At 40.3% G+C, this 144,179-nt stretch overlaps 4 protein-coding genes across 5 annotated transcripts in view; 2 read left to right on the top strand and 2 right to left on the bottom strand.

The window, feature by feature from the left end:
- jakmip2 (janus kinase and microtubule interacting protein 2) overlaps positions 1–9,607 on the bottom strand; it is a 12,593-nt gene extending 2,986 nt beyond the window's left edge. The window contains exons 1-13 of one of the 2 annotated variants that reach the window (XM_070916766.1): positions 9,479–9,607; positions 7,924–8,178; positions 7,489–7,731; positions 6,670–6,879; positions 5,344–5,442; positions 5,071–5,217; positions 4,785–4,925; positions 4,451–4,507; positions 3,951–4,073; positions 3,589–3,717; positions 2,599–2,682; positions 1,934–1,996; positions 1,476–1,574 (exon numbers count right to left, since the gene is read on the bottom strand). In XM_070916766.1, coding sequence (XP_070772867.1) covers positions 1,476–1,574; positions 1,934–1,996; positions 2,599–2,682; positions 3,589–3,717; positions 3,951–4,073; positions 4,451–4,507; positions 4,785–4,925; positions 5,071–5,217; positions 5,344–5,442; positions 6,670–6,879; positions 7,489–7,731; positions 7,924–8,178; positions 9,479–9,607 — 1,779 coding nt within the window. The remainder of the gene's footprint in view (positions 1–1,475; positions 1,575–1,933; positions 1,997–2,598; positions 2,683–3,588; positions 3,718–3,950; positions 4,074–4,450; positions 4,508–4,784; positions 4,926–5,070; positions 5,218–5,343; positions 5,443–6,669; positions 6,880–7,488; positions 7,732–7,923; positions 8,179–9,478) is intronic. The other variant, XM_070916767.1, reaches the window with a different exon arrangement.
- A 20,187-nt stretch (positions 9,608–29,794) lies between these two features.
- Positions 29,795–41,038, top strand: LOC139295430 (sodium- and chloride-dependent GABA transporter 2-like). Its single transcript, XM_070917622.1, has 14 exons — positions 29,795–29,984; positions 30,138–30,272; positions 30,632–30,772; positions 30,987–31,074; positions 31,330–31,462; positions 35,135–35,269; positions 35,367–35,470; positions 35,601–35,725; positions 37,104–37,216; positions 37,307–37,444; positions 38,871–38,973; positions 39,142–39,242; positions 39,696–39,866; positions 40,904–41,038. The coding sequence occupies exons 1-14, from the start codon at positions 29,795–29,797 to the stop codon at positions 41,036–41,038; spliced, it is 1,812 nt and encodes a 603-aa protein (XP_070773723.1).
- A 9,069-nt stretch (positions 41,039–50,107) lies between these two features.
- On the bottom strand, positions 50,108–76,333 carry LOC139295005 (prolyl 4-hydroxylase subunit alpha-2-like). Its single transcript, XM_070917050.1, has 15 exons — positions 76,301–76,333; positions 68,665–68,770; positions 67,544–67,640; positions 66,569–66,720; positions 64,439–64,576; positions 63,215–63,454; positions 61,313–61,509; positions 59,461–59,637; positions 58,165–58,235; positions 57,626–57,725; positions 57,252–57,305; positions 55,579–55,644; positions 54,180–54,248; positions 52,348–52,444; positions 50,108–51,460 (listed from the first exon to the last, which is right to left on the bottom strand). Exons 2-15 carry the CDS (start codon positions 68,750–68,752, stop codon positions 51,390–51,392), a joined length of 1,617 nt encoding a protein of 538 aa, XP_070773151.1. The 5' UTR covers positions 68,753–68,770; positions 76,301–76,333; the 3' UTR covers positions 50,108–51,389.
- A 21,059-nt stretch (positions 76,334–97,392) lies between these two features.
- pdlim4 (PDZ and LIM domain 4) lies at positions 97,393–140,317 on the top strand. The gene is made up of 7 exons (XM_070917447.1): positions 97,393–97,551; positions 107,056–107,207; positions 118,546–118,627; positions 129,726–130,027; positions 131,582–131,739; positions 138,245–138,383; positions 140,112–140,317. Exons 1-7 carry the CDS (start codon positions 97,450–97,452, stop codon positions 140,314–140,316), a joined length of 1,140 nt encoding a protein of 379 aa, XP_070773548.1. The 5' UTR covers positions 97,393–97,449; the 3' UTR covers position 140,317.
- Positions 140,318–144,179: the final 3,862 nt, after the last annotated feature.

Raw genomic sequence — 144,179 nt, 5'->3', positions numbered from 1 at the left:
TCGTATAGGTTACAATAATAATAATAAATAATTAATCTTTATCTTTTTTGCCCATTAGCTCCTGCTGTACTGCTGCTCTGTGTCAACAGCCGTTAGTGCTGCCATCAAACTAGAGGCGGTTCAAGCGGTAGGTAACCTTCAATATCAAGCATCAACTCTCTGTTGTGTTTCTGCTCTGGGTTTGCCAAACTTGCCAAACCCAAATCAATCCATGTTTCCACTTAGGTGACTTTTTATTTTTACAGTGATGATGTTGAAGTTTCAGTAGGTGGCGCTCTTTGCTTTGTTCAGCCATGAAAATGCTGACTACCCATATTTCAGACAAATTGCTACTGCCATCTGAAGACGCATCAGACAAACGCCTGATAGCAATGGTTAAAGCTTTTATTTATAATTAAGGTTAAATAACTTCATTTCAACACAGTATACTGAGCAAATCTAAGCGATCTGTTCTCCAGTCTGCTCACTAGGTGGCAACTTGGGCCCTCACAGGCTGCTGTGAGTATCTGCAGTGCAGCACAGCCAGACCACAAAGACCACTGTCAGCTAGTTATCAGCCTGGCAGACAGACTGGTGGGCTTCCAGTCCACATGACTGAATGGCTAACTTGAGAGGCAATTTCAACATCGGAGAAACCTGCATATAATTAGGGGTCTAGCATGTGAAGCACTGAAGTGTTTCACATGCCAAACAAGGCGTGTGCATGGGTCAGCACACTGTCATTCCACAACATGGTACATTTCCACACAGATTTTGCTCTTTAGCTTTTTAAAATATAATCATTCTGTCCTTCTTTTGAAGTAGGAGTTGGTTTGTAAGACTGTAAAATGAATCCTACAATATATCGTTTTTTAAACCTTGATGCATTTGACTTCTTCCAACTTTATAACACGGCTCAGTGTTTGTACCTTTACAAAAACACATAATCAGGATATGAGATCACTGAAGCTGGAAAACAGTTCCTGACAAACTCACACTACTATAGAGTGATTTGAGATTTGATTTGTGATGAAATATCCATTTTGGTTTTATTCATTTTAGATAAGATCTTGTTTTTACTTAATAGACAAAAACAATACCCTGAAAAAACATTTTGACCGCATATTAAACAGCGTTAAAATATGAATATATTTAATGTTATTTCTGGGATGAATATGTTGGCAAGATGTTTGGAAAGTGTAAAAAGGGTTTGGAACTAGATAGGGTCCCAATACACTGATCTCAGGATGTGTTCTCAGAATAGTAAAATGCTTTTTGGAACAGCTCTAACAAAATGATTTAGGCTCACAAAGCTGGATCTGTAATCTGGCTAGTATAACGTCTTTTTGGATCTGGCTTTGAGAATGCTGGGTTTGCCTCACGGGACACATTCATGAGGTCACAAAAAAGACATTTGGCCTCATCTTTAGGATCTGACAGGAAATGTTATCATGCTAATTTGATAGAGGCTAGATAGGAAACTGGGTGTGACCCACCTCTAACTCCAATATCCTAAACTCTAACAGTTCATTCTGGTCTTTGGAGTCTTGCAGCTCCTGCTGCAGCCGGCTGGAGTCTGACTCCACCTTTTCCACCTGGACACAATAGAGAATCAGAATTAACAAGGAGACAGGAAGAGGTGGTTGTGCTCAAATTTAGATTGTAGCTACAATATGTGCTATAATATGTCAATATTATGGAAATAGTAGTGGCAGTTAGGAAAGTCATAACTGTAGGAAAGTATCTCAAGGCTGTAAGGCTTTAAACAATTACCACATGTACCATCTGTAACCGTTTTTCAGGCAGTTATTTGTAAATTTAAAAAAATGTTGTACATAGAAGAAAGGAAGGAAACAATGACTATCAGCACATCAAGACATCAACAAAATCACAAACATCTTACATCTCTGTGGCAGTTTGAATATTGCAAAACAAACAAAACATTGAGTCCAACCTTATCCAATAGCTCCTGATTCCTTCGTAAGAAGAGCTGCTTCTCCTCCACCCATTTGGAGTCCTGATAGAGAACAGAGACAGTTGTTGCATCATATCAAAGCTATCTACTATACTCAAAACTGAAGAATCTCGACTGGCTTGACTTGAATTTGGCTTTGCACATGTTCTTTTCCTGTACAGGTGGAGTCCCAAATGTCAGCGCATCACAAGGGGTTCAGTACTCTGAAAGCTTGAGAACCACTGCACTAGAGGACAACCTAATGTACTGACCCATGGGAGGGTTTTTTTATATAAATATCCACTGTGACGTCCTCGATGTTATACTGAGCAGTAAAGGTGAAATATCACTGTATTAAAACAAAACAAACTACATGATTAGAACCAACACGGTCCTGAAATGACTGGTCTTATATAACAGAATAAATGACGAACCATGTGCTATGTGTCATTTCAATAAATTACTTGATGATTACTTTACTGGTCACATCAGGGCAAATTTGACATTGTTATTAAATCCTTCATTTTTTTGAGGGTTGTGCTGCTAATCACGGTATGATGAATACATTGCATTGCATTATTTCGTCAGGTGTTCCTGATATTTTGTCCACCACCCAATGCATACATTTATCTGTCTTCATTCATGCTTGTGCTTGTGTGTCCTACCTGTCCCTTCAGGGTCAGTTCCCTCTCCAAGTCCTCTATTTTGGCTTTATACCTGAGAACATCTGATTGGAGCTGCTCCTGAGCCTGAAACATGAGCGACACAGACATTCATTAGCCACTAGACACACTGGATCTGTTCAGTACAATACTCCGGTGCACTCAAAAGTGTTTTGACAGCACTCACAGCCCAGTACACAATGTGCTTATGTGCAGATGTTGGAAGAAAATACACTTGAAACCTAAAAGGATGCTTTGTAGACAGATTTATTGATTTAAGTTCCAGCACGTCTGATGCGCTTGAGACAGGCGGTTGAAATGTGTTCTGCGATGTCCGCTGGATGCGGCTGCATTGTGTTCGGGCCGTGCCGTGGCTCTTTCATGTCTCCTCCTCACTCCCAAAGTGCACTGGCAGCTCTTTTCTCAACTATTTTGTTAATTTTAGTTTGGGCTGCAAATATCCCTAGTACTGAATTGAATCTCCCGTTCCTATCAGTCGTAGTAGATTGTCAGTGACGGGCACTTTCATTTTCTTACAGGAAAACTGAAGAACCTCAACTTGCTTGACATGAATGTGGCTTTGCACATGTTCTTTTCCTGTACAGGTGGAGTCCCAAATGTCAGATCATCACAAGGGGGTACTGACCCATGGGAGGGTTTTTTATATAAAAATCCACTGTAAACTACATGGTTAGAACCAACACGGTCCTGAAATGACTGGTCTTATATAACAGAATAAATGACGAAGCTGTTATCAAAAACATGTGTTAGGATAGATGTCCAGAAATAATCAGCTCTGTGTAATTCAATCACCACAGCCTCATGACACATAACTATACAGTTTGAAAGCCTTTAGCAACTTCATTAAATACAAGTAGTGGTTACATATGTTACTTTTATTATTGGATTTAATTCAAATCCATTTCACAATTGTGTGTTTATTAGGACAAAACACAAGATTGGATAGAAGTCATTTTCTCCATGTGTTTGTACCTTTGCTTCCATCTCAGCGTCCAGAATGCCCCCTTTCTGTTCCTGCAGCAGGGCATAGGCTCGCTGTAAGGCCTGATACTCCCTGGTCAGCTGACGGAAGCGCAGCTCTGACTCCTCGTTGGATATACCCTTGTTTGACACACACAGGTCAGAGGTCAAAGTCTGTGGTTGAATTGGGCTTACAGTATATCCCTATTCAGTTGAACTGAATGGATTCTACAGAGACGCTGGAAGTCAAGGACTTAAAACAGAAATGGTCTAAAACAGAATCAACTCAGGATATTGACATAATTGTAAATGTAGTCAATGAGATACTCCTAAACTTTCTCAGTGACCTCGACGAATATGAGCCAAGTTCTCACCTCATCCAGGTCTTCATCAGGAGTAGCAGGAGTTCTGTCCATCCGGAACGAAGCCACCGAGGACGTCTCCGAGTCCATAGACTCTTCATCGTACCCAAAGAAGGTGTCCACTACGATGTGCCTCTGCAGAGAAGAAAACAATATGCCTCATTAACATGTTAAGTGACAACTTCCTGTCCTCACACTTGGGTGTCCCCAAAGGCTTTTTCCTTTTGTTTTACATCGTTGTATTCAGCCTCTGTCAGTGTCATTTACTCCAACTCTCTACAGGTTCCGCTTCTACAAGACTCACTGGCTCGTTTTACTACAATCAAAGCCTTGAAATTAAGAATAATTAATTAATAATTAAGAATACAAATGGTCTAGATTTTGAGATTTCATTCTGTGTGTTCAAAGAGTAAACTTTTACAAAATGTGTTTACAGTTTTTACAGTAAAAACAGTAACCAAACTAGGTACACTTACAGATAAATAACTAGAATAACATTCAATAATTTCTACCTTTATTGGCCTTGAACTTCTTTTATGCCTTTTCTTTCTTAGTAGTTTTTCTCGGTCCTGAAAAGGCAGACAAGTGGAGAGAAAAAAAGATAACACAACACTGTAAGATAAACATATCCTTTTTTCTTTCTTCTATTTTCAAAAAAGACAAAATCATCATCAGCAGTCAATCTGATATTATAATATCCTAATATCCAACAACAGTGGTGGTGATTTATACTCAAAAGAGGTGACATTTGTGTCTCACACCATGACCTTACTCTGCAAATTATTGACAAAAATAAAAGATACCTCAAAGAAAAACATGCTCAGTAAGTAGACAAAATAAACATACTCTTGTCAGTTCGTCAATCATGCTTTGTTGTTCCAGGACTTGAAGCTTGAGAAAGGCTATTTCCTGGTCGTCATGGGCTTGGTCAAGGTCATTCAGAGACTTCAGCTTCTTCAGTGGAGGATGGGAGCCGATCTTCTCCTTCTGCAGACAGACAACACACACACACACACACACACACACACACACACACACAGACACACACACACACAAAAGTCGTTTAAGATCAGCCACATGTCCCTTTTGCCAAAAAAGTACAAAATGTATGCAAATGAGATTTTGCGCTGACCATCTCAAGGTTCTCCTTGACCAGGCTCTTGAGTTTATCCTCCAGTTTCTGGATAGTCAGAGTCAAATCGTCATTCCTCTTACTCAGCAGCTTGTTCCTGTCCAGCAGGGGCTTACACTGCTTCTCCGACTCTCGAACTCGCTTCAGCTGGTGCAGAGAAAGGGACACAAGGGTTTATTTAATTGTGACTGACATGAGGAAGGTCGACAGCGAGAGACAAAAAGCTGAGAGAGTGGGAGATCCATCATTTCTAACTAAATCATTTGGTCGTACCAGTTCATTCCTCTCATCGACCAGCAGTGAGTTGCGGTCCTCTAATTTGCGTATAGTTGAGTTGAGTTCAGCAATGCGCCTCTGATTTCTCCTCAGGTCCTGAAACAAACAAACAAAAAAAAAAAACTCATGAATTGACACACTTAAACCATGACAATTGATATGTTTCGTTACTTTGAGCTGATCATGGGACTTCAAATCATGACTAAACTCTGCCTCACGTCTCTCATGCTCCTGGAAGTATGTTGACGACAAAAGGTTTGAGAGAGCACGAAACAAATTCTGAGCGCTACAGCCCATAATAATTGTATTATTATTATTATAATTATCATTATTATTATTTTGTTTGAACTATTAGCTCTTTGAATCCTACATGGAGTCGGATCAGGACCGTAACCCCCCCCCCCCAGGCTCATTTGATCTGTGAGGGTAGCAGTCCACTCAGAAGTGACAATGAGCCTCATTCATATGAGTGTTTTCCTTATAATGTTCTAATCATATTCTCTTTTAAAAGTATTCATAAAAACAGGAAAAAGAAGAAATAAGAAAACTGATTTACAGTACAGTAGAAATAGAAGTCTAACACGGCCATGATACATAGCTAATAACTACTTTTAAATTAATTGAAATAATGGCTTAAAAACAAGATCATTTGCAGACAAATTGAATGTGATTTTCGTCATTTTAGTGTCAACACATATTGATTTTTAAGATAATGCAGACACCAAATACTGCTCTTTGTTTCCACATGGCGGTTTAAAATGCCACTGTCCTAGCTTTTATTTTGAAAGAAGAAGGATGTCCCTTCCCTTCTTGGTGAACCGGTGACACTCTGCTCTCAGTTTGAGTTTGCACTAAAGCACAAGCGGCTTTGGTCTATATGAGCGCAAGAATCCCCAATGCTGGCTCAAGTGTAGTTACACAATACCTCTTGTAGGCTCAAATCATCTGTTATGGACACGTTTCTGTCGTCCCTCTTACAAATCCATGCTTGTGCACTCTCAAATGTTGACTAGCAGACAAGTAGAGTAGTGTTTGCATTTATTTTGTGCTCTCCCAAATCTTTTGTTGTCAATATACTTTCATAAGTTTGGAGCTGGCTGAGTGTTGTGGGACCCTTGTCTATAAAAAGAAACCTCTTGAAACCAGACCTGGCACATAGGACCTTTAGCTACAAAGTGCTATTCAAGGGCTAAAGCAAAGAGGAAAACATGGGGTTCAAGAGGAAGGAAGGCTCCCAGATTCTCTCAAATGAATGAGGTTGATTAATGTTTGATATGAATGAGGGGAGCATGAAACTTCTCCTTGCTATTCCTCTCTACTTACTGGGCTACCGCAGTGCTCAGCTCCATCTCCAGCTCTGCCTGGAATCTCTCTCTTCGGGCTTCCCAGGCCGCACTCAGCCTCCTTGACAAGGAACAGCTGTTCATCCAGAGCGTCCTTCTGAAGCTGCAGCTTCTGTAAGAAACCTGCCGTTGACTCCAGTTCCTTCTCCAGAGCAAATATGGTGCGATCTTTAGATTTGATTTCATCCACCTACAGTGAAGGAGAAGGAAATAATAGTGCATTTAAGAAAATGCTGAAAGGACATTACTTGCTTTTTTTCCACTCTGCTGTAGCTAACTTTTATCATTCAAACTGTTAAAAAAGACAAGGACAGTTATTATGTTTAAAATCAAGCGACTCTTTAGGTAATTTATGAGGGACTAAAAGATTAAAAATATTTGCTAGACTAATTCACGACCAAAATGTACTAGTTGTAGCTCTCATTTCCACACATGTAGCTGCACCCACCTGGTTAGGCTCTCTGCAGCAGATCTCTACTTTTGCACAAATATTTGCTGTCATGTTTACTTTTACTGAAACCTGTTACAGCCTTGTAAACCAAGCTTTAAAATGATACCTCAAAAGCCAAAAAAAGTCACCATTGCCATTCAGTGTGTTGAAACTGAAAAGGTCTCCCTGTAGCTCTACAAAAACTCTTTCACACTGTTCACATGCAACAGAGACGGAGCTGCATAGACATCCAGTGTAACATTAGCAGTGGGCCTTACTAATATTTTGGAACACCATATGTCATATTAAATCATCACCATATCACCACAAATCATATTCATATCTGTTAGCAGCAGTGACTGTGCGTACCAGTCTGCGGATGTCCTTCTCACAGTCCCACTTGATCTTGGAGATCTGCTCCTGGTGGTGCTGGTGCTCCACCCGCAGGTCGCCAGCCTTCATCTTGTCGGCCTGGATCATGTTGCTGAGAGCCTCGTCGGTCTGCTTCTTACAAGATTTCAGCTCCGCTATCTCCTGCAGGAGCTTCACTCTCTCCTGGTCAAAGAAGCGACGTGCGTCCTCCTTGGCTTCCATGGTCAGTGCCGTGCGCACCTGAAGAGGAGGGAGGAGGGGGAAAGAGGTAGGGTGTTAGCTTGGCAGAATTTCCACAGAACATTTATCTGGAGTTTTGGAGAGAGGTGAGTAATGAGTATTTATTTCTAGTGCCGCCCCCTAATCAAGAGCTTTCCCTCAGAAGTGAAGGTAACATGAAATACTGGCTTCACTCCCCTATCTTAACCTCACCTTCTCTCCGCTGCCATCGCGCATAGCGCTCAGTGCGGCTTTGAGCCTCTGGTTCTCCTGGTCTTTGATTTTGGCATGGCGGGCCAGCTCCTGCTCATGCTGCCGAGTCAGGTTTTCCCTGAGAGCCTGGAGCTCCTTTTGCTTTTCCTCGTGCCACTTGGCCCGCTGCTCTGTTAACATGGCAGTGTGACGGTGCTGCTCCTGCTCTCGCACCCGCTTCACCTCCTGCTGCTTGTCGCGCTCCAGTTTGCTCACCTTTGAGGGGAACAACAGAGGAAGAGGAGAGAGGAATTTGGTTAATTTACACCATTGGCATACCTACTACTGTACTCCAAAGTAGGAGTCAGTCTTTGTTTTTGAACATTTGACTCTCTGGTTTAGGTTCTTAATGATCTTGTGTTTTTGCTAACCAATTTTCACACAAATTCAAGGGTGTAGCAATGGTTTAAGATATGGTGGGGACAAAATCCTGCAATTATATGAATCTAGCAAACATCTAATTACCGGTATATTAAATTGGTTATCGTCTATTCCATAAAAATGGTGGTATAGCAAAAACACCTTAGATAGGCTGTGTTAATTGCTCCATTACTAATGCATAAACCCTATAATCATGCTTTGCTTTCTTGACAGAGATCTGATACTTCAAGATAAATAATGCTGTATCTTTACTACAAAGAGCACTGCCCTTTACTGCCCTATTTTTGATTGATTTCAAATTGTAATGCCTTTTTATGACATTAACTGCAAATACAACACAGATTAAATGATTCTTTTAACACAAAAAACAGGATTTATCCCAGCAGCCTATATCTGGTGAGTCAGACTATATCTACGGTAATATGTTCACCTATCATCACGTCAAGCCTGCGAGGGCATTGGGCCACAAGGGGATGAAATGCTGGACAGGAAAGACAGGACTTCAGAGCTCAGTTGTTTCCATTTATATGAATTGAAATTCCTGACCCTGTAATTCATTTCAAATTATTTCCCCTGGGGAAGGAAGGTATGCTCTCGTCTTATAAATCAAATCACAAAATCATGATGATCTCAAATATAAATGTAAAGGTCTTGTTGTGAGCTCACTGACATGTTACCTGTTTTGTACATGTGACACACAGTAACGGGTAGTAAAGTAACACATGCTGTTATGTAGGAGCCATACATCAATATTTAACCTTATGGGCTTAGTGTAAACGGCATAAAGATGAATATTAACAAGTACATTGCAAAAGCAAAGGCAAATAATTTACTGTGAATATGCTGTAGCACATGCAGTTCTTTACCATTAACTGAACATATGCCATACATGCATGATACGGTATACGGTATTATGTCATAACATGAACTTCCACCTCTACGACTCTGGTTAGATCTGTGCAACTTATAGTGTCTCAAGGTTGCTGTAAAGATTCCATTTTAAATGTCGTACACTGACTTTAAAAAATAAATACGCAACTGTGACTTAAGACCATATACTAAGTTTACATTGAAAGTGGCCTACAATATTTGAAATATTCAGGTAAAAGTTATGCATTTTGATGTTGAACAGTACCTTGCATTTTTCTTGGTGTAGCTCTATCTGAATGTCAGTCAGCTTGGACCTGAGATCTTCATTGGCTGCCTGTAGGGCAGAGATGAGTGCTTCGGGCTTCTCGCCCTTCGTACGCCCTTTCTTGGCCATTGAGTCAAATACTAGAGAGGCTCTTCTAATGCTTTCATTGAGACTTCACAGAAACGTTCCAAGGCGCTCCCAAAGGTTTCCAGTTCCTCCTCTTCCTCATTCTCCTATCAGACAAAAGGGCTTGGGGGTGGAGGGGAGACAAAGAGAGACAGACTGAGACATAGGACAGACGGCAGAGGTGGCACAATTAATAATTTGTATATGTGCGGATAAAAAACGCAGGTGGATGAGGAGAGGATTGTTGGTTCTAATTCCCAGGTTATATGTGAACAAGACAAAGGTCTGCAGTCCACATGTGGCTGCATCATCATGAAACAAAAGTGAAATCCATGGACTGCTCGGGACAATGAGCTTGAAGCCACAGCTAAATTAGCTTTTTTTGCTCCCTTTACTTGCCAACACGCTGCAGTTTCACAGAAAAGAAAACAAACAGAACGGACTTCAGCACCCAACGTCTCATATTCGTATCATCATCATAATATATGAAATGTTAATTAAATATATCTGACACATTCAACTAACAGCTGTAGTTGACCAAACTAAAATGTTGATATGATATGAATCCAAATCTAACAGGGAGATCCTTAAATTGACGTGAGGTGATTAGCTAGATCAAGTCTTTAGAAGGGATTCACCACTCTGTTGGTTCCTGTTGAACTACATAAACACACAGTTCCCTCGCAGTCGTACAATGGCATAACAGTGTGATGTGTCATTTCACTCACAGACAATCTTTGGCTGAATACAAGCACCAGCAGCAGAGAGCACATTAACCAGAGAGCTGCCAAACCTTTTATTTTACTTCATAGCCATTGTGGAATAAATTAGCAACAGCTGATTTGGTCTACAGCCAGCGATGTTTGTCATGTTAACCAGCTGCAGTCGGATAAAAATGAGAAGCCTGCTGCCTTTGTTTTCCATCGCTTTTTGCTAATAAAAAAGTGAGAGGAGATAAAAGGTTTGATAAGAGATCCGTTCCAAGCTTCCAAGAGTCCAAGCTTAACAAATACGAGATTTTTGCCAATTGAGAACCGAATCCAAAATTTAATTGGCTATCGGAACCCAAGTCAACTGAACTTTCAACAACTGTTTTGTAGTGTATTCTAGTTAGTAACGTTCTTGTATGGATGTTATTGGTACACAATAGGTTTGGTGGTTGTCGTGGGAATTTCAAGAAAACAGAAGACTGGCAACAAGGGAGTAGTTCTTGTGGTTTTATTCACACCTGCAGACGGGCGGCCCCGACAGCAACTCAGTTGCTCCTGCCCGGCTGACCGTACTGCATCTCAGAGTGGTCTGCTTTTATACAGCACGCACAGCAAGGAATGTGAACACTCATAAGACATATATCACTCTCTTTCACAATTACTCCCTTGTAGGAAACGAAGCCACAATAAAAGGTAATTCCAGATAGCTGATAACACACAGCTAAGAAAATGTAAAGAAAGCTATAGTCCTTTTACTAGGGTCAAAGGGTACTACAGCAAATGCCTGTAACCATAAATGAACTCTTCAGGCTAGAAAAGGAATGTGTTGTATTTTCCCACTACAGTGGTCCCCTGCCCTAAAAAAGTATGTGATATAACATAAATATACAAAAAGGACAAGCCCAACAGGACCTCGTGTATATATGTGCAAAGCATGCAAATAAGGCCAGAATGAAAATAGATGCTATGGTAATGGTTGAGCATCATCTTGATCATAATGGATGCCTAACATACCAGAAGGGTGTTTTTTTTTGGAACAGACTGCCCTACTATTTGTCTTTTCTTCATTCACTGTTTGAGGTCAGGTGAAAGCCAATGACCTGCTGAGCGCCGCAGACAGACATGCTAAGAGCTTTTACTCAAGCAGGAGGGTTCAGACTGTGAGACAGACTGAACGCGTTTGATGGATTATCAGTAAACCAGCCCAAATCACCTTGTGAGACCCACAAACATTTCAGTTGTCATGGGAAGAACACTTTTATTTTAGGGAATTTTTAATTAAGCGGACATATTCTTCTGCATCTCCACAGTCTGTGTTAAACTGTAACTTACAGTGGACACATCATGATATGAAGTTGTGTGCATCTCTAAATGTCTATTGCAACCATTATTGCGCCATTATCACATACCCACCACCCACTAGGGCAATGTCGTTAATATACTTCAAAGGTGACTTCAAACTGTGCAATATAGGAAAGAAAGGTTCATGTCGTACAGAATGCATGTACCCATTTTGTTAGACCCATTAGCCTGGTTAGAAGAGGAGGCGAGACCTTTATTATCTGTGTGCACAGGCAACTGAACTGAGTCGGTTTTCGCATAGCCCTCCATACCTATACATACAGCCGTCCCTACATGCAGTACTAGCAGTTCTTTGGCGAGGGTTCAGACTCAAGGCCAGTCAAAGTGCCATGAGTAGGCTCCAGTGCCTTGCTCAAGGGCACTTTGCATGGATCGAACCAGAAATCAGGTGGTTACTGGTCGCCTAAACTAATGTGGTTAGACACAGTGTAACTGTACTATTGATTAATTACACAATGACAAACGAATCATCTCTGAATTACATATTGTGGCTGCTTTTGTGATCAGATTTACAGAACAAACACAGCTCACAATTTGTTACATTAAATGTGCGGTTACAGTAAAGCTTTACTTCATTTATTTCATTTTACATGCCCCATAGTTTCCTAATTAATTTCCAAGACAGGAGCTGATATGTAACTGTAATTTCTCAGAAGGATTCCTGGAAAAGACTGTGTCATTTGATACCAATTATGGGGAAAATGTGTTCAGTTGGTACCGCGTCAACTAACTCCTCAGTATGCACTCAGTATACAATGGATCTCTGTCAGTTTCTCTTGTCATGTAGATGTATTTCAAAGAAATTCCTCTGGGGATCAACATCTGCTTATAAACTCAACCCAGCTACGGAACTACTGCATAAAGTACGAAGAAATGATGGAACCCATAAAAGCAGTATCATGGTTGCACATCATATTACATATTGCACATGACACATACACACTATGAAATGCTTTACATGTAAACTGTGATTAGGGTCAGTCAATTGATTAGTTCACATTATGACTGTTACGCTGTGAGTGCTGCTGACAGACAAATGTCCTGAGGCCCTAACACTGTGAAAAGGTCATTGGTTCATCACATTTGTTGTGCTCATTGATTTCAGATGCTTATTTGATCGTCTATATAATTTGTACTGTCCAAATTTCAATTTGAAACTGCTGTGCGATTTAAAATCAGGTGTTATTAAAGGTTGGTTCTTTAATCAGTGTCCCATGTATGTTGATGGGTTTCCATACTGCACACTTCTGATTAACTACCCACAAAGGGCGTACACGTGCATATGAACGTGAACACCATCGTGCCCAGCCGGATGACTCATGGGGGAGTTGGACAGTGTCAGTCATAATCTGAGGAGGGATGACATAACATCGCTTAAAAGATTTTGAGATGCAGATTAGAGATGAAGCAGTCATCATCATCATCTCATTTAGTCTACATGGGCTCGTCACTGCAGTGTTATGGGGCCTTTTAAAAGTGCTGCTGCTCTTTTTAAGTATCACTTATGGAAGTTATCCAAGGAAACATTGATGAAAACCACTGGATCAGTAACTGTTCACAAAGTACTGTCAGCACATCATGAGGGAAAAAAAGGGCAAAGTTACAAATTTCAAACATGATTACAATGTGAAAGAGTTCTAACCGGTTAACACCAATGCCTGTAATCGTTAACTATTTGATGAATATATGTTTTGCAGAGGGTACTTAAATTTACTTGACGTAGTATCTCGACTTATTTTCACACAAAAACATAAAAAGGAATGATATACTTTGAGTATTTTCTTAAATTTAACATTGTGGCACAGTATAGTTGTATTTACATCCTGAAATATACACATATATTAATATAATTAATATAATTTTGGCAGCAACTAATATTTTTCCTGGCAATTAATTCATAGTCTTTTGAATTACTTAATTAATCATTTAGTCTACTGTGTGAAATGTCACTATGAGTTTCCAGAGCCCAAAATGATGTGTTGAAATGTCTAATCTGACAGTCAAAAAAACTGAAATGATATTAAAGACAGAAAAGCAAGCAAATCTTTGAGTTTGATCAAATGTGTCTATTTGTCCTCAATAAAAAACAATTATCCAAATTGTCATCAATTTACTATTGACCAAATGATTTATTGACAAACTATTGTTCATGTTATTATTAACACCAGTGCTTTTCCTAATATGACACAATAGACCCTTTTCACAGTAGACATTTAAAGGGATAAAGGACGCTTTCCCTGTCCACCTCAACTTATCTCATCCTTGCCTGGTCTCTTGGCCTGTATTTTATGTCCTGTTTACATCATTGTATCTATCTATGTAGGCCTATCTGCTCTAGTGTATGCTGTTTGAAGGAAGAGTAGATAAAGGGGCAGTTGCATAATGCATATTTACACAATGTATGTAAGCATAGAAAGTGTAAACAAATCTTGACCTCACACAAAATGTTTTTGTCACTTTAACATCATAGTCTATTCGGTTTGAACTTTTAGGGGTTTAGAATAAGTTGAACTAAGTTATATTTGCTTTTATCATGTGGAATTCATGCTCTGATATAAGATGTACCATGTTGGTATGCTGTTTATAGGGCCTGTCTTTTCTCTGAAGTCACAGCGACCCTTAATCTAAACTCAATCAGTCTTTCAATAAAAGGATTAAATATTTGGATTATACAGTTAGGCCCAGAAATATTTGGACAGTGACACAAGTTTTGTTATTTTAGCTGTTTGCGAAAACATATTCAGGATACAGTTATATAATCAATATGGGCTTAAAGTGCAGACTCTCAGCTGTAATTTGAGAGTATTCACATCCAAATTGGAGGAAGGGTTTGGGAATTACAGCTCTTTAATATGTAGCTGCCTCTTTTTCAAGGGACCAAAAGTAATTGGACAATTGACTCAGAAGGCTGCATGGGCTCGTCCCTCGTTAACCTGTCATCAATTAAGCAGTTAAAAGGTCTGGAGTTGATTCCAAGAGTGGCATTTGCATTTGGAAGCTGTTGCTGTAAACCCACGACAAGGTAAGTCCACCATAAAGAGAAGACTTAATGAGAGTAAATACAGAGGGATCACCACAAGGTGCAAACCATTAATCAGCCTCAAAAATAGAAAGACCAGATTAGACTTTGCCAAAAAATATCTGAAGAAGCCAGCCCAGTTCTGGAACAGCATTCTTTGGACAGATGAGACTAAGATCAACCTGTACCAGAATGATGGGAAGAAGAAAGTATGGAGAAGAATTGGAACAGCTCATGATCCAAAGCACACCACATCTTCTGTAAAACATGGTGGAGGCAGTGTGATGGCATGGGCATGCATGGCTTCCAATGGCACTGGGTCACTAGTGTTTATTGATGATGTGACAGAAGACAGAAGCAGCCGGATGAATTCTGAAGTGTATAGGGGTATACTTTCTGCTCAGATTCAGCCAAATGCAGCAAAGTTGATTGGACGGTGCTTCACAGTACAGATGGACAATGACCCAAAACATACTGCGAAAGCAACCCAGGAGTTTTTTAAGGCAAAGAAGTGGAATATTCTGCAATGGCCGAGTCAATCACCAGATCTCAACCCAATCGAGCATGCATTTCACTTGCTCAAGACAAAACTTAAGGCAGAAAGACCCACAAACAAGCAACGACTGAAGACAGCTGCAGTAAAGGCCTGGCAAAGTATCACAAAGGAGGAAACCCAGCGTTTGGTGATGTCCATGGGTTCCAGACTTCAGGCAGTCATTGCCTACAAAGGATTCTCAACAAAGTATTAAAAATGGACATTTTACTTATGGTAATGTTAATTTGTCCAATTACTTTTGAGCCCCTGAAATGAGGAGACTTTGTATAAAAATGGTTACAATTCCTAAATGTTTCATAGGATATTTTTGTTCAACCCCTTGAATTAAACCTGAAAGTCTGCACTTCAATTGCATCTTAGTTGTTTCATTTCAAATCCAATGTGGTGGCTTGCAGAGCCCAAATCATGAAGATTGTGTCACTGTCCAAATATTTCTGGGCCTAACTGTATATTGTAGACTTATACATTTGTTTGACTCACTCTGAAAATCATCAGTGACACAGTTTAAGCTTAATTCTCCTCCCAATGCTGCCATAAATGTGCATTGCACAAGAACTACTGACATAGTAATGCATTCTCTATGGAACAAATCTGTTTTTCATTGTCTGTTTTTCATGGTTGCTTCCATGGTTCAACACAATACTGGCTCATCATTTTATTACCAGCCTGTAATGTATGGCGCAAAATCACAGCTGCATGAATGTGTGAACATAAAGTTATTATGAAGACATGTCACATGAATACCCTTTGGCCTTATGCAATTTATTTGTACATTCAGATATGTACTTTGTTTGCATTTCACAACTCACTATAATATTGTGACAGTTTTGGCAGTAATTACAGTAATTACAGTAATTGTCAAAGTAATTTAGTGTTGTGACTTGTTACTATTGAAGTTTTTTTTATATAGTCCTTATGGTATTTTTCATGATAATTTGATTTAATCGGTGCCGCAAGCACTTTAGTTTTCCTGCTGTCGTGTTCACACCATTCCTATTAGCAGGCTAGCAGAGCTGAAACAAACAGAAAATCGTTGATGTTTTATTTGATTCATCATTTTAAAAGTCATTTTTCTTTAGGGTGGCCAGTCTGTTATACTTTGAGTAGAGCCCGTTCCTTCCTTTGCTTTGCTTCTGTTACATCCTTACTCAGCACTCCCTTCTCCACCAGACAGCACGTACAGACTTGATTTAATATTTTAACACACACAGCTACAGTAGCACATTCCTCTTGCAAAAAGAGGAGGTTTACCCAATAACTGCCTCTTTAGTTAGCTATTCTTAACAGATGATGGACTTGTAATGGGGCCAGAACTGAGCTTTTTCAACCTATCCTATACATTGCATAACACTGCTTCCCAACTGCGGGCTGGAATCAGCTCATTGGTGCTGATGTAGTACCAAACTTCAGTTTTAGACTTTTTTTACATACAAATATTTAATTATAAAAATACACATGATTATTCTTTAAAAAATATTATATTTTTACCTCTTTCTAATGTAAGGCACCTTTTATAAAGGGTATAAACTAATGGCTTTTTGATGGTTAATAATTAAATTAGTGGTGCTTTGTAGATCAGTTATATTACATTAATAACAACAACTTTTAGGTCACCAGGTTGTGAAAAATCCCTTTAGTTGGTGTTTATAATTTCTATTTAGTAGTAATGCTGATAAATGTTTCTGTCCAGATTCTGTGCAATACAATCAGTCAAAGGGACCTGGCAACCCAAAAATTGATCTTATTAATGGCTTATAACTGGTCTATAAAGCTTTAATAAATGACTTATTAACCATTAATAAAGCCAATACTTATATCATCAATTAACCATCATTCTCAGGTTCTAGCTTCTCCAGTAGGATTTTCTGCCTTTCTCCGTTTTGTTTTATTAAATTCTATACGATAAATCAAAATAATCTGCAAATAACTCGAAAATGAAAATAATGGTTAATTGCATTGTTGTTCTTTGGCTGGTCAAGCTAAGCAGCAACATGTACAAACCTAATTCTAATAGAGGAAAAAAAAAACATTACACTGATGATGATTCACTGATGATTCGTCTATTCATCTCGGTCCAGCTGAATACACCACCATCACGCAAAGCCAACCACAACTCACCATGACTACTAATACTGTATTAACCTATAAACCGTCCACAGCAGCCAGATACTGCTCTGAAGGGCTACACTAGATATGAATTTGCTGTGAGCCCAAGTCAATCTGATTACTGTCATATTCCATTTTCAGACTGCTGGGAAATAATCCGCTGGCTAGTCAAATTAACACTTACAGAGATGCATCATGGGCAACACTGGGCCACGCACCGGATGTTGCCTCCACTGTCTATCCTATTTTGGCTTCCTTTTCTATTTTTAAATGTATTACTTTCACTGTTTATCACTCTGCTCCGCGGATACTTAACTGATCTTAGGGTTAGGAGAAAGGTTAGTTTAACCGTGATGTCCCTTTGTTGTTGAGTTTAAAACAAAAGCGGGAATCCTTCTTGATTTCTATTTCTCCCAGGAATATCCCAAGGAATATACTTACTCAGCACTCCCCTCTTTTCACATGACAGGTTGTGTGAATAGCTTTAATATTTAAACACAGGAAGTTACAGCAGGAGATATCTCTTGTTTAAAGAAAGGATTTCAAGCAACTGGTTTGTTACATTGCAAGTAAATTCAACAGGCTTCACACTGAGCTTGATCAACTTCAGAGGCATCCTAGTCACACTGCAATACTGTACTTTGCAATCTTTATCTCACAGACACCATGGTTCTTGTAAGAAATACAAATTGACAGCAATATACAGTATTTTAATAGACCTTGTCTTCCTCCAAAGTTTAGAAATAGCCTAGTGGTTGCAAACCATTTAGCAACTAAATGCATATTGCTTTTGCAGCAGAGGCTGTACTGCTATGGGTAAAAGTGAGGAAACCCTCATACAATAATTAAAAAAAAACAACAATGAGGCATTCAATGCTTACAGAAGACAAGAAGATGAGCTAAGAACTCATCAACTCATTGATTTCAAATCCCTTTACAGCAAGCATAACAACGTTAAAGTCAATGAACAAACAACAACGAAAGACAATGACTGTGGGAATTACTGATTGCCCTGATTCAGAAATAATGCCATATTCCTAACTTACTATGGAATAGTACAATTACAGTACTCAACATAGTTAACACAACACCAATCACCATAGACAGCCTCCCTCCAAAAGCAACATAATGAGTCAACGTCAATAGAAAATAAGAAACTATATCAAAAAGGAGAAACAAGGAGTAATAGTACCTTACACAACACTCCTGGTAGCTGTCAAAACAGACGAGGACACCCAATAGCTAGTGTGGAGTTCTAGCTTCTCCGACAAGAAATGGCACCATCTGACAAAACTGAGGTCCAATTTATATGGACTGACACTTGCTACTGTCATGCCAGAAAGGGTTTAAAGAACTGGATCTTGCAAAAGCCGTTTTCCTCTAAGAAGTAACAATCAGATCAAGCAGATAACACATACATCACACTGTCATCCCTTGAGGTATCCCTTACCCTAAAATGTAAAGTTGTGCCAAACAACGCATTCATTGATCATAGGTAGGGCTCATCACCCCTACATTGTGTGAGCAACGCAGGATGCTTATACTACAGTGGCAAACAACGTACAAGTGGTATAGCCTTCTTGTGTACACCGTATGAATTAACACTTATTTTCCTCTTTCCCAGACTGTTGTCTATGCAACAGTGTCTTTAGTACTTGGTATTACTTAGCTTATTAAGTAAGCAGTTTGGAATAGCTGGAGATGTCTGCCATATAGATGCCTGTTATTATCTGGCATCTATATCTGCCAGAGCTACATGGTTACATTTTTGTGGCACACGAATGACCAAAAAAATGTAGCAACAGCAATGTGTCTTTCCAGTTATGCTGAAACAGGCAGTCCAACAACAAGGATTTACTGGTCCAAGAAAATGCTGCTAAGAAGTGGAATTGTGGGTGAGGTGATTATCTAAAGCAGCATTCATTGTTTTGTTTTTTCCTTTGGTTAGTGGGAACAAGCTCTTAACACAGCGTGTTTGCAGCCACCTGAAAAACGCAAGTCCAATATTCACTCTCCCTTTTGCTCTGTTGTAGTAGTTGTTGAAGTAATATTTGGGTCTTCAGATGCTAGACTTTCCTCAGCAGCTAGGCGCTAACTCTGTCTTTCTGCCATTTGGTGCTGAGCAGGTAGGATACAGTGGGAGAGTTTTCACTGAAAACAGCTGCCTACTGCTGCTGGAAAAGAGGTTGATTCAAGCAGTGAGACTGAACCATATAGTGAACTTAGAGTCTGTAAAACCAAAACAATGAGCTTGAAGGTGCTAAAAAGCACAATGGAGCTGCAAAGCTGGGTGATTATTCTCTGGGACTGCAGCAAAACCTAACCACTGGCACCATGACCCACTTTTGACTCGTCAGACATCAGTTTTGGGTGGATTTTCCAGACAGAGTCTACCAGGATACTAACAGAAATGCAAGCCTAATTGCTGCCTGCCATCTGTAGTCTGATAGTGCTCGGGTCTTATGGTAAAAGCCATGTAGAAATGTTTGATGGTTGATGGGTTTTAAGGACACACTTTTGCTCTGTTGGAAATACTTCCAATCTTTTTCATGATAATTTGAACTGCATGCCAATGCTGCATTTAGCAATATCTTACATCAATTTTTGCCAATTCTAGCTCATTCAGCTGCCTAGTATTAATGCAAAATTGCAGTTTGCATTAATACTAGGCTACTGAGATTAGACATAAATGAGCATCTTCCTTTCTGCTCAAAAACTATTGAGGCTATTGGGTACTGTAGTTTTTCATTTCCAAAATAAATCTTTTAACCTAGAGCCAACATTTTCTATATCAGGACCAACCATCTGTCATCCACTACCCACTCAAAATACTATACAAGCCATAGCCATAGCCTTGGGTTAGGGCTTGGATTAAATAATAAAATCAGCTTTGGTTGCTTTTGGGGAGCATATTTGGAGTTTCTACAAGCCCTCTAGAACTGTGTTGAGGATACCAGCCATCTGTCTTTATTTTAACGTCATTTTGACACCAACAAATATGGCTGCAGGACATTTCTAGGAAAGTGAGGGTTGGGTTCTACCTGGTGAAATGCCAAATGTTGAGAGAAAAGCCCAAAGGCTACGCACCTCTCAATATGTAATCTGGTTATGATTGACGCATTTGATTTATTACATAAAAACTGAAAACTCTGGAAGATATTATGTAAAGATAATAAATCCTACTGTATTTGTGAAGGACTCTACACGATGAACACATCACATTTTTGATGCTGCATTATCACAGCGAAGTCAAATTGTGTCAATTTATCTGTTTAATGATTTACATAAAAATGGATTTTATTTACTTACTGCTGCAACAATTTACACCAAACTTTAACTGACGAGTGCTGTCTGCAATCGCCCATTCACATGTGGGGCAGGATTCCAAACTTTCCCTAATACCAGACCTAGACAGACAGATCTCTTTAGTGATTTCATGTTTGTAAATGCTAAACCAACAGGCCTTACGGGGCTTTTGTCTTAATCTATCTTTCTATTGTGGTCTTTTTTTCTTTTTTTCCCCAAACAAACAAAATCTTACATTTCTGAGCTATTTTATCTTTTTACTAATCCAGGTTATGTAATCGAGTCTGCAAAATTTAGTCCGACTGATGCCAGCACTGCCCCAATGTCAATGAGCGACTTAGGGGAGCAACTGGGGTCTGCTTGTGTGGTATGTTGGCTTAAAGTGTCCTCAGTTTGACTGGAGTCAAGCAGCACTCTCCTGCTCGTTTGTGGGTTACGATTGTCTGCTTCTTAGTTGAGACCAAGAATGACTTCTAATCCATCTGCCTGATGTCAAAATACCCATCAATTTACATAGTATTTTTAAAGTACAATATAGTTCTCAAACAACTAATACAATGACAATTCACTGCATTAGTTGCCATAACCAAACAGGGTTTATCAGTGTGATCCAACAAACCTACAGGGATTTTCTGGTTGAGGCTGTTTGTGTTTATGCAATCGCATCAGAAAGAGTTAGTGAGGCTGATGCCAGCACTGCCCCAATGTCAATGAGCAACTTAGGTTTAATCAGTCTGGGGTTTGCTTGTGACGTAAGTTGGTTCAAAGTGTCATCACTTCGGCTGGAGTCAAGCAGCACTCTCCTGCTTGTTTGTGGATTATGTTTGTTCACTTCTTAGTTCAGGCCAAAAATGACTTCTAATCCATCTGCCTGAGGTCAAAACACCAACCCAGTATGTGAACAGAGCTCCACAAATGCTGGAAATAGTGCAACAAAATGGTCTGTGTTCACATCTGCTCCATAGTTGACTTGAATTATTAATTTACAAAGTACTTGTTAAGCAAAGTGCATTATAGTTCTCAAACAATGAATATAATGAAAATCCACCGTATTAGTTGTCATAACCAAACCCTCGTTATCAGTGTGATCTTACAGACCTACTGGTTGAGAACATGGAGGGATTGTGAGACAATGGGCCCCTGGGTACAGACATGTAAAAGGCCCCTCACCCCTCTCTTTGTGGTCGATCAGGACAGACCTACTTTTAACTGAGCTTTGTGACTTTCCAACAAGAAATGTTAACAGTCATTTCAAACAGAGACTCTGGCCCAGGGACCCAACGGGTAAATGGGCCCGGTGGGCCCGTTCAATAATCCATCCATGGTCCATGGCTGTTTTTCTACAATTATAAAGTGTCCAATCTCAATTTCATGTTATTCTTTACACTAAGTTTAACCATGTTGACTTTCATTAGAAGTCATTTTTAAAGCAATAACTTGTTGTGCAGTACAGCTAAAATCCAACTTAATGCTTCATGTAACAACCAATTACATGAATGAGATTGTCCACTAATGGTAGATGAGCAGCAACACGTGGAGGGGAATATATCTATGGAATTATATGACAATGTACAGTAATGCAGAAAGACTTTATGGCAGGTAGATATGGTCATGAAAATAACACCGTCCCCTCTGCTCAAATATCTCTGAGCATCACAGAGCATCACATCCAAAATCTAATCAAATAATGACAAACTGGTTGAGCAATATTAATATGACAGCTCCAACCAAATGGTAGAGAAACATCAATGCCATATATAACTCATAGGCTATGACCTGACTATATCGGGTTCATTATTGTGACAATTCAACTCACATTCCGATCTCTTTTAAAATGATTTAACTTTATTCTAGTTATTTTTATTTCATTCTCTTGTTTCCTTTTGCTCTATCAATATGTGCTATTGAGCAGCTCTGCTTTTGCAATGCAATCCATAAACTATTAACTTGTGGGCAGTCACTAGCCTACATCTGTGCTGACCCTAAAACAACAGTGTGACAAATGCCTTCCCAGCAGGGGCGATGTGTATTAAGTCAGTGTAACACCCTGAGGCAGTTGCAGGCTACAGACCTGGTGCCTCAGTCTGGAGGCCCTGTCTGCCCACTGTGGACTAGCATCCTCTTGCCACATCACTGCAGCATCCTTTCAAAACATGGCCAGTAGCGTGTGGTGACCTGTCAAGCAGAAAAATGCACATACTGCAAACCACATGCGTAATTATACACAGAAGCCAATGCGCATCTGGCTTTACCTGAGGCACAAGCATCAACAGCTGGAAGCCTCACTGCACAACAAATACGGCTACCAAACGCCTACCAGCCGCACAAATGCACTCACAGATGATGCTCGGAGCAGCGTGAGCACTCGCCGTGTGTAAGATGGCTCTGCATGGCGATGAAAATCCGCAAAGCGGACACGAGCTCCATCCTCGTCGTCTTTGAAGGGCTTGCTAGTGTAGGCCAAGCTCTGCCACTTCCGACATGCAGGCTAAGCCAAAGCTACCCGCTCAAATAAAACAAGTTGTCCGTTTTTATGTGATCGGACACGACGATGGAATTTATTGCTGCAATGTTACCTTTTGGTTCAAAGCGGCAGTGAAATAAAAGCGAGTCCAGTATCCATCTCGCACCGCCGCTGAGATGATCAACCTGACTCAAACCAGCAGGCCCGCTAGTCCCAGTAACTCCCAGTTCAGACGATGTTAAACCTAACAACAGCAATATTTACAAGCAGCCTCTCTTGCCTTACCTCGGAATCGCTTCTCATCGTGTGTGGAGTTCTAATCTGTGTGAAACCGTGTCCATGACATGCTCCTTTTTTGGAAAAATGTCACCCCCTCCGCTACGATCTCAGCATCAGCAGCAGCCCGTACAATGAAGCAGTGATGGCCGGTGGTGATGATGTTGGGAGCCCCGCCCTCCTCTCCATGCAGCCAGAATGAGCTCACTGGTTTCCATCCCAGCCGGCTCCAGTGCCGCCGCAGTCCGCCGGCACACAGCACAGAGCCACTCACACCCAGGTCACAGTAAACGTTCATTTAAACCTCCATCATGCTCCTGGAACAACGTGTCTTAGAACTTCTGAAAATGCTGAGGCCAAAACGTTTTTACAACTCTATGTGAGCACTGTAGTCTTTTTCAAATTACAACAATTTGTTATATTTGTTATATTAATACAATACATTATGTGTTGAATGTGGGGATCCTTACACAATATGACATGAATTATATATATATATATATATATATATATATATATTGATATTTATACACACACACACATATACATACATACATACATACATACACTATACTACTATATATACTAGGGTAAAAAGGCAAACCTTTTGGTAAATATAGAACAACATTTAAGTGATGCAATTTTGCCTTGTACTTTTTAGGAAAGTCAGACTTTCATAGCCTACAGGTGTAATACAGGTGAATAACTTCCAGAATCAACCTCAAATCATCTCAAACACTTCTGTGCGGTTGTAATCTTTTTCTTTTTCTCTTTGCTCATTGCAACATGATGTGCAACATAATCACTTAATTAAAGTTTATTTGAATTGGAATGAACACATGTCCTTGATTCAAAAAGGTCATCTGGGAAAAATCACTTTAATTGTTAATATGTACTTCATATACTGAACAATTTCGTTACAATTAACTTTTTGGATGTTGCAGTACAGAGTGAGTGAGAGGTAGCGTCACCTACCGGTCGGTCCCAGGATTACGAGTGGTCTGTGCAGTGGCTGAACAAAAAGAACGAAAACAAAAAAAGGAAAATACATTTATAAACACCATACAGTAATATAAGTATATATAATATTCATATTAATACATACTTCCTGGTGCAGGAGGCATTAAAGTTTGTTTGGCTGCATTCTGCAAGATGCTTGTCATCACAGTTACATGCGACTGAACTGAAACACTTCAGAAGTGTTTTCTGACTTAAAGGTCCAAGTAAGAAAGACAATACACTGATGATGTTTGAATAAAGTAGGTAGACTTCATAACTTTGTGACATACTGTAAATGTTTTGGGTTCAGTATTGGATGAGATGGCCTTCACTAAAATCTCATCTACCTGTTGCAGTTGAAACCGACGGGGCGAACAGGCGGTGAATCCTGGCAAAAACTCGGTAAATGCGGACGCTGGAAAGACTGGTTTGCTCTTCGCCTTGTTTACACATTAAAAGGTCGGGAAACAAGTCACGTGTTTCAGTTCACAGGGGACGGTGGACGTCCTTCTGTTGTCCTGTTACAGTTTCCTTTTCTCTTTTGGGCTGCAGGTCACTTTTTGTGTGGTTGACTGTTCTCCCGTGTGACGCAACTGTCTTGCAGCTGCCACTTGTGTTTAATATTAACCATATCACTCCCGATGTGTCATATGTGTACATACATGCAAGAACACAACAAAGCGATTATTTGTTTGATACAATGCCGTTTTAACTCCACCAGACTTAACTGTTTCTGTGGCGTCGGATGGATTAAGGCGTTGCAGTCGGTTTGTACCGCCCCTCGTGCACTGTGTCTTAGCTTTTTTAATTCAATTCAATTCAATTCAATTTTATTTATATAGCGCCAAATCACAACAAAGTCATCTCATGACACTTTACAAAATAGAGCAGGTCTAGACCGACTCTTTATAATGTTATTATAGAGACCCAACAGTTCCCACCATGAGCAAGCACTTTGGCGACAGTGGCAAGGAAAAACTTCCTTTTAAGAGGCAGAAACCTCGAGCAGAACCAGACTCTAGGTCTGCTTTGACCGGTTGGGTTTGAGAGAGAGAGAGAGAGAGAGAGAGAGAGAGAGCGAGAGAGACAGACAGACAGATAGACAGATAGGCAAAGATGTATGGCAGCACTAGCAGTAGAAATAGCTGTAATACTAGCTAAGATTAATAATAGCAGCTTTAATAGTAACAGAACTACGACTAAACATAATAACTGTAGTGATGAGAGTCAGGCAGGCCCATGGCGGCAGCAGCAGCCAGGCGTACCAGGACCACGATCCACAGGAACCTGCGAGACGAGAAAGCACAAAGAAACTCCGGGGAAGAAATAAAGTTAATAACATGCATTGGACTGTGATGAATGTGCAAAGATGAAGAGGGAGAGGAGGAAAGCTCAGTGCATCATGGGAAGTCCCCCAGCAGTGTAGGCCTATAGCAGCATAACTAGGGGGCTGGTCCAGGCAGGCCTGAGCCAGCCCTTAACTATAAGCGTTATCAAAAAGCAAAGTTTTAAGCCTACTCTTAAAAGTAGAGAGTGTGTCTGCCTCCCGGACCCAAACTGGGAGCCGATTCCACAGGAGAGGAGCTTGATAGCTGAAGGCTCTGGCTCCTGCTCTGTTTTTAGAGACTCTAGGAACCACAAGCAACCCTGCACTCTGGGAGCGGAGTGCTCTAGTGAGGTAATAGGGTACTATGAGCTCTTTAAGATATGATGGTGCCTGACCAGTAAGAGCTTTGTAGGTAAGGAGAAGTATTTTAAACTCTATTCTAGATTTTACAGGGAGCCAGTGCAGCGACGCTAATACAGGAAATATGATCTCTTTTCCTGGTTCCTGTCAGTACACGTGCCGCAGCATTCTGGATCAGCTGGAGAGTCCTCAGGGACTTATTGGGACAGCCTGATAATAAGGAATTGCAATAATCCAGCCTAGATGTGACAAATGCATGGACTAATTTTTCTGCATCTGTTTGAGACAGGATCTTCCTGATTTTTGCAATGTTACGGAGGTGAAAGAAGGCAGTCCTTGAAGTTTATTTTACGTGGGAGTTAAATGACATGTCCTGATCAAAGACAACTCTGAGATTCTTCACGGTGGCGCTGGAGGCCAGGGCAATGCCATCTAGGGTAACAATATCCTTAGATACTGTGTTTCTGAGGTGTTCAGGGCCAAGAACAATAACTTCTGTCTTGTCTGAGTTCAACATCAGATAATTACAGGTCATCCAGGTCTTTATGTCCTTAAGGCATGCTTGAAGCTTGGCTAACTGATAAGGTTCTTCTGGCTTGATCGATAAATATAGCTGGGTATCATCTGCATAGCAATGAAAATGTATGGAGTGTTTTCTAATAATATCCCCTAAAGGAAGCATATATAAGGTGAATAGTATTGGTCCAAGCACAGAACCTTGTGGAACTCCATGACTGACTTTGGCGTACATGGAGGATTCATCGTTAACATGTACAAACTGAGATCGATCTGATAAATACGACTTAAACCAGCTTAGTGCGGTTCCTTTGATGCCAATTAAATGTTCCAGTCTCTGTAATAGGATATGATGGTCAATGGTGTCAAATGCAGCACTAAGATCTAACAAAACAAGTAGAGAAGTCCCTTGTCTGATGCAGTTAGAAGGTCATTTGTAACTTTCACCAGTGCTGTCTCTGTGCTATGATGAGCTCTGAAACCTGACTGAAAGTCCTCAAGCAACCTATTGTCATGTAGAAAATCACACAGCTGGTTGGCGACTGCTTTCTCAAGAATCTTGGAGAGAAAGGGAAGGTTAGATATAGGTCTATAGTTGGCTAAAACCTCTGGATCAAGAGTGGTCTTTTTAAGAAGAGGTTTAATTACAGCTACTTTAAAGGACTGTGGTACGTAGCCTGTTAATAAAGACAGATTGATCATGTCTAGTAAAGAAGTGCTGACTAAAGGTAAAACCTCTTTGAGCAGCCAGGTTGGGATGGGGTCTAAGAGACAAGTTGATGGCTTAGATGAAGAGATAGTTTTAGTAATTTGGTGAAGGTCAATGGGAGAAAAGCAATCTAAATATACATCAGGTTTTACAGCTATTTCTGAGATTCCTGTGTTTGAAGGTAAGGTACTACCTGAAGACAGGAGGTGATCAATTCTGTCTCTAATAGTTAGAATTTTATCATTAAAGAAGCTCATGAAATCATTACTGCTGAGGGTTATAGGAAAACATGGCTCAATAGAGCTGTGACTCTCTGTCAGCCTGGCTACAGTGCTGAAGAGAAACCTGGGGTTGTTCTTGTTCTCTTCTATTAATGTTGAGTAATAGGCTGCTCTGGCTTTACAGAGGGCCTTCCTATAAGTTCTAAGACTATCTTGCCAAATTAAACGTGATTCCTCTAGTTTGGTGGAGCGCCATTTCCTTTCAAGTTTCTGCACTGTTTGCTTTAATTTGTGGGTTTGGGTGTTATACCATGGAGCCGACTTTCTTTGTTTTATTATCTTCTTTTTAAGAGGGGCAATAGAGTCAAGTGTCAATCGCATTGAGACTATAACGAATAAGACTGGCTTCAGTGTTTTCCAGGTTGGGAGTGAGAGACTCAGAACGAGGCTTTCAAATAAATTATAATCCAGTTTAGGTCTAGAGTTCATCAACAGGCTTGAGTCAAAAATGGCTGCAACTCCACCTCCTCGGCCGGTGCCTCGAGGGATGTGAGTGTTAGTATGACTGGGTGGAGTGGATTCATTCAGGCTGACATACTCCTCATGACACAGCCAGGTTTCTGTCAGACACAGTAGATCAATATGATTCTCTGATATTAGCTTGTTTACTAATACAGCTTTAGATGACAGAGATCTGATATTTAACAGTCCACACTTAATTTTCCTATTGTTTTGGCCTATAGCAGTAGTGGTCTTAATTTTTATTAAGTTTTTATTAATGACTCCTCTCCTGTTTAACTTTGATTGAATTAATGGTGGTGGTCGGGGGGCAGACACAGTCATTATGGGGTTTTGGGTGGGTAACTGCTCTAATGGAAGCGCAGAGAAGCGTGTAGGACTGCGACTCTGCCTCCTGGTCTGGACTCTGGGTTGTCACGGTTTTGGTTCACTAATAAAGTCGGTCAGATTTCTAGATATGAGAGCCGCTCCATCCAAAGTGGGATGAATGCCGTCTCTCCTCATCCGACCAGGTCTCCTCCAGAAAGTCCGCCAATTATCTACGAAGCCCACATCGTTTGCTGGACACCACCTCGACAGCCAGCGGTTGAATGATGACACGCGGCTAAACATATCATAACTGGTCAAACTGGGTAGGGGCCCAGAGAAAACTACGGAGTCCGACATAGTTTTTGCAAACGTACACACCGATTCCACGTTAATTTTAGTGACCTCCGATTGGCGTAACCGGGAGTCATTACCGCCGACGTGAATAACAATCTTACTGTATTTACGCTTATCCTTAGCCAGCAGCCCCAGGAATGCATCTCACTATGGTCGCTGGTGTCGCTAACCTCACGTTTCTGACTATGGAGCTGCCAATTACCAGAATCTCAGCGGGTGTCGCTGAGTGGGGAGAACCTGTTAGAAACATGAAGTGGTTGGTGGTGAACCGTGGGCTTCTGCCGAGGGCTATGCTTCCTTCGGGTAGTCACCCAGCCTCCCTGGCTTCCCGACTGCTCGGGAACTGCCTCCAACTCGCTGAGCCTCGCCTCCAGCACGCTAAATAAACTACATTTATTACATTTACCATTATCGCTAAAGGAGGCGGGGGAATAACTAAACATCTGACACACCGAGCAGGACAGAGCAGGAGAGCGAGAAGGAGAGAGAGAGAAGCCATCGCTAGCTGCTAAGCTAATGTAACAGACAGGATAGTGTGTAAACAACTGTGAGATTAGCGAAAAAGTCGCTAAAAGAAGGAGAGAACTATCAGTGTTAAGCAAAACTAATGTACGTTTAAGTGGTTAGCGGCTGGTTAGCCGCTGTAATGAAATATATACCAAACAAATATAACTTGTTTGAGCTTAGAGCGGCCAAACACACACGTTACCAATGACACAGAAGCCGGAAGTAAAGCAATACGCTTACGGCAGTACGTCAGTACGTCAAGTGTTCCCTCCCTTCACATGCATCTACAACCAAGATTACTCATTGGTACCCTCCCACAGACCACCCAATACACACATCTACGTATCTACAACTTAAATACTTAGCCTACAGTTTCAGCCAACACTGTTCTCAGCAACAGGACTGTCCGAGCTGCCACCACATCTACACTTTGCTCACTTCACATTCGCGTGCAGCTTGTGCCAACAGTGAGATTTTGGCCAGAGCGCACAAAATCGTATGTGGCTACGGAGGAAAGTTACCCTTACAGAGGTGTTTTAGGAAACTAAAGCTGATTTTAAAGGGAGAAAGATGGCCATGAACGGAAAGAATGGCCCCTACACAGTTTCTGTGCCAAAGGGATACCCACAGACGCCCAAAGAGTTGGAGGAACGGGGGTACTGGGGGACCAAAGCCGAGTTCATCCTGACTGTGATGGGAGCGATCATCGGACCTGGGAATATATGGAGGTTCCCCTACTTGTGCTACAGAAACGGCGGAGGTGAAGGATTTTACACAGCAAGTGTTGCAACCAGTTTGTCCAGAGCATGTTTCCGAAATTGGCAATCTGGGACGATTATTGGGGATTTTCTTTCCTAGTCTATTACATTTTCCTCCGTGTAGTAAGAAGTAAAGACCATCTCTTCTTTCGCAGGTGTGTTCTTCATCCCATACATCTTGTTCATGTTTACATGCGGAGTCCCGTTATTCTTCCTTGAGACTTCCTTGGGACAATACACCAGCCAGGGGGGAATCACGTGCTGGAGAAAGATTTGTCCGCTTTTCCAAGGTAAATAAAACGACTTATTTCCCCTATAACTCCTTTTATAATAGAACAACATATTACTGATAATATACATTATGCATTGTCATATTTGTCAACTGGATTTTCATACTGTTCACCAGACAGATGTAAACGGCGCGCGTATTTACGCACACAGTCTATCCTTTTGACCATATCACCGTTTATCACCCGATTGGTTTGGGGCAGATGATTCGTGCTCTGTTTTTAATCACAGCGAAATGTTTATGTTCTAAATAACGTTTTGTTTAGTTCTTTTGACACTACATGACACTGTTTACCCCACAGGCAGTGTGCAACTGCAGAATATTATGTGTTATTCCTTTTTTCTTTTTTCTTTTTTTCAGGCATGGGCTATGCCAGTCACTTAATCATCGCTTTCAGTGCCACCTCCTACATTGTCATCCTTGCATGGGCGTTCTTTTACCTGTTCTCATCCTTCAGTGTGGATTTGCCTTGGGCCACATGTGGAAACTACTGGAACACAGGTAGGCTGTCATGCAGCTTCTGCCGAGGGCTCCAGAAGCCTGTAAGTGTAAAGCATCGGCCATAAAATCACAGAGATTTTGCATGAAGAGTTTCTTTTTAGCTGAGATGTAGTAAGTAGTGATTTGACCATCACTGCAATATTGTTGAAAAATATTGTAAGTGTTATGTACAACGCAGGGGACCTTTCAATTTGATAGTTTTATTTTCTTATAGACTCATGCTTGGACTTCAGCCATTCAAATCTGAGCTTCAGCATGATATCCAGACTGAACACCACTCTACCTGTTGTGGAGTTTTGGCAGTAAGCACAACACAAGTTGAATTAAATGCTAATTTTTCTTTCAATCTCTGGCCTTTCCTTTTCTTTCTCCCTCTCCCTTCTCTTTTCTCTCTCTTTCTCAACCCGTCCTGTCACTTCAGGTCCTCTCTTCCTCCCCTCCACTCATCCTCACATTCAGTTTTCCTCTCTCCCTATGATTCTGTTCCCCTCCCTTTCACGTGTCATTCATTTTTGCTCTCCCTCTCACCCCCAACATTGCTCCCCTTCTCTGCCCAGGAATCGGGTTTTGAAAATCTCTGGTGGAATCGAGGAGGTGGGCAGCTTGAGGTGGGAACTGGTCTTGTGTCTCATCCTGACCTGGGTCATCTGCTACTTTTGTGTTTGGAAGGGCATCAAGTCAACAGGAAAGGTTAGCTGCTTAAACACTGAACAACATCCAGAAATCTTTCACACATTTTTGTAAAAAAAGAAAAAACTCCCCAAAATGCTGGTCCAAATGAAGAGTTTATCAGTCAGTTATGTTTTCAGCACTTAGGTTTATGAATTTCAAGTGATTTGTCTCTGACAAGTCTCCAACTGTCTCTTAATCTTGCCAGCTGTGTTAACTATTTTTATGAGCTTGCTTTTGCTCCTATCCCCTAAATTTCTGTAACAGAATGTGATGTCTTTAAATAAGACCTATTATGGTGTATCATTTGATGGTTCGGACTTCTGTTTGACAGGGATATATTTATCCATATAGTGTGTCAATCCAGATCTGAAGAAGTATCAATATCTCTCTTACAGAGTCTGTAAAGTAACGGTTTACATGAGGCCTCACTTGTGAACTTACAGAGGTTGGAGATAACGCCATGGTTTTTACAGCAGCAGGCAAAGGTGGGGACCTGGGCATGTTGACCCCTGGCATCGCAGACTGGTTCTAGGGACATGAACATCATCATCTCTCTGGTGAGGAAGGAACCAGGGCTAGTGCGCGAGGTGGCGCGGTACCAACTAGATATAGTCACCTCTATGCATAGTACTGGGTCTGGAACCAAACTCCTGGAGAGAGGCTGGATTCGCTCCTTTTCTGGAGTTGCTAGAGGGGTATTGTGGGAGTATGTGGTAACAGGGCCATTGAGACATAATTCAAGAAAAGCTTCTTGTACCAGAGGACTGGTGAAGCTAGATAAGTAGGCATGATGGCTAAGTTAGGTCAAGGCTGGAGACTGGTGTCGTCTGTCATGGGGGCCAGAAAATGTTTGGTGCAGTGCAGGGCCAAGGGATAAGTTAAAGCTTCATTTAACAAGACTGCTGGGCCTCCATTGGAATCCTCACCCAACTTTTGCCTTAAAAAAAGCCTTAAAATGCTTCAAAAAGTAATATTTACAACATAAAGTTTCAGCATTTGTAAAAAATTTACATGTAAAGGCAACATATCTGAATCAGAGGATCAAAATGTGCTCATAGTTAGCGTAGTTTTAAGACAAATACAGATGTAGGAGAGGGTTGCACAGGGTTTGTTTCTCCAGTGTAAATTTTTTACAGATCAGTCTGTAAAACTGTCTATAAACTATTGACGTTGTTTACATCCATGTTTTGTTGAATGTCCCTGTGAAGGATAAATGGATATTTGTGTTAGTTCAGGCACAAAATGGACACTGTGCTTGCATCAGCTGATAGTCTTTCAGCTGTTTTATTCATGCTTCATCATCTGTCTCATCGACACACAGTGCCTCTTGTAACCTGACATTTCTCACCACCACTACACAGATACCCACATGCCAATACCGCTTGTTGCTCCTACTTGTGTGTCGGAGTTTTTTTCCCCATTGTTGATATCTAATGTTCATGTGCATTTCCAGATGTCTGAAAACTGCGTAAGAATAGAGTTTGTTTTTTAAGAGCTCCCTAAAGAGCAGCGTCTTTGCTGCTAACTTCAAAACAATTTGCAATGAATGGCCAGTTCCTTGACGTAAGTGTCTCTGAATGAATGAATGAATTTTCCATCAATTTCAAATTTCATTGCTTCCTATATTGCCAAAATCTCCATAGCTCCAATGCTTTGGGAGGAACGCCCTTCCTTGCACACTCACACGCACACACACAGGGCCAACACCAGAAAGTGATTAAAACACTTCCTGCCTTTGAGCCTACGTCATCTGGGGCGCATTTAACTAGTTATAGGTCCATGAAAGAACTGTCCCTGCAGTATGAGTTGTCACAACAAATAAAACAAATTGTCAAATTGAATATTTTTAGACAAAACAACAATGCATTATAGGTAATTCTAATATAGTACGTGCCTTAGCAGACAGTTAATAAATTGATAGCATGGGATATGAGCATCAGAACTGATCAACACTGTGTTATAAATGGAACAGTATGAGCTAGGTTTTGGCCAGAGGCTCCAGGATCAGATTCAATGTTTGATTTGTAAAACAGCCACTTAAGGCGGCACCTGTCCAGAGTGCTGTGACTCTCAGCACGACAGGAACTGTCTGAGGAATGTATCATCATCCATGCTTGTGATGGCCAACAGAAAGGTTTTAACTTATTGCTACTGTTATCAGGTGGCCATTATGTTCAATTCAATTCAAGATTAAAAAAATTTAACAGTCTATCACATGATGATAGAAAATGGTCTTAGGTCAGGGGCTCACAAACAACATGCACCCAGGAAAGAGTTCTGTTTTGGCCAGAGGTGCTCTGAGGCGGCTGCCTGAAAGGAATGGTAATAAATATCCATTTATTTGCCAGACTGAGAGTAAGTCCAGCTTCTTGTTTGCGTTTTTCTTCACAGCTGATTGTTTTAAGTTTAGGCTGGGTTCACAGCGGTTGTTTTGGCAGTAGTCACTATTGTTGTGATTGATAGATGAATATAGTCTCCATATTGTTTCCAGGGGCTTGGATGTCTTCCTGAAACCTCTCTCATCTCTCAGCAGTCGAGTGTGTCGCAATTTGTGTCAGAAGTGGGTCCCCACAATGTGTCTGGGAGCCCACTTGTGTTTTGAGGACCCATCTCTGCTCTGGACATCAAAAAGCCCCCAAAGTTTATTTAAGGCTACAAGTTATTTGGTTTTGGGTTGTGGTCAGAGTAAAGGCTAAGGCTTTTGCAGTTTTGAGGGTGAGACTTTTGGAACATAGTCAACGCAGACTCCCTTCAAGGCTTGCATGACAAATCTGGTTATGGTTAGGATTAGGTTAGGCTTCCTCTGGCTCCCCCCATGTCGGTCAGGCATCCAGGATAATATGGTTGAGGTGAAGGTGAACTGCTAAATGAGGGGATAAGAGCCAGAGGTGCTCCAGGGACAAAGTGGTTGGGATTAGGTAATACAAATGGTAATGGTTAAAATCAGGGCAAACCACTGGTTGAGGGGATAAGATCATTGATTAGGGAATGGGAATCCATTATATCTTTGGGGGTTCTCACAAGTAAAAAGGTCATGTCTTCATGTAATAAGAGATAGCAGATGTTTGGTGTGTCTTTGAGGCCAGTTTTTTTATAAATAGAATAAATACACACATTAACACAAAATCCAATAAACATATGCCCCTCATTTAAATGTGTCCAGTGTTGTCTGAGGTATCATACAAGGACAAAAACTTAACTGAACTTGGCTGCAGCTAATATACAGTACAGTGAGCCAATTGGTGCAATTTTTATATTTTTATTAAATAACCATATACCATAAGATTTTGCAGCATTGAGTTCATGCTCATTTATACGTTGGGATCTGATTGTTTAAAGATCAATACACCCCAGTAATGCTGAAACAATTAGTCAATTAATGGATTAGTTGATCCATTGTTTAATCAGCAACTACTTCGATTAGTCATTGAAGTCATTTATTAAGCAAATATGCCTTTGCATTTGTTGCTTCCAGCCTCCCAAATGTGAGGATTTGCTGCTTTTCTCTGGTTTATGTCACAGTAAAGAGTTTGGGGGTTTTGGACTGTTGGTTTGAAGACGTCATGTTGGGTTCTAGGAAATTGAAATGGACATTTTTCACCATCACATTTTATAAACAAATCAATTATATAGAATACACAGAATGGTGCAAGCTGGCTCTTACTCACTTTGTTTCCTCTTTCCTTTCAGGCAGCCTTCTTCACAGCCACCTTCCCCTTCATTATGCTGTTGGTTTTGCTCATACGTGGCGTTACCCTACCGGGGGCAATAGATGGGATCATTTACTACCTCTACCCTGACATCTCTCGCCTTTCAGATCCCCAGGTAAGAACGCACATTCAATCTTTGGAGCAGATCGGCTACATTGTTTCCTCACCGAGACATGCACACACACACACAGGTTTTTTTTTTACCCTTTCAGGTGTGGATGGATGCTGGCACTCAGATCTTCTTCTCTTATGCTGTTGGCCTTGGGTTCCTAACCTCTCTTGGGAGTTACAACACTTACAACAACGACTGTTACAGGTGCTATACTGATCTGATACTGATTAACATTAGCTAGTAAAATGAGCATCCACTTCTGCAACACTTGTATCCATCCATCCACTCCTCAGCTACCTACACATTTGTAAAACTGTATTCATTTTTCTTTCAGGGACTGTTTCTACTTGTGTTTACTGAACAGTGCCACCAGCATTGTGGCAGGCTTCGCCATTTTCTCTGTTTTGGGTTTCATGACCTACGAACAAGGAGTAGATATTTCTGAAGTAGCCGAATCAGGCAAGTACTGACTCAGTTAAGTTCAACTTTATAGTGAGCATTAGAGTGACAAACTATATTCATACATTTCCTGTGAGGCTTTTTGGGGGAGCTTGTAGTATATATTGTCAGATACTGCACCCTGCACAGACACTACCGCCTCACCGCCTCAGTGGAAATTGTGCCAAATCATGTGATGTTTCTTTATCCTTATCCCCTCATCATTCCTACCTAAGGAGCTTTCTGGTAGACTTGATTCTTCTCTCTTTTTTTGGGAATGTAGAGCTGAAAGCAAAAAAGATTAATGAGTCAGTTTTGACATTAATTCATGACCTACATTTTGGCAATCATAAAGTAATTCGTGAGTTGTGGTGACTTTTTAGCCAACCATCTGGAACTATAACTGCATCCGCAGGTCTCAGATGCTGCTACTCACATTTCTCACCCAGACATTTGTACCTAAACTGCAGTGCAGGCCACAAGTCAAAGCGTCAACCGTCACTGATTCCTATTTGAAACAAACAAACACTCAACACAGTTTTGCTTTATGGGAGCTCTTTGACACTTTGACTGGCTTCGCTGCTTACAGCTGGAAAATAGAACATTGTCTTATTTTTAGCAATGTGGCTTTAGGGATGGCAACGTCAGTCTGTCAGTCAGTTCACCACATTGGTCCAGACTTATGCCACATTCAAGTCATTTGTTGTCAGTTGTTTAATCTGTTATTACAAGCTGATGTCATCTCGACTTGTGATTCCCAGTCGGAGATATTGGAAATTTGGACACTGCAATATCTCCCACTTGGTGAAAAGAGCTCTAGACACGTCAACAAACTGTCAGCAGACTGGCTGCAAATGCACCACCGCTGGCAGTTCATCGCTGGCATCAAAAGAAAACCCAATATTAACACTAATACAATCCATTCCGCTAATTTTATAGGAGCTATTCACTGCTTGTTTGTATTTGGTTACACACTAGCATGGCTGCAGACTCAAAGTCTTGTTTTCATCTGTGTTACACTGCAGTAATGCAGCTAGCCAGCACACTGTGATACAAAAGGGGGTGTTTTATTTTTTTTTCATTCGACTGAAATGCATTGATGGTTGAATGCTTTGACTGTAGTCAAACCCCTGCAGATACGGTACGTTATGGTGACTGTGTGAACTGTGTGTTTGAGATTTGAAAGTGGACAACATTATCAAGAGTCAAATGTACAGTGGTCAAAAACTAGTGGTGCTGCAGCTCTAGGCATTCCCAGGTCTGTTGTGTGCACATTGCAGCTTTTCTTTAGTTACCTTTCAGTGTTTGCATGTGTTTGTTTCTATTATCATTTTATATTTTCAAATGTGGCATTAAAATGACCAATTTACATCCTGTGTGTGTGTGTGTGTGTGTGTAGGTCCAGGGTTGGCATTCATTGTCTACCCACGTGCTGTAGCCATGATGCCCATGCCCCAGGTGTGGTCGGTGTGTTTCTTCATCATGATCATTCTGCTTGGATTGGACAGTCAGGTACCAGCCAAACCTCTCTGAATGAATGAATGATTGAATTAATGAATGAATGAAGCCCTGACTCTCTTTCCTATAACTGGTTCCTTCCAGTTTGTTGGCCTAGAGTGTCTGATGACATCACTGGTTGATCTGTTCCCGACTTACCTGCGACAAGGCTATAGACGTGAGCTGCTTCTGCTGGCTATTTGCTGTACCAGCTGTTTGCTGGGACTCTCCCTGGTCACTGAGGTTCGTGTACTACACTCGCTAGGCTGTCCTCAGTGTTTCCAACCATATTATTTATGTAGCACTTAATGTGCTTTAGAATCTGGTAAAATCTTTCAGAAAGGAAAGCAGCAGTGGCATAAAAGCAACTAAAAACTAACAAGTCAATCTGAACATCACTTAAGAATTCAGAAGGTGTTACATGATGTATGTGCTGGACTATTTCTTGTTTGGAGCAGTGGCTTCTTGGCTGCCAGACTAGTTCCTTTTCAGTCTTTATGCTAAGCTAAGCTAACTGGCAGGTGGTTCCAGCTTCATATTCAAGGGACACATATAAGAGGGGTATCAATCTTCTCATCTAACTCTTGTCAAGAAAGCAAATATTTGTATTTCTTATTTTGTATTTGTTGAACTATTCCTTTTAATCCTTTACATTTAAATAAGCACATAACACTTGGTTAGTGTGGATTGAAAATTACACCTGCAGAATTGCTACTATTTCTAAACAATATATTTCATATGTTTGGTCATAATGTTACATTGTTTTAGCAAGATTGAAATTAGTTTAAACTTGAGTTTAAACTCAAACAAGGCTAAACAAGTTTAACATCAGTTATAAGATTCTCAATTATTTCTAAGAGGGTTTATCGTGGATCTTTTGAATAAAACTAAAAAGACTCTAATTCACCTTTTCACCTATTCTGAACTTCCTTTTGAAGATGTTGGTTGCAGTTTAAATGCACAGTCTGCAAGACAACTGTGAAATTAAAGGCTTTGTTTAATTTGATTTGACTGGGATATTGACCAAAACAAATTGCTACTGCCTTATTAGCAAGCTCTTTGCCCCATGGAGGTCATTGGATCACATGAAGATGAGCACGTTTTGTATGTTAAACTCTCTAGACTCTCTGTTGCTCTGCTAGAGGGCTTGCAGGGAAGCCTGCCAAACCCTCCAACAGGTTCTTTCTTTCCAGTTTTCTGATGTTTCGCGTTACGCAAATTCATCTCTCTCACAAATAATACACACTTGCTACACTGCTAAATGCACCATTTTGAATAGAGGATTAATGCCCGTCTTTAAAGATGGAAGCTCAGAATATCTGTAAGAAAACCTTTTGTTGATAATGTGTTCGCTGACGTTGACGCTAATGTTGACTGTTAACTGGTGCTACATAATAATGATAATGCGATCATGGGTGTTTGTCATTGTTGTTAGGATTTGGGTAAGGTCATGGCCGGGCTTATTATTTTTGTTTTGTTAATTGTCTGATGTTAATTACATTTATTAAAAGACCGTTTGGGGCTTGTTCCCACATTTTTTACTTACTTAGCGGGACCCTGGCTGATATGCAGATGCTGACTATGCTGTAGGATCAGTTTTGGAAGAAAATCTTTATTTAAAAAAACAGTTACATTGATTGTAATTTTTACTTCTGCCCTTGCTTTTTAGGGAGGGATGTACCTGCTCCAGCTGTTGGACCATCATGTCTGCAGCGGCACCACCCTGCTCCTCCTCTCCCTCTGCCAGTCTGTCAGCATTGCCTGGGTGTACGGTACGTACGTGAAGACTATATCCTGTTGACAGAACAGACACAACTCCTCTTCAGATTGTGATAAACTGTTTTCTACGGGGCAAAAACCACAGGATGCACATTTGGTATGCTGATAAATTCATGTCAAAGACAAGTTTGACCTTTTTAATGTCTTTCCTTTCCCTAAAGGTGCTGACCGTTTCTATGACAACATCACAGACATGATTGGTTATCGTCCATACCCATTAATGAAGTACTGCTGGTGCTACATCACTCCCATCTTCTGTTTTGTAAGGATTCATGTGCGATGTTATGTGGAATGCGTACATTCGTGAGAGAAAAGGAGGTCCAACCCAGTGAGAATTATGCACAGATTAATCACAGGCACTGACACACACAGCTGTGAATACACACACAGAGATGGTGGATTTATTACATTGTGATATCCTTTTAGCATCTGTCTTACCTCTTCCCCTTTTAACTCTTGAAATGAACTTGCAATCCCTCCCAGCAGAAACTCACATCCCATATTCATGAAAGGATACATATTCATATTAACTCCCCGTAGTCCTACAGTAGATGTTTTTATTATAAGGTTTCCAGTATGTAATGACTTTATGGTGAAGAAGAAGTTGTGAGGTTAGGGTTAATTGAAGTAGGTGCCTTGTCTTTTGAGTTTCACAGTTATGTAATTACTGACTGTGACATTTAACATTAATCTACTTTGTCTCCTCTAATCACAGGGCACCTTCATCTTCTCTATTGTCAAATACTCCCCTCTGAAGTTCAGTAACACTTATGTTTATCCGCTCTGGGCCAACATCTTGGGCTGGTTCATTGCCACCATCTCCCTCTCCCTCATCCCACTCTTTGTGTTACATAAAATGAGGCAGGGAAAAGGCACTCTTCGACAGGTGAGCATGATCCTCTTGTTATTATAAATTATAAAAGGTATTGTTAGTGAATTTTGTTAAAAAAACAAAGTTACACTAGAAAGCTCAGCTTCTGGCAAAATGATCACTGACTCACTGATGTTGATCAGTAACTGTCAAATTCTGAAATAGATTATGGGCATTTTGTGCTGCTGTGAAGAATGTTCCACATTCATCAAGAGCTCTGTGGTATGGATCAGTGTTACAGCTGAGTGTATTTGTGTTGGCCTCACTTAAACCTTGGCTGTTGTAATGGGACCGGGGGTTGTCAGAAAGCACACGTGGGAATATGTTTCTTGGAAAACATTGGAACTTTTGAATGTAAGAAGTCATTCCCTGCATAAAAGTATAAGTCTGGTGATATTATACATTTTTCTTATTGTCAACTAATGCTATTAAAAAAGCAAAACCAACCATTAATTCATCCTACTAACAAGTATTGTTACCAAAGTTCATGTAGTTGATTCTGACTTTATCCCTCATACAGTATCCTGTATTAATCTGCAGCTGAAAATAGTCTGCTAAATTTTCCATATTTACTTTTAATCAAGTAACATTTTCCCAGCTGTTTCAGGAAATTAAGCTCTTTTAAAAACTGAAACTGTTCATTTGTGACCTTGTTTTTAAAGACGCTTTCAGGTGGAATGAATGGCCTTGGGGCTGAGAGCCATAGAGTGGGAAAGTATTGAGAAAGGGACCAACACATTGTTGGTTTTGGTCTTTTCATGGGATTTGTTGACATATAGAATATCATCCTTTAATCCACAGATGTATTGTATCAACTTTCTATTGTATTGTATTGGTTGGGTGTAAGAAAATAGTTGTTTTTCAAAGTTTCATATAATTCAATTCAGTTGAGCTTTATTGTCATTGTACTTGTACATTGTACAACAAATAGTCTTGTCATTCTAATAGTGCAAAGAATCACGCCTCGTGCACAAAGGAATGCAGAACGCAATATGTATGATTCTCAGCTACTCAGAAATTCACTTCATTCTTGTATCTCTTCTTTTTCTCAGCGATTCTTCTTGCTCTGCCAGCCTGTGGACGACCTCCCCATGAAACAAAAATGTCTTCCTACATTGGGAACCAATGGCACCACTTCCCACACAGAGCTCAAACCTTTATCCCACGCTGGGGAAATCATTCAGTGAAAACAAACAGTTTTTCAGCTGAGACGTGTAGAGTAAATTAGCGTGCGGTCTTCTAGACCAGTATGCATCAAACTTCTAAGAAGGATGCTCTAAAAAGAGGCAACTTAGGAGTAAAAGTAAAAGTTCTTTGCTAAAAGTGAAGTGATCTATTCCTGCTTACAGAGAAGAGAAGTAACCTTTAGAAACAGCTCTCAAAGTGATTAATCACATGTATGCTGTGCATAGCCAAACACATTTAACCTACAACTGATCCCTTGTTCATTCATTAGGAAAGAAAATTACATTTACACAATTATATTTTATTCTATAATTGCCTATGATGTATTTGTTTGAAATCTTCAACAACATATAGGGATGAAATAATAGGACATTGGAAACGAAATGAAAGTCACATTGAAGCAGGGAGTAAATTCAGCTGCTGGTGATGTTGCCCTGTGTAGTACTGCAGTATATTTGTATCTAAATATCATGTATGCACCCTTTAAGCGTTGTATGTAGTGTTATATACTGTACGACTTATATATAAAATACCTCTTAAAACTATGGTAAGTGCCTTACAACATATTTACACAGTACTGTCCTTACCTCACACACACACACAGCAGATTAAGTGGTGATTTTTAATTATTACTTTGTCAGTAGCCATTTTTGTTAGAGAGGTGTGTTTGTACACCTACAGCATATGATATTGATGAAATGGACTGCTGGTCAAGAATAAATATCACCATTTACACAAGAACCTGGTACTTTGTTGTGTCTTTTTGAAGGGTTATTGCTATAGTTTGTATTTTTGCCTACACCCTGTATGCAAACTAATAATCAGGGATGGCAGACGGTGAAAATTATTAGGTGTAAGTTAATGTGATCACTTTATTATGTCATTAAGCTTAATTTCTACAATGACGTCCAAATACAAGCATCTTGCTTTCAATAAGTATGCATTAACCCTTTTCACAGCAGATATTGTGACTTGTCATACCAGGAAAAGCACAAGTGTCACTGATCGCCTTAAAGATGGCTTTGTTGTATTCAAGTGAGCCAAAATGCACAATAACAAGATTAGCTGAAGCTGCTAAATGGAATTCAGCCATCATTCACTTTATTAGTTACACCTGTGCTCTCTGACCGTGACATGTTAAAATGTGGTCCGTGATAATCCAACATTACATGACTGACATTTATGGCAAAGCAGGTGTTTCAGATCAAAACTCCCAGGGAAATCGACTTGAAAGACATAGAAATAGAGTTGCAATAGAGAGGCCATTCATAACTTGAAGTAAATAACTGCATTCTTTGATTTTTGCCTCTGCATTTTATACTTTATGTAATGTACAGGCATGCAAGTCTTCATCTCCATCATCATGAATCAAATTTAAACTATATGCTGGAATTTCGGGCCTCTGGACAGCAAAGGACAACAACATCTACCTTGTCTTCAGTATAATGCCAGGCATGTTTCTCCGTTAAGTATAGGGCCCCTGAACCTTTCAGGTCAGACTCCCTCCAGTTTCCCTAAAATGAAAAATGTACCACCTCTGACATCTGTGTCGTAATAGTCTCGCATAGTCTACGACAACAGCCCAATGGGTGGTTGTACATTCAACTTGACAAGCATGGTAATAAATCAGAACTATGGAATTCTGTTCTTGAAGTCAGTTTTAATACATTTTGACCTGTTTGCCCAAAGTTAATGTGCTCCACAGCACATACACAGTTTGATCATTGAGCACATCTTAACCATGTTTGTCACCTTACTTCTTCTCTGCTTGTTTCCCAGAAATCGAAATGCTGAAAAACACAGGTCTTGGGTCTGCATTTCAAGCTATGATTGTTCACTTATTTTAATTTTTTTTTTTTAATCAGGCTTGAGCTAACCTGATTATTGGATCTGTGCTGGCTTTACAGATTATTTTATTGGGTTTATTCAAATCAGTTGTTTTCCACAATGGAAGCCACTTTTCTCAGACCTCTTCCTGGAGTATGCCGCTATTTCTTTGGCAGGGTTTTGTTTCTTGCTCTGTCTCTGTTTTATATTATCATCACTGTCTATTACTTGTAAAGCACTTGAAGTCCATGTTCTCCAAATGTATTTTCCAGATCAAAAAGGAACAATAATAGAGAGTAGAAATGTATGAAGTGAAACACATGCAGTACAGCCATTACATAACTCAAGAGACAAAATGTCAAGATACATTACCTACATTATAAATCATTACAACACACAGATGTTGAAGCAGCAGGACATGAGAGGATTTTTTCAGGAAGGTCAGAGAAAACAGAACCATTCTTGGGTTAACGTTTTCTCGATGTGGTGAGACTCATCTGACCGAAACACACTGAAAAAACATGCAGGCTAAAGCTTTGTTATTTCATTTGCTTCAATGCTGATTTACGGAGACTTATTTTTGAATAACAGATGCTACTAAATGAGAAAGTAGCAAATGGATAACATGACAGATAGTCCACCACAGAGGAAATCATGATTGTTTTTATTTTCACCAAAATGTACATTATCATTGTGTGGTAAGCAAGTTTTATGTACAGACTGATCATCTGAAAAGTATGCCTTATTAACACGGTAAACAGTAAAGTACAGTAAACACGAATTAACATTGTTGTAATTGGGCTCAAGTATCCAAAAATTACTGGTATGGACCGCTGAAGCGTGATTTCACTCTTGATTTCCAACCAGCGGTACCTGTACGCCGGGGTACTAATGCCACTCCAAGTGGTAAGTAATAGTACAAACTTGACCAAACTGACCTAAACATTTCAACAATAGCAGTGCATTTTCCTTCAGTTCGGTATTTGATATAATCACTACTAACCAGTGTTGTGCTAGCTACTGAAAAATAGTCTAGATTAGATAGAGTTAGTCTACTAGTTACCTCATTAAAAGGTAACAAAATTACTTAAAAGGGTAACTTCCACCAAAAGGAATGTGTTACTGTGATATATAACTTAATAAGTTAGTTAGTTTTTTATATAAAGACCAGTGGCGTGTGGTCCATTGAGGGCATTGGACGCCGCCCCTCCTGCAATTACAATTGTGAAATACATATTTTAATGAAAAAGAGTTATTGTTAATGTTATTGTTGTGTTTTGTGTGTGTGTGTGTATACATTTAAGTTGTTACTCTCACATAAATCATACATTATAACAGAAACGTGCGATGACTCATAAAAAAGCGTTACCTACAGTCTTTGTCTATGTGCGTAATATGTTTTGTTATGCTTTCCCTGGTGGCCCCTGATTGGTTGACACGGCACCAGAAAATAACTGGATCTTTTTTCCGCCCAAGAAATGTTGCCAAATTGGGCGATTTTCCGGCCATTTATGTGGCTGTAAAATGCTTTCATGTCGGTAAACATTAGCTTGGGTGGGTTGACAAAACTTTAGCCTGGTTTGTCATGGTGCAGATGTTTTTCTTATTTTTTCCAATACTGATATTATTTTCTGGCTAATAATTACGTTTTTGAACCAACCTGGCAACACAGCCCAAGTGGCAAGAAGAAGTACTGAAACGGAGCGGAGGAGAGAGACAGGCAGACAGACAGGCAGACAGACAGAACACGTCACGTAGTTTGGTTTCTCTACGGCGGCCTGCTCCGGCGAACATAAACAAAGCTTTATGTTTATGTTAGCCTGCTTGCTTTTCGTGGTTGTAAATTGTGTGTGTGTCAAACTCCTACATAGACAACAGAGGACAGAAGCAGCGCTTCCGTAAATGACACCAAAACGCGGTAGAGACTCTCAGCATATTTATTTTTTTACGTGACAGTTTGGCGGATAGCATGCTAAGATTTAGTAGTCCCACCTAGTGGAAAAGTTACGCCACGCCACTGATGAAGACTTTTGATCAACTTGATTGTGACAGATAGTTTTCACCTGGACGCCTGGACGGGGTATCTTGCTAACCAACTGCCTGAAAGCGGGTGACTTGACAGTAGAGAGAGGCTGCATATGTATAATAGACCAGGCTATTAGGTAAATTGTCCCCGGGTCGCAGAAGTCTGAGCCCAGCGATGAAAATCCAGCCTCGGTTGCTTGGGCGAAGTGGCATGAATGACTTGTGCCCGGGTCTGCGGCGGCGGAGCAGCTAGCTTGGTGCTGCCATGTCGCATAAACAGGAAGTGTAACGTTAGACTACGCATCACTGCAGCTGGCCAAAATTAGTTAGATTACCGAACTGTTAGCTACTTAAAAATAACGCAGTAACGAGCCTTTCAGCAATTAACTAATAGTTTAGTTATTTAATTTAAAAAATAATGCGTTAGTACCAGTTAATGTCAAAAGTAGGATACTTTCAAATGCGTTATTCCCAACACTTAAAAAATCAGAAAATCAGTCAAGTTGAAAAAATATTTTTCTAATGAGAAACACTGTTAGCAAACAATGTAAAAATGACGGAGGGACAGAGACAAGGGAATAAGTCCTTCAAAACTTGGACAAAAAGATGGTAAAGAGAAGCCATGTTGTATTTTGCAGTATTTTTAACTGTGTCACAGGTACAATGGTGGTCTTTACTGAGCCCAGTATTCCTCTTGTAGGAGTTATGTTTGACATTAATTTGCAAATATAGCAGACAAGACTCAAGTCATGAAATTCATTTCATATCGAACTTCTAAAATCAGTTTTTATTCAGTAGAGGGGTAATTGGAAGTACCAAGTCACTCTAATCTGCTTGTGTTATTTAAATCTAAACCACACAGTTAAGAAAACAAGTCAGACTGTACATGTAAAAGAAGGACTGTTCATCTTTAACGTAACTGACCCAGAATTGGCTTTTTTCATAAATGTGGCCTTTTTCTATGGCGACATCACAGACTTGGCTTGTTATCATCCATACCCAGTATTGAGGTGTTTCAGCACATCACTCCCAAAACATCTGCTTTGTAAGGGTTTAGTGATTTAATGTAGATTCAGAGAATATGTAGGTTCTGGAGAAGCGAGGTACACACTTGATCACTGCCACATGTACACAGCTGTGACTAAAGACTGATGTATGGCAGATTTCCAGTATTATGTTGACCTAAAGTTCATCTTTACCTCTGCAGCTTTGACGCTTGAATTTAGTTCCCCATGCCTCCCACATTAAACTACAAACTCACAGCCTCACAAATGTCCATCATCTGTTCATGTCAGGAGATGCAGAGGGAGGAAGTCTGTGGAGCTGAGCTCACTGATTCATTATCATTTTGTAGCCATAAAGCCACTCAGAAAATAAAAGATTTGTGAAACTTAAATTACAAGGGTAGAGACTTATACAGCTCATAAACAAGCACAAAGATTGTTATACATGTATTTTTTTTCAGATAGTTTACTCTTTTAAGAGGAGCTATATCTGAGAGCTGAGAACCTATGTATTAATTACTGATATAATAAAAAAGGAAGATTACCAGAGATTATAATATTTAACATCAAACACATTCAAGTCTTCATGTAGAACTTAAGCTGTGTCAAGAGACATAAAAATGTCATGATCAAAAATCATGTTGAAGCAGCAGGACATGACATTTCATTACATTTCTTTGGTGTATTTCCAGGAACAAACGTGGAGATCTGACAAAAAAAAGAACAATTTTTGGGTCCCTTGATGTGGCAAGACAACGCTGGTTACTACCTATTTACATGTCCGTTTATATATATTTATTACTACCATTTATACCTGCATACATAACAGTATTTGTATATATATATTTATTTATTTATTTACTTATGTGTACTACCTGTAACCTCTAACCATCACAGTATATATATTCATGAATGCATAAATATATGCACGGCCTGTCTAAAATACTACGTCAAACAAAAAAGGTTGGGGATCACTGATTTAACTGACTGAGACAAACCAGATTATGTTTAGTGACTTTAAAATAACTCTTTCCAATATCCAATAACAATATCCAAGCATGCCAACTAAAGTTAAGTTCAGGAAAAGGTGACGTATGGGTTAAAGTCTGGGGAACAAAGTGTTGGTCTGACATGGGACATGAACTGGCATCTCCTCATATCCACAGGCAGTGTTTTCTGAGAAATTTCAGAGACCTTCTCTCTTCTGTTAATACACTGGAGGGAGGTAGACGGGAAAATGTGACTCTTATTTGTTGTTATGGCTATTGCTGATTCTATAACTGCTGCTAGTTGTTGAAGTGCCAGAGCAAAATTTAATTTCTCAATTACTCCAAAAGCATCAACTCTATGTTTCAAGTAAATAAAAAGTCACCTGCTAATAATCATGTCAATCAGCACTAACCTTCAAGAAAATTAGAAGCAGCATATATTATTCAAAGTTCAAAAAAGGCATTTCTTCAATTAATTAAGTAAGGAAACGTGACGTGTTAAAAGCTTGTACTAAAGATGCACAAGATGTATACATACAGTGTATACATCTGAAAATTACTGTTCATGTACACTTAGATTTCCTGCATACACCACCTTTTGGTGTGAAATATAAGTTAAGTATGATGCTCCACGGCTAAAATCTTTGATCCTGACCTCTCTTTGGCAGCATTTGTCTTGCATTTGGGAATAAGTCTACTATTCAACATCTGTGTAACATTAAAGAATCAATATGAACTGTGATCGGCTTATAGCATGTCAACATTAAAAGCATTTTTCACAACATGCAACATAGGTTTATGCTGTGGTGTATGCTCAGTTTTAGGATACTTCTTCCAGAAAGGAGCACCTGAATGTTCATGATGAGATGCAAGAATAGTGAAATTAGATCAAGATTACTGTTCATTTTGATGCCATTTTCCTTTAGCCCATTGATACAGCCTGGGAGTGCCTTGCATCAGCAAGTTCCAGGACATTGAGTAAGCTACAGTGAACAGTCTGAAACAAAAGCGATAGGTCCGCATGAGATGACGTGTGTTTATGAGAAGACAACTGATAAAGACCTTGAGTATCATGCATCAGCTGCAAAAAAGCATACAAAGCCAGCTTTAGGCTGTGCAAAATTGATAAAAAAGTTCATATATTTTTCAGAAATTAACATAACCAGTGGTATTATCCAAGTCACCATGTGTAATCTGGTTGAGATTGATGAAAAATTAATTTACTGAGGGTCTTCATTGGTCAAACAGTCAGAATGTGTTTACAACCTGTAAAACTCCAATAGAGGCTTTCATTTGTTTTGTAATGATTTATGCTATTGCGCCTCTGAGCCAGATGTGCTAGCTGTCCATACAGCAGAGCAGCACTCTCTCCCTGGTTTGATATGTGATCACCCATATGAAATCATTATTGAATACATTGTCAGAAAAAACTAAAATATGAGGTTTATGACCATGAGAATCACCACACTCCCCTTGATCCATCTCAGTGGAGCAATGAGCCAAAATCCCCCTGCCATGCTCCTCCATTGCTGCAGGCACCCCACTCAGTTCATGAGTAGGTAAATATGTTCAATCATGTCCTTATGTCAGCCAGTGCACTTTTCAGCTCTGGCAATTCAATTAAGTTCCCCTGGGCCTGAGAAAAGCAGTCATGTAAAACACTCCAAGTTCGGACTGCCTTGCACAGCAGGCATGAATAAGATGTTTATATGAAAACTGACAAAGTGTGACGAAAAATGGGGGGGGGGGCATTTTTGATTATCATCGGCCATTGAGTCTCGATCCTACTAGTGCCCTGTCAAAATCAATTATAACTGGAGGAGAAGAGGGGCCGATCAGATAGAATATAGCCAAACTTATCATTGCCTGCCCAAATGGTACAGAAAGTAGTCCAAGTGATCACAAAGGCCAAAGTCAAACATCTTCACTCATAGATACATTTAGGATTAGAAGATTTTAGAAGCTTTTTCCTTTGGTGATCCCAGGTGCTTATTGCCATTTAGACAAACATTATTAATCTTAATTTTTGCTAGTTAATACATTCATCACTGCAGGACAGTGCTCTCCCCTGCTTCCCCTGTTGCATTTATCTAGAGGTCATGACAGCTGCTGAGTGAGGAAGTGGTTAAAGAAACCTGCTCGGAGGAAAAGCAGTGATAAATATTCCACCAGACTACATGGCTTATCAACACAATTTAGAGGCACAGGAATTTGCAACCAGAGCCCTCAGGCATCACATCAGAATCCAAAATCAAAGGGGCAGTTAGTTGTGTCAGACAACGTTTACTAGAACAGATCTGGATGGGTCAGTCCCTGGTGGTCTCCAGGTCCAATTCTGTTGCTGGTTCAGATGAGTTGTATTCACTGCGCTGTGGAGGGAGAGTTCACAGCAGTCATGAGATCTCGTCTGAAGACAGACATTCACAGCAAGGTTTTGTACCACCGTGGCAGACTAAAACAATAGGTTGTGGGCTGGGCTAATCAAGAGGTCTGAGTGACAACAAAAGAGTGAATAGAGCTCAGGAAATCCCAGACAGGCTATTAAACAATACAATCGCTTTCAATCTGTTGGAGGCCCATTTGACTAACCCCTTTAATTCCTATGACAATGTAATATCTCTGCCTGTGTTACGGGGTGTTTGGTAACTTTAATTCACATGTAAATTTGAGAAAGCTTCTCAAAGACTGTCTTCCTGGATGAGTAGCTCAACGGGTTTATGCACAGTGATCTGTATGGAAAGGGAAATAGCCATGTGTCTCAAGATCCGGATTATAAACAAGAGAATGAAAGATTACTTCCCCACTCCCCAACTGACACATTGTTAATGCTTAAAAGGAGTGTGTAGGGGCTTCCAGCAAATCCCACTGGAGATGCTATATGCCTACTTCACTCTATTTCCCCTGTTTACTGACTTACTGCTGTGTTTTCTCTCTGCTGTTTCAGGTATTCTCATCAGCACATTATCAGTGTGAGTTTAAGCTTTGCACACTTTTCAAATCACATATATCTCACACATATACAAACCTGTAAACTCACTGGTATGGTCCTTTAAAAACCAATACAACCATTAAGCTTCAGCAAAGGCTGTTGGACTCATAGGGAAATGCTGGAAGCAGAAAATGAATAGATCCAGTTGAGTCTCTGTCTGATAAATCATCCTGGGTAATAAGGAAATGTTGAGTGAGAGTGAGAATCCATGTGAAATAGTGAATGAAGACACAAACATTTTAATAAAGACACTGTTTATTGACTTGCTTGTTTGCCATCTTGTAGAAAGAGCACACAATGTAACAGCGTAATAATTTAAACACTATAAATAAAAACATCATGGACATGATTTGGAGGAAATGTATTTCTCTGTCAGGTTTGAAGAAGAATAAAACACTTTTGGTGCAAATGATAAAAGAATGGAGTGACAGGAGTATGACGCCATTTTAATTTGAACATGATAAAGCTGTTAGAAATGAAGATGCAGCAAAGCCAATTCTATTTTTATTGTCAATAACCAGCCGAGAGAAGTTGTTTTTCTTTGACTAGTTCCCAAATGAACCTCTAAATAGAGCCAATACCAGCCCACAGCTGTATTGTGCAGCCAATGAGGTTTTGCAACATGACATTTCTTATAGTTGGCAGTCAAATACTTATGAACTTGTTTTCAGTCCTTCATGTTGTAGCGTTACGTAGCAGAGGTAATAGACAACTCTGGTGAAGTTTGTGATGTCTGAATGTGGTGCAAAGTCTACAGTTGGATCCACAAGTCTGAGTCACCATAAACAGTTTTAAATTTTTCATTATTTATCAAAACATCAAACATTTTCTTCACTTGGTTGCTGCTTCTTATTCATAAATATGTTAAATGTATGGAAGTCAAACCTATTCTTTAAGAAATGTGCATATTACGTTGAAATAAATCTGAATAACCTGCTCTGGCGGCACTTGGAAAGGTTTTCATTTTGGTATTTTTAACTGAACTTCGCTTAAGTTTAAGGGAGCAGTGTGTGGTACAAACAGTTCATCTGACAGAAAAACAAGTAGTTTTCAGTATCAGTGGAAAAAAAAGAGATGGAGGGTTCACACATTTGGATCTACAAGTAACTGAATTTTGAATTGGATTCAAATGACTATTACATGGGTGTACACTGGCAAACCAAGATTGCACTGTTCCAGTTTTGAGTTCTTTTAAATGTCATTAGTTAAGTCTATTTACAGTACACGCTTTTATTAAATTCTTGAAGTCAGTTATTTAATTAAGTGGGGGTGGAGTGGGGATGCATGATGGAGAACTGAGTTCTGTATCTTCTGGTACAAAAAGAAAAGAGATTATGAAGCCAGATCCCACACACTAGTGCCATTATTTCCTCATAAGTCATGTAGCGATCATGTAGACAAGTTGAGGGAGAGAACGCTAAAGTGTTGGACATGTCTGTGAGTTGCATCATTGCCAGAATTAAGGCACTACTGAGTGTGTGTGAGTGTGTATGCATGTTCCATAGGTGTGGGTCAAACTTCAGTCCACTTCTGTCAGGCCACAGGGTCTCCTGAACTCTTGTCCTCGCTCGTGAATCCACTTGTTTGACACTGACAAAACAGGAAAAAAAACAGCTGAACCAGTTGAGTAACATCTGTGTAATAGAATAACAAACATTTACATGTGACCATATTCCTTTAATTTATGGTGAGGGTATCAATTGTTTGTAGAGGTTTTTATTGTGATTTGTTAAAAAACAATGTGGGTATTTCTCAGTGTTTATTTTAATACTAAAAACTATGTGAGAATTAAAAATCAGTTATTAAAATCTGTGTGAAAATCATTTTTAGGATTTTTGTGCTTTTAGGGAGTCAAGCATGATGCTCACATGTGATTTTTATTAGGAGAATATGAAATAAAAGACTTGAGAATATGGACTGAATATCAGAGAATGACACCAGCTGGCCTTCGAGGACCGAATACAATAATTTCAACATTTTACTATGCTAAAATCAGCTTGTGAGATCTGCTTATCTATTATGGTCATATGGCTTTTAAACAGAGATAAAGTTGGGTCTCACCACCGTCAACAGTGAAATTAGATTTTTTTTAAATATCAAGAGAACTGGACCTTAAATTATTGCAACAATGTCCAATACTACAGCACTGCTGCACAGTGCCACACTCAGTGCTGAGGCCACCATATAAATAGGAGAATATCATAAATAGAATTTATCATTGTTAATATGCAGCAAAAAGGGCTCATCTGAACCAGTATTTTGACTTTCTATAGAATCATATTGGGGTGATAAAATCATATCATTTTACAAAATGTTGTTATATAAATGAATGATTCAAAGCAAATTGTCTTTACAAAACGAACAAAATTTGTGGAACACATTATTATGACTTTGATTATTTATTTACCCAGTCAGGATGTAGCTGTTTTCTAATCCCAATCAATACTTAATTGTGATGAATCTGAATTTTAACTCACCCCATTTACTTCCTACTAAGACAGGACAGGCTGCATGCCTGGTCCTATAGTCTCCCTCCCCGCTCTTGAACAGGTTATACCAAAACACTGCCGTTCCCTGTGGAAAAATAACACAAATGCAAAATTTATGGTAACGTCAAATGTGCAAAAGAGAGAAGGAACATTAGGACCAAACAAGCAATGAAACAGATGTTGGAATAAAGACGACTCGGAGCAGCGTTGGCTTCAAGCTGAGAGCAGCTATATACAGATCCACATGTTCCTCAAGACTTATGGTTGCTTGCCAACTATGTTCTTGCTTGCCACACTGAAAAAAGAAAAACCATAACAAGACCGTACTGCAACAAAAGCAGTCAAGTCAAGTGGACGTAAAATGTGAAGATCTTCCCCAGGAGGAATCTGAGGATCTACTGAATATGAACATTATGAGGCAAATATGACTGACAAATGTGAGAAATTGGAAATAAGAGGGGAACTTAAAATTTAAGGACACATCTGGCATTTGGGCTGAGGATGGGACAGAACATCCTAGGTCAATTGTAGTACAAGCGTACACGTGCTATTCTATAAGAGCATGTATGATTTTGAACATGATGTCGATCCTGAAATGCCATGTATTGAACAGCATCAATAGCTGCTGCAATTATTACACCAATGATCATCATTACACCATCAATTTAGTGCATATGTAAAGCGGCCAGATAACTTTTTACTTATTTCAAATGTAGATGGCTTTATGCAAATGTTATTAACGTCAATGAATATTTAGATACATCTGAAAATAAGCTCACAATAAAAGAGAGTAGTATAATACTAGAGGTAATTATAGACCATACGCCTTCTTGGAAACATCACATAGCTTACATAAAGTCAAAATTGTCCAAAAGTATTGCAATTGTGAACAAAGCAAAGTATATGTTGGACTATAGGGCACTTCAGAGGTTGTACTTCTCACTTACTTTACCATACTTAAGTTACAGTGTAGAGGTGTGGCTTTAAAACTCAGTGTGCACATAATACATTAACGCAGATGTGTATTTCAGTGTGTGGAGTCAATCATCTTAAATGTTGTTCAACTATTATTCAATCAAAGAAAATATAGACCAACTAATTGAACGATATGAGCTCGACGAGTAATATTTGTGTTTAGTCTTTTGTCACTGCTTGTGTATGTGTGTCTTTTGAGGTGTGCATCAAGGGGCCCAAACACAAAGTTTGTTAAAAGCATTAGCATATGTGGTAGACCATTACTCAATTTGTTATTTCATTTTTATGTTATTTTCTTTCTCCCTGCTCCTTTTCCATCCTGGATGGTGTATGTAATTTCAGATGTAGCTTATATTTTGTGTCGAGGTTTGTGTTGGAAGTGTACACGAAATTGATAAAAAAGTTAAATAAATAGTGAAATGAAAAAACACATGTGAAAACGTGCAAATAAGCATTGTATTAAAAAAAAAGATGAAAAAAAACCAAAACATTAAAACACAACTGCATACATGTGAAAAAAGTCAGTTAACAGTAAACTACAATCTGTGAGCTTACATTGCCATGGCTTTGTTGATTAGCCAATAAAAAAAAAATATTCGTCTGATCAAAACAACTTGTAAAACTTCTATATATCTGAAAGTAAAAACAATTTCATCAATTAATTTACAACAGAATGCACAGTGAGATCTTCAGTCTGTCAGGTCTTAAATAAAATAAAACTTACTGAGTCGCTGCACATTAATCATTACACTGACACCAACACACACATCCACTCAAAAGTGCACACAGAAACACACACACACACACACACACACACACACACACACACACACTGCTGTTATTACCTTTCTCGGCCAGATTACTGCTCCAAAGTCAGGGAAGACCGTGGCACCTCCTGCCTCGACATCACTCATCTGAGAAAACATAACAAGCTGGGTGGAGACTTCCTCTGTATTTTCTTTATGGAATACACTCTGGTCTTCAACAATTCTCAAGAGTACATTAAAAAAATAATACAACTGCGTTTGTGGCTTCACAAAACATACTTGTTTTACTTGTCAAAGTAAAATATGAAATGTCAACATTCAAAGATTGTCCTTTTAAGTGAAACACATGTAATAATAATGAAAATAATATCCCTTGAGAATACGGGTATACACCCATAAATACCAGTGGATGCTACTTAACTGACAAATTAAATGTTTTTATGTTATGTCATGTTGCTCATTAGAATCCAAATCATTGCTTTGGAGTGTTATATGATAAAAAAACAAGGTTCTGTGAAGGTCCTGAAGGGCACTAAATGACACGTGACACATTTTTACACAACAGTGGAGTGTAAGAAAGTTGCTATGTGCACTACAGAGAGAGAAGACAAGACCGAAGAAAAGGAAATATGGTCGTCCATTAAAGTGACCCATCCCACACACAATCTCATCACACTGTTCGATAAAGAAATTCATCTGTATCATGTTACTTAGCTGTGATGATCAGTAGCGTCCCATAGTACGTTTCTCCATGAGTCAAACTTGATGTCTATTATCTAAAACTCCTTCTGTTTCCATGCATGAATTGAACTGTGTTATCTTATTTCTGTAGTATTTAGCTGCTGCCTGGCCATAATTTCCCTGCAGTAACCATGAGTTTCATTGCATTTTGTCCTGTTCCTACTGTTATCCTGTCCACATCCTATGTTCATGCACCAGGGTGGACAGTGAACTTCAATCAATCACTGCTTATCTGAGAAAGACAATTCAACGACATACCTCATTTTTTTTTTCTCTCTTTTTGAGTATAATATTATTTTGTGCAACCCAGTGTTAGCAAGGGTAAAATAAAGAGTGGCTTCTACATCAGCGTGTTAATGGGGGATAGCCAACCAAACTCTCCACAATATGTTCTGGAACTGATTGACAGAAAAACTTATTTTTTAGATGTTTGTCTACTTCAGCAAGTCATCCAGGTGATCGGATATTTACCCTGCACCATGTTAAGCACTATCTCCCAAAGATCGGTAGAAATATTACAGCCTCTTGCCCCGTTACATGAAGTAATTCTAGATTTTTAACTATATGACTGTAATGCCACACTTCAGGCCAATTAGTGAGCCTCTATGAAAGTCAATCAATCCAAGTCCAAGATTGAACCAGAGCTTATGCATATGCCCATGAAGCTAAAAATAGAAGAAGGCGTAGACTGCCACGACCGGCCTTCAACCAACGGCGACTGGATGCACGTACTTACGTAGTTCAAAAAAGTTGCCACGCGATTTCCAGTGCCTAATCTTTTGAAAGCATCAGGCTCATCTTTCTACAAAGATAAAATTCAAAATTGAAAATACATGATGAAAACACTGCCCGCTGGCACACACATGTACTTACGTAATTTAGGAAGGTAGCAAGTCTATTTCCATCGACCTTGAGGTTGCTGTCAAAAGGGCGCTGCAACAGATGTTTAGAACATTTAACCCATCACCAAAAAGACTCGCACTAGGAGCCCGCCGCAAAGGGCACTAACTACACTCACAGCAAATAAAATCTAATCTAAGCTAAAAAGCAATAGCTTTAAATTATATGCTTGAAGAAGATAACATGGAGCACTTTTACACAATTTGTACTGCAGAAGATGCATTAATCATAAAGTCAGTTTTTTCTTTAAAGGGCATCCACAGAAGATAAAGACCATGAATCATCTTCACCATTTTGTGCATTCTTAACCTCGGCTGAGTGATACAATAACAAACAAAGATTGTTGTTGCAATGATGAGATATATATATATATATATATATATATAATAAATCATTCAGTAACAAAACAAACATGAACATAGTTCATACAGCTATAGATCATATGAAATGCATACATGGTTGTCAGATGCAACACACAGAGGGAACATAGCTAACATCAAAGTGTACAAGTCAGGGACATTTGGGAATACTTTAGGAAGAGGAGCGTGCTTGATAAGTGGTGGATTTAACAAAGTTTAATATCACTTTCGTTTTTCATAGACTGAATCATGCTCTTATGAAAACGAGGAGGTCTTCACCAAGCAAAGACCAAATCTATGATAAATCCTCCTAGTGAGACATCTAAAGACATCTTACATGAACTGTATAATAAAATATGGGAGAAGGGAAAGTTGCCACAAAACTGAAAAGTTGCTGCAGTAGTAACAGTCTGCAAACCAGGAAAAGATTGCACTGTCCCTAGAACAAGTTGAAATGGGAGAAATGTCTCTAGAAATAAGAAGGATACAGCTTTCACTTAGTTACCTGGTTCATTTACACACAAGACAATTTAAAGCCTTGCTGGGGAAAAGGAGAGGAAGGAAACAGTTACACAGAAAGCAGCAGAACTAGAAATATCTCAAATAAACTTTAGTCCAACTGCACTGTTACCAGCAATACAACCATGGATACCTCCTGATCCTACCGTAGATTTTACACTAATTCTGTGTGGTTGTCTCTCTCTCCCTCAGTGTGTTTGTTTCTCCTACCTGTGTGAATGGTGTGCATGATGGGCCTCCATGGTGGGGAGGAGCTCGTGTGGGCTCAGGTCTGTTTGGCAGCACCTGGAAGTTGCTTGACGTGATCCCTGATCCATATTCTTCATATATGTTGACAATCTATCTATCTATAATTTTGTCGTCCTGATTTTCAATATTGTATTTTTACTATGTCAGTCTATTCTGTACACACAGCATCTACTGCATGTCTGTCTGTCCGTCCTGGAAGAGGGATCCCTCCTCTGTCTCTCTTCTTGAAGTTTAGTTTTTCGTTATCTGAATCGAGGGTCTAAAGATATAGGGTGTCGTAAAGATGTACAGATTGTAAAGCCCCTTAAGGCAAATTTGTCAAGTCATGTCACTTCAATTTTCACACCCACACTTACTCTCTCACACACTCACTTGAACTCACCCTCGAGAAGTCATAATGTGGCTCGTACTGTCCTCCAACTCCATAGTTAGCAACCTGGACAGAGGGGATATATATATATATATATATAGCCTATATATCACTTTAATCCCCTTCCTTCTGTGGGCAGGATATAATGTAATCCGTTGTCTTATTGTGTGATGTTTGTGGTGTCTTTTTGTCCACTTATTTTGCTCTATTTACATATTTTGTACTACTGTTGACACACTGCTCTCAGATAAATGCTGTGTATATCACTTATGAGTGTGAATATTATTATCCCTGATAAAATAAGAAGAGGGGATATCAGATTTCTGTACAATATGTGACATGATGATGTAGTAATTAATGTAATTCTGTAGTATGTATTATATTACCTGTAGTAACTCTGCAGTGTCTACTGTAAGGCCTGTGATGTCTTGTATTCTCTGATTGACTCTGTCAATGACGGGGTCATCCTCTCCTTCCAACCATGCACTGAAAAAACGAAAACATGTGCATGTATAAGCACATAGTACATTGCACACATGCATGCACACACATAAACACTGGATGGATATGTAACTTCTTTAGCTTATTTTTTGACTTCTTCTGCCGCAGGTAACATGATGCCTGCTCCTAATCAGCAATCAGTCCTTACCAGAAACCTGTTCACCTTTTGCCACCTGTAGCCAACAGTTATTTCTGTCTGATCCAACCTACTTGCATTTTGCTGACTACAGACTACAGTCCTGTATACAGTAATTTTATCAGAGGCCTATAAATTATATAAGGCTCATTATTTTCTCATGAGTTTGAGCACATCTGAAAACTGTCACATTTTCTGCTCCAGGCACTCAAAATAATTACAAAAACGCAATACAGTAAACGGTTAGCGTACCTTGTTTTACACTGCAAATGCAAATGAAAGAGTTACCTTTTTGATACTCTGTAGTTGGCTGTGGTCAGGACGCCTGTTTTGGGGTCACGGACAGTCGCTCTGGCAAGCTTAAAAAACAAAAAGAACACAGAGAAATAAACAAAACAAGTGTTTGTCATCAGAAACATTACCCATCAGTTTATTCACTCTTTCCATATTTCTTATGTATGGTATATCTATGTTGTGCCACAAAAGTCTTTTCATGTACGCTCACCCATTAATGTTATACTATAAATATCATATACTGAATATCTATTTCTTATTCTATTTGAGACTTTTAAGAATGCTTGGTCTGTACAGTTTATTTTGAATGTGTCTTTAATAAAAAGAAACTGCACTTTATCGGCATCTGATATGATAAGCTCATGGGCAATGGATTTTCTTCTTGGTATTTGTCTTATTTAGCTTTAGAATAACTAAATATGTTGTTGTTTGGGGTCGTGATGTTCAATGCTGTGATTACATCTATGTGTTAAACACAGTAGATATTCACATGTACATTTTCTTAGAGGAATGCACCAAAAACCATACATGTTGTATATTTTCAACGACTGACAAATCAAGTTGACCAGGCAAATTCACATTGTGAGCATTGTTTGAGAGTCCAGCCTACAACTACAGTAGAGCAGGCAGGATTTGAAGCAAGATGCAAGGTAAATAACTTTCTCTGGCCTATTTACAAGGTGAAGATACACTACTTTGTAACTGAACTGTCAAGTCCACTTGTTGTGGGTTGGCTGTGTTTGTCGCAATACAACGGATTATTAATGACCCTTTATCTGTCAGTTACACTGTAAAAACAATGAAATCCATAAGTAGTAAGTATAGTATCGGTATTGAAAAAAAAAGTAACTCTAAGTTACTCTCTCTCTAATTTTCTCTCCCTCTCTGTAATCTCTCATGTCTTGTGTTAAGTGCAGAATTTATATATTTATATCAGCACAAACATCAAGACTCTCTGCTCATTGTTCTTGGAGTTATGAGACCATCCCCCCACACAGTGGAGAGCCATCAACTGGCCGACAACTTCAGTGTGTTTTATTGCAGGTTTGATGACCCCACATTTCACACCCCTCACCCGCTCCGACATGAAACAACCAACTACATCCCCTGCCACGCCCTCGCCAGCTCTTTTAGAAACAGAAGATCAGGAAGGCACCAGGCCCAGACGGTGTGTCACCCTCCTGTCTGAAAGTCTGTGCTGACCAGCCCCCCCCCACCCCCGCTTCAAATGCTTCACAATCATTCTAGTCCCCAAGCTGATTCTGATTTATTTTTTGCTGCTCGTCTCACCCTGGGTTTAGCCAGCTCCTTAATCTTTGTAATCTCCTCATGTGACAGGACGTCCAGGTAGCGTACGATACAGGGGCTGTCCCACTCATCCTCCTCTTTCATGGGCTTCAGCAGAAGACGGGGGTTCCTCTTACCGTCTTGGTAGCGACAGAACAAACGGCTGCGCCTCACTTCGTTCTGGTGAAATATAAAGAATAATCAGAAAATAATAAACCTTTTGTCTCATTTGTGAATATATTTTCATGTGACTCTAACCACTATAAAGAGCAGGTAAGAAATGAAAGCGCTCATGTCCATCATTTTACAGTATTTTTTACAATTGCTAACAAGCATTCCTGGACTAGATATGTGGACATATCTGCAGAAGATTGGGATGGATCAGGCATGCAAAAAGATTATTTACCAGGTGTACTGCAGGAGAGGACATAAGGTGACAACTGGGCCAAATGCAGAAGACAGAGTTGACTAGCACTGTTGTATTTCTTTATCTGTAATTATCTTATACAAGTGTGTATTGTGAATATGTACAGTTTTGTTTTGAATTACTGAAAATACTTTTGTTTCATCTTGTGCACTTGGAACTATTCTATGCAAAAATGGCAACAACAAAAAAGCCTTTTGAAACATATTACAGCATTTTTGATTAATTTTTTGTTTCCATTGGACAAAGTTGTGGATGGCACCAATAGGACCACTCCATTGACCGAGCACACTGGCCCGGAACTGGAGCTAGAAACACTACTGTCGTCACTTCTTGCGTGACAAAGGACTCAATCCACAATCCAGCAATATTTTTTCTTGCTGCCTGCAGCCTCTTCTCAAACAAAGTTTGTCTCCATGTTGTAATTAACAGCCACATACTGAGAAGAAAGAACATGAATGATGTCCTTTATAATGTCCCTTTGTTTACTGTGTTGGGCTGGATATGATGTCAAGAAACTTACGCAGTTGACGTGGCTATTACCATCCGGTAACAACCCCCCCTACGAGTACTATCTGCGGTGGAAACACAAAACAGATCTAGGGTTTCGATACATGTAGTTACAGTTAGGTATGGGTTTCAAGGGTACTATACCGAAAGTGTTTGGTGGAATCTGATTTGTTTCGACTACCCCCTGCTGCTGAAATCTAATTTCACATGCATGTCTAGACTGACATTTTTCCTCCCCCTTTATAATTTTGTTTACAATTTACAACTATAGTTTATTACCACAGTTCACGTCACATAATACCCAGTATAACTCCTCCCAGCTTCAAAACTGAACAGAGCTCTTATCAGCTAACCCTCTGACGGTCTGCAGAGATTCAGTAAACAAGCCACAGATCTTTGAACATATGTGTTTACATGTGTTTTTATAAACATTTCCAGCCTGGTGAAGGTAGGCTTTGTGTCTGCAGTTATTGCAAGTTTGCTGTTTTATGTGTTGGGTGTCACTGTACTGCAGGTTCATGTATATTGCTCTTTAATATTAAATACATTTCTTGATTCATTGTTGCAGCTGTAACTGTGAAAATCCTTGGCTAATGACGGTTGTTTGTATTAATACAGCATAAGGAAAGCAGCCTAACGTGACACTTTTTGTTTGCAGGCAACTTTTCCTGTTTTTCAGCTCTGCTTTTTATCATATTAGATAGACAACTAATATCAAAATGATCTATCCGACTATTCTGAATTCATTTAGACCAAAAGTGTTGTTATGAAAATAAACCTTCACTTACAGCAGAAAATAAAACTATCAGGTACTTAGGTTTAATAAAACATTAACACTTCAGGTTTGTATGAAAAGATCCAGTATTTTGACTGCCTCTCTGCTGCAGGTCTTCACATTACATCCTGCCCTTCATGTCTCACCATTTGGAGCCCCTCTCCTCTGCAGAGGGCCTCATAGGCCTCTCTCTCTGGGAGGTGGTCTTTAGGTCTGCTGTACGTTCCCAGCTGGATGGGCTCCTCAGAGGCAGGCTGGTAGGCCTGGTTCAGCTCACTGAGCTGCTTGAACAGTAACCGCTCAAAATAGCGGAGGTTTCCTCCTGCCCTCTGGTGGCTGGAGTCTGTCAGTAGAAGACAAAAAGTGTTGTTGGTGACTCAAATCTCAACTGAGAAGTGTAATAACCTGTACAGCTGAGGAGACACGTATCAAACTGCCTCACTTTAAAAGGTTTTGTCTGTTGACAACATACGTGCAAATAGCATGTTATTACTCCTAGTCAACACAAATGAAAAAATAGAAAAAGAATTGCTTTGTGAATCTTGAATAGTATTTTCTAAGCGTTCATTTATTTACTGACCAAGTCCTGTCTGGTTTAATTCAAGACAAAACTATTAACTACAATGGAAGTTGCCATTTACAGTAAACAGTCATTGTGGACTTCACCTTTTAACTTCAATGAACTCAAGTCAATTACTTGAGGGAAATATTTTGCTTTTTACTCCACGACATTTAACAGCTATAGTTACTAGTTACTTCGTGGATTAATACAAAACATATGATCAGTTTATAATATATGATGCATTGACATAGATTAAACTACCCAACAGTATATGAAGCAGTTAAACTAGCACCACATAGACCAACGTTAATGCAGCAATAATAAAGATCCAATAGTATAATAATATCACGCTGACTGCTCCATTCTGCATAATGAGTACTTTAACTTTTGATACTTATACTTACTTGCAGGCTTGTATTGGAGTATTTTATGGTGTGGTATTTCAACTTTTTCTTAAGTAAATGATCTGAATACTTCCTCCCGCAAAGTAAATCTTCAGTGTCTAGTGTTTGAGGTCCTGAAGCAATTACATAGTGGATAGTAGGAAGAGCACACCCCCCTGTGGAGTTTTGAGGAAATACACTGAATCCTCAGTGAGCAGAGCTATTAGCCAAATACTGCGCCTCCTGGTTAAACAAAGTCAGACCGCTGAGATGGAGACACAATAAACAACACAAATGAGTATGTGTGCCCTTTTCCAACAGTGTTGCAGTATACTGATTTAGTTACACAATTTCAGTCCTGGCAGTTGCCCAGTGTGACGACAGTTTCCAACTTTTTCCTGCACTTCCACTTCCAATTTGAACTATACCTTGCCTCTTTTCTTTATCCTTTACTCTTTCTGTTTTCTTTTTTTTATGTGTGCATGAGCTGTTATATGTGAATTTTCAGTGTTAATCATATTACTTTTGGAGCACTTGATGGCACAGAGTAGGTCTATGTCTGCTACATCTGCTCTACCTCAATTCATTTCACTTGACTTGTAAACAAGCACACCACAGCTCTAAAAAGATGGCCTGCAGCTGTCAACACAGCCCTTGATGCAGAGACTAAAATAACAGTTGCAAACTATGGGCCCCTACTTTGGAAGGACTACACCCTGCTAGCCTGGCAAGCACAGAGCACCACTGCACAGCGAGAGAGGAGGGGACGCTGCAGTGATAAGTGAGACAGCAGGAAGACAACCCATCAATTACCCCACAGTGGAGGACTGCGGTTGTATTGGTCAGCTAACTGGTGTCTGTACGTGCTATGGGAGGCAACTGAAAACTTCAACAGTGCTCTTTAAAAACATGTCAAAAGTGCTATTTTAGATTTCTAAAATTGAGACCATGAACCCATTCACCCATTATTTATGGTAGCAAGAAAGACAAATAATGAGGCTGACTCAGAGAAATGAATGAGACAGTATGTGTAATGTGTATTAGTGTCCAGTGTTGAGCTTATTATATATTTCGTCTGTACACTTGTGTATGTTGCATCTTACCAATAGCCACCAGCCGCCGTGTCAGCTCAATGGCTCGAGGTAGGTCTCCCATTTGGTAAACAGAGTAGCTGAGGTAGTCCAAAATGTCCGCCTTGGAAACCACAGCTTCATCCCCGCCATCCAGCTGCTTCAAGGACTGCTGCATCCACAGCACAGAATGGTAATAGTCCGCATCATTATAAGCCGTCTTTCCCATGTCGAAGCAGTCATCCACTGTCAGGAGAGCGCTGGAGTGCATACCTAGGGCATTAAATTTAAATACTGACCAAATTGTACTGTGATTATTCATGTTTGTTTCAGTTTACCACGTTTTATTCATCATTGATGGATCATGTTTGAAGGTTTTTTTCTTAATTGTAGTGAAACCTACCAGGGTTTGGAAGTAGGGGTTAGGGTGAAATTTGCAAACACAGCTCATCCATTTTCCTTACAACTCCTAAGAATTTTTAACCTAATAAAAAATTTTGATCGGACTCCCTTTAATTAACTTATCAATGTATTTATTAAATAACTGTGTACAAGATATGTACTGAGCAGAACATTTTACAGTTGAAAAATAATTCAGTACTACAATTTCTTGTCCCTTAATAGGCAACATACAGTATAGGCCAAAACCAACATATCTATAATAAGATAATATTATAATAGTTTACTTCCTCTTGTTTTCTTTATGATAAACTTGGGATTTATGATTACTTAGGATTTTAAAGTCAATATGTGTACAATTTGAGAATGTCTGACTTTGGCAACTCTTAGCAGCATTATAACACAAGACCATGGTGAAGGTTAGATATGTGAAGCCTATTGAAACCTTACTGTGATGAAGGGTTGTATTGACAAATAAAGCTGAACTTGAGGTTGAGGAATTCAACATGTGTCTGTGTATGAGACAACTATAATTAAGCAGCGTAGGTTTATCCTAAATCTAATCAAGGCCCATAAAACAACCTTACACTTAACTCACCTTAAACTAACAGACACTTTAACTTTAAACTCAATCCCTAACTATTCAAGAAGTGAGGATGACCTAAATGTGCAAAAATGTACTCGGTCATGAGGTCCAAAACTCAAATAGCTTATCACAAAGAGAGTCGTTTAAACACAAACAAACACACCATTTATTTTATTATGGGTGGGTCCAGTTTGACTTCCTCTCTTTCTTTTATACTTGTACACATTACTCTGCCCATCTTAATACATTCATTTTCTCTAAACCTCAGTTACCTGGCAGCTTTCCTCTGGAGAAGGCCTCAGAATCCAGTTGGTACGTGTCCTGAAGACGCATCAGCGCCTTTGCTGCACCCGTCTGATCCTCCTCATCTGGGAAGTACTGTCTGTGTGCGGACATGTTGGAAATGAACCCTGGAGAGAAATAAGTTAGGTTGGAAATGTCAGGATGTTGATGAGAATGAAAAAAACTAATTCTAAGTCAATCAATGATTCACCAAATTAATCCAAAGATGACAGCCAGCATGTTAATGTTCAACTTTGCAATAACTTAGCAACACAAAGCTAAATCAATTCACAGTAACAATATAGTAGATTCAAATCACATTTTTATAATCTTTAAAAAAAATCGAAAGTCAACAATAACAACAGTTATTCAATGGACAGCTACATTGAGGCCATGTTTAAATATACTGCATGTTTATATAGTAACAAACGTGATGAGAGAACATACACACCAACATTAAACTCCTTTGATTGACTTTGATTATTCTCTTTACTTTGAACAATACATTTAACGATTTTCCTAAGATTGAGCCAATGTTCCTCTGGCACTGATTTTAATTAATCAATTCAATAAAACTGCAAATCATCCCCTTGCTTCTAGTGATTGCTTGTCTCTGTTGTTGCTGCCTCTTTCTTTTTCCTCCCCTCTCTCGATATGCGTTTTCAGCAAAAATGAGTCACGAAAACAACGGTACCACAGCTTTTGCCAATATCTTTGATGTATTCAGGATAATAACCCTCGGTCAGTACAAACCTTCCTGCCACAGCAGCTCTGGACTTTCTGTAAATAATTAAAGCCTCTGAATGACCAACATGATCCTTCTCATGCTGCATATACCAATCAATGACATTTTGGGGGGAAATGCTATCATGTGTGGTCCTCCGTATTTCATCACTACACATCATATATCACCATCTGCTGCTCAGTAAAGTCTGAGAAATTATAAAAGAAACTCCAAAGGGCAGATGTGACATTATTACATGATTACATATTTTGTATGATTTGTATGTGCTCTGTGGTATTCAGCGGAGGCACCTATAATCTAGATGAATGAGCCTATATTGTGTGTCATGTAAGAGTGTCAATTTTTCTTTTAACTTTCTTTACTGACATGACATGTGAATACATCAGTGTTGCAAAAGCATAAAAAGGAAAATTAGTATGGATAAAGGAAAACAAAATCAATGCTCTTTACAACACTAACTTTTATGTAAAGAAAAGTACAAACATTCAACTAAATTAAAATACTGTATGTTTTCTATCTACTTATGTTTATATGGTTTACATCCAGCCTCTCTCTGACTCATTGCTCCATGTACAACACAAGTCATGCTGATTCTATCTGCCTCACACAGATATGGACTAAAGCCTAGACACGTACACACATTCAGGTCCAAACACACACACACACACACACACACACACACAAAAGGAGAACATAGCCAAAATATGCAGAGATGAGGAACAGCTGTAGTGAAAACATGACAGACTCTGTATTTGAGCGGAGCAGCTCGGCAGAAATTTCCACTCTGCAGTCAAAGCTGTAATCACTCTGCTCACATCCGCACTGGTTTTATATTTGACGCTCGCCACTTGCTCTCTGCTCATGCTGAAAGAAGCCCCATAGAAAAAGAGGTGAATGCTTCCCTTCAGATGCATTATACACTGGAAAATATGTAAAATGGAAAGGCAAGGATTAACATACTAACAGATGCAAATTTGGGCTAAGGCAGCGTGAACTGATGCGAAGACGTGTCTGATCTGGTTGAAATTTACAGTTATTTCCAAATGTATCACTAATTAATGCAGAGAGAAAAGAGAAAAAGAGTCTGGATGAAAATAATCCAAGTTTCTTGGTACGCTTTGGTCTGAGCTGTCACACACAGGTTAAAACACATAATCTGTGCTTGTTATTGCAGCAAATGTGTGTACACTCTCAGTCAGGCAACAGACCCATGTGGCCAAAAAAATCAGAATCATTAGATACTCCAGGAATCAGTTTTAATAAAGCACATGTATTATAACTAATCACACAGAGAACATCAGTGCTCCAAGCAAAGCAAAATCTTGTCAAGCTCCACTCCTCCTTCCTTCCTTCCTTCCTTCCTTCCTTTCCTTACCATCAGAGGGGTTCTGGAGCACCAGGCTCTCCAGTTCAGACCACTCTGTGTTGAGCCTCTTCATCAGTTTGTAGGCGTTTACTGGGTGGGCCAGGTAGTCCTCTGGGTCAGAGGTGGACACTCTGGTCAGATCATCAAGTTTGTTGGCCCAGCTAAGAGACAGACAGACCAAGTGTTGTACAGATAATCATTAATCATTCCTTAATCATACAATATACTTCCGGGTCTATTCTGGTATAGCTGATGGCATCATATTACTCTTACATATACTAAATTTTGCTTACTTTGCTGCTACGAAACACACCACTTTGGTTGAGATGTGTACTGCTTTTGAGTTTGATTGCTCTTGTATAGTTTCTATTTCTATCTCTATTCTAACTTTTATCTTATAGTTATATTTTCTTGAACGTTTCTCTATTATCCGTATTCATATTTGTCCTTGTGATGCTGCTTCACCTGAATTTCCCCTCAATCATCAATAATGGCTTATCTTATCATATCTCATCTTATCTTATAAACATACAGTATAAAGGCATTGTACTCATTCTAACTAATACTTTACATTTACTTAATGTTCTGCTCTTTTTCATTCACATGAAAAAGCTGGTGAAAATGTGTTGACAAAAAAGAGACTAAAGTTGTGTTACACCATGTAAACTATTTACTGTACAAATTAAATGAAAACTTTATAGCTCTGGAACTGGCAGGGTAATGCAAGTTAGAAACACTGAGCAGCGCTTCCACAGTTCTGTTGACTGTTAATGAAACAGATCTTATTCATATTTATAATTTCATTCAGTGCTATTGAGATGATTTTGACAACTTAATCCACAAGGAGGGATATTCTTCAAGATTGTTACCATGGTATCTCTGTTTTACTACATAACACAAATGAAGCATAATGGGGATAGCGGCGAGGAACAGGTTTCAAAGTTCACAGTTGGGTTGTCATTAAGTCACAGGGTTTGAATGTACCTTTTGACAGCATCAAGCTTGGACTCCTCTGCTTTTATGTATTCCCGCAGAGACTGGACCAACTCCTTTTCTGTGTAAATCAGATCTGTCATTTGGCCTGCAGAGAGAGAGAGACAGACACACTTCAAAAAGTGTCAGAAAGCTACAGAATTATTCCTGCTAATTCAATGTTATATGCAGGTGAATTATTTCCTGGACAAATCTACCTGTTTCTAATTCAAGACTCCATCAAGCAACACTTCTACTGTAATGTGAAAAAGTACTGACAATCCCTCTGACAGCTTTTACCTCTGTTGTGCTTTGCTTTAAAGGCCTATAAAATGTAATTCTGGTGACGCTGTTTGCCTCACACTTACACTGAGATAAAAATAAATCCTCAGCCGCAAACAGTGGGGCTTTGATTATATAGAATTACTCAGCAAACATACAGCGGGGCGTTCATCCATGAGCCTTGGAAGGGACGATTGGGGTGTGGCATGCATCATGAACAATTCCATGGAAACGCTCAGCCATGATTAATTCACAGAGGTTGACAGGGAAGAGGAGTAATGAAACACTGTCATTGTTTTTGCACACAACGAGAATAACTGACCAGTTAAGTGGAGTAAATCAATGAGACTGAAGTGACTGTTCTCATGAGATGCTGCCGGCTGAGTGATTTTGCAGGGTACTTTTTGCTGTTTCTTTTGAAGTGGGGTCAAGAGATCTTCATTTAACCTGCTAACTGTGTTTCTGCACTGTGCACAAAACTAAACCATTTTTTGTTTTTTATAGATTTGATTCAAGGAATCAGTGGACCACAATTATTTCTCTTAAAAGTTATTCAGAGTGTCTCAAAATAAACTCTTTACTTTATGGGCCTCCTAGCCACTTCCTTCATCTATTCTAAAAGCTTTTTATACGGCAAAGCATGCATTCCTGAGCTCTAAACTCTCTTCTCTTCTACATGAGGCTCTTTGCTGATGCTCCTATTCAGGGCAATTTCCACAGTGTGAGTGTGACAGCAAAACAAGCTTCAGTTTCCCAATAACGAATATTAAATGGCCTAGTTAAAGGTACCCTGTGGAGTTGTAAATTTGACAAACACAAATAACACGGGAGGAAAAGCTCTTTAAACCTACTAATGGAGGTGAAGATCTCTGCCTGCGTTGTCCTGCAGCAGCACCAGCAGAGCAGAGCCCAGAGGATGTAAGACAGGAACTTCCTCATTCTGTCTCTTCCAATAACCTGCAAGGACAAACATAATCACATCATGCTACAATAGAGTTATACAATATAAGCTAATTTTCATGCTGCAAAATACTCATGTGTAGCTAAACAGTTGGTTATTCTTCATTCTGACTTGCTGTCTGTATAAATCTATGGATAAAGTTTTGCAAACAGTCCTATTTTTCTCTTAGCACCATTCCACAAAAGCTGTGGAAAAGTCCAGCTGTGCCTCTATTCAATAATCCATCCATCCACAATTGGCACTGTGCTTTTCTTTCATATTGGCAACTAAAAACTGACAAACAGTAATTCAATCTCAAATTGTCTTTCTTTCCCTTAAAACCACACATTAAATAAACTTGCAGTTTGCATTACCCCGAGTCAACAGTTTATGCAGTGATGCTGCGTTTCCACACTGAATTACATGATGGATTAACAATATTCAAAGTTTCCAGTAAGTTTCCTATAAATGAGTCACTAGTCCCTGCTGGGAGGCATGCTGTCATAATAGTGGCTATTAAATAGCCTCTATGCCCAGTTCTCAAGACAGAACAAGGAAGGACAACATGGAAAGAGAATAGTGTTTCTTTGTAATAAAACACTCTGTATCTACAAAACAAATGGACTGTATCTATAACTTTTACCTGGCAGACGCAGCCATAAGAACAAAATGTATATCATTAAAATCACAAAGCACAATGTCCAAACATCTGGTGCGTGTAAGGTCAGTAGAAGTTCATTTTCCTCTCTTTTTGTTCTACTCTGGAGTTCAACATGGCCACCAGATGCCTAATGAAAAATGTTAATGACTAATGCCATGACTAAATAAAGCTCACTGTCCCTTGTAATAGAACTATAAAGCAGAGTTTGCGCTGCAGAAACTAACTAACAAAATGGTAACCTCGAGTCAAGGATATGTTATATCCTTCACTTGCTGAACAGACATTTGAAGATCTATTTGGCTTGAACTGCAATGATTAGTCAATCGTCTGCCACTATTTTGATAAGTTGAAAAAATACCAATTGATTGTTGTTATTAATCAGTCAGTTTCAATTCAAACAGCTGTGTAAAGACTATTGTTTCTGAGTTTATTGGCAGACGTTGCCACATTTCCTTCACTAATATTTGTCCTATCAAATAGATTGTAGTGTTATCTAGGGAAAAGCAGCATGAGCTGTGTGGACTTTTAGCTACTGTAGAGTCAACAACAGAGCTGAAGCTGTAAAGCCAGGACAATGACCGAGACTCTGTTCTGAGCGGCACTGAGACGAGCTTTGTTTGTGCTTTTAGGTGAAAAGTGACACTACTCCACTTTCTCCTCTTGGATTTTGTCTAACTGTGCTTCAGCACATCACTTCTCAGCGATGACTGTTTACTGTTGCCTGTGTAAAACAAGCACATACATTCATACTTCCAAATGGACCACCATCTAATCAAAGGCTTAGAGAGACAGACGTTCTGAAGCAGAAAATTGGCAGCTTAAATTGTTAGTGTAGTAATAACTCAGTGAGGAATCTGCTCCAGGTGAAAAAGAAATAATTTCACTTTCAAGACACCTGCCGACAAAATACAAGTCGACTTTCTACTGTTGACAAAGTAATGACAAAGTAACTGAGCAGAAACAGAGTTTGAGCCTTAAGCCAAAGAGACACTAAGGCATCAACATCATCGTCCAAGAGCAAATGAACCATCAACACCTATAACATGTTTCCAAGACAAACTGTCAGGGAAAAACAGTTGAACAACAGTCATCTGGCAGTTCAGTGGATCCTTTATAAAGTAAAACATACATGGTGGAAGGTAAAATGTGGCTTACTTGTGACAAATGGATCCTTTTAACAAGGCAAACATTAAGACAACCACGCCATATGGTACTAACCAACATCAGGTGTTATTGGTGAAGGGCTGTGAAATAGCTTTAAAACACACAGCAAGTCACTGTGAATTCTAATTCTCGCTTTCCCGTGTGTTTCAGCCTTGCAAGAAAATCTGGGCAAACTCAAAATGACCTGATGGGAGAGTCCTGAGCTAAAATTGTGTTTTTTTTATATCACACATAAATCTTAAGAGGGGATAAAAAGAAAAAAGGCAGAGAACTTCACAAGCATTTTGATCAACAAACTTATATTTTGGTGTAAAGTCTTGCATTTTCTTTAACCCAGTTCAACATTTACAATTATAGTTATTTTGCTGGAATGTACCACATTGGGTGTAGGTATATTGGTCAGTGTCTGTGTTTATCAAACATTTCAAAATGGGACTGGACCAAAATCCACATATTTGGTGTTACTTTTTGGCTTAGGAGTAAAAGCAGTTCAGCAGCATCAGTTTTCTCACCATATAAAAGTCATTCTGTCTCCTCCACGACGTAGGAGAGCTGCAGAGCTGTCCTAACTTGTTTGGAGTTGCCAGCAGGTGGAGAATGACAGGAGAAACATGCTTACATACTCCACAGATGTAGAAAAAAGAATGCTACATTTTAAATGAAGCCTTCTCAAACATATTGAATGGGCTTAAGCTTCGTTTGACTGATTTTGTGATTGAATACTCCTTTTATATATAAAACTATGCATGCTTGTCAAAATCCCTGCAAATTACACTGAATTTAACACAAGAAAACACAGCTACAAAATGGAACAAGCTGCTATGCCGTGCACATTGAATAATCTTCCACTATTCAACATGATTATTTAAAAGACATTATTGGTTATGCATGCATGGTCCTTGTGAGTCTGTTGGCTTGGGTGCACAACGTCAGTGCCAAAGCATTGCCTAAATTATCTCTGCTGCAAAAACACTCTCTTAACATTCAACTAATAACATTTGCATCCGTTTAAATATCTTCAGCCTTCACCTGTGTTTAAGTGTTGCTTTTGACGGTACAGTCTGACAGTGACAGTAAAGCTTCATAAATAACTCTCAAGTCTCACAAAAACGTATTCTTGGTAGTGCTAACTTAGCTTTCAGCAGGTTACCTAGGAGGGCTGTTGGTTTACTTAATGAGTGCCAGCCCATTACTATTACCACAGTCCTAATGAAAAGACCAAATCCTTCTCCTTGTAATTTACAGCCTGTGCGATTACCCAGCCCAAACACAGTCTTGCCTGTTGTTGCAGGCTGTAACACCCATGTCACATTCCTGGAAAGAGGCCTGTTACATTTACTACCCTGCGTTCCCAAGTCCTGACCCTCACCTTGCATTTCTGGCAAATGTGGGGACAGGACAGGATATGACATGGCAAGGTCATGAGAGGACAGGACCAGACGGCTGTATTTTCAACATAGACCCATACAGTGCCACACTTCTTCCTGTGCTGCAGACCTGTGTTCTGTGTATTAAATAAAGCTGTTAGTGTATTAAATAAAGCTGTGGGTGTCAGCACAAATTTAAAATAAGACAGTATTGATTTAATTCTGTACTAGCAGAAATGTACACATTGCACCTGATCAAGTTGATGATGCTTTTAAAGCGTATCAGCTTGCAGGGTTTTTTTTATCTGCAGCAAACACTTTCTTCAACATCAATGTTGTGTCATTTGTTGTGTTGCCTATAAGTTCTTGCTATGAGATATTAGCCTGTAAAGAACTTTCTGAGCAGACATAAGCTGAATCAGTCAGCTAAACACAGGTCTCCTGGTCTGGTTTGCAAGGCTTCTTGTTTGTACCTTAAACAAGATTTTTAAGTGACTGTAACAACTTTTGTTGTTCCTTCATTGGTTTACAAGTGAGCGTCAGCGTTACGCTCTGCTGTAGCAAACTTTGCCTGGATTGAATGATGACAACAAACCACATGAGCTCATCTCCAGCCAACTATTGGGTTCAAGTTTCTCCAGACTTTTGCTGTTTTACATGGAGGTGTGGCTTAATGAGAGAGATAAGAAACCAAAGTATCACACTCTCTGGCAAAGCAGTTAGGATCCAAGGTCTGCAGTGGGGCAGGGGCTTCATAGGAGCAATCATTTACTCTGACAGTACAATTTTAAACATCTGTAGTTGTCCTGTTCTTCTTTTCTGCTCAACATCACTTCCACAGAGAAAAACTTGGCTGGTCCGAGCAACAGCTGTCTTGGGTCACACAAGTGCCAACTGAGGGAAGTTATTAAAACACCAAGTTATTACATCTCTTTTTCGCTTTTGAGGAAAAGCAGATAAAAACGTATGTCTTTCTCATTCATTTTTCCCAGACAGTTTGAAAAATATAATCTCATAAGAAATGCAAACAAGAGCAACACCAAAAAGCAAAAAGTACCAGGGCTGATGTGAGTAGGAGAGCGTTGTCAAGACAACTGGAGCAATAGTCCAATATTGTTGCAAAAGACCTATTCTAAACTTCTTCCAAAGCCAATATTTTTTCAATAATTTCAGGAAATGTTCTCCAAACTAAACTTGCCTTTCAGAATCATATCTACAGAATAACTTTAACGTGTAGAAAGTGGGACAGTTAAACGAAGAAGATTAAGATAAAGAAGACGAGGACAAAAAGGAAAAGAATGAGGGAAGACTGAACTGCAGCCTGGCTTTTGAGGGAGGCGAGGGAGGGATGTTGACAAAAATGAATGTCTCTGCGCACCTAAAAGTCGTTCCCAGAACAAAATATGGAACTATTTAACTCAACGAAGCCAGACTTTCTAACTGCACACCCTCCTCTGAGGCTCTTCTCTTGTTTGCCGAGGTGTCGTGACATTTTTTCTACGTTACATTTTGGCAGCGAACCCCAAATTCCAGTATTTTGATAAAACTAGTCGGGAGTAAGAAAGCAGCCAGCTATGTTAATGAAGAATGGGAGCTGCAGGCCAGAACACCAAAGTCCTCATAAGATAGACAAGGTGCTTGCCAACTGTTTTCCACACTGTGAACCTGTAAGCGGTGTACTGAGATAAACAACAAATGGTTGATGCTAAACAGGTATTTTTCCGACTGATGTTAATCAGTAAGCTGGACTGGCATGTACCCCCCCACACACACACAGGCATAGGCAAAATACAGAAAATCCTAACACACGTGTGCAGAGTGATACACGCATGTTACATAACACGCCACATACAGTATGTGCATGTAGACACTGTATCCACAGGCCGTGAACATGCTCAGACAGTCCCTGCCTGTCAGACTCAGGGAGATTCACCTCTTCACCAGCAAACAAAACAATTTCAGATTCAAACATGAAACTTGTCATTGCTGCAGCTGCTCTGTGCACTTCAACTTACACAGTGAGCAGAACAAGAATAGTTCCTCCTCAATTAGACTTCACTCAACCTAGATTAAAATAACGCTGTTACAGATGATGTGACATTCAGGATCTTTGGCCTTGCCGACGGGATAGTGACATCGTGTTTCATTATTTGATAAGACAACAGATGTCCTGAATGGTTGGTCCCTGCTTAGTATCAGTAGTGACCACCAGATTCACTCTAACCACAGTCCACTCACTGTTTAGGCAGAGTCAAACTAAGTGCACCAAAATTTGCTTTGAGTTTCACTTCCACTAAACATCACGAGGGGTGAATAACATCATTTCTAGTTTTCAAGCCATTTCACAACTTCATACAGCCAGCCAACCAATAGAAATACTACTTACATTGGCATTATTCTCTCCCTGCTCTGACTGAACGGAAGTGAGCATTTCCGATGCAGTTTAGATGACCCTGTAAACTATATAACACCCTGCCCTTGTTCCTTTTTTAGTTTGAATGCACTTACTGTAGTTCGCTTTAGACAAAAGCATCTGCCAAATGAATTTAATCTCATGTAATGTAGAGTGTATGCAGTGTATGGCAAAGGGTTAAAAACGTTTTTTCCAAGATCCAAGTCCAAGATTTCTGCTGACCATATGTGGTTGACATTAAGGCAAATTTGTTTCAGATGCAATGAGAACTGGAAAAAAAAAATCTGCAGCCATACTGCAACTAAAAATAGGCTAGACCTATTTTATCTTGAAGGACAGCCATTTCTAAATGTTCTCCCCTGCCCCCTGAATGTGACTAAAAATCCTGACGTGGCAGGTAGACTGTGGTTTACATAAGCAAGCATCCATATGGACATTAACGCAAACACACATGCAGTGCTTTTAAATGTGCAGGAGTAGGCAAACACACCATCCACTTCCAAAAGACTGCTGTGGTATGTAAACACTGCAGGCTCATAAACATAATGGTTAATAACAAAGACACATATGTTGTAATAAATATAAATCACCCAGGCATTTAGACAGACACTGCTTCAATATTTATGACAGACACAACCAGGCTTGGACACTGGCTGCAGCTTACATAAGGAAAAGAAGATAATATCATCAGTGCTTTCACATAACTTAATAAAGCAGTTCTGTTCCGGCTGTATCTTGCAAGACATCATCCGCTTGAGCGTGCATGTCACCTGCCTCACAGCCCAATTACTGCTGTCAGATTTATGGCATCCCCCCATTTGTTGCCTTTCATTTATACCCAATCCAATGGCTGCCACGTCCAATTATTGCAATTGTACTACACATAAATCACTGCAGGGCATCCCTCACCTGGCACGCATACAACCCTTTACCCCGGGACTGTGTGTACACTGACATCATGAGCTATTTGCAGAGGGTGAACAAAGCCAGTGTCTTTTCTTTTGGAACGTTTTATCTATGAAATAACCTTTTGAACACGATGAGCAGCTGGTTGTCGAGCTACTTTGAATTCGCTCAAATTAAAACGGTCAGTTCTAGAGTTGGTTGTTACTGGTTTCTGATGTGATTAATCATATAAAATCTGCGACATCTCTTTCCAAAGACAGTGTCCCCATAACTCTGGATAATCCACAGACCTCACTGTTGACACACTTTGTATTGGGACTATTTCTTTTGGTAGAAAGTAGAGCAAACAAAAACAGGTTTTCTTTCTGGCGTGATGACTACACCTGGCTTTTTCTGAACTACAGCTGGTTAAAACCGATTATGAGCAGCACCAAAACTTTGGAGAAACTCTTGCGCCTTGCCTTGCTGATCCCGGGTCTGCTCATCATCTCCAGCTGGACAGTCCCGGTGACGTCAGCACGAGACAGTTGTTTCTAGAAATTCCCAACACTTCACCTCTTAGGGTCCTGCAGCCTGTACTGAGGGCTGCATGTGCAAAGATTTCTATTTACTGAGCAACAATGCAAAAATCCGTGTCACAGTCCGCTTTAAAGAACGTAACCTACTTAAATAATGTCACCGTCTGAGATGCTCTTCCAGAAAGTTCGCGCAAAGTTTCAAAACTTTCTCCAGCTTTCCCCTGAGAAACATTGTAACCCGACTGCCTCGCGGGGTATTACATTACATGTACCCAACGTATCGCATACAAACACAGACCTCGCCAGACAACGCGCTGTTGTTGCTTTACCTCCTTGGTACCACAGGGTCGCGGGTGTCTGGTAACACGGTTCCCCTCTAAAATAACCTGTTGGAGCCAGTTACTGACAACCATCCCAGCATGTTCGGTAGGCACGCGAGCTCAACGATTCAGCCCCCTGACAGAGATGTGGAGAAGGGCTTTGCGGCTAATTAGACACGACATTTAACGTTATCTTACCTTTAATCTCTTGTTTTAGAGAGTCACGTCACTCCTTGGTATGGGGACGCTGTCTCACTTGGTACCTCGGGGTTATGAGTAGGACAGAGAGGGGTTTCAGTCGCTGCCACGTACAGAACCTCCTGGAGGGCTGACCTTAATACTGGGAGTAGATGCGCAGGGACATTCTTCGTTGAGATTTATTGTGTTGCCCTCAAGTGCGCCTCGTAAACCCCGACTTCTGAGCTTTAGGTTGGACCATCGACTTCTAGTACTAAAAACGGCGACGCTGTTTTTACAACAGGGATGTTGCAGTTCCATTAAGTTTCTATTTTATTTATGATTAAACAAAATCGACTTGTACTATGCTGTATTGTAAGAATTAAGAAAATCAGGATGCCACACCCATTATTAGGCTACTTTACCAGCCAGTGGTGGAAGAAGTACCACAGTGTAAAAATACTATGTCCTGCATTCAAAATGTTACTATTTTAAAAGTACAGCAGTATTCGCCTCAAAATGTACTGAACATATCAAATGTGAAAGTACTCATTATGCAGAACTGCCCCTTTCAGAGTGTTAGGTTGTGTTACATATGACATATTATTGGATTATTATTACTGATTCATGAACATGAGAAGTAAGAAGCATTTCAGTGTTTTACCTGGTTGAGGTGAGGTAGGTATGCTGCTACTAATCATACCACTATGTCACTCTTGCCTTGTAATTTGGAGTTTAATGGCTCTTGTATAGTTTGTGAGTAGTTGAGCCTGAAAGTGATGAGCTTACAAAAACCATAGCAACACAAGACTTTGCTGTAGACCTGCGTTTCATTCCCAGTGTTTGAATATCATCTGGTATTAATGGCAATGGATGGAGGACACTCAAAAGCATTTTTTTTAGAATACTTACGGTAATGTAATCCATGCAATCGGTCACGTTTACAGTTTGGATCTGGATTTCCAGGGCTTGTTCTCTGTATGGATGGATCACCAAGTGGGGGGAAAAAATGAATTCAGCTTTTCAATTATCTGCTCTTCTTGAAGTTTCTATGTTTCTGTTCCTGTCTCTGATGTGTCTGTATTATGTGCAAGTGGGAGCTTTGGGACTTTCTGAGGACCTATATTAAAACCATAAGATTTAAGACGCTGTAATTAAAGCTAGTAGGATTGCTCTGGTAGAGCAACATGCTGCTACACATGTGGCAGGCTGAGGCACATATGATGAAACACTCCTTGACATTGCTTCACACGTTTGCATAACCTCTACAATGGACAACAGTTTCTTTTCTCGCTGATAATGTGGGGAGAAAGAGAAACACTCGAGCTGATCTGTTTTTCATCTCTTTTTGGTCAGTGCGAGAATTGTATTATTAGATTGTTTTTGTTCAGCCTTGTAGAGGAGTTTGACCAGCCGGTGTTATTGTGGGTTAACACAAGAAAATAACCCCAAACACAACTGATAAATATCAGTTCAATCAGCATTTATACGGAGAAACATCACAGAATAGAAAAATATATGCTGTCACCTCTGCTATTATATAAATTAAACAGTTTGGTACTGCCATGCTAATCTGACAGATTCTGTGTATGCAGGCCACTTGCTTCACCTCTCTTTGATGTCCAGTCTTTATATTTGTGCACTGACCTTTAGAAAGTGTGAAGTTGCACTCCCACCACTTGCAATCCATGCCCCATTTTTCTAAGGACTTGAATGTTCTTGTGCCGTCTCTTCCACATCATGACTCATCATTACTCACGAGGAGAGAAGGCAAATTGTATTTAATGAAAAGAGCAGACGCTGCTAATATGTTGTACATGGGAAAATATGTCAGCCTTGCAGCATGTGTCAGTTTAGGCTTTATTTTGCCATACTTTATTTATACTGTACATCACACTGTATGTCTCTGTGACAGCAGATGGAGGTGAGGTGGACACACCAGCTACACATTTTAACCCTAATGTTCTGTTTAGGGTCCTTGAGACCCCGGACTTTCTTTGACAGCTCAAAAAACATGGTTAACATAGTTTTTGGCTAACGTGCTGTGTGTTTAATGCAAATAAGGAATATAAGTATGTAAAATAAAATCCAAAAGTATTCACATTCGTTGCTGCAACAATATGAAATCATATTTGTAGAGCCAGGGACAGAAGAGATATTTTTTTGTTTATGTCCATGATGTCTGACAAACAAAGAGTCCTTTTCCTTTTCCAGGATGACGTTATGATTTTTTTACCCTGTGATTTTAAACTGCTGATGAGGAACAACAGAGCTGCACTGTTCACTGATGTCCACTAAGTGTCAGCAGTATTCAGTGGATAAAAGACAATTCTCAAGCACCTTCACTGGGCATTACCTCTGCCATTAAGCAGTAATTTATGGCGAGATGCTCAATGACACCAAGAAATCCCTTGTTAACTAATTCTGTTGATAAATGTGAGACAGTTTTTAGTTCGATTCTTTATTAATGTGACAAACCACCCCTTACCACCATTACTCATGTTTTTTTTAACTTGCTTTTGGTTTTTCACAGTGGGTGACTACGTATTGTATGAAGAAGTTTTTTTTAACTGGACGTAGGTTGAGCAAGAGATCTGCACTATTTAACACACTACACAAATGCTTAACGGCTTACAATGGGGGGTCAGAAGCCCCTAAAGGGGTCGATCTGAGGGTCGCAAGATGATAAGCAGAATAGATGAGCGGAAAAAACATATTTCTGCAGCATTAACCTGTGTTTACTTCTTCACACTCTCTTTTTCTTGTGAATTACCAGATAATTTTACTTCTTTGGGCATCTAAAAATAATTAAAATCAAACAATCTGAGCAGGAAGAATCACTCATTAACTGTTTGAAACCAGTAGATAACATGTGCAACCTGTGACGAGGGGAGAGTCACAATCCAGAAAGTTTGGGACCCCCCCCCCCCCTGCTTACAAGATGTAATAGAGTGACACACAAACTGTTTTCATGCTGTTTATGCTTTGGTCAACAGGTGTCACTCTTTGCCCACTACTCATTTCACACTGTGACGATTTATAGTACGTTGAATGTTATCATGTTACATTTTATAATAAAATACAGATGAAACAACTAATCTGTTTGTTTGTAGCATTTATAGCAAGCCACCTTTCCCACAAGTACCACAACAATGCAGAATAAAGAATCCTATCATAAATCTGGCCTTGTTGACACAACAGGGCGTCTCTGTTCTTAGCTAAACACAAAGGTATTTTTGCTTGCCCTGCTGTCATGCTCGGGGAATAACACGCCAACCATCAGGTAATTTCCACACCTGAGCTGTGAAACAGTGATTTAGTAATTACACGTAGAGAACTGAATGTGTGGCATGTCACACATCCTGACACACAGAAACCAATCAGAGAGTAGAAAACAAATAGTAAAACAAGGTTGGCGAATGTGTCATCCATCTTTGTTGTATAGTGTCGGAGACATTGTTCTGTGAATGTGACGTCAGTGCACAAAGTATGTTTTCTGGCTCTGTTTGGAATCAACAGCATCACATTTTGTAAGTGTCACATAATGACAAAATGACTACTAGAAAACCAAACATCTGCATCCACCCATTCATTTAGTTGTGGTTAAGGTTTTCCAGATGTTTCTAGTGCTCCCCCATGTTAAGCCTCATCCTGTGCTTGGCTCGGGCTGGTAAGTCGTGCTTCGGAAAGGTCACGAGGTCAGAGATGCTCCCTTGTTTTGCAGAGATGATTTGGAGAGGACACACACACACGAGACAGTGTAGTACATGTGTATGTGTGTCTTCTCTCCGGCGTACTGTGTGTGTGTGTGTGTGTGTGTGTGTGTGTGTGTGTGTGTGTGTGTGTGTGTGTGTGTGTGTGTGTGAGTGAATGAAAGCGAACACACACGGAGCAGGTTTGGGGTTTCAGCCACTTTAATCAAACCTCATCAGCTGAACTCAGGGGCTTGACAGTGACTCCAGCCCGTGTGCCATTTATTCAACCCTGGTAGGAGTTTAAACAACACAGTAAGACACAGAGAAAACACTCCAGTGTGTGTGTCTGGTCCGGTGACTCCAACCAGGTAATGAGGCAGAAAAAAGACATTAAAAGCACAAAGGAGGGATCATGCAGTCTGCTGTGCTCTCATGAGTATTCCTCTTCTATCAGGTAAAGACACAGCTTTTTGTTCCAACATAAGATGGCCTTAAACTGTTAGTGGATTCAAATAACACATTAAGATTTTTGTGAAGCACACATGGCATGTTTTCTTGTGGTCTGTGTGTGTAACTCCAGAGTCGAGTAATGACTCAGGGCCGGCTGCAGTACCTGAGGATTGGGTTACATGAGCTGTCTGTCAGCACAGACAAAATGAGCCCCCTCGGGACAGAAAAGACAAAGTGTTGTTCACACCACGCTGATGTCAAATGCTATTTAGAAGTAATCCTTCACATTCGTTTTAGGGAGGTTGGGCCCCCAAATGGGTGGCATTTGACACCAGATACTTTTAGAAATCACAGGAATGTATTGTGCTAAGTTAGCTTGATTGGTGTGTTATTGACAACTTAACAGGCGGCATGTGAATCCATGCATATTCTATACCCACTTATCATGTTCAGGGTCGCAGGAGGCTCATCTGGGCGAGAGTTACACCCTGGACAGTCTATTACAGGGCTGACACATGCAGTCAGACAGCCATTCACTCTCACATTCGCAGCTACAGGCAATTTAGAGCCACAAACCTCCATCTTTCTGTGTGGAGGTTGCATGTCTATGGACTGTGCTAACCACCAGAGTGACACAAATCAAAACCACAAGCAGCTTCAAACCTCTGCTAATGATCAATTAAAGAATGATAATAATTGCTGAGAAAATGAAACCTCATGGATTAAGCCAGAAGAGTCTGGAGTAACACTGAAAGGTCTGAACACAGAAAATCTGGCAATAATCTGGCAAATATCCCTAAAGGTTTTGAATGACCATGAAAAACTGGCAATAAATCAGAAATAATACCCGAAATAAACTCTGGGAATTGCCTACAAAAGTTGGGAACCACCGTGAAAAGCCGGGAATGGCGTGGAAAAGTGTGTAATTAAATAATGAATAGTATAATGTCCTCCTTGTCTGTTTCTTTCCATTTCAGCCTTTCACCTTCTTTTATTGTGCGTAGGAGCATGTAAGTACACGTGTGTTTGTGAGTGATTGTGCGGAAGTGCATCTGTTTGCACACACCTCATCTGACTACAGGCTCCTGTCACTGAAGCATTATCTGAGCATTCATCGTATCAGTGAGTTACGGCTTCACCAATATTGACACAGCACTTTCTAGTGAAAGACCAGGCAGCTCGAGCAGATACACAAACAGGTCGCAGCCTATTGTGGTTGTGAAATACAGGAGGAAGGACACACCGGGTGAGGCTCGGCCCTGACCCGCCAGTTCAAGCTTTGTCTTAAAGAAACTCTTAAAACATGTCCTCCCTTGATGATGCACATGAAGACATTTAGTTTGTATACTACAACACATTTTAAAGGTTTAGAGATGCATAAAAGTAAAAATGAATATATCTTTGAACATCTTTAAAACTTAGAATTTGTTAACCTCATTTGTTTTTTTAAGCAGGTCACAATAGAAGCATATTTTTGATGTTTTTCACTATTTTTTTGACATGTTATAGGCCAAACAATGAATCAATGAATCACAAAATTCATCATTAGATTAAAAAGTAATGAAAAATAATTGTTTGTTGCTGCCTCAAAGTGTAGAATAGATGACATCAGCGACTTTAGCCTTGAGACTTCATTTTCACCTGAAGTACTTAAGTCAGAGGTTTCTGTCCAGGATCACTGACAAGGTCACCTCCACCTATACATCATGTATTATGATCTAAAAGAGCCTGAAACCAACACACCCTCTTCTCCGAGAACCGGCCCCAAGTTGGTTTATAACACAAACAAGGCAGTTGTCGCTCCGGGGGGAAGATCGAGCGAGCACGAGAACCTTTACAAACACGACCCTGGAGGTTGTGTCTCCAGAGAGAGCTACTCCTGGTCCAGAGAGGGCCGTGGTGGTTGTGGACCGCACAAGGACTGGAAACCTCCCTCCTGTCTGCTGTTTCGGTAGTTCCCACAGCAATAAAATATGCGAATGAGAAAGGCAGATTAGAAAAGCGCTGGCTGGCTGAGTCCTTTACTTTCCCTCTTCTCCTGGTAGCGAGGGATGGATGGTGCTCCATGGCCCAGTTGGCATTGCTGCCTGTTTGCCTGTTGCCTCATGCGATATTAATGTTCATGTTATTTTCTACATGTACTTTTTGTTTGCCATCTTTTCTTTAATAATGTGAAAACTATGACATCCTATGAGACCATCTCTGGGATTTCGAGCTACACAACTAAACCTGACTGACAGCTTGGCAATCAAAAGGTTCCCCAGTCAGGAAGGAGGTCAAATCCTCTTTGCTGTGTAAATTATGAGCCCACCAAATCCACAAAAAACACACTTTTTTCATGACCTTGGATTTGTAGTACTGCTGCTTGCTGTCAAATTACATTGACATCCAGAGCACTTTGTTCTCATTTGGAAAGGGTGGTTGACTGGTAACAGCACGGGGAGGCATAGAAAAATACACTCCCTCAGACATGTGCTGAAGCAATCAAGGAGCCGAGGGAGGATGGCAACCTTTCAAAGAGGAGCTTAGACTCACAGAGAGAGAGAGAGAGAGGGAGGGAGAGGGAGGGAGGGAGAGGGAGGGCAGGTCCCCAGGTCTTCCTTCCATTTCACACTGAATCACACTTGATCGCTTAAGGCCAAAAGCCGCATGCATCTCAAAACCACAGCCTGTTAAAGGAAGTGAGGCCGATTCCTGGGAGAAGGACATGGACGGAGGCAGAAAAAGAAAGAGAAATAAAACACATGGAAACGTGCCAATCAGATATGACAACGAATATTCAGTTTGTTATATTCTAGGTACTTTCCATCTACCTACTTCTGTAGATCTGAACCCTTTCAAAACAAAACTGAAAATATAATAATGTTTATCTGTGGAAGTTTTTTTTTTTTTTTTCAAGCAAAGATTTAAAACACATCCAGACCAGACATGATGTCACTGACATCAGCAGAAGCTAAATATGAAAAAATAACCCCCTGAATGGCAAACGTTAGTGCACCTGTAATCCAATTAGGTCTTCAAGGTGGAGGGAGTGGAGATTCAATTACATGATTACATCTCAGCAGCAGCCTGGTCAGGGACTGTAATGGGCCCACAGTGGCCCGATTGTTGAAGTTCAGCTACTGAGAGGTTTCCCTAAATATATTCAGTCTGTGTGGGCCTTTTGTTTTTTAGGGTTATTTCTGTCCCTTGCTGTTGTGAAGCACTTTTGCGATTAACCTATTTTGTAAAAAAAAAAAAGAAAGTCCTTTGGAAATAAATTTGACTTGACTGGAGTTGACCTAAATTTGAGAAGTTCGGTCTCTACTGGGAGCCGGTGTAATGAAAACATGTTGTTACTCTTGGCAGGTGGGGATCCACCACAAAACCCAAACTCAGCTGACCCATTTTAGCTCCTGACCATGACTGACAAAATGCTGACCTGTTCAGTTGAAAGGAAACAAATCCTGCACTCTCTTTATGGAAGGGAAAAAAGCCGTAATAATTAAGATTTTAAAAGCAACTGAAATACCTAATTGTGAAATTTAACCAGTGACTGAATTAACTTGATAGCACCGCGGTCTCATCTATTCCATTCACGCTGGGTTGCTTATCCTCAGACTCGACTTGAATTTTAGATCAGAAAACAACCAGCTGAAGTTGAGAAAGGTGAATGTTGTAGTTTTTTCTGACATTGGACACTCTTGATATTTATATCTGAATTTCTGCTGTCTTTCAGTTGCTCATAAAATTCAAATCCTTATTTCTTGTTTTGCCTCCTTAACTTTGAACTCCATCAAATTTCCATTGACTTCTCTTAAATCCAGCGTGGATGCTCTGTTTTCTTGATCCACCATGGAAGCAAATATCAATAAAATTGGTATGAACGCCTCAGTTCTCTGAGATATAAATCAGTCAAACCCCAAATCTGTGCCGTAAAAAGTTTGTTTCGCAGAGGGATAAACTCGATGATGGACCCTGACATGGGTATGAAGCATAAAAGAGAAGCAACACGCGATAGTCTGGAAGTCATCATGCAAAGAAGGTTAAACTATCCCTCTCTTAGTCCTCCTAAAGCCACTGAAGTCCCTGAAGCCCCCGAGAGGCTGTAAACAGGTTCTAAGAGCATTCTTCAGGGATGCCTCAGAAATGTTCAGCTGCCCTAATCCAAGCAATACACACACAAACACACATCCTGCAGACATGTAAACCACACACACACTCACTCTCTCCTTTACTCACAGCTGGCATTAGTGAAAAGATAAGGGGATGAAGCCAATCTGTTTTTCATTGTATTTGGATGGTTTTGTGTTAAAGACCTTGGTTGCTTTAATTGAATTCATCACACAATAATTGCAAATGTTTTCTGCATGATGAAAAGAAAGTTAGAGACAATTCATTTCCAAAACAGATTTATACCTAAACACATTTTGGAGCAGTTGAACAATAGTTGGAGTAGTGCTATTGAACAAAAGGATAAAAGTGGACAATTTAAGATGTTTGTATGTGTTTATGTTCTTGTAGTGATGACACGAGGACACCATGCTCCTCTGAAAACAGTAAATCACAAAAAGTGGTCTAATTTCTTCAAAACTAAGGAGTGGAAATAAGGAAGAGATGCCAAATGATGGCAGAAATAATTTGCCTTTCCTGCAAATGAACTAAACAGGGATTTTGTTTTTGAAGAAAAACAACCAATGAAACCAATGATTCCACTTCCCATTGTTGGTGAAGCCGCTGGAGGGGTTAATTGTGGCCTGGCTTAGTTCAGCTAATGCTTTTGGTGAAAAGAGGAGGAGGCAGGTAAACAAGCTCTCAAGAAATGAAATGAAACAAAAGCCAGACACCGGGTAATTTCCTGAGAGTGTGAGTGGGTGGCTGTAGAAGTTTGTGTGAGTAGGTGAGGGTGAACGTGTGTGTGTGTGTGTGTGTGTGTGTGTGTGTACTTTTTGTTAGTCCCTTTTATGTTTCTTTCTCACAAGTGCTGTTTGACATTCCTGTACAGGGCTGGACCAACGTATTTAGAAAGGATGAAGGGAGAAACAGAGGGTGGCAATAGGAAGGTTAGGGAATAGAAAAAGAAAAAAATAGAATTGTTTATGGAATCATGTTTATATAAACCTTTTTAGTTTCAACTTGCATCTTTGAAAACCTCACAAATGCTTTCTTGGGTTGTTTTTAACGGGAGGCCAAAACCTTTAAACTCTATCTAAACAAGGACTCCCAGAGTGTTTTAATTGGTCTGCTTGTCCGTGTGTGTTCTCTCCTTGTTAGTGTGTGTGTGTGCGTGTGTGTGTGTGTGAGTGTGGTGACGGTGGTGTTTAACAGCAGCTGCTGACCAGTAGCTGTAATTCATCCCACGTTCCAGTGCTCCTCATACAGGAACACTGTGATCTTACCAAGTGCACACTTCCCCTGCTAAATGTACTAGTGACTGCACGTATGTTAAAATCAGAATGATTTAGGAGTCTTGTGGGAAGCACTCGAACTTTAGTCTGGTTTCCACAACAGGCCCAAAAAAGGTTAAGCCAGAGTTCAGCTTCAGACTGCATAAAACACAGACGGAGACACACATAACTACCACCCACAACTACAAAAACAGAAATTTCTCAGGAATTTGTTGTATCCAAAAATAAATATACATTGCTTTAATATGAATGTGTTGTCAGGATGAAGTTGGTTGGTTTTCAGCCATGAAAATCACCCTGACACAACCAAAACCATTATGATGTTGTCTTGAAGGTGCATAGGAACTTTGTCATTGTGTGTGTGTGTGTGTGTGTGTGTGTGTGTGTGTGTGTGTGCATGTGTGTGTGCGTGTGCGCATGGACACTGGTCTTGCCCTCACATTGAGGCCGCAGCAGACCTGTCCCTGTGAAAGTCTTGCTCCTCCGTCCTGGTCTGGTTGGTCTGGCAGACCTGTCCAATAAAACCATTGATGCTGATGCATTGTATTAGGAGTGTATTTGAAGTGCAGGCGTGTGTATGTGTGTGCATTTGCCTGTGTGTTGTGGGCGGTCATGCGTCTACAGGTGGTTGAGCTGCACCAGCATCGTTTTGAAATCAGACTCTCCCGGCAGTTAAATTGAGAGAAAGCACTCAGTTTGCTGAGTGGGCCGCCAAACTATAAACATCAAAAACATCAAACTTGCTGGTCATGAAATGTGAATTAAAGAGGAAACTTGGCTCCAATTACTTTAAAAGATGCAGGATTTTTTGAAGTCTCAGGTAGCCGGACTCATGTCACACTCTAGATGAATGATATGCCAGAACACACTGGCTCAAAGCTAGCCCAAGTGCTAATCAGAACTACTAAAACAGCCTTAATATGAATTCCCATATCTTAAACAAATAAAGCACACATAGATACCACCAACAAGTCTCCAATGACAGAGATCGTGGCTTCAGGTGGCGCTACTCTGGGGTCTGCCTCATCAGTGCCTTTGAACATTGCATTATCCAAATGAATGAGGAAATACCAAGAAAAGAGGAAATGGGAAAAAAAGAATCCAACATAATCAAAGGGAATAAATAGTGTTAGGAAATAAGAAACAAATGGAGAAAATGGAAGGGGAAAAACAAAAGTAAATAAACAAACAAACCAAAAAAGAAAACATGATCCATGAATCATGATTGCTGCCTGACAGGAGACCAAGCTACAATTTAGTCCAGCTAAACATCACTTCACAATAGAGTTTGTATTTTCTAATTTGAGATTGAAGTTGTTCTCATCTATGTGTTTTCCTGTTTCTGTCAGACAACTGTTTGAAATAATTCGCGGCCCATAAACACTACACACGTTAACCAGCAATCAGGGCTGAAACGGAGAGAAAAAGATGCGATTACTAATTTAGCGTGGACATACTTTCAGCCTTAATTGGTCCAATTCAGCTGGCTTCAGCCGACTTCTGGCACAATCTTCCAATTTGAGGAGCTTATTATTGTAGTCAATGCAATTTCTCTGCAGCTGTCTGTCTAATATTCATTCTGCCCCTCTTTTGAGTCTGAACTAGGCTTACCTGGTAATACAACTGCTTTCACTTTATATTTTGATATGAATCCCTTTTTGTCTCAGCTCTCTGTTCAGCAGTGCATTCATGATTGCCTTGTATGGCTGAAATGAAGTCTGATGGACTCACCTATCAGGGACTTCCCCTTTTAGTGATGTTTGGTGGTTTGTGCTCATCCTTTGAAGCAAGGCAAAGTGAAACACTGACTTGAATTTGAGAAAATGTGCTGTACACAGTAGAAACAAACCCTACTCCTTTTGTTTATTGCCTTTATTTAGAGGTGAACACTGCACAACACTGTGTACTTATTTAGAATTCACTCTCCATGTTACAAGCCTAGCAGTTTTACAGGCAGTATAGCTACAGAGTGAGCTTTATAACATCCCCATAACCAACAAAGAAGTTTCCAATAAGTTACCACAATTAACTGACAGAGGGATCACAGAGCATTGGGCTTGTTAAATCCCTTAAGACCCATTTACTACCAAGGATTGCGAACACACAACTATTATAAAATACCTCACGCAATGACACCACTTCAGCATGCAGTGGTGGAAGAAGTGAAAGTAGCAAATACAAACGCAAGTAAGTATCTTGCATTCAATGCTTAAGCTCACCAAAAATAAACAAATAACATAGTTTTTTTTACTTACCCCTAGTGGTATCAAGCCATGTGGTTTGGTTTATTGGCCCAGGTTTTGAGATATGTCTAAGTGATGTCGGCTTCCACGGCTTTCACTGCATGTGAATGGAATTGCATTTGTGGTTCTCACAACATTTTAAAATGCTGTGGACACTTTTCATTGGAACTATTTTCTACCAAAGACGCAGTCCCAATGAAACCTGTGGATTATCAGTATTGTATTTGGGTGGAGGTGGAAATTTTAGAGACTTCTATCCTGAAAACTGGACAAATAAAACCTTAACTATGGTATCTGCATTGCTCGATACCACTAGGGGTAAGTGACAAAAGAACAAGTTAGCAGCACTGATTAATTCATAATGTTGTATTTGATTCAGGGGAGTAAAATTATAAAGCTGCACAAAATTTAAATATTCAAGTAAAGTACCACAGTGTAGAGTACTTGAGCAATTACACTTACACTAATACTTTCCACATCTGCTAGCATGTCTGCTACATCTGCATGATTTGTTTGATAAATATTGTATCAAAACAGCCCAGGATTTGCTTTCCTATAAGTTCCTCTTTGGTTTGGTTTAAACCTGTGGCTTGTGAATTAAAATGCATGAAACAAAACATACATTGTAATGTTGTGATGACACATGTTTGTTTATTACATAGTTGGGCCATTGATTAGAAGTAATTTATTCATGTTTTTGCTGTAGATTGTTTAATACATTTAAATCATGTTACATGTGAGTTATATTTACATTATATGTGTATGTATAGTATATGTATCAGCATTAGAAGGATTGCCAAATATGGATATCGACAGATGGGCAGCCACAGACGAAAGCCTGGTGGCTGGCATGAATAGTGATGGCCTTCAACTCGTACATCAACTGTAAACACAAACAAAGCAGTGAATGTGCTGAGCTCAGTTGTCGGCAGCAGGCATGTGTACACGTGGGAAACATTTGTGTGTCTTTCCCAGGTCAGAAACATCCAGCACATCAGGACAAAGAGTGCATTGTTACAGTGCTGATCTGGTGTAGGGCATCTAGTAATGATTCAATTAGATCTGAATCAAAATCAGATGAGTCCAGAGCCAAAACTCGAGGCCTGGAGCATGATTTCCCTTCACTTCAATTCTCTTTGTCTCCACCAGCAGGGGTTCAGTTCCTGGTATTCATTTATTGGTTTCTTATCTTAATCTGTAAAGCAAGACAAAGGCAGTTCTGTCACATCTTGAGCTCATGAGGCACAATTGTAATCAATTATTTGTCTGGGACATTAAATCTGAAAACAAGTTGTAAAATGTTATCATCAGTGTGGATACGTCTCGGGCCAACAAGTCCTCCAACTTAAACGTTAAAGTACGTTGTGTGTCCATGCCCTGTAGAATGACACGTAGAAGCATTTTCTCATCTGACGCCCGTATCGCCAGGACGACATCATTTATCACAAATCACAGTTGCAAAATAAATCAGTTTTATGATGTGACGATGCTATGGTTACGGTTTGGTTAGATTTAGGCATGAAAACATCCTGGTTAGGTTTGGGTTACAATGACATGAGGTTAGGGGAACTTCATCACCATGGTTACGGTAATACCCACATGGTTAAGGTTAGAGAACAAATATGGTCATGGTTAAAAGAAATCAACATTGACTGCCAGTAGGAAGCAGGAAACAAACAGCGGTTAAAGTCCAATGTTTTGTTGACAAACAATGAGGTAGTTGTGTCCACATCCGATCCTATATTTAGACCAGAGGCCTGTTCAACATACCCAGGGTATCTTTTCGTTATCTGGCTTCACTATCTAGCTTTTTCTCCATCTAGCCATGAGCGCATTCACATGAAAGGGGCGGTGTTGGCAGCATCTGACCAATCACAAACATGGACAAGTCTACTGGCATCAGAGCAGCATATTTTACAACCGCAAACCAGCAAACTATAGTATTAGACAAATACGAAGAAGTTAAACACATCATCCAGGCTAAAAACAACACAGCTGCAGCTGCCAAATGCAGGAACGACAGCTGGCAAAAAAAATCACCACTGTGTGAATGCATAAGGCTTCTAATATCACTGCCCCATCATTAGGGCATGAGGAGATCTGACTATAATTACTTTGAGTATTACATTAAATGAATGTGTTGCTGAGATGTATTATGGTGTGGATGACAATTTTAGTCTGTCAGCTGCAACCCCGGTGTTTCAAACGGACTTCAGAGCAAATAAAAACTGAATATAAAAACATAATTCAAAGAGGTGAGTAGACTTACTTTCATATCGTATGAGAACAACAAGGACAAGGCTGTAGTGCTTCAGTCAGTCTCTGCTGTAAGATGATATCGGTGTACAAAAGCACAATGAAATGCAGAGTTGATCTGATGACACAACTACCTGATTGTTTGTCAACAAAACCTTGGACTTTAACACAGGAGACTGCTGTTTGTTTCCGGCTTCATACTGGCAGTCAATGTTGATTTCTTTTAACCATGACCACATTTGTTTTTCCAATGTTTTTACCCATCTATCCACCGGACTGCCTCCTTTTTTGTTCCTCTACCAACGTCACACAAGACTCATAATCCTTACAGCAACTGGAGGGCTTTGTTACTTGAACTTAAACATCATTTTGGAGCATTTGCTGAAACGACTGATGCTGCATTTTTTCTCAGAAGGACAGTCGGTTGCACAGTGCTGCATATTTTTGACTATTTAAGGAGAATTGACTTGCTCTGTGTTCTGGTAAATTCAGACCGAAAACAATTCCTTTTAGCCAATCGAGTCAGATAACTCCACCACAAACTACACTGATTAACGTACCTAAAAATGGCAGCATGTAAACTAGAAAAAGAGAGGTTGTGTGTTACTATCCTTTCTGGATTTCTTTATAAAAAGACATTCTTGATATGTAGCCCAACCAATTGCTGTTGTTATATAGATTGTTTACAAGAGAGTACAGAGCTGTGCTGGTTGAAACCTTAGTAACAGCATCCGATTGGCTCACTTTGGTATAATGAAGGGGCTTGGTGTCAATTAGGGTTTTTGTGACACTGGAGGGAAGTTATCTATAGCTCGTTTAGGTTTCAGCAGATGGCTTGGTGGAAAAATGGTTTGATGATTCATCCTGGTGAGCTTGATTAGAAAGAGAGAGTGTGTGTGAGAAGGAGAGGAGGGAGGAAAAGCGTGAGAAAACAGGGAAGAAGTCAGTTTCCCTGCAGATAAAATCAAATCTGAGTAGCTCAAGCCGCAAGATGCATTTAAGGTACATTAAAATGCATAATGAGACCTGCAAACTGTCTCACTGCACAACTGTCAGTAAGTACTGGGGTAGGGTTAAAGACTATGTATGAAAAGCAACAAGTCCCCAAAATTAAAGTACAAAATACACTGTTTGTCCACGCCCTCTAGACCAACACAGAAGCGTTTTCTGATCTGACGCTCCTATCTGCAGGATGGCATCATTTGTCTGTGCTGTTACAAATCACTGTTCTGTTTTATGATCTGACAACACTATGGTTAAGGTCTGGTTATGTTCAGACACAAACATGACTTGATTTGGTTAAGTTTAAGATCATGGTTTGGGATAAAATTACTACTTTGTTACGGTTAGGGGAAGAGCATGGTTAGGAGAAACGAACAGCAGTCTCCGGCGTTTTGGTCTGACTTTTTGTTTGTGGCTCTTTAGCAACGCTGCACTACTTTCTCCTTTGCTACAGATGGAAAAGAGTCAAAATTGTGAACATATGTAGTTTCGGGGCATTAGCTTAATCGACTGATGCTGTCTTTCTTCTTGGGAGGACAGTCTCATACTGCTACGAGTCCAAAACAGTTCCCCCAATAAGGACGTAAAGACCCTCAAACACTCTTAAAGCTGAAAGTCAGCTCTTAAACCTCAGTCACTGTTTCAGTGTAAAAGCAATGTGGTGGAATACAGAGCCAACACAGTACCAAATGTCTAAGTGTCTATGGACTTATGGACTGAAGTGTATCTGGATACAATTCAGGATACAGATCAGATTGATTCAGGTCTGAATGCAAGACACTTTGTGTAAATAGGGCCTAATATTTAGGCTAATAAGAAGGGCTGATTACACACTATATGGTTATTAAATTAACACTGCCTTGTTCTTTTTTAGAGCAACTGTGGACAATCTAATCCCCTATTATATTCCTATATATAGGAGTTTAAGCGTGTTCTATAGTTGCACTGTGGCTCATTCTAAGTCACACTGGTGTGTCACCAACATGTCTTCAGTGTTAAATATATACATAACGTAAACAGGTCTGCCACATCTCCAAACAGGAATGCTGGGCCCCTGATGAGATGTGACACATAGCAAAAAAACAACATAATAGCATGTTTTAGACACATGCAAAGTCCTGAGAACACGTGTCCACATACCACCTACTGCACCTTATCCATGCTTCTTTATGACAAGCACGTGCCTGGAGAATCTGTTATCCAAACTTAATGTGCAGATCCAGTTCCTGTTCGTCCGTCCAAACACTGCGGAACATCAATTCATCCGTCTGTGATTGTTTTGCAGTTTCAGGTGACGTCCAACTTCATGTGTGAGTTAATACTATGGCTGCAGTTATGACAGTGTTTCAATTGTCACATGCTGAGTGAGAAAAACTTCTTACTGACAGTTAAACTACGGATACATGCATGTGCAAAAAGTCACTTTACATTCAGGCATCAAAGCATGTAGTAATAATATTTTCTAAAACACAATTAAATAAAAAATATTATCATTTAACTCAGTGGCACTTGGTCTCTCTTGGTTCATGTCAGCACACTGCCTCAACAGTGAGTGAATGTATTATTCCTGTCAGATTGTATCGCATATTAATGGACTGTACTTGAAGATCCATTCACATCTATTTGTTATTACAACTACGGTAACGCTGCAGCACGACATTAATTATTTGTTTGCTAGCATCTGGTCAGTGTGCATGTGTGTCTCTGTGTGTGGCCAGGAAATGTAGCCGTTCAATTACAAGACTGATGATGGATAACTGTGTAAAGGGTTATTTTCATGCTTTTAACAATTTTCTCACCAGGTTGGCAAACTTAAACTTATATTTAATATTATGACGCAACTACTTTGGTCTGAAAATGACTGATATGTGAAATGAATACATTTGTGTGTCTGACATTTCCTGAGTATACAACTTTTTAGTCACAGTGCTCAAGTATTAATGCACCAACTGGGGTTCATTTGTAGCAGCTGCTCAGTATAAACACATTAAACTGGTTGATATTTATTGGATTAAATAAATAGAGGAAGAGGTCATATACTCTTCAGATAAAGAGAAGTATTTCCTCAGGTATCAATTGTTCTTCTCTATCAATTATTTATAATCACATCAACTTGCTGATGGTAAGTATGTAAGCCTGCAGCATACTTATGGGATAGCTTTGGGTCTGTGGTGGTTTTATGCTATGAAATCATCTGTTTTTCATTTCTGACTCAGCAATATTGCTACCACATAAATTAAGCTTCATGATTTCCCTACAACTATTTGCTTCCCCACGGGGCGCTCCAGGCACAGCGGTGTGAGTGGCACCATTGTTTCCAGCCTGTGTCATTTCAACAAACTAACCGTTTTCAGTGCAGGGGACGGGAAGCTACCAAGTGTTGTGCGAGCAGGAAAACAGGGTAAAGAAGCTATGTTATTTTGTTAATGCAGCAAAGATGTTACCGATCGGGAGCTACATCTGCTGCTCGATTGGCCTGCAGCAAACTTCTGGACCTCGCTCAAAACTGTGGTAGTGATTCGAAACCCTGCAACTAATGGGAGTGTGGTATTTAAACGATAAATGTGGCTTTTTATTTAGAAACTTAACTTAAACCTGCATTTATTGTTTTTTTTGGCCTCTTGGGGGCAACACAACAAGTTGTACACAACACTAACTTATTGTTAGCTTGTTGAGCGTTATTTGTTTATTTAGTCAAATCTGTCAGACATGTAGAATTCATTTTGAGTTGTGCTTCTGGCCACCTGACAACTTGAAGTCCAATATTCGCTCTCATGTTAGCTCTGTTTTGGTCTCCACCAGTTCCTGAGGGACATATGCAGCTCATTAGCTGCTTGATGATCTCTAACTCTAAAACAGCTGCCTGTTGCTGCTGGAAACAGGGTTGATGAAAGCGGTGAAAGTGAGCCAAACAGTTTCTGGCCTTGAAACCATAACAATGACCTGACAGAGGCTAAAGCTGGCGGCGACGGCGGAGTTGGGGTAAAAATATTGAGTAGTGCAACTTAAATGTTTGTTAAAAACCTGATTCAGCTGAGTTGTGCTGCTATTCCATCTAACTGTTATTTCACACAAGTTCTTAGGCTTTTCTACTCTCATAAATACAACTAATATTGTCATTATTTTGTTTTACTGCCCCCCCCCCCCATATGCTAAGTATTAAATTTGGTAATGTGTTCACACTCGTTAGGAAAAACCTCTTGTGCAACATTGTCGATTTTAAAGGCCTTTGGGCCAATGAAAAATGTTAAAAACTCATCGTACTCCATTAAAAATACATTTCCTTAAATTCTTGCTCAATTCGTGATAATACATTTGTTGGAGATTACTCAGTATTGTCTGACGACATTAATAATTATTAGCCTTTATTTACCACCAGTGAAAGAACTGAGGAATCAGCGTTTGTGTGACAGTTTAGATGACATCATTCTCCCAGACGGCAGGGATAATCCAGACGGAGGCGGACAGCTCATGATTACAACACCGCTTGTCTTACCTGCTTCCCCTCAGGTTCTTCTAGGCCACATAACACAGACTCAAAATCAGAGAGTAGATAGATTTGTAGGGATTTAAAAGGCCTTCTCAGACGCTGCCGAGGGTACATCGAATGATGACCATCCGGGGAAAGAACAACAGAGAGATGGGAGCTCTCTGTAGTTTGACTGAGATTTATTGGGAACAGGCTTTGAAGAAGACGCATATCCGAAATGTCAGCCTGTTCATCTGCTCAATAAATCTCCAGTGCAGACTACAGCCCTCTCATCCTTTCTGGGCCTTTGGTTAGTCATCCTTTGATGTACCCTGGGTAACAAGTAAAGGTAGGCTGCAGTCTGTAAATACTGTGTTTGGCGACACCTTCTGAAACATGACTATTGGCTTTGTTCACACGCTGATACAAATTACTGTGTGGACATATTGTTTGTTTTTTAAACTCTGAAATGTTCTTTTGTTGTTCGAAACGTTTGTTGTTAAAATGAGACTGGGAAATAAATTGGATGCATGGAAGTGAGGCATGATGGGATAATGGAGACACAGGAAGTGCTTCTTTTCCTCCTGTATGTCTAACAATTAAAAATGAACAATGTCAGCATGCGATTGATTATTTGTTCTCTACTTTGTCCTGAGGTTTCTAGGTTTGTGTACAGTGAATTGATCTGACTAAGCCTCAGCGACTTTGGAGAAACATCATCTGACTCATATTGCCTCAGCTTGATTTCTTTTGTTAACGCACTCACACAGCTTTCATCATTAACATGCGAATCAGTTCTTACTTTCTCAACATGCTCGCTTACGTCAAAACAGCTCATTGTGCAAAGGTATACAAGACTTGCAAAGCACTGTCACTCATGATGCACTGACGACGACACCTGATGTTGGTTTGACATCTGTGCCACTGTTTTTACACAGTAACTGGGATAGGTTAGTGTCTGACTCAAATTGACTCAGACCTTCAGACGGAGCTCCACATGCCTGCAGTCGTCTGAAAGACAGATTCCCAGGAATGTCTATGAGATCATTCCCTCAGCGGTAGAAAAATCGTACTTGAGCTCAGTGACTCACGCTGTAATTGGCTGGGGAAATGAAAGAATCAAGAAGTGGGGCAGAGAGGATACTAGGATATCCACTGACACATGAGAGAGGTCGTTTCTGCCAGTGAGGCATCCAAATTACATCTTCATTGTTCAGGATGATACTCGGGCCTTACGGCTTTTTGCTTTAGACCCTGATCAGTCTGTTATTGACCGGCATTAGTTTTAAGTGCATGTCCAGATTATTCTATGAGCCGGCAAATTCTGTGAACCCCCTTTATGTTTTCATTTCTTTTTAGTCATGCTAGCCGTGCGGCTCTATGGATGGCGATGTCAGTCTGTCGATCTGTTGGTTCTTTAGTGAAATGCCTCGACAACTGTTGGATGGACTGCCATGAAATCTGCTACACATATTCATGACCTCCACAGGACGAATTGTAACAACTTTGGTGATCCTGACTTCTCATCTAGCGTGTGTGAAAGTGTGTGTTAACATTAGCACTGCTCTGTGCCTACGTACAGCACAACCTCACAGAGCCGCTAGCACGGCTGTAGACTCTTTATTTAGTCTTGCTTTTCCGATGAATGTTAAAGGTACTATTTTTCATCCAAATGTAAGACAAAGAGTAGCCCCCAAAACTGAAAAAAGCACAGTATTTTACCCTATAACTTTCACATTAATTGACATGTCAAATGATAAAAAGAGCAAACTTCAGGCTATCACTCATGGAGCAGTGTAGAAGGTATAATAAGAGCTATGGACACATGAGATAATTAAAATACTGACCAGCATATAGATACCGTAGTAATCAGGGCTCAGTTTGACCTTTATAACTAGTTTTAATACACCGGCTAACAAACAACGAAATCTAAATGTTTTCTGGTGCTGTTTCAGGTTTGTTTATATAACTTACAGCTTTTCTTAAATGATAAAGTTAAGTTATCCTATATTTTATGCTTTTTTCATTTAGAAGTCAATCTTCTCAATTATATATATATATATGTGAATACAACTTTTAAACTATTGAAAAATATTAACTAATTAACAACGGAAGTCTGTGATGAATAAAGGCTTACCTGTATGTTCATTGGTGGTGCAGCAAGAGGTAAAATGCTTAAGGAGGAACTGAAAGAAAATGAATAACAAGACATAAGAGAAGGAAAATACACACAGTACACCTCCCGTCTAATCAGCTGATGGTGGAATATAATGCTGAGTCTAGTTTCCCTTATTTATACCTGCACTGTTGGACAATAAGCTGATCTTTGTGACTTCCTCTCTCTCACAGTTGTCATGTCAGAGCCCCGTGGGTCTCCCCCCCGTCCCGTCCCGCTCCGTCCCCTCCCACTCTGTCGGCTATAGACCGGGTGAAGGCGGGCAGGACAGCCCGTCATCGCACGTCAGAGGCGGCTTCGTTATTTAAAGTTGAATCAAGAGGGGAGGAAAGTTTTCTCAGACGGGACAGCGTTGCCTAGCAGCTAGGCGGAGGACTCTTGCTACTTCACGTTGCCTCGTTTTTTTTTAACCCGTATACATCGAGGAACCGCGGACACTTCCTCTGTCGCTCCGTCTGCCTGTCATCCGTCTGATTCCCTCTCGCAGTCGACATGCCAAACATGCCCCAGACCGTGACACTAAAGGGACCCTCTCCTTGGGGGTTTCGCCTGGTGGGAGGACGGGATTTCAGCACACCGTTAACCATCTCCAGGGTAGGTGGTAACTCCCCTGTCTGTTGCCTCGATGTGTGTTCATTCATTGAGCCGCGCGTAAAGTGGACCGCTTGTTTTCCTACATTAGAAACCGTGTTGATCATCCTGATTACAGCCATTTCAATGACTTTACCATTTCCGAGATACTTATACTCAATGACAGTAATTGACCGCGCAAGAGATGTAGGGAAAGTTTCTGAGTGTCTGAGCCAAGCTGGAGTAGACTTTTAACCCAATTAATGAATCTTAAATAAGAGGGTGGCCAAGGTCTATTACCCCTAACAGCAGTGATTATACGTGTATGAACAGCAGCCTTACTCTGTGAGCTGACAGACGGTGCCGTCTAATTCCTGGCAGCTAATGTTGCCAGGACAATTTAGTGAGTCATTGCAATTGGCCGACCATCAATTATAAGCTTTCAAAAGACCCAGAAGCGAGAAAAACAAACAAACCGCAGTGTGGTGATATTTGTTTTGTAATTTGAATAAAACAATACTTGTGCTTAATTTTGAAATACATTCTTAATGTAGCCTATAAAGAATTTAATTTAAAGTATATTTTTTTCCCATATGTCAGTCAGTGACCTCAGGCTGTAGTCAGTCAGGCTCATGTAGATCCTTCTAAACACATGCAGGAAATGGCATTATGATCATGATAACTGTATTACTGTATGAGCTATTTAATTAATATTATTGGTGATAGTCGCGGTTGTAGCATTCGCAGAGCTTCATGAACTTTCCTGACCCTCCGAATATGGGTCAAGAGTCAGTGTGCTGGCAGTGGATCTGGCAGTAGCCAATAGTTCATCCTGGCCAGGGTAAACACAGCCTGGGTCGTGCTGCAGGGCTTTGTAGAAGAAGTGTAGAAGTAGCGTGGGCTGGAGGGGGGGGGGTTGCTGACATTTGTTTTTCATCAGAGCTCATTGGTGCTGCTGAGGGATTCCAGGTGTTGTGCTCAGCTGTATCACTAGCCCCAAACCGACCCTTTAACTACAGGGCCCTAGCACTTTCAACTAGAGGTGTAATTTTTAGATTTACGGCGGGAGATTAACGACTTTGAGAGAAGCAGGCGAACCCCTGACGGTCACCTGAAGTGCTCTCTGCTTTTAAACCCACTAAAATATCCCCTGTAAAGAGTTGTGATGCAATGATGAGGCACATTTTAACTCACAGTGTGTGCAAAGTCAAAAGTCTTGACAGTTGTGCGACAGTAGGTTCGTGGTTTCAACATTAAAGACTCCAAAAGAAAGAAATCAAACATGGCATCAGTAAATTCAGCACTCATTGTACCTGAATGTCTTCTTTTGGTAGAGGCTCAAATATTATTAGTGAACCCTGCTTTCTGTGGACAGGGCACTCATTTAATGCTTGATCTCCATGTTTAAGTTTGTCTCTATGAGCGCAGAGTAGAGTTTCCAACAGAGACCATGCCCAAGACCAGAATTCATTTGGAAAAAGGAAAAATCTACAGCTCCAGCATCTTGCAGCCTTCATGTATTTCATATTACATTTAAAATCAGAATGTTGCCTTGAGCAGCTTCAGGGCATTTTAGGTTTTGTGATGCATGCCATCCTAACCTCTTTAATAATTTGTACAGCAGGCAAGTTGTGGTTTCAATATCAGCGATTTAACAATTTCTGGATTTTGCCAGTTCAGTCTGTGCATACTTGCATAACTGCCAGTTTGAAAGCCACGGCATGCACAGGGAAGCATTCTGAACATTGCGTAACTCAGTGATGATGGCATCAGTCAATTAATTACAGGTTGCACTTTATAGAAAGTTACAGTACATGTCAATAAAAACCAGCGCTCACGTGGAATCACTGCCTGCAAAGAGTAAACAGGGGAGTTTCGGCTAATTCCCAAATCTTGGCTTGAAAATTAGAGAAGGAAGCAGCTGGTGAGATGCAAGCATATTTATCAAAATATGTAATGTCAGAGGCATAAATACACACAGTCTCTTGGCAGCAAGACCCAGTATTAAACTGCCTCTTGAAGACTTTTTGCTTTCTACCAGCCACTACAGATCAGTTCAATGTCCGATTGACGTCATATTCTCTGAAACATCCGCTGACTACCATTGGCAGAACTCGATAATTATTTTATCCTGGTGTCTAATGTGCTGGTTTTTACGTGAGTTCATAAATCGCAATTAAATTCAAGGAAAAGTGATAAAAAAAGAAATGGTGGGAGAGGAATCCTCTTGCTTCACCTCATGGGAGCTGGTCGCATTTTGAGTTTGAAGCACGCTGTGATTCATTGCTGTTGATATACTGGAGGATCTCCTAAACTCGCTATTCATCACGTGCTTGCTGCATTCTTGCTGTACAGTTGCGTGCCCAAGACGGCAATTACAATGTGTTGAATGGTGACACGGAAAGAGATACATGGAGCGAGAGGAAGAGTGTGTTTGTGAGATTGTTTCAGAGAGGGATAGTTTATGTCTTGCAGTATACAAAGTGCCTCCTCAGGGGTCATTTTAGTATCATCACACAAGCCAGAACTCTCTCTGAGTGGTGCTGGCTAGACAAGATCAGGTTTGAGACAAGACCAAAATGCTAGACCTCATAGTTGTTTTTGAGCTTTACAGTATGTTACGCAATCCTCCCAATCATGCCTCTACTTTGCGTGACTGACAGATCTCCTCCCATCTTCCTCCACGTCTTTCTCTCTGCATACATAAAAGTGGATGCCATGAAACACCTGCACTTGGAGACAGTGAAAGTTGTAAATACCAGAAAACAAGTTCTGGATGGCAGCTGCTGGTTTTTTGCTTAAGGTGATAATGTCTCAGGCTAAGCCCATTAGTCCCCTGCCAGCCCATTAGGACTCCAGCCAGTTAATGGTGCGTCTACTTGACTGTGGAAACATTTGCCCTGATACTGTGTGTGTTTGTGTGTGTGTGTGTGTGTGTGTGTGTGTGTGTGTGTGTGTGTGTGTGCGTGTACATGCTGTGGGAGGTTGTTAAGTGGCTTTATGTGCATGAGAGAGAAACAGAAACATAATAAAATCACTGATGTAACTGCAGAAGCATTTAGAGAGGATACGTTGAATATGACAGCTGTGGTATAAGCCCTTTTGTAAATCGATGTCAAACCGACGTCCAGGCAGAAGGTGACGCAGGACGCTTGTCAATCCTGCCAGCTGGCAAACAGTTGTCTTCTCGGGCAGGAATTCACAACAGAGTGTTGGGTAAATAATGACCCGAGCAGCGCACAGAATCACTGTCCAGACACCTTTATACTGTGTATTCTGCTGAATGATGGGAAATATTCTGTGCAGCTTTCAGAGAACTATTGTTCGTGCATTTAGAGGTTTTGATTGACAAACAAAAAGAGAGAAAACGTAAAGGTGGGGCTGAAAAGCTGAGAGAGAAGATGTTCAAGTCCCTTGAGACCAAAGTCTAACGTTAGACAGGCTGATACACGATCAGAGTAAGATGAACTGGAACTGGTCGCTTTCTGTCTCTGTGGTAAAATGTTGTGCGTTTAACGGATAGGTTCATAGTTTTTGAAGTATCTGAAAACAAATCTGCATGCCTGTATGTACATTTAAGAGGTTATTGGTTGCTGTAATCATTCGTCCTGTCCATACTGGCTGCAAAAAGATCCCTTCTCTGGGGGGACAGTGATGAAGGGATCTATCCAGACCCAGTATGGACAGGAGGAACAATTACAGAGACCAAAAACTCTTGATTGAATGAAAAATGAAATGAAAAAGAAAGAGAGAGAGAAAGTCAGAGTCAGGTAGAATCGGTAAATTCCTTGTCGTCTGTCATAATGTACTTCCACTTATTAACATGATTATGGATTCTGATTATGGAATTTCTGGAATTTGATAAGAGTTAAGAGAAACCAGTCATATCAAGTCATAACGTTTCATGTGTGTTAAGCTGATTTTACATGGGCACAGTGCATGAATTAAGAACAAATATATCTTTTATTGCATTAGCAGTTATGTATCCAGTGAACCGAGTGTCCTTTGTACCCTTTAATCGCTCCGTGTACGTCTGTCCGTCTCCACCACATACCAGAGACGGGACATGTGACCTGAAGCCACATGGGCTGTTTCTCTGGCACTGCTGGTTATAATAGTCAGCTTTAGGCTGCTCTCTGGCCGCTCTTTCCTCCAGGCTAGAATTATAGATGCTATGAGCTGCAAAAAAAAAAGAAGACTGAGCAAAAGATAGCAGATGGTACTCTCGAAGAATTTCCTGTTGTCAGTGAACCTGTGGAGTTCCTGCAACAGTCTGGAGGCTGGAGAACAATTCGAGTCCTTGGGTTGTTGCTGAGCTTTTCCTTCTCATCTGGTTATCTGATGTATGAAACGGACTCTCCATGATGGATGAGCAGATTTCTGGTCTCTTAACACTAAAAACTTAAAAGTTTTACAGATAAAATTGCTTCAATATGACCACGTGTAAAACAGCAAATTCTTATGTTTTGTTGTATATTTATTTCACTTAATAAAGCACCCTGCAGTTCGGCTCTAGATCTTCTCTGGGTGTATGAAGTGAGTTTTGAGTCATGAGCTTGTCCTTGCAAGCTCTCATGTCGTCTTAGTCGACTTGCGTTGCCAGAAACAGGTGGTTTTTTTTCAATGTATTTGCAGCAGGCATCTAAAACATGACTCTTGTGATGCTCTTATGATCATGAACAACATATTGAAGCATGACAAGGTGAGTAGGACATATGGAAAACTCATCAATCTACACCTCAGATTTAAAGGGACATTTTTGGTGACTCATATTGATGAGTAATGTCATTAGTCTTTTTAGACGTACACAAATGCATCACAGTCTGCAGTTAATTTCACATGATTCGCCCATTTCCTTGTATTCTCATTAAACCCCACATATTTAATCAGCTGCTGCAGTATTGCCTGTTGGTCTTGGCCTATTCAGCCTCACTGTTTCAGCGTGATAATCGCACACCAGTCACAACCTCACACCCGCGGCTATGTAATGGCTTTCCGTCACGAAGGTCATAACCATGGTTCCTATCGCAAAGTCCAACAAGCAAACAAAGGCGTCTGACACGTTGCCAGGAATTATTCTCTCTGTCGCAGAGACGTGCGACTCAGCGCTCTCACCCAGCAGAGAGCGTCACTGTGGAGTTCACTCATGAGAAAAACACATGAAAGTGACAGATTCTTCTTGCATAAAGCTTATAAATAATAATGATTTACTGGTCAAAAGACATCTAGGTTACTCATAACTGTTGTTTGGGCTGTTTTTTCATTGGCTATATTTCAATGTGAGTCAGGTTCTAACCACATTTCATAATATAGTCATTGAAAAGTTCTTAAAACTGAGGTATCATAAACTAAAACATCAAAGCAAATTCAGCCCAGTTTTAACTTTTTTAACCTCCTCTCTGACCTCTATTATAAAATATACAATATACTTATGGAGGAGGCTGTATATATGTGTGTGTGTGTGTGTGTGTACATCCAGAAGAGAGATGCAGGAAGAACATTTATATTCCCTTGGATTGAATTAATGCTGACTGCAAGAAGTTCTATTAATGTAATTTAAAGTGATCTCAAAGAGGGAGTATTAGATTGTCACACTGGATCAAATATGTGCTTTACGTACCACAAAATCCTCGAAAGATCTATGAAAGAGAAAGGCGGGAAGAACAATGATGACACGACAGAAAACTTTGCCCTGGGGGTGATGTCACACTTGAGTGAAAGTGTCGACGCAGCTTCGTCACAAACTGTACATGCACTCACACAAACATTCACACAGATTCGTCCTCTTCTTTGCTGTGCTCTGTTTCACTCCCAAACACGCAGAAAAAAAACACAAGTGCCCACTGTGAAACCGCACTCCAGCACACATTCATCAGGCCTCAGCGTGCCACATGATGACTCTGTGTGACATGAGGCTGTCATTTGCTAACCGCTCTCTCCTGTTAGCAATTAACTATGTCACTGTTTGTGGAGCAGCCCGTTATGGAAACGATGTGACTGTTCAAATTTCCCAACAAGCAGTGATGTTGCTTTCTGCACCATCACCAGCAAATCCATCATGGTCACGTACGGCAAAAACACTTAACACCGTACGTGTTGACTGTGAAGGTGGTTGCCTAAAGTCTTCATGAAGATTAACTTTCCTGTTAGAAACCAAAAACATTTGGTCTGGAAGAAATTAAAGAATAGTTAATAAACTCATCCATGAAGCTAATTTATACAATTTTAGCTCTCATTTTGTCAGATTAGCAAAAAAAAATCCCTTTTGTTGCTGTTTTTAACAAATTCCATGAATGTCTGTTGCTGAAAGTAGGTTTACTGGGTGAAAATGGGATTGAATTCATACCATATGATCCTAACTTACTATTTCTAGCAAAGTTGGATCATTTTGTTGATCTCTAGAAACCACTTTTCATCGTTCACAGCAGCTTTGGTTGCATCCTCGGCCAAGATAACTCTTTTATTAGCTGAAGTCACACACCCCGTTGGTTTTCGGACGACCGTCATCTCTCACTTTTGAGTTAGATCATTTTATTCTTATTTTGGCCAACAAATGACGCAAGTAGAAGTGGATCACTTAGCTTTTGTTACTAGCAGTGTTTTCATGTGAGTGTTTGTGAGACAAAAATAAAATGTAAGATGTTGGTATGGTCTTCAAAGCCCAGGCCCTAGAGCAAAATGACTTCCATCTTCAAAGGTCCATAGATGTAAGTCATTGCATCACACTACGTCTGCAGTGTAAATATAGCAGATTGTAATTATGTCTGAACCTCGTAACTCTACACCATCCTTACATTTCTTCACAGACGGGAATGCTTGTCCTCTAGTGACGACCTCAGTCATGCGATTGTGGCACTTGGTATGCCACTGTGTGTGTGTGTGCGTGTGTGATTCATGCTCTACTATTCATGGTCTGACCCTGAGGTGATATAACTTACTCTGTGTGTGTGTGTTGGGGGTGCATGAACTTCCATCCACTATGACACAGCTTAGGCACTAACCCAAGACACACACAAAAACATTTGAAATGCGTGTCATGCTAAATGACGTGGGTAAACGGCAACCTCCAGTTAGTGACTGTCAACAAATGCACTGACAAATGAGAAGCAGTTACATTTCCCACCTAAAAAAAGCCTGTATTCCTGTTTTGGCTTCTTTAAAAGACTCAATCTTTTAACTTGTCTTAGATTGTACTTGCTCAGTTTACGTCAGATTTCTGCCAATAAAGTGAGTTGAGGTGAGTTTTCTTTTCCCCCAAGACTCACACACATGTTTACACACATTTCCCACAATGCCTCTGACCTCTCAGTTTACCGGAACTGAGTCAGGAACATTGGGGCAGTCAGAGGCTGTAAATTAGGAATTCCACATCTGAACCACACGACTCAGCTATTAGTGCTTCATGGAGCGTGAACTTGTGTGCCTTTGCTCTTAAAACGCTCCTCCCAGTTAGCGAGGCAGCACAAGCAGACCCTCTCTCTCTCTCTCTCTCTCTTCCAGGGTTCTGTTCGTTATTCCAGACTTTTAGACAATCGTGTCTGAATTTATCTGGGATAGATTATTAACATATAATCTGTTGGTGAAGTAAGTGTTATTTCGACACAAGGTTTCACTGCTCCAAACACAATACATCTTAATGTGCAGCTGTCAAGATAATAAGCATTACAAGACGTTGTGGGGGTCAGGCAGTGGGAGCTCTGGTATGGAGATGAATGAGCTCAAAGATATATCCACTTAAAAGCCTGGATGACAGGACAAAGATTAATCTGGACATACGAGAAAATCACAGTGTTCCCTGCGTAGTTATATATACAGGTAGTCATTTCAGCCTTTTAGCTCTCAGACATGCTACAAAGTGCTGGAATCTGAACAAAATCTGATCATTTTCATTACTTTTCGCCAATAGATGAAATAATTTAAAATAAAAGTAAAAATGCCAAACATTTGATGGTTTCAGCCTCTCAAATGTGATGACTTGATGCTTTTCTGTTTTATATATTGAAAATTGATTTTTTTTTGGGGTGTTAATTGATTATCGGTCGGACAAAACAAGCAATCTGAAGACGTCATTATATACACTAAACGATGAATCGAGAAAATAATCAGCACATTAATCAATAATGAAAATAATTGTTGCAGCCCTACAGCCCCTGGTTCTCTTTGCACTTTCAGCCAGTTGCTATCACTGCTCATGCTTGTGATGATACAAATTTAAGACATTTCGCTCAAGGCTTCGTGCTGTCGTGCTTTTTCAAATCTGCAAGAGAGAGCAGCAAGTCCAACTCTTAGTTGGGCAATATGAAAATGTCACAGTTTACCGCTCAAAAGTCCTCCAAAAACATTGTGACTATAGCAATTGCATCCAGCTGTCGAAAATCTCCTCACTTTTAATGGTCGGAAAAATACAGTCAAACTAATAGTCATACGTGTCATAGCTTGACAGCACATGGAGCGTGCAAAGAAGACCGGAGACATGATGACAATTGTTCACATTTCATTACATTTTTGTTTCATTGCTAGTAAAGAGTATTTTCCTCTGCAGCTTGCTGCCATATGACAGTGACTGTTTTACTGTGGATGTCTTGGTTTGATGGTGAAGGATTTGATTGGTAGTTTCTTCTTATTTATGTCAGCCAAAACCATTCGGCCAGTCAGAGGCAGGCCTGGAAATAGCAGGGACATTTGTGTGTGTGTGTAATAATGGAAAATTGTTATCATATGTTACTTAGTGTGTCTGTGAAGGTGAAACATACCCCCTTCCTCCTCCCCTCCGCCCCCCTCTGCCTCCCTGTGGGGCTCAAATGTCCACAGACCAGTGTGTTTCTGGAAGGAGGGATCACAGAGAGGAACCTGCTCACTGTCCAGCAGCTCAAAGACAATCTTCAAAATTGAAGCGATGTGGACACATGTTGTACAAGACCAAAACGGTCCAAGTGGCAAATCAGAAAAAGCCTCAAGAACATATTAAGCAGATGTTTGCACATGAATGTAACATTACACAGAGACCGTTGTTTAGGCTCAAGGCTCAAATGCAAACTCTGGTCAAAGTAGCTTTACTCCTGAACTTGAAATCATTCACAGAGGGTTTAGTCTGATGCAATTGCTAAGTGATCATAAAATTGCACATTGTTAGTTTTTTACTGAATTTCAAAAGGCCAGGCGTATAAAAATGTTCCAGCTCTTTCCAAATACTTCAGCACCTCCAAAACTCTGAGTGGCCTCGCACTTCCCAGTGTCATTGTTGCTGGCTTTTGAAAATGTAAACCCAGAGTGCTGCCCAAGGCAATATTACATAAATCAAAAGAGAGCTGCTTTTGTTGAATTTGGCCTCCGCGTTGACACTCCCACGCTAATACTCTTTTTCTTTCCTTCTTTTAGTCTTTCTTCCTCACTGACAGTTTGACACCACTTATAACAGCTCTTTCTTTTCCTTTCTTGGGTGTGCGTGGATTGCTGTGTTTGTGTGTGTGTGTGTGTGTGTGTGTGTGTGTGTGTGTGTGTGTATATGTGTGTGAATGTTATCTTCAGGTAACACCAGGCAGCAAGGCGGCCCAAGGTGACCTGTGTCCAGGCGACACCATCCTGGCTATCAACGGCGACAGCACAGAGCACCTGACACACATGGAGGCTCAGAACAGGATCAAAACCTGCATTCAGCAGCTCACACTCAACATCAGCAGGTATGGGACCATGAGACTGTCCTTCACAGAAAAACAACAGCATTGGTCATTTAATCAACGAAGAGCGACATACAGTTTGTTTATATTTTCCTGACAAGCGACCTCTTGGGGTCTTGTTAGTGTGATGTTGCTATAGCACCACAAACCCACTTATGGAGGAGGTCGGGATGGACTTGTTAGTGTTTTACACCTGAGACCTCAGTCCTTGATCAGTGTTGGTTCCTCTAAATTATGATCAAGATCTTTCCCGAACTTCAAACCAGTAGTTTTAGTTGCCTTAACCAAACCCTAACCATAGAGGTGGCATATCGGAAAAAGCTCATACAGACAATTTTCATTAAGATCATATGGGACGTTTTGGTATAAGGACTTATGGACACACACACAGGAAAAAGCCCAAATGCAGTGTACTGTATATGTTTATATTCTAAATCTTACAGTTGACTGCATGTTTATTGTAATTGCTTACAGATTTTATGAGCACTTGTTTCTTCAGAGTATGTATTGTGTATTCAGCCCATTTTCCATAGAGGATGACTGATGGGAATTACAATGTTCAGAATAATTGGGTATCAGGACATTTTGAACATTAGCCACTTGCTAATCAGTCGTCGCTGCTTTGACATTGCTTATGGTTTTTGCTCTTAGGCTCATTAAGTGAATTGAGTTGAAAAACTTGACTGATTTTTTATGACTAAGGTCATTTACTGCCTCTCGCCTAGGAACACATATTGTTTCTGTTTCTGGTGGGTCTGTTCAGCTTGGCACAGTCGAGTCATAGGGACAGATGACAGGTTTACGACATGAAATGATCGACTCTCTGCTCCTATAGAGCGTTGAGAGAAGTCAATGAGGCTTGTGTATCTAGTGAGTCAGACAGTGACCTTTAGAAATTGACTTCACGGGTTGATATTGTGCATTTTACCAGCTCATGAGGAAAATGACCTTCCACTCTTCGGTATCATTGTTAGACCTAGTATGTGAGGATGGTTGATTTGACCTTAAGCGGAGGACAGGAGCAACATGCTTGCGTTAACATAGCAGAGCGGAAATCATCCGTCTAAACAGTTAATGACAGAGAGAGAGGGTGGGGGTGGGGGGATAACCAAGGAAAAACTGAAATGTCTGTTGCTTCCCACATTTCTATTAGATGGTTACTTTGGGTTGCCAGAGTGCTGGAAAGTGCAGAGTGAATCTGGCAACCTCTGAATCCTGTCCTCTCAGATGAAGAACACTGTGTGGTTTCAGCCTTGGTTACAAGTGACAACTGCCAACTGGTGCTTCAGCTCTCTCCTTTTAGGGCAGCAGGCAACACAGTCGCTCGCCTGTAACGGTTTGGAGCATGAAGTTTACTTGCAGATGCAGTGGAAATAAGAATCACTACCCAGAGTAATCGGACCCGTCAGATAAGCAAAGATTCACACATGCAGACAGAGAAGCACTTTTCTTTCTGCACTGTATTTGTGTTTCATGGTATGCACTCTAGCATGCAACAGCCCTCCTTTTCCCCCTCATACTGTAGTAGAAACCATTCATCCATATATCAGGCCGAGCAGCTGAGCGTTAAGTGGTTTGTCCACAAAGGGATAGTAAATTTATTTAAGGATACATAAAATAGTATTCAGCGCAAAGACTGGTGGAGCTCCTCTACAGCTGCAGGAGCACAAAAAAACTCACACACTGAACCACTCGCACCCTAATGTACCCAAATTCTTAAATTTCCCTTTAAGTTAAGTCAAAGTTGTTAAACACATCACTGAACCTAAGAAGTAATTTAGTGTGCTTAAAAAGCAGAAGTGCTTTAGAGTTATGGATATGCAGCGTAGATCTAATTCCATCAGCTGACCTTTTGCTTCGCTTGAATTCTTTATCTGCATGATTTGCCACATCAGTGGAGCTCTATCACATTTATACTGACTGACATATTCAAATCTAAGATGCCGTTTTTTATGGCTTCACCCAAGTGGAAAATTTAAGATTTCTTGTGCATTATGTTTCACACATTTGCCATGTCGTTTTAGCAGGACATATTTGGTGTTTTTGGAAACCCTTGGATCTTGACCATAATTTCAACTGATGTAATGCGGGTTCGATCAATGCTTGTCAACTATACTTTGTAATGGGTGTGGTTGAAGAGGTTAAAATTATTTTGGTGTTTGACATAGTGTCCCTGTTTGAGTTCATCATTCTTGATGTTTTAATCCTGAAAAAAGACTTTATTTGTCAATTAAATTAAGTGACTTTAGGTCATAAAGATATGAAGGCAAAATGCTTTTGACTGTATGACTGAATGACTTTTCCATCACGTCAACTTACATATTTGACACTCATTAAGATCTTTTAACTAATTTATTTAATTGAAAATGATTCCTCTAAATTATAGCCGCAAGTAAACCACCAGACATAGCTGTGCTCTTCATCAATCCTCATTAATTTCTCATTTAAACTGACAAGATGGCAACACAGCAGAGGCAGAACAAGGCTAGCTGCTGGTATGTGACCTCTCCGCAGTGTATTGGTTGAATAATTACAGTCTGAACTGCCCTGCCGCTGGACAGGAGGAGGATCTGAGAGATAGGCATGCACCTTTGACTCCAGAGCTGAAATGAACTGCTGGTGAAGGGGAGGGACGACAGAGAAGCAGGGGTTCAAGCAGAAGATTATTTGGTCAAAAGGACAAGACAGCAGACAAAGAAATGATTGAGAGAAGGTGGAAAATGTGAGAAAAATAAAAAGGGGAAGATAACAATGGTGGACAGAGAGAAAGACAGACACCGAGACAGAGGGAGGGGAGTTGAAGCCAAGTAGAGGAGCAGTGAATCGGAGAAAGTGAGAAATCCACATGGGCTCTTCTCTGCCGAGAATGCTGTTTTACAGCCAACATTTTCTGCTGGTTGCTTTGCTGGAAATTCAATTACACAGACAACGCAGTGAAGCTCAGAGTTGAGTTTCTCTGTCTGAGATAGAGGACATACCCCAGAGGAAAGGGACATTCAAAAGAAGATGTCTTCTTTGTCCAGCCTATCTCTTCTACACATATCTAAGCTCAATTTGTCCATTTTTGACCATTTTCTCATACTTCTTAAATTCAGAAATAGCCTTTCTCTTATCTCATCCTAATTTAAGATCTTAAAATACTCATTTTTTTCTCTTACATCACTGATCTTTATTTGTCTGAAATAATCAGCTTATATTGGCTTATGAGCATGCACAATATCAGAAATGTGTCTCAGTGATCAAACTCCACTCTCAACTGTATATTTTAGCTGATCTCAAAGTTGTCTACATATCTATCTACATATAGACTCCTGTTTCTCATTGATTTGTTACAGATACATTTGCAAATGCCTCCTAAAATAGAGCATTATTTGTAGAGCAAACTGGACAGGATCATTTGTCTTAGGTTGATTTATTTTTTGCTCCTTATTTCGAGTAGACTCATATGGATATACTGTATATACGGACATTACTTAAAAAGGAGACAAAGGGACGTGACCTTCGTCACACATTTCCCCAAATGAAATATAAATCAAGGCTGGGTATGGGTAAAGTCTTATACCCATGTTTTCCAAAGCAATTCTTTTCAATCTAAAGCCAGGTGATTAAAGCATTACATTTGGTGTCCTAAACACCTAGTATGAGGTAGCTTTTTCCCAGGAAGAATGCTGCACAGGAAGTCGCATTAATGAACAGCAACGGTCACTATGACTGAGCCAACAAACAAAATAAAGCTGCCCATAAACCTCATCAACAGGATGAAAGAGGTCACAGTTTTGGCTGCAAATTAACCACCAAAATAAAAGGAAAATAGTAAAATACATACATGAAAAGGCAAAATAAGGTCCAAGCCCTATGTTGTTAGTTATCCAGACAATGGGGATGTCATGTTCTTATGTAGAAGATGAGTACTTGTGTTATTTACTGGAGGAAATATGAAATGTGGGATTTTAGGTTTATTGGAAGCACTCCTCAGTTGTGGGCTACTTGAAAAACAAAAACGGGAGTGACTCGAGGAACCCATGCTGACTCACTAGAAAATAATATTTTAAAAGGACAACAGTTCTCAGCCCTCATTAAAAGACTACGCCATAAAATACTCCAAACAGTCGCAGAGTCATAGAGGCAGAAACAGGAGACCTGTAATTTTGTGCTGCTGCCGATGGACAAATATATGAGTCTACACGTCTGCTGTGAACCAAAATTACAGTACACTGGATGCATCTGAGCTTGAGGTCTTGTGTAACACAAGAATGTTTCTTTGTAATGCCTCCGCATTTATTACTTTCATAACCCCCGTTCTTCATAATTCCTATTATGGACCATTTTTAAGAGCGCTCTGCATCGGGGGGGTTTCTGGTGCGTTGCCCCGGGAAGCTCATGAAAGCCGAATAAGAAATAGAGGCTTCATGAAAATTGGGCCGGCAGCTGTTGTTTGTGTGGATTTTTTTTCCCCCTGCAGAGAATTCTATTACTAAATGAAAATTCAACCTTCAATATAGTTTTAGATGCCATTAATCTGCGCTTCCCAGAATTTCTTTTTGTTGCGATTAACTCCTTTGTCTTGTCTACGTTTACTACAGATAGCGATTTCTTACAATTTTCAAGATATCTTTCAACAACCCCAGGAAAATTAGTCTGACCTGCCTACGACAGGTCTGAGTTTTATGTCATACACTAAGGAGAATACAGGACATATTCTTAGAGTTTGATATGATATGTTTCTGTATAATTCAAAGCTATTGCTCTTTGGTGATTCCAAAACACAACATTTGTTGTAAGTAGCTGATTTTTAGCTACTGTATGCCAGTGGCAAGGCTCTAGGGATAGCAATGTCAGTTGGTCGGTCCATCACTTTGGTCTTTTGGACTGAAATATCTCAACATCTACTGGACGGATTAACACCAAATATTGTACAGACCCACATGATTCCCAGTCGATGATATTGACTTTGGTGATCCCCTGATTTACCTCTATGGCCACCCTGAGGTTCACATTTGTGTTTTGAGTGAAATGTCTTGACAACTGTCAGATGGATCACTATGAAATGTCGCATAGACTATTCATGTCCCCCTCAGGATGCATGTAGCATGTTAACATTCTCCATGTGAGCATGTTAGCAAGCTGACGTTAGCATTTAGTTAAAAGCAACAGCTGTGCCAAAGTACAGCCTCACAGAGCCGCTAGAAAAGCTGTAGACTCTTGTTTTCTTATATTTAACTCCATTACCTGTGTTTGATATATCTCAGACAACCATATATTGTCTGGCCAACATGAAAACCAACATAACAAATGTCCCCACTGAGGGATTAATAAAGGATTATCTTATCTCTTATGACGTATATTAGTAAGGTGTTGGGTCACATAAAGCGTCTAGTGCAGCTTCAGTGCTCCTTGGCATAGATTGTCCAAGTCTGCTAAACTCTTCTGGAGGGACGAACACCATTCTTACAAAAAATATATTTGATCTTCGTATGATGATGGTGGAGAGCGCTGTCTAAAACAAATCTGTCATGGGTGTTCAGTTGTGTTGAGATTTGGTGACTATAAAGGCAAAGGATTCACATGATTTTTATACGTATCAAATTACTCAGTGACCCGTCATGTCCTTGGAAGAATCTTCAGTTCTTATGTTTCTACAGCTTTTTCTATTAATTTACAAACCATCTTTATACCACCAAAGAAGAACATTGATGCAGAAATGGAACGTACATTACCAATAATTCTGTGTTTTTTGGGTGGATTTGTGTTTGGTTTTTTTCAGATTAATTGGAAACGAAAGAAAAAATTAAGGAAAGAAAGAAAGACAAGGACGAGGAAACAAAAAAGTACTCTTAGGTCACCACTTTCCATTTTCCATCAGGCCTCCCTACTGATGCAGGCCTGTCAACGCTCCACTGTGAGATGAAACACCCTTGCTAGTTTCTGTTAGTTCCTGGCATCAGTGATCAAATGGAACTGTGTCGTCTCGCTGTGGAGGGAAAATGGCTGCCACTCCCGCCACACTCACAGACGCACTGTCCAAGTTTACTGTAATGTCAGAGGACCTGGTCAGACACACAGGGCCCATATGTGAGTGTGTCATGTCTGCTTGGCTCGGCCTGTATATCCTCAGACTTAGTCTGAGTCTTTGAATACATGAACCAGCTGTGGAGGAAAACCTTCTCCTATCTCCTCCATTTTCTTCTCCTTGTTCTTCTTTTCATCCTCTTCCTTTGACATCTTCATCCGTGACCTCCGCGCACCATTCTACCGTCCTATTTCTTCTTCTGTCTTGAATCTCTCCTTGCACCCTGCCTTCACCTCCTTCTGCCAGAGCTCGTTGGAGAAAGCCATGTGGTTGCAGAGGCCTGAGAGACAGATGATAGTGGTTGGGATATGTGTTTCCACCGCTGGTCAGGCTGTTCGGAAAGAGTCCTGCTGGGGTGGCAAGTTAAATATGCTGAGAAATGAGTCATGATGCCTGAGCTGTGTGTGTTACTCTGACTGTGTGTCTTGTTCTCTAAAACAATCTTGTGAAATAAGGACACCCTGCTGTCCTTGTGTCAATTTTACTTACTGCTGAAAAGGGAATTTAGGATTCGGTCCAGGCTGGAAGGAAGCTTGTACTGCAGATAGTTTAGAGCTTAAAGGGTCAGTTCACCCAAATAACACAATGATATATATATACATATATATATATATACACAAACATGGATATAGTTTCAATTTCGTCATCTCTGGGGTTTCTGCTTCTACTCAAAATGGAATTTCATTTGTGCCATTCAAAACAACAAGTGACATTTAAAAAAAGTCCTGGTTAGTGAGGATAATCCACAGACCTCACGATAAAGAGTTATCATTGGAACTATACTTTCTACTGTAAGTAATGGAGCTTCATAAAATATATCTTTTCACATGCATTTTATTGGGGCCACAGAAGAAGAAGAAGTAGATCTTCACATAAACCTCAGCACATAAAAATTATAATATCTGGCTAACCGTTAGCTATAGCTTTTTTGATTTTGGTGAACTGAACTTTCAAAACTTTGGAATGAGTGACGTCAGTGGAAAGTCCACAAAGGGAAGAGTGGTTTATCTTGTATTTCTATGCTTCTAGTTTGTTTTCTTTACTATAAGTTTACCACTTATGGTAATGATTGTAACAAAAGTGGTGGTCAATTAAAGTGGGAAATTGGTCCAAAGGTTCCCTTGTTAGCTTTTTCAACCGCATCTCACAGTCTTTGTCAGTGACTGAAAACAGTGTTTTACACTTAAGTTACAGAAGTGTAAAAAGTTGGTCACATGATAACAGGTGGTCGTATGAGATTGTGAGCCCTGTCTCAATTCAAAGATGGTCTTTGGCGTTGAACGGGAATGGCGCCCTTTGTCTTTCTCCGGTCATTTACTGACTGATTAAAGGCTGGACCTTTGAGTTGAGACTGTTGTGTCACACAGTAGAAATGTACACTATAATGTACTGATGAGAATATCATGTCACTGTCAGTAAGAAATGATTACATATTTGTTAAGAATCTGAGGAGTTTTTGCTTGTTTAAAGGACTATTTGAACAGTACGGTTAGGATTTGGATCGAGGTCTCAGTTGGGATTGATTTTAGGCATGCAGTAGTGAGGGGTAAGGATAGGATCAGGGGTTTAAGTGATGTATAATGCATGTAGTATGAGTGCATATCTGAGCCCCGCAGAGGGAGAAATACAAATCTGATCATGGATCTGGAGAGTAAAATCAAAGCAAAACACAGGGCAGAGGATTCAGGAGGAATCAGAGAAAACAGGCAGAGAAAAGACACAGAGTCAGACCTCTTTCTCTCTGGTGGAGGATTTGCCCATGCTGTCTCTCTTTGACTCCAGGACCTGTGACTCACAGCTGAGGAATTATGCACAAGGCTGCATGGGACCAAAGGAACACAGGAATCCAGCTGGGACAAAGACAAAAAGAAACCTCCAAAGGACCCGACCCACACTCGCACACACGCCCCTCCACTACCGGCACCGCTGCCTTCTCCTCCTTCATCGCATCATTCCTCTCACGCTCTCCCAAGGTCTCTTTTTTGTGGTGCTTATAAACGCAACATCAATGGAGGCTGTGTTGCAGAAAAGGGAGGACGGGGGACCACAAACCTCCCTCCCTTTTTCCTTTTTGCATTGATCTTGTCATCACCCAGATTCTTTTCCAAGTGACTCCCCTCAGGTCAGCTGATGAGACCCCCATAACTCTTCTTTAAAAGGTGATTGTCTCCCTGAACTCCCAGAGGAGAAAGCATTTAAACTCTTCTCGCATTACAAAATAACATAGGAGCTGCTCCAGTGGTGTCTGATGTATGATAGGGCTGAAAACTGTCCCTTTTTCAGATGGGTTTGACAGAGCGAGGCAATGAGGCAAGACTCTTAAGTGAACCCTGAAATGTTCCGTGATCAGCCACATCTTAATTTGAGGGCACTTGGTTTTGAGCCGTCTGTCTCATGCTCCTCCTCGAACATGGTGATCCTGTGCAGCCAAAGTAAACTCACCATCCACCGCTCCAAAAAACAGATCTCCCCAATCAGGAAATTAAACCTGGCAGGGGGAGGTCAGTCAAGGGAAAATATGACCAAAGGAGAGAATAGGAAAGTCATCGTGATGACCTGAGACTTCTTTCCCTTCTATTCCTGTATGTGTTATCCTTTAACTTTTATCTTTTTATCTTTTACCCATTTGTATTCAGTCATCTGTTGCTGACTTTCATGGGCTTTTATTCTTTTTGCTTTCTTGTTGTAATTCCTACAGTAATTGTACGGCTTTGTTGTCAATATTAGGTGAATTTTATAATTCTCTTGCTTTTAAGTTGGTTACCAAAATGAAAACGTGTGGATCCTCTATATTTCAGAAATGAGCTCCTTATGACTTTTCTTTCTCTTTCACTTTTCTTTTCATTTGTCTGTATTCAATCTCGTTGGACATTGATGTATACAGTTAATAGCAGAAGGGATGACACTTAAGGAATGAGCCTGGGACTATTCACCCCTACCCTATTTATCATTGTGAATCTGTATTAAGAGAAACAGAGTCCACAGATCTGTCCTCTCAGAGCACCCCTCGGCATAGCAGCTAGACATAGGAGGTAGTAGGAAAGACGGGATAAAGCCACTCAGTCTCAATCTTTAATAGAAAACATCTAGTTTCCTGTAGCCTCGCAGATCGTGGTGTTCTGGTTACTGCATCATCAAATTTGGAAAGGTATTTGCATGCTAGGAAGGGTTTTACCCTTGGATCAGACAGAAAAATAGAAAAGTAAAACAGGGAGAGAAAGAAGAGGCAGAGAAAAGACAAAAGTTACAGAGATGATCAACAGGTTGATGAATGTGCAGCAGCAGTTTGTCTGATGTCAGACAGCAGGATCCTGATCCCTCCCAGATGGTCCTGATCCCTCACACAGTGACTCAATACTGGAGGACACGCTGAAGTGGCAAACAAAAAATAACAATACAGTTCATTGTCCCCGATCAAATGTGTGTGCAGCAGATTGTTTCTGTCTGCTATGGTTATTTCTGTTACGTTACATTTGAGATACTCCAAAGAAAAGATGAAAAAAAACTTGATGATGTCCATTGCTCAATATTTGAAGGGTGAGATTACATGCAGTTGAAGCATGAAGCCTAATAACTGAAATAACAGCCAAAATTCCTAAAAGCTGCAGTTCAGGTGGAATGTTTCTTAAATTTCAAGTGCATAACTGACGTCCCTCTTCAGACTGACCTGCAGTATAATGAGTGCAGCAGTGTAACGCTGTAAATCCCGAGCTGGTCTGCCGCTCACAGTTTCCACTCACGCCACCGCGTTCACAATTCCATTATTGTGGATGGACGGTAAATTCCATGTTTCTGCATGACACTTCCAAAATGTCAATTCAAATGGGCCACTTCAGAGTGAACTTTCACTCGTTTCAATGGGCTGTTTGTGCAGTAACCATGAAAACATGAAGGCTTTCTATTTTCCCAGGATTGTGGAGGAATTGGCGGAGGGGAGGGGGGACGGGGGGGTTCATCCTACGCAGTAGCTGTTGATCGTCCATCAGACACTCGCCACCTCATAAGAGCGCCCTTGATAGCAACACCTCCGTGGCTCATATCTGAAGCATTGCCTCAGCTCAGCCAACGCCGTGCCAGCTGCAGCCTGATGACCTCACCTCTTTCGACGTCAACTCTCCCCACTGTGGGGTCGGCAAATCCACACACTTGCGGTTAATACTTAATGTCTCTGCGGATGGAAATGTGATAGAATAGAGGGTAGGTGGGTGACGAGAAGCACACTTACAAAGACACACGCTGTCCTTTGGTTTCTCTGCGCAATGTCCTGGTGTTACCCTTTTGGAAGTTGGATGCTTTCCCACTTAGCAGCCAACGCCATGGCAACAAAAACCTGTCAACCCAAAGAACCAAAGAATTCCCCTCTGATCTTTTCTTTTTATATGACATACAAACTGCCAACTACTTCAACATGTAACTTGAAAGTAAAAGAGGAATGTAAGTGAACCATTAATGATGCCATTGGGGATCAATCACCAACAGCATCAACAGCACGCCCTTTTTCACCAAAGCATTTAATTCTCAGCCTTTAAAAGAAGGAAATAAATCACTTGCTTATGCATGCACAGTAGGCCCATTCAGCAGTGCTGTAAATAATGTATTTTATCATTTCTGCCAGTCAGTAAGTCCTGTATGTTTTTGTAAGTAAATGCAACTGGAGTCAATTACTGGAATTCTTAGTGTGGGGGGGCTCAGATACCCGTAATTCAGTTATCACAACTTTTGAAAAATCCATGGCTCAAAAAAATAAAATGCGTTTTTCCAAAAGCTGGACAGTTCATGTGGTGGAGTTATGATGTGATGATGACTTTATCTTCGTACCAGTGGGAGCGTAGCTTTATCCCATTCCTAATGTGAAAACCTGCCAAATGTACAAATCCACGTCCGCACACACACATGCACTCACTCTTACTTAGCTACCAGTACAGTATATGATTTGTGAACTGCAGCTATGTGAGTGTTTTGGCACATAAAGGGGACAGCAGTTGGGATATCATGTGACACTAACGTCGTCATCTTTCCCAATTTACAGTAATTCTAAAAGGATTAAAGTAAATAGTGTCATTCCTTTCACTTTTTTTTGGTTTCTTTTCAAACATTGACACTCTGAAATAATTACACTTTAAACACTGGATCTTCTGTGGAAAGCCTGTCAGCAAAGAAAAATTCATACTTCTCAGCAGAAATGACTGCATCGCTTCAACACTTGGGTGTCAGATGGCACAAGATTTGTCTGACTCTCTCTCTCTTTCTCTCATGGGTGTTTTCTTTCAGGTCGGGATCAGGAGACAGAGTGTGGTCGCCGACAGTTAGTGAAGATGGCAAGACGAGCCCTTACATGGAGCCTGACTCACAGGTAACCACTGTTTACTCTGGATTTCTTGAAGCACAAGTCACAAGGTTTCTTTAGATTCATGCTCACGCCCGCTGGGATGCTGTCAGAACTGACCAGCCTGAATTTCTCATGCTGCCAGCACAGAGTTTCTGTGCTCGGCTTTTGGTCAGGCCTTGACTGAAAAAAATAGTCTTAAAATTATTCACCATCCCACAAATGAGAGAAGGAACTAATCAGTGAAGGAAGACGGTGAAGTCTTTGGTTGGCTCTTGGACCGCCATTTTATATGACTGTCTGTCTCTGGCCAAGTGGTGAGACAAGCAAAGGGTCATATATTAAAAAAAACTCCAACAACACTGGATTTACATGTTCATAAAATAGAGTGGAGAAGTGGGAGGGATTGCTGGTTCCAGTTCTTTTATTCCCATTTAAAAAAATGCCTGATATGATATCCCTTACTTAACATATGAACATGTGTCTCTCCCAGATACTGTAATGATCCTATAGGTTTATGTTATGACCACCAGTTTAAATGATTTCAAATTATGTCCGTTTGGCATGGCAGACATATCTAAATATTACAATACCTGTGAGCCTCAGATGCCGTTGCTAAGGAGAAGAAGCCAATCGGAGTTGTAACATATTCAAAACGCTTCGTCTTTGTGAACAAAATATAGCGCCTTAGCTGCTGTATTCATCCAAAATTGGCCCAGAATCCAAAAGTAAGCTGCAGATGCTAATTAGTGTTCTCAAACATTAGCCTCCACCCGCAGCTCCACCAGTTGTGAACGTGGCAGAAGTTTAAGGTCATGACTCTTGCAGAAATGCACCATGGTAATGTCCCAAAGGTGTGAGATATCCGAGGTTAATGGTATTTCATTAGTGTAAGGTCGTCTCAGAAACAGATATTTCTCTAAACCTCGACATAAAAAAGAAATCTGCATGACTAAGGTAAACTGACCCTTTAAACCCAATCAGCTCATCCAGTGTTCAGTAACTCTGGATGAGAGGTCGGCAGCAGTAATACAATTCTTTCACTTAACTATGCATATTTAAGGCTGCCACCTTAATAAACAAGGTGGCTGCTGGTAGTGACTCAGCAGCACATTTCTCTGGTCTGATTTATATTAAAGCCGGTCTGTACTTTGAAATCAACTGCTTTGGATTAGAGTCCTTTGCTACCTACCACATCAGCCACACGAAAGGATTATTCACATCTGGGGTTGTTACTTAAAAGTACAGTTCGCTGGGTGTGAGACCCAAGTCTTCTCAGTCTGTTTATATCATAAATAGAATCCATGGAAACAGGCACAACACTTGATCCGTAAATTGCATGTACGCTATCATTCACATGATTATAAATGAGATAATGCATCCCACTGTTCACTGGAATGGTTATGAAATAGTATCTTGATTGTTCTCCAATCGTACGAGCTGCCAAACGGATATTCAAGGCATGATGAACTCTAGCAGATGATCTTTTCCAAGTTTTCCAGTGTTGGCAGGCCAACAGGTTTTTGTGCACGGAGAAAAAGTAGGAGGTGTATGTGGCGTGTGCGTGTCCACGCGCACACATATGCTGTGAGTATGGGGACTATGTGACTGAAACAGACAGACAATGAGCATATTGTGGCTGGAGACATTCGAGTGTCCATTTGTCAAGTATTGTGTTTATGGTAGATGTGGAGTCGGGACTGATCTGTGTATCCCAGCCCTCGCTGTGGCAGGGTCTCTTTGTCTGAAAAGGGTGGAACAGACACACAATGAGCTGAAGTGAAATCTATCTGTCCACTCATCAGTGGGAGTTTGACACCTTACTAGAAAGTATTATTTTCAGTGGCAGATACAAAAGTGAAAGAGGCTTTAAGGATGTGCAGCTTCCCAGGGGACTTTTCTCTGAAATGACCACTCAGTAAAAGTGCTACCTGCATTTTAGAGTATTTTATATCATGGCCACGGAAATGACTTGTTTCTGATTGGCTGTCAGGTGACCATAAAAATTGTATAACAGGACATCTCAAACAAAGATTCAGTCTACAGTTGGACTAAAAATAACCGAAAATAACAGACAAACGATAAGAAATTCTCCTCTGCATTCGCAGTGATGTTCATCGCCTCCGTTTCAGCCATTATTTTGATGTATCAGGACACCTTGTTGAATGTCATTGATTATGTCTAGCAAATGGGCAGAACGCTGCTGCAACAGTCTTCATCTCACAATCTCAGCACCAGCTCGGGTCTTGCTTTGATTAACACGAGGAAATACCAAACCTGAGTGAGAGGAACCATCAGCTACAAATGTTTATACAAACACAGACACGCATGACAGGAGGGGTTTGCGTGTGGGTAATACGAGAGTAGCAAATCTGTCTCTCTCTCTCTCTGCTCCCCTTTGGCTCTCTCTGTATCTCTGTAACATCTTATCCAGTCCTTCCTCTCTCCCTCGCTGAAGTCTAAAAATGTTCCCTGGCGTCTCGTTTAATGAGGTGAACCTGGACGGCTGGAAACCACCAAATCAGGGCCACTTTATCGTCACGCTCAGGTGGATTCTCCTGAGCAAGAAAAGAGGAAACATCCGCTCCCGGGGGTCACGTAAAAGACCAAGGCCCTCTCTTTCTTTGTTTCCTGCTGTATTCAGATACGGCTTGAAGGGCTTTGCTGACACATAACAATACCGATTGTTCCTCTGACACAGTGGAAACAATATATGCACCGGGGCCTCTCTTAGACCGGCTGAACCAAATCCAAACTGAACTATGTGATACTCTTGGCCCACAATTAGACAATTTGGACAGCGTGAGCCAAAATTAACTGAATCAAATCGCTGGAGGAGCACGACAACACAATGTCATCCACAACTTACATACTGTTACAGTACGGCTGTGTTACAGTGTTACGGCTGTGTGCCGTGACCTGCAAAATTAGGACTCATGCTGAAGCAGTGCGCTTTGGCTAGCAGGGTGTGGACTGAAACCAAAGAGGCATGCCAGGACACTTTGTGTATTTGCACTTATGTATAAACAAAACAATTCCTCTGGAAAATGGCCACACATTTTTCCGGCATAGACAGGCATTCATTGGTGTTTTAGCTCTGCAGATTGACTCCGTTAACTAAGAATTTTGCAAAAGGGGCATCACAAGGCAGAAATACTACCACTTGAGCCCAATAAACAGCTCTCGAATGAAAGCACTCTTCAAAATATTCTGTATTTAACATTTCCCTTTTTATTAATCGACTCATTGTTGTTGACCAACTGGCCATGTTGGAAATTCCAGGCTCACTTGTGGGAATTAGCTCCTGTGCAGGAAGTGACACATGGAAGCTATGAGGTGTTTCCTTTCACCTTGGGAACGCGGGAGACTCTCATAAAAGTCGATGAGTAAATGCTGTATTTTTGGATATAAGTAAGTGTATGACTCTGTACTGTTAACGTGACTATTCTTGCAGCAGCTTTTTTGAATGTTTCTTTTTTTTATCGGTTTGGGGAATTCAATGGGACTGTATGATGTGTTTCCAAAGAACTGAGCTCATGTCTTGGCAAGGCTTTCCACAGGCTACCGGATGTCATACACAACTTCCTGAAATAGAAATAATTTGATAAAGCAGGGATGAGATAATGATGAGGTGTCACAAGTAAAACGGTATGAAGGTTTGACAACCAAATTTTGACTTAATCTCCACTGTGTAGTTCTGGGAAGATGTTTTGTAATCAGATGCTTCGCACTGCTGACACATTTTATGCAAAGGAATATGGTGCACTTGAGAGAGAGAATGAGAAGGAAATAACAAGCTAAAAACCAAATCAGTATGAAACTTATAACAAAAACCTACAAAGTTGAACTTCATTGAAATAAGTTGTCTTTTGTGGCATTTTTGCTCAGTCACCGCTTTTTCTTGTTAGAAGCTTATCCATTGTGCACTTCTGAATAAACATTGCTAGCCAGCATCAGAGCACTCCTGTTTGGTTATCATATCCTTAATTGGCTCAACTTTAAATGTACTCCACCTTATTTTCCCCCGGTCATCCCTACGTCCTGGAAATCTACAACCAGGCTGCTATTAATGTCATCAAATATCTTAAATCTGAACATCTTTCCAATGAGAAAGACTAGTTTAAGAGAGAAAAAGCCTCTCTTCCTTGTAAATGATTATCTCATCGTACATCTGTCGACCCTAGTCATGGAACAGTTTTATGCAGAAGTAAAGCAATACCACCAGTTACTGACATTTCAGGTTTTCAGAATTCCTTCACTTAAATTACAGAGTGGCAGCTTCAAGTAGGTGGGAATGGCCTATTGGTCAATGTTGAAGCCAAACAGTGTTTTTTGGCAAGCAACATCAGAATGCCATTCATGGCGGCTACCCTATTATTAAAGTGATAGCTATTGTGGCCGAGCACTATGGCCTTGTGGAAAGAATGAGGCTTCACAATGCGGAAGCTGAGAGGTCTGGATCACACGTCACCGAGGCTTCCAGTCTCAGGCCAGGAGCTGGCAGCTGAAGGCGAATTCTCCAAGCTAACATTAATAGGAGCTGACAGACACAGTCCTTGCATGACTTACAGACCGTAATTCCTTCACTGCCTGGAATTGAATTTTACTTCAGACAAAGAAATGCATGCGTGATATAGATTTGTTTTATGAATGGAACAAGGCAGTTGCTTTCCAGTTCCTGTCATTAACAATAATTTGCCTTTTAAAAACACAAGATAGTAATATGTTCAAAACTTGATAGAGTTCAAGAGTTGTAAACTTAATTTGTCAAAGATGCATTTTATGCAGAGGAATGATAAATAGTGAACTAGGCCAGTTACAATGATAGATTTTGTTGAAAAACTGGATAAACATTTACACCATAAAGACCCTGAAAACAATTTAACAATATGGGGCCATTAAAGGGTTCAGAGTGTTCTCATAGGTTGCCAAAATATATTTACTGGGTCCACTGCTTCTTAATCCCCTGCCAGGGAATCTCAGACCAGTGTTTCAGCAGCTCCACATTCATTCACACAAAAGGCCTTTTAGATCGCAGACCTGTGACCCCACTTATTTGGTTGTTTGTGTTCAGTAATCAGCCAGTAATCCCCAGAAATGTCCAAATCAGTTGGGGTTTCCTAATGGAGCCCTCCCTGCTCTGCTTGGCTGTCAGCGTGCTGGGAGAGTGGACGGGGTCATTGAGAGCACTCTCTGCTGGGGTAAGAAGGTCCAGAGAGACGTCCAGGCTCATTCAGATTTAGAAGATTTAGAAAAACCATCTGTTTTGTCAATGATTAAAGGAAGATTTAGTTTTTTATTTCTATGCATGCATCCGTTTTCTGCTGCTTTTCTGGGTCTGGGACGCAGTGATAGCAGGTGACACAGATCCTTAAACCCTGAAATGACCTAAGAATGTATTGAGAAATAGGGTTATGAGAGGAACCACAGAAAGCAAAGGGCAACCACATGAGTCCATAGTCAACCACAATAAATATATGGAAGTGGAGGTGAAAACAAGGCGTGTGACAAGAGTGTGAAAATTGTTATCCAAACCACTATATTTTGTACAGATACTTTGTTCAATTCTTACCTTGAATAAACTGTGTGAAATGATTGGCTGCAGCAACCAAGCTAAATGCATGCTAACAGGCAGCTAACAAAATCAAACATTAATATATAAATTAATTTGATTAAAACTAAACTAAGATTATCCCAGTCCAGATTTTTAACAATTTCCAGTTTCCAGTCCATTTATGTCTCGAAGCGACCAACCTCTACAGCTAATTTAGCCACTACACTACTGTTGTATCATCATCAAAAAATGCTTTAGCATTTCCTACAACTAGCTAACTCAGCAATAGTAGCTTATCTTTTGCTCGTCTTCATACTATGAGGATAGTTAGCTAACTTGAACCCAGGTGTCCTTCTTTACAACATGCATTTAGTCCAAACTGAATTATTTTATTGCCTTATCTTTATTGTTCACACTATCACCTGAAACATTCAGGCTGTATTATAATGCTATAATTGGCTACATCACAAAGAATATAATTCAACCCAGTGTTGACTTAGCACAGTCAGTATGGAAGTAAACTTGTCTTAATAGCTTTATTTAATAGAGGAAATTGATAAAATACCTTTTCAATAGATTCTAATGCTCCATCCATCTTCCCTAAAGCATTTCTTCCTTCTCAGACAGGCTCATGGCCAGAAGCCCTAAACCCCCCTTCAGCTCTCTGCTACCTCCTCTCTAGCCCATCTGTCTGTCCTCCTAGCGAGGCACCCAGGGCCAGGCCCAGGGAGCCATAAAGGGCTGGTTTGTGTTTGGTTAGTGGTGCAGAGCGCCATGTGAAAAGCTTAATTTCGAAGGTCCAGGGGGATTAAACCATGCAGGAGGCAGAAAAGAAGGAAGTGGTGTGCGTGTGTGTGTGTTGTGAATTTGTGTATGTGTGAGGCAGGCAGGCTGAGGTCTCGGTCCTCAGTTAAAGACAGGCATATGATTTCAATTAAGGGCCTCCACCTTTTTCTCCTCCTCAACCCCTCCTCCTCCTCTCGTCTGTCTACCCCTCTCTGACCAAACTGTGGTTGTGGACTGAGGTACCAGAACTGAAACTGCAGTCCTCTCCCGTTCAAGCTCTTATTGATCAGGGTAACTTTTAGTCAGGTTGATGAATGGAGGAGCCTCTTGGCTGAATGCACCTCAGTTAAACATAACGCATAAGAACATGTAAAGAGGTAAATGCACATACATCCAAATGCAAACTTTCTTTCTTTTATTTCCATCCTTCTTTGGCATCCACATACACTCCTACATGGCCAGTCATCCTGAACCATTAGCTATGCTTGGTTACCATTGTAAAACAGGTCAGTGAAATCAGATGGCAGCCTGAATTTATGTGCGTACAGAAGTAGACAATACTGGTTCTCATAAATAGTTACTGCTTTTGGTTCTCTTTCTCCTTCTTTTTCCCCCCTTTTTGAAGTTTCTCTTCCTCCAAGCCAGAAGGAATGCAGTCAAGATTTGGGAGAAAATGAAAGAGTAGCCACCCTCAAGAGAGAGAAATTAGGAAATAGATGATCTCACAGATGGCCTTTTTCAACAGCCTTGTTATGTTGAGTTTCTGTTGGAGATGGACTGAAGCTGCTCATATTAACTTTAAACTGTTTTGAAAGCATTGGGAGAACCAGATAAGGTTTTGGGAATTGGGGTGATAAGGCATTCACCACTTTAACGTGACTGTCACCTCAAGACAAAATCTCCATTAAACCTCTATGTAGTCCACATGTGAAAGGATAGAATAAATATTTTTAATGAGACAGTTGGCTTACAGCTGATTTCTGTAATAAAACGAAAACCAAGCCCCCATACCTTCAGAGCAACTTGAAAGCACTTACAGGTCCTGAATGTTACCAAACTGGCATTTTTATAAGGCAAGCACCAGATGTGCTGCCTTATAAATCTGCCATCCACCCGAAGCAAATATCTGCGAGGCCAGAGAGGAAAGAGTGTTATGAGACAGAAAGACAAGAGGAATGGTTGGGGGGGGGGTTCAGCTGAAACAGAAGGAGTCACACCGTCTCAGGAGTGTGGAGTGTGAGGGTGAAAATGGGTGAACATGTACTTGCTGCTGACAACAGGGAAATCTGCCTTAACAAGAGGTTTTTTAAGGGCTACATATGCCTTTGTGGGATACTGGACTTGAAACTGGGGCCTGTGGGGGTAAAGGAATTTATCATGGCATTGATTTCTTTCTGCCTGATAGTTGAACATTTGTGCAAAAAAATCATGAAACCCTTTTATGTCTTTTTTTAAATAATTGTGAGTATCACAAACTGTCATCCCATTAAATTTGACCAGTTATTAGTGATGCAAAGTAATCAAGTACATATACTCTAGTATTGTACTTAAGTACAATTCTGAGGTACTTGGAATTTACTTAAGTAATTCCATTTTATGCTACTTTATCCTTCTTCTACATTTAGAACTACATACTGCATTTTGGAGGCAATATTTCACATTGTACTCCACTCCACTATTAATATGCAACACTTAATAAAGTAATCAATTGAGCCCCTCTTTTATCATCTGCAACTTTAAAGTGATGCTTACACATTAATACATAAATAATTTCACTTTTACTGTAGGTGCTTAGGTATAGATATAAAGTATACTTTGATGCCAATACGTATGTACTTTTACTTTAAAAAGTACCACACTGATTTAGCATTGCACTCTTATAACATTGTCGGTCTCACAATGGACAGTACAAAAACAGTAGCCAAATCGATGCAGCAGAGATATTGTCATACTTTTTTTAGTCCATGTATTGTTGCCCACAATGCAACTCGACCACAGTTGGGTCCGAGATTCAGGTGTTTTTGTAGTCTTCAGCAGCAACTGACGCTCATCAAAGTCTTCCTTTCTCTGTTGCTTTTACTTTTGGGTTCTTCCTTTTGACCTGTTAAAGGATTTTGTCTGTACAGTCTTTCCTTACCTGAAAGGGTGTAATGATAGAGGCTGTCATGTGTTGCTCAGTTTGTTGAGCCCATGTGTGAGAAATTTGTGATTCGGGGTCATGTAAATAAAATTGACTTGATTTCTTCTTCAGGTCAACTTTCTCTCCAGTCAATAAAACTTTGTCTTTCTTTAAATATATCACCACATATGCGATTATCTGTCCTCCTTTGCATGTCGTGTTTGATTAGGAGTCATAAATGTCTTTACTGTCATGCCACTGCAGGAACATGTAACATAATACACTCTCAGGGATTTTCCTCCTCTTGCCTTTATTCTGTGAACACAGGCATGAATAAGCTCGCCTGACAGTCATACAGTGATTGTACTGATTGTTATCTGCAGCTTTAGCCCTTGTCTAAATATGAGAAATGAATAATGGACTCTCATTAAAACCAAAAAGACATGTAGGGACAGTGATTTCGTCTGAAGAACTTCACCCTTTCAGTTCTGGGTAAGTTCTCAGGAAATATAGGATGAATCAAGCTGTGAAATAAAGATAGCTAGGTTCAAAAGGGCACTTTAAAGGAAGCAGGCAGCAAAAGAAGAAATTAAAATCCATCCATCCACAGAAAAAAGGAAGGACAGGGGTGCTTTAGGCAGTTGGGGTGTACAGTAATTAGTGAGTTAATCATTAAAGTGTAAGTCCCTGGCCCAAACATACTGTGTAGATACAATAGAAGGAGATTTTTTTCCTTGTAGAGGATGCATTTCTTTATCTGCTGCCCGGCACAGGCCACACTGGAATCTAGAGCAAGGCATTTTCAATGTGAGATTTCAGTTCAGTAATATATCCATACAAATGTATTCGGAGCACCAGTGATTTGATCAAATGTCATTATTCCTTCCATAGTCACAGAACATACAGGTTGAGGGAACCTTTGATTAAAATCATGAGGTCCACCATCTGTGCAAATAGGGCTAAAGATACAGAGTAAGATCTGGTTTGGCCCGTTTGGCCCTGTGGTGAGAGCCCGGCTTCAGAGTGTCTGGTTTACTTGGAGAGGGAGCCACAGAGAGCTGGGTGTTTCTGACATCCTGCCCAAACAGGGTTTGGCTCTGGAAGAGAAGCTGCCTGCTTCTCCAAACTTTAACCATGAATCGCTATATGTTAGCATTTTGTTCAGAAGGTCTCTGGATCCATCCATCTTTACTGCCCGAGGTTTTGGGAAGAGTATGAAGAGGTGGTATTAAATTTCTTGAGAGTCATCTGTCTTAACTGTAGGAGGCAGGGCAATGACAGAGCGCTTCTCCGAGTTCAAGATGTGGGCTTGTTGGTGTAGAGGAGAGGAGGTCTCCAGCACACTGAAAAGTGCTCATTACAGAAGACCTGTGTGTGTGTGTGTGTGTGTGTGTGTGTGTCAGTGCATGTGTGGTCCAGGCGAGGGCCGAGGACAGGATGACATCCAGCAGACCCATCTGTTGAAATGACAGGGGTCCTGTCTGGAGAAGCTGCGAGCCTCCACCTCCTGCGGCTGAGGCACTTTAAACTGGCCCAAAACACACACAAAGCAACACACACTCATTCCAGTGGCTCATAGTTACATCAGTCTGACTGTCTCCCATCCTACTGCATTGCTTAACTTGTAAACAAGTCCCTTCGTTTCGCCTGAAATGTTTACAGTCTGAAGTTATGATAATGTGCAGCCTTGTTCAGTCGTTCAGAACCGCTGGCTATCTCTGAAATTCAAAGCAAAACACTATCAGAGGTGCTGACATCATCGCAAGCCGTGCAATAAAGCTTTATCTGTAAAGTTCAGTCGCTGAGATGGATGAGCCCGGCTGGCCGTGAGCGCTATCACTGAAGTGCGCTGATAGCCGTGGTAAACACTGAGAGGCTCGGTGATGTCACTGCGGAGTGTGTGCAAATGCACGAGAAGGGCGTTGACCCCAGCATAAACATTCTCGCTGAGTATACAGCGGTGAAAGTGAAGGTGTCTGTGCATCTGTGCTGCATTAGTCCAGCAGATTCTTCCAAACAGCTCCAGCAGAGCAACTATGTGGCAAGAATGTCGAAAGTCCGCTCCAGCCCGTCAAAAAGATGATCATTTAATCTTTTACAGTATCTCAGCTCTGTCAGCTTCTATAAACTCTTCAATCCGTGGAAGAGACAGCCAGGAGGGGAAAGAAAAAAACATTTTTTCAATATTTACACCACACAAGTTAATTTGTTTTGACAGAAACATCTGCAGGAAATCGAATGCAAGCTCCTTCTTAATAAGCCTTACTATTAAAGAGGGGAAAGCAGAAATGGAGTGGAAAAAGCTTTTTTCTTAATCCTCACCGCTGCAAAGCCTCATTTGGGAACAACCACTCTTTTCGCCTCTGAAGAATTGTGGTTTTCTACTTAGGGCACCACTGGGCTTGTTTTCTCATTCTTCTCCTCTTTTTACTCTCATTTCCTGAACCAAAACATAATGGGGCGTTCTTTAATGGGTCCATTACCCTTTTTTATTCCTCCTAACATTAGTAATCCTTTCTTTGATGTAACATGCTCTTTCTCTTTTACCATTGCATCCATGTTTGTCTGTTTTTTGCAGAATGTCCATGCTATTAACAGTATAATAGTATCTTGTGGTGTTTTCTGTTTACTTCTTTTTTTAAATGTGTCCCTGTTTTTCTTTTCAGAATTTCCGTCCCATCACCAGCGGATATGGCGGTTACAGCCGCAAAGCTTCGTACACCCCTGAACCCCAGTCCCCGCAGATACCCAAGTCCCCGCAGATACCCCAGTCCCCTCAGGCTCCCCAGCCCACTCACCTGAACAACGGACACTCCAGACCCAACAACGGCCACAGCCATGGATACGGGAACGGAACCGGGCACGCTCAGTACAACAACCCGGCGGGACTTTATGCTCATAATGGCAGCAATGGAGACAGATCTCTGCCAAGCAAGATGGGAGGCCTTAGCCTCAGCGCCACACATAGGTGAGGTGATCAAAGTGTGTGCTGCAAAAGAGAAAACAGAGAGTAAAACATAAACAAATGGGTCCTAAGTCCCACCACAACGTACGTACTGTAGCCCCCAAAAGGAAATCTGGAAAAGTGTTTATACTGATTATTACAAACTTCAATAGAACAATAGGAATTGGACCAGAATACAGGTGAAAATCAGATACAAAATACAATTTGTCTCTTTTTCTGGCTGCATTTATACCAAAGGAATTTTCAGAGCTGTCAACATCACAAGAAGATCTCATTCACTTTAAGACTTAAACTTTACAAATAGTAACTTTTTAGAAATCCACATATTTTTTTCTGTGAAAATCTGTACAAACAGAAAACAGTGAGCCTTATCTATGCAGTAGTTGTTAACAGGAGAAACTGTTGAGACATATCTGCTTATCTTCATCACTTCTCGTGGAGTCAGTGTCATTGCACACCAAATAGTCGACAGACTATTACAGCGACAGAATATTTTAATACTTCACAGATGCATGTGTTCATGTGCTGACTCCCGTGAAGACACTGTAACAGGCGCAAACACAGAAACACACATGGACACACTTCAGATGTCTCTTGACACACCTGCACAGATGGCCGCGTGGACTGGAAAAGCCATTTGTTGTTGTGTATCCGCTCAAGCGGGCAATAAATGTGTGTGCGTTTAGTCCCCAGTGAACGGCCAGTCTAGCACTCCCAGGGTTCCCCAGGACTGCCCCCCCCCCCCCCCCCCCCCCGCCACACACACACACAAACAGAGACCACCTTGACACTGCTCATTGCCCATGGTCACTCACTTTCTCTAACTCATTCATGACACAATGTTCTCCTGTCTTTCTTTCTGTCTCACTTTCATTAACTCAGGCTTCCTCTCTCACACAGTCACACACACACACACACACACACACACTCAGGCTGCAGCAAAGCGCTTCCTTCAGACTCCTGGAGGGGAGTCTGGAGACAAACTTGCAATTAAGTGTGTCAGGATTTGAACACATCTGTCAGCAGCCCTGCTCATCTCCCAGAGGTTCTAATGTATCAAATGAACGGGATCCATCCTGTTGGGTTTGGGAATAACTTGATGGGTGGATGAACATGCAGGACCATAGCGCAGAGCTGCTGTGATTAAGACATCATGCCTGTGGAATCACATGTCGAGTGTAAAGTGTACACCTCTGTTTTCCCATCTGTGCGTCCATCTCTGCTCAGTAAAAGAAAAATCCATGAGATGTGCTCGACATAGTCTGTTTAAACAAAAGAAATGTGTCGTAGTCCTGCATTAGTTTCTTCAGCTGTGTTACTTTTCTTCCTCTGGTGGTCTGGAAACTCGTCATCTGTTCTTTTATCTTTTTGTTTAGGCTACTGCACCTCCTTTCATTCCTCCCTTGGCCAAACATCACATCATGACACCACCCGATAAGAGAAAAAAAATACAGTGGCCAAAAGGAAATTGATGTTTTTTTGTCACCTGTCATCTATCTGTCATTAATCAGATTGCATTGCAATAATACTGTATCCTGCCCCTCTTGTCTCCTTCAGCCCAGAGCCTCCCATACACTCCCCTGGGGGCCGTAATGGTTTCGACACACAGTCAGACGTCTACAAGATGCTGCAGGACTACGTGGAGCCCGTCTCTGAACCCAAACAGTCCGGCTCCTTCAAATACCTCCAGGGAATCCTTGAGGCTGAGGACGGAGGTAGGGATTTCTGTGTGGGTGTGTTTCTGTGAAGGCTTACGTGTGTGTGTGTGTGTGTGTGTGTGTGTGTGTGTGTGTGTGTGTGTGTGTGTGATGGTAGAGAAAAAATGTGTGCGGTTCCAGTGCAACCTACACCTTTAGTGTCACGCTACTTTTCCCAGGAATGGGTAAATGACTGTAACTGGTATCAACAACATGAGTTTGATTTTCTTTTCACTGATATTATGATTGGTTCTCATGATCTGTCACAGTAGAAAGCATATTTTAGGTGATATCTCAGACAATGCTGACAAAGTTTTGTTTGTTTTGTCCGACTAAGAGTCCAAAGTATATATTGGCATTTTAGAAGCTGGAAGCTGTGAAAATGTGTTATTGTTGTTTTTATTAATAATTTTCTGTTGATCAACTGATCCTATCAGCTTTGCATAGCTAAGATATAATTTTGATGAAATTTAGAGGGCTAAGCAAGGCTGCATCTTTTAACTGATTGGCTCAAAAAGTGTCTGCATCATTTGCGACAAACAGTTAAAATGTTTTTAAAAGAGTCCACACTAAGGTGGAAATTTCTGAGTAAATATTTCCTCCTAAGCAAATGAGACTCAGGATTCAGCCAAAGGAGCATCTTGTTATGCTCAGGCAACTTCTCTCTGACCTCCTCTGTCTTACTGGCATAGTTTTCCTTTTATAGAAAGACACAGACAGCGAGGTTAGAGGATTGAAAGGAAGAGAGAGAGAGCCATACAGACCGAAAGAAAACAGGAGACGGAGGCAACAGGAGAAGGACGAAGTGCTTTAAATAGCTCACACAAGGATGAACAGGGGAGGGTAGTTTTGGTTTGGCAATTTACTGCAAAAACAACTTCACAAAGGACAGTTAAGTGAGAAATATGGTTTTCCTGTCTGCCTTCTGACCGCTCAGCATTCCAGCTTTTGAGGAGGAGTCGTGTGATGCTGACAACAGCAGCTAATCCTCTGAACTAAAACCTTCTTTTCAGGTTCCATGTTTACCACTAAAGCAGGGCCAAAGTTGTGAAAGTCATAATTACAAGTCAAGTGTTAGTATGTTAAAGCGGAAATAGCCTGGACCTCAGAGAAGTGGGCTTATGACCTGTTAGCACGGATTGTCTATGATTAACGGTTTTCTCGACCTCAGCGAATAACACTGAGGAAAGTCCCTTGAGAAAAGTCCTTTAACTCTTCTTACTATTAGTGGAGCGTTACCAGCTGTGAATGTATGAATCTACAGTGTCAAAGTCAGCATGTGTGCTCAGTAAGCTTTTCCAAAGGTATATATATGCATTTTGTCATACAGTCATCTATTTGAACTCTTGATTCTCACTTAAGGACCCCCCCCCTCCAAATATTTGCTCTGAAAGAGTTTGCATACTCTGGTTTGACTGATGTGGGTTTTATATGCCAATTCCAGCACATATGTTTTTGTTAGAGAACCTAATGATGGCTAATTATTTGTGCTGATTTGAATATTTTCATGCAACAAAACAACAACAACTTGTAGCTAATGTGTTCTCCTGATAACGGTTTTGGCCTTGATTATAAACCGGCCTTTTCTCTCGTAAAAGTGAAACATAAAAGCAGCAGAACATTAATCCCACGTTTTTGCGGCATGTCTTCAGTCAAATACTCACATTTGTAAGGCTCTTGAAGGGGTCTTTATGAGGTCCTCATCATCATGTCTACTTGGTTGCCCCATCAATGTGTGTTTTCCTTCACCTTAACATGAGCCCAAGGTCAATACATCATGTGTACTGGAATTATTATATTCTGTATTGGTTAAATCAGTATCTTTGGCCAAACATGTAATGAAGCCATTCCGATGGAAAAGCCTCAGTTTCTCATATTTTGGAACAAATCAATCGCTGTTTTTCTTTCCCAGGGAAAGAGTAAAAACTTCCCGCTTGGTTACCACATCTCTGAGTCTGCCTTTGATGTGAGAGCCGACAGGATAATCCACAGCACAAGGAACAACGCTGACTGCTCCTGCAGTGAGGCCTGGAGCAGAGCCAGACCATACTGTTTCCTTAATTTAACACTTACGATTACACTCAAAGCAATGAGAGAGAGGGAGAGCTGAAGAAAGAGACAGATGCTAATGACAGACAAAGGGGGTTGGAGGGAGAGAGACGCTGCTGATGGATTGAAGAGATTTAAAGGGACCTCTTTTTGTCTGCTGTCAGTGGTCTTTCAGCTGGGTAGACTGGCAGCTTGACTGACAGACTAAGCCCTCAGTGAAACAGGGAGACACTTCTGGTTTACATTGGGATCATTTTAAAAGCTACCTGTCTCTCTGTTGATGTTTGGCGCTGTCATTTAATCTGTGTGAGAGTGTGAAACCCTGCCACAGATGTTGCCCTTGGTTGTTGTTTTTTAATAGCTCAATAAAGAAGAAACAAGTCAAATTAACAATGGAAGACATTGGACACTCAGGTTAAAGTCAAATCATCCTGTTTTTGAATGCATACCTTGCTGTCAGGCTTTTAAATCACAGTAGTTGGTCCCCTTTTGAAGGTGAGAGCCCCCGTAGAGGCCATGTTGACTTTCAGGGGCTTTTAAAGTTAAAGCAAACAAGAGTGTCAATTTCCCCAGAATTCCTCAGACTCTGCAGTGATTGGATAGCAATGTGTATGGAAGAGGGGTGGAGTGACTGTTAAGTACTGGTGTGAAGTCGGGTGGAAGCAATATAACCTAAGGTTGGTAGATAACAGAAAGTTGAACTGTTTCTGTATGTTTTAAAGAAGTGCACAGAAATTAAAATAGTTTACTATTGAATGTGAAGACTAATAACTTCATCCTTCATCAACAAAAATTTGAATTTAAGGGGAAGACAGACAGGAGAAAACGCGATGGGGGAGTGTTTCTTCAACAGTTGGAAAAAGAAATAAACTAAATTCCAGTGACCTCTCTGAAACCTCATCCATTCTCAGAACTCCAAGCTTATTTCTTTTTTAAAGAAAAGTCTGAAAAACATCATATTTTGTACTTTACCTTACATTGTTTATTTTGGAGAAACGTGACTTTCCATCTGCTTGCAGGGCTTTTTTTTTTTTTTCAGCAGATGGCTCGTCACAACAGTGATGATAAATGAAGGCCACAAAACCCAGTGTCAGTACAGGGAAAGTGCTCAGGAGGGAAGCAGGCTGCGTCCTCTGCTGAGAAGGTTTCAAAGTATAACACTTGTCTGATTTGATTGCCTGATGGATTATAACATGTAAACTTGGATAACTAGCTTACTTACTACTTATTTACTTTTAGCTTAGTTTGCCTTAAAAAGTATTTGGGAAGTGAATGAATCCATTCCAATGAACGAACCTGGATTTGATTTGAACAACGTGATTATAATTGCCTGTAGGTAAAGGGATGTAAATAAACATCACATCAGTCACTTGTCCGTCTTCAAACACTCTGCAGAGTAATTCAATTCTGGATGTCAAGTTTCAAGGAAAAGTAGAGGGAGCATTCCAGTCGGATTGTTATTCTGCAGGGATCAAGACAGAGCTGAAAAGATACAAGATTTAAAGCCCTGGCAAGACTTCTGGTCCAGTGGGGGTAAACATGTGATTCCAGTGGAGAGCGACTTAACCCTTCGACTGTCTGTTGGCACAGGAGAATTGTTCTTGTGACAGCACTATAAGTCAGCAACCAGAGATTACTGTCATTATAGTTTCTATTTTATATTCTTATTTGTCTGAACAGCATTTTGTGGAAAAACCTTGAAGTACTCAGCTTACAGTGATAAGTGAAAATAAATCCTTAGTTTTACTTCACAGTATTTCATTATTCCATGATCAAATTTGACATTGATTCATTTTCCAGTAATCAACTATCCTGTCACCTCTTTCTACGCTGTTTTCCAATATTTTTCTTTCTCTCTTGATAAAGTTTTTTTCCTCTCTGGCTGCATGTGTGGCCTAAAAATGTGTTTTTACGACACATTTGAGCTGATCGTTGTGCCCATTTTTTAAAAATCTTTCTTGTCACGTAGTCTTGATAAGTCTTGATAAGAATCAGAAACTGTGTATGTTACTTGGCAATAAACAGTTTCTGATTCTGATTCTGATAACACCCTTTTTAAACCCCAAAGAGAAATACAACCCCGAAGTATGTGCAGGAACAAATCAAGTTTTTTTTTTACTTCCTCGAGAAGTTGATACAATAGCCAACAATAGCTGTCTAAAATGATATTATTACAGCTGTTTATTTATCTTTCGACATTGTGATTCCCCCTAGCCTTAAATTCCCTGAGGCTTCGCACTGACAGGTTTGAGTTAGGATGGGGGCTAACACGAGTGTGTGACTGTTTTACAGTATGTCTGGTTGATATTAGTCACAGTGTAGGACACACATTGTGCCGTGAATGTTGCGTGGGGTGAGATATGTGTTGTAAAGGGCCAACTTGTCACTGTCTGTCAAATAAAATATGGTGCATGCTTGCGTTTGGCAACAAAATATACGGGGGCCTAAGTAGTCTGGCTATTTGAAAATGTAGACGCAAGACTAAACAAGCCCTCATTCTGCTTTCTGTATCTATTCCTGACCTGACTGTGGTCTAAAGACGTTTATTAGTCAACCCTCCCCTCTGTGAGAAAGTCCCAGGAGTGCTGCACATAAAAGGCTTTCCATTAGAGTGCATCATTGGGTAATAGAAGTATTAATCCCAGAAATAACATACCCAGCTAATGTCAGCTCTTAAACACACCATGGAGCAGTCAGAGGCTAACTGTTACTGAGGGATGGAAAGTGCTTTGAGTCAGGTGCCAGATGCGAGGTAATTAGACTGTGGGTAGTGGCAGTGATAGGTGGCCTGTTGGCCTGTGTTGCCTCTGCTGGCACATCATCAGTAAAGGGAAGTCATGTACTGCAGTTTACAGTTGTGCCCCACTGATCAGCCCTGGTGCACTTGGAACCACTGGAGTGGCTCCAGATATCCAGTATTAAGTTTTCTCCTTTCATGCATTCCAGCCAAGCGTAACTAAACGCTTGATGGTCGGAGTTGACCGCTCTTAATAAAAAATGTCATGCGTGGGAAGACAGCAACCCTTGCCTACCATCAGAATTATCAGCCAAGTCGCTTATGTGTTAATTAAAAGATAGCCTTTTTTGGTGGAATTGTAACACATAAATGAGCATTATATACTCAATCAACTGTTGGTGTTTCTCCCCACAAAACAATGAGAGAGATATCTGTTTTGAATTTGAAAGACAATCTCCTTCAGGTGTTGTTATTTTCATTTGCAGCTATTTACACTGTGCCTTTCACAGATACCGTGCGATTGTAGCATATCGGTGTGGCAGTCAAATCTTGACTCTGCAACATGGGATGTTTTCCCTGCCAGTTGTCTAGCCAGGTTGACTGATGAATTCCTTCTAGGAAGTGCCACTAAGGACTCTTGAATGGATAGACACAGCGAGGTCAAAGAGAGGGGAAGGCGTGCGAGAGAGAAACACGAAAAGAAATTCAGTGACTGTGATCTAAAGGGAGAGTGAAACAGACATTTTATTCAGGGCTGAAACTGAATAACCTATGCGTTGCATTTTCACATCAATGAATCATTACCACCATAAAAATTGATGGTCTACAGTATTTTGCCCTCTACAGTGGATTTTTGCATTGCGTGCCACTGGGCTGTTTTTCATGAAATCTGAAAGCAAAAGCGTAAATCTCAAAATAATCACATGTAGACAAATGCCGTGGAGAGGCTGAGGAAGAGGACAAGTGGCAACATCCTGTTTTTGAAAGCAAGCAACCAGGTCAATGATCTTAACTTGCAGAAACACTATTGCTAACCATGCTGTAGCCTGTGTCAGGAGATAGAGGCTCCCATTTGTCTTGAGCACGATACATCATTTAAGGCAAAAAGATAGTAAAAAAAATCAAGTCACCATCAAGGTTGTTGCTATTAGTGCTGTGTTTACTACTGGAGCAAAACTTGCTTGAACCAGGTTATTGTATTGGTTTTGATATGTCACAGTGTGTATGTGGTGCCAAAATAGTAATCCATCAAAAAAGTGGCAGAAGACTAAGAATAATATTCCAGATAATAGTAGATAGTAGTAGTATTGTGCGTTGCCCAGCGAGCGCAATAATTCATTTGTAACTATACCTCACATGGATACCTGTATCATGCCCTTGTGCCAGCAGGGTAACACTCATCTGTGAGGAAGCCCAGAAATAGTGAGAAATAGCTCAGTGGGGAACAGAAAATGACCCCTGGTGCCTCCTTTGAGGGTAGCATGGTAAATATGAATCCATCTTCGTATCACTTACCAGCTTTCTACAGACCTGACAACCACCATGCTCTAGTCACACCACCTGGAACTCAAAGGGAATTTCCAGCAGTCCAGACGCATAAATACACATTCTCATGAGCCTGGGAGCATGTTACACATTTACAGTATGCAGTATTTTTTAAGGTCTGCCACCTGAATGGTTAATGGTGTAGTTTCCAAAGTTCCTATACTTATTCTGTGGCTATGTTGTTATTTCTAGGTGTGTCCCCACCAGACAGAATGAGGAACTTAAAGTCTCCAGTCAGGTCTCCAATCCCCAAGCTGGGAAGCCCCATCCCCAGCCCCATGCCTGGTCTTCAGAAGCTACCCCAGTGCACACGCTGCTGTAATGGCATTGTGTAAGTATTGCACATATCTTGCCTTAAGTAATTTTTTAAGTAATTACTAAGAAGTGGACTGTATAACATCGTAGGATGTCTCATAGAATAAGCATGTAATTGTGTCTTGGACCCCTTTTAAGAAGCCTGGGATTCATGAATTGGTCTTGAAGTATAAAGACCACTCAATACATTCAAAATGTTTATTTTATACATAAGAGTAACTTAAGAGTTTCAATTTGCTTTTCATTTCAATACTAAGGTATAATATTATTTATTTATTTATTTAAGGTATTAAGTACCACAGTATAAAACTTAAAATAATGGTTACTGTGGTCTACAATTACAGACTACTTAAAATACAGTAAATATGATACTGAATGATTTATTCTCAGATTTGCTGTTAAAACTGTTTTAATGGCCATCTGGAAATTATGTGTCTCTGTCTGGTTTTATCACTCCGCCTGTGGTCATAAAGTCTAAACACTGAACTACGTGAGGTGAGCAAAGGTTCTTCCCTGACTCTGAAACAAAGGGGTTAACTCGCGCAGGTCGACCTGCACCAACAGGCCTTTCACGGGTACTCCGAAAAAATCTATTCCCATTTATCATTTTAATGATTAAACCATGGCATCCTCCACACCCTTTCCCACGCACACATTACAAACTTACACTTAACATTAAGCGCAGGAACATGCACATGCACACACACACACATCTTTCTGCCAAAGTCCACATGCACCGGTAATCCCCCCTCTATAAAAGCAGCTGCAGGTAAGCAGTGATGTCATCGGCTTACTTTACTTGTTAACAAGAGTGCATTGTAGGAGCTCACAGGGCACAATAAGGCTGCTATGACCTGGGAGCGTTTTACAGCGTTTTAAACAAATATAGAGCACTGAGTCAAGAGTTTATCCTGCGAGTCGTGTGGTTGGATGGGAAAGCGGTTAAAAAAAGAAGCAGGCTTATGAATGAATGGTCGCTGGCCCTGAATCCCCAGCTCAGAAAGGAAAATCTTATTGGGAACAGTGAATGAACAACGCCCTTAACAACTGTCGTCGCTGCGTGACTGAGTGAAGCAGTGAACTTCCAAATGCACCAGTGTTGATCAGTAGCCAGCCGGCAGAATAAACATGTACTATTCAGCTCCCAGGTGTGACAGCATGAAATGTGTGTAACCTTTCCTCCGCCTGAAACTCCTCTCAACATGTGTTCTTTGAAAACTTCCCAGAAATATGACATATGATGATATACTGTATATCCAAATGCTTGCATGGTTACAGTCGCTATAAAGTATGATAATTGCTGATTTGCATAGATAATGAAAAGTTCAATAAACAACAGTCATAAGCTATTCAACATCTCTTGCTTCCTTTTAAAGTGTTCTACATAATGCTTTTCCTCTTGCAATAATGGCTCCTCCCTAGAAACTGCTTGCAGTGCCTTTTACGGTGTATTTTGCATTTTGCTTGTCATTGCATCATTTTCTTATCATGCATTCATGCATTTTCATCCTTCTCAGTCGTGCAACCCTATGATGTTCCATTGTAAGGCCGGTCCCTTAAATGCTGGGTCTTCAGCAAAACTCTTTAGGCTAAGTAGGCAGTGTCTAGGATCAAAGGTGAACAGCTGAAACATACATAATAGTACTGGAATGACCTACACTAACACTAAATCTTCATGATTTCTAAATTTGTTGAAGCCTTCATGGGTCTAACACTCCCCTCCTCCCTTCATCTCTCCATGCAGTGGCACCATCGTGAAGGCCAGGGACAAGCTCTACCACCCCGAGTGCTTTATGTGCGATGACTGCGGCGTCAACCTCAAGCAGAAAGGCTACTTCTTCATCGAGGACAATCTGTACTGTGAGACCCACGCCAAGGCACGCGTCCAGCCCCCAGAGGGCTACGATGTTGTTGCTGTTTACCCCAACTCCAAGGTGGAGCTAGTGTGAGATGGCGATGGAGCTGGCTCCACTGTAATATAACTGGGAGACTAAAATGTGGGAGAATGGGGCTACTGAGTAAACTTGCTTACATTTATCAGGCTCTGTCAAGTAGGAATGCCGATCTTGGATCAGTTTTACCTTTGGGAGAGTCCTGTGAAATTTGTGTTTCAATGATCCAACATCCGCATTTCTACACTGACAAACTTTGATAAATGCTTTGTAAATTGAGCATATGTGGACAGAATAAGTCTTGGATCTGATGAGTATCCCGAAACTCAAACCCATTAAAAAGCTAATATTGCACGCTGACAGCACTCAACTCAGTGATCAGTGTGTTTACCTTGAATTCTAGATCCAAGAAAAATATTGAACCAATTATGGTCACATTCAGAAAAGGAGTTCATATGCACAATCTTCAATTTCCACATCACAAGCACAGCATATTACCAGAATATTCCAAAATGAGTAATAACCAAGCAATAAGACGTGCACAGATAGCAAAATTCTGCAGAAAATAGAATGAGATTTCTATGCAGTTTGAAATGAGTACAGCAGTATACTCCAGCTACCATCAGCACGAGTTTATCACCAGCATCATATTCAACGTCCCATGACAACCCTCACTAAAGCCTTAAAATAACTTTAAACACTAGTGTGTGTGAGTGTGTGTGTGTGTGTGTGTGTGTGTGTGTGTGATATGGGTTATCACAAGTGAATTGTAGTTGATTGGTGCGTTTGCTGTGATGAACCGTGCAGAGTAGTTGGTGGTTGTTCTGCCTTCTGCATAGACATTCAAGGTATAATGATATTTTGTTTAAGCTTTGGTAGAGGGGTTTTAAAGGTTTAAGTGTCTTTTTTAACTATGTTACAGTTACACATTGTACTCCTGTTGCAGACGGACTTTTGCATTTTGTCATTTACATCTATGCAGTTTACTTTTCAGACTTTCTGTGTTAGAAACCTGGTGAACATCTCTGTTTGATGGTCACTTTTTCTGTTCACCTTTCATTTATGTGAAACAATAAGCAATAATTCATTATAAGCAGATCTCTAACAAGTATAATTGTGTGTGTCTGGAATGTGTGTCAGTATGCTTTGGTGAATGGGTTTACCGAACTATAACCTATAGTAAATGCCTCTGTATGCCGCTATCCGAGCACCACCTTCTGAAATGAAAAAAAACAAAACCCTGCAGGCGACATCCTCAAAGGTCTGTGAGGAACTATAGAACTTAATGAGAATCAGTTTAAAAAATTTCTCCCGGCTGTGATCACAACAACCTCAATTCATAAACAACAAATTGCACGAAATGAGACTTTAATGATGAAGTCACTTAGCCCCGATGCATGCACACATTCACAGAAGATTGTAACTGAAGTGCTCTCAAGCACCTGACTGAGAGAGGAATTTCAACTCTCACTCATGTTCTCACCAAGGAATTCCAGTCATTAAAAACAAGAGCACAGAGTTCAGTGGGTCTGTTTATTAAAAAACATCAATATGCTCTCTGCCTCTCATGACAACTTTTAACAATGGTCATGTGAGACAGGAGACACGGACCACAGAAAACTGTTAGAAACTCGTAAAGTGGGACTCTGCAGCCTACAACATGTGGGAGTAATATTCACTTTGTTTCATTTTTTGGACCCACAACATAGATACATTACAGTTCCTCTTTGGAAGAGAGAAAGAGACAGAAGTTGGGAGTATGCATAGTTGTATCCCCTTCCTACTATGAACTCAAATTTCTGGTCACAGCCAAGTCCATGAAGCAAATGTAATATACTTCTACATTTCCTCTGAGAGAGAGGAGGGAACAGAAAGGGAGGGAGTGAGGAGGAGAAATGAGAGGACGGCATGTATTTTCTTTTCTTGACAGAAGTTTTTTCTGCAAGAAGAAAGAAAGAAACGTGTCGTTATGACTGCAATATGTTAGTCTTGGCTTATTGTGAATAGTGAAGTTAGCTGGGTGGAGAGAAGTGATCTTGTTCTTAATTTTAGAAATGTTTCTAACAAAACTACTTTTTTAATTTGAAATGAGAAAAGGAATTTTGCAGTGCTGATATCCATCATTTTTTTCCAGATATCAACAGTGATGTGTAGCTGCTGGTATGCCATCTATACTAGTTATCTTGTAAATTATTTGAAAATTATATTGCTACCACATTGTTTCTTTAATATTGTACATATTTGTTTTATCGTGATTCAACATACATATAACATGTCGCTCACATGTCTTTGCATACCCAGTGTCTTTAAATGATTTCTTTGACACAAACCCTTCTTATGTTTAACTTATTGTTCTACCAACACGTGTTTTGTGTATTTGCTTTTTTGTTTTTTTTCTAGGATCTAAATAAAATGAGAACTGCATTACCATGACATGAATGTTCACATACTTCAGTGGTCTTAAAAATCTCAAGAGCTGCACTGTGAAAAACACGAGGGATTCAACTTCGTCTTAGTTTTAAACCTCAGCTCTGACATGGAGGTTCTTCCAAAAAACACACTGTAAGACCACCAGGCTGCAATATGTGTGTCTTGCAACCTAAATCTTCAGACATCCACTTCACAGAGGCCATAAATCAAAGCATAAAATCGGGACCCAAAACCTGGCCTGATGTTTTCATAGTGTTGCATCTCGTACGACTTTATTGCTCACAAGAAGAAGTGCGTTTTTTAACTTCAGATCAGCAGCCACCCTGCTAAAACAGGGTGTGAGGTAAGACACACAATATCTCATGTCATATGTTCATGACAGTAGAACTAGTGGGGCCTGTTTCTGGACAGAGTATAAATTAAACCAGGAGTAAGCCTTCATTTAGTTATTCCTTGTTTTAACTTTCTGAAATATATCTTACATCATTTAATGAGTACTAACTTCTTGACTGTGGAGTCCGGGACCAAGATAAATTAGATTGATTTCAATCACCTATTTTAGTCCTCATTTGTGAGAGTATGTGCAGACAGGTCTGTCTTAATGAAGCTCAGAAAACCTGGATGGCATCATAAAAAACCAAAGTTGTGACTGAATCAGACGAGTAAAAACTGACAAAACGGTGGAAATTAAGAGAATGTTTACGACCAAAATCACAAAAATCCTTTTCTCTTATAAACAAGAGTGCATCTTTGTACATGTAAAAAAAAACACTCGCACTAATCTGAAGTTAAACCTGCAGGTTTAATTAAGACCTCATGTCGTAGTAACTCTAATCTTTCGCCAGGAAATCGGTAAGTTAATTAATATTTATATAAGGCTTGATTTAACGTGATGCTATTACAAGCCATATCAGAAAAAGCCAATTTGAGCATATTTGGTTTAAAAGGGCACTTCAGCCAAGACGTATAGGCTTAATGCCTGTCTGGGAAATGGGCCAGTGGTACTTAAGTATTCTCAGACTTTGTAGTGATGCTTTATGGCACTGTAAATGTGTTGATTTTCATCACGTTTGTGGCTGCTCATGTTGCTGTATGTGCATCAGCACCAGAGCACAAATCTGTAATATACGCAGATTCAAGGGAATTCTTGTAATCAAAATCAGGAGGCGAGAGGCCACCTCATACCTCATTAAATGACTGTGCACCTTCAGTAATAACTCATTCTACAACCATCGTGAATGCAAGCAGATTTTAAGTGAGCTGTGAGAGAATCAATTTTTGGAGCATTCGGTTTAATCGAGATAAAATGTTTATTTGTGTCCGTTCTAGGGTTTGGATTAGTTTACTGTGAAGAGTTCTGTGAAAGTGAAAAGGACACATCATTCATTGTACTTCAGTTTACAGTTTGTGAAGTCAATATGAAATAGTGTGGAGGAACTCAACAGACCCACAGAGTGAAGTGTAAACACAACAGAGGCAATGAGAGCTAC

The sequence above is a fragment of the Enoplosus armatus genome, chromosome 13 (genome assembly GCF_043641665.1).
Source record: "Enoplosus armatus isolate fEnoArm2 chromosome 13, fEnoArm2.hap1, whole genome shotgun sequence".
NCBI lineage: Eukaryota > Metazoa > Chordata > Actinopteri > Centrarchiformes > Enoplosidae > Enoplosus > Enoplosus armatus.
The sequence above is the reverse complement of the archived record's forward strand: the minus strand, read 5'-3'. Positions and strand labels throughout refer to the sequence as shown.

Bases quoted from the DNA above. Each gene is read 5' to 3' on its own strand.
- LOC139295430 (XM_070917622.1), top strand. From the start codon at position 29,795: ATGGCCATGAACGGAAAGAATGGCCCCTACACAGTTTCTGTGCCAAAG. The intron at 29,985-30,137 runs GTGAAGGATTTT...CTTCTTTCGCAG, and splicing joins GTGCTACAGAAACGGCGGAG to GTGTGTTCTTCATCCCATAC. The intron at 39,867-40,903 runs GTGAGCATGATC...TCTTTTTCTCAG, and splicing joins GAAAAGGCACTCTTCGACAG to CGATTCTTCTTGCTCTGCCA.
- pdlim4 (XM_070917447.1), top strand. From the start codon at position 97,450: ATGCCAAACATGCCCCAGACCGTGACACTAAAGGGACCCTCTCCTTGG. The intron at 97,552-107,055 runs GTAGGTGGTAAC...TGTTATCTTCAG, and splicing joins CACCGTTAACCATCTCCAGG to GTAACACCAGGCAGCAAGGC. The intron at 138,384-140,111 runs GTAAGTATTGCA...CTCTCCATGCAG, and splicing joins CGCTGCTGTAATGGCATTGT to TGGCACCATCGTGAAGGCCA.
- LOC139295005 (XM_070917050.1), bottom strand. From the start codon at position 68,752: ATGAGGAAGTTCCTGTCTTACATCCTCTGGGCTCTGCTCTGCTGGTGC. The intron at 66,721-67,543 runs GTACATTCAAAC...TCTGTCTCTTAG, and splicing joins AAGCTTGATGCTGTCAAAAG to CTGGGCCAACAAACTTGATG. The intron at 55,645-57,251 runs GTGAGTTCAAGT...TTATCTTTGTAG, and splicing joins CACATTATGACTTCTCGAGG to AAAGATGAGCCTGATGCTTT.